Raw genomic sequence first — 131,543 nt, 5'->3', positions numbered from 1 at the left:
GTAATTAAGCTAACATTTGGACTAATATATATGTCAACAATGAAGAATGCTTATCAAATAAACCACTTCTAGATGTTAAGTGTAATTACCGTTTTTTTTAATCATTCCAGCAAAAGTTGAGTTCTTTTCTAACTCCTGTTGTATGGACTGCTGCTAATCTGGCAATAAGAATAGAAACAAACTCTGATAAACTGGTCATGGGCTTACCTCGATCTAATTCAAACAAATATTTGTAAGATCTAGGCCCAAACACAAAAGTTAGCCCTACCCAAAAGCAAAAATCTTTAGTGGCATTCGAGATCTTGTTGGAAATTTCTGTTTCATCAGTGACTATTGGACACACCTTTCTAACATAATCTATCTTTTTCTTTTCATTACTAAGGTGGACCACTTGATAGGGGATCCATTGTGACCAATATTTTCAACTGTTAGATTCATCTTTTATCATAGGTTAGTACACATTGGATGTTCTGAGGGAGAGTGTGTGCAAGTATCTCCAATTTTTTGCAACTACGCAGTCCTCAACTCGAGGGTATTTCCAATTTTTCACTTGAGAATATTTCAACAGCCAAAAAGGAAATTTGGCATTCCAATTCTTGAAAAGGAGGATTCACTAAGGTGCACTCTTTGCAGGCCCAAGTCATCACAAATGGAATGTGAACAGTAACAGTTTAGATTTTTCTACGGATTACAAGGAGAGGATGAAGTTGAAGCAATATATTGAGGGTACACCACCACCGGAAATTGCCTCCAGCGACGGCAAACGATGATCGGAGGGATGCTTGGAGGAGATGGGGAATCCAATATATACTAACCTAAGATAACAGATTAATCTAACAGTTGAAATTATTGGTTCAATGTGAACCACTTATGAAGATGGTCCACCCTAGCCTTGACCTTCTAATTATATCATTTTTAAACATGTTTCCAATGGTTGCCACATGACTACCCTAGACAATGAGTTGTATCTTGCATAATTGTTGGCTTTTATAAATTCACAAATTATTCCATGTATAATATAGTATACTAGTAAGTATGCATTTTTTAAATGTATCCAGATTTTTAAAATTTGGTTAGAAAATTGATTAAAAAATATTTAAAATTATAAGAGAGACGAATTAAATTAAATTAAATAAACAAGAAAAAAATACAGGGCTCAAATTTACGTAGAAAAGAGCAGACTTTAGAAAAATAAAAAAAGGCACTAAATATTGATAGTTATTTATCTTATGAGGACAAAAAAATGAGAGATATGTACTCACTTTCAACAATAAAGATTATATTTTATTACAAAAAGGTAGACTTAGATGCCTTTCCAAAAAAAAAAAAGGTAGATTTAGATTACAGTTAAGATTATAGTATAAATGCATGTGAATTTTTTTAGTAGGTATATCCTTTAAATTAAAATTTGTAATTTTATTCATTTATTAAAGATTGATCTTCAAAAACTCTTTATTTATATTTTCTCAATAATAAACTTTTACAGTATGGTTTTTTTTTTTTATATAGAACTTTTACAGTATGGTTGGAAAAGAGGGGACGAGAGGAATTTTATATTTTACTTAGTATAGCTCAAATTTTTGAAAGAGAACAATAGGAAAATAAGGGGCAAAAATTTTCTTCTAATATTTTGACCTTCCTTGTAATATCGGGAGATTTGAAATTTGAAAAGATAAATAAGCAATGTGTAATTTTAAAATGTGTTGACTGACACTAACCACATGTTTGAATATGCAATGGGTAGTTTGAAAATATATTAGGTGTTTTTATGTTCCTTTTCATTAAAACACAAATGTTGATCGTTAAACTAAACATGTTATGTTATCTCTTTGAAAATATTTTGCTTTCTTTGAAAAAAAAAAGATAAATACATATAGAGAGATAAAAGATCAAATTACATCGATGTAATTTTAATAACTATTATATCATTTTTATAATTTGATATAAAATATATTTTTTATCGATCCAACAGTTAAATTATATTTACGAATTATCAAATTTAACAACAACAAAAATGTAATCAAATGATTTATATTTTAGTATATTTTAAATTGTTTATATTATATTGATTTTAATTTATATGAAAGAGGTAACAATTGATTTTGGATTAATATGAAATTTTACATACATGATTTATATGTGAAAAAACTTCTAATCTAATAGTAAGAATTAAGAAAATATTATTCAGTTACAAGTCATAAAATAATATAATAATTATGAAAGTTATATATGTAATTTGATTCATCATTATTTTATATATATATATATATATATATATATATATATATATATATATATATATATATATATATATATATATATATATATATATATATATCAGCTTAACATCAATCCAGCACAAATTGGTTTTACAATTGGGTATTGGAATGTGTAAGACAACCATCTAAAATAGTAAACAACACTAATTTGTTTTAAAACCTTATTCTATCTCTTACTCTTCATTAAGATCTACAAGGAAAAAACAATATATTATCTATATTTTTCTTTCCTTCTCCTTGCAAAATAATAAAAACTTATTTTCTATTTCCTTCCTCCATTAAATTGTCTTGCTTTTTCTCTCCTTTGAACTTGTGGGTTTTTTTTTTTTACGGTCCTCTTAACTTGTGGTTGAGGTTAGTGTTCTGTTCTTATATATAAAAACCTTTTCTGGATTTTGTTTTAAGAAATTATTGATTTTACTTGTGTGGAAAACAACGTCAGCTGGGGGATAAACTTTTGAGCATACTGTTCATTGAAGTCAAATTAGCTTTTCAAATCCAATTTATGCTGTGTGACGAAAATTTATTTAAAGATCTACTGCTAATCATAACAATTCGAACATTTGAATTAACCTAATTAGGTCATTAAAGGCCACCAAATAACTTACTCATTTGTGACTTTTTTCATGTGGTTATGAATAGAAGTAATATTTCGGTGCCATTAATTGATTACCGCCGTGAGAAAAGAAAAGAAAAGAAAATTATACTAATGCATAAATAAAGCATCAAATCATCATAAGCGGGTGTGCACTTAGGGTTTAAAAGAAGCCGTTCTTCTGTTGCAAGCTAGGATAGTGAAAGTTACAATGATTTTTTTTTTTTTTTGTTGACACTTATTTAACATTCAACTAATTTTTTTATCATCTGTGGGTCAATTTTTAGATAAAGTGGTACATTCCATTATAATTTCATGTCCTAATCGAAAATTGAATCCTAAATATTTGATAAGAAACTCAAATGTCAAACCATTTCTATCAACAAGTTTTATTTGAACTAAACAACATGCATTTTCAATGGAAGTAATACTGTTGAAGTTAAATAGGATTATCGGTGGCAAAAATATTCTAAATATTTAATGTAACTGCATCATAAAGACTTGAATACAAAACATTTGATTAAACTAAAATAATCTCGTTATCTCACATTAATTAATTCACGTATTTGATTTAAAGCCAAGATAATAATAAAATATTAGTAATAGGATAAATCAAATAGATTTCTTCCAATTATTTTCGTGTATATATATATATATATATGGAGCAAAATTTGCAAAGCCAGCTGTCCTCTTAATTAATGATAGATGGACAGTGAAAATGTAGTTATAACAAGACGAAAAAAAAGCAAGTCAAAATGGCTGTCTCCTTGATAAAATCTTCATGACTGTTTATGCAATTGATTAAGTTACATAACCTGAGCATCGAAGATGCTGACCATTCTTACAAATCCAATAATAAGGGAGAAAAAAAGATTGATACTACTAAGAATAAGAGATGTGTATAATCAAATTAATCAGAGTCATATAATGACTTTTCCTTTCATTTAATTCAGTGCAAAGAACCTTCCCAATAACCCAGGCATTAATCTCAAAACTCCACGTTACATTCAGAATCAGATGGCTATATAGACTTATAGTAGCATTCATCACCTACTTGATTAATCATCTTTATGGCAGATGGTTAGATTATAGATAGGCCCTGTTAAATGTCAAGTCTATTAAGAAAATACTACAATAATTTGTGACAAAATATTTTGTTTCAAAGGTTGTCACTGCAGTGATGTTGACTGACATTGACGATTGATATGTGAGTATTGATGAATGCTAGATTGGCAGAAAGATTGTTTTAAAAAAAATGGCTGTGTCATATTATATGCGATCAGATCCTTGAAGTTTAATTAAATTGGAGTTGGACCATGGAATAAGTCTCATGCATTATTTATAAAATAGAATATTCATAACCATCAGATATGAATTAATTGATATAAAATTATTTTAATTTAATTAAAAAAAATTATATATAAGTATTAAATATGTAATTATATGATGATGGAGTGGAGTGTTTAAAAATGATTTGGCTGTGGTTAATTAGCATGTTGAATCTGGAAAGATAAAGGGGCTGAGCACCTAGCTACTGCAAAGCAAAAAACTGATAAGTTAGCTGGAGGAGCTACCTAGCATGATTGTAACTTTTCTAATGATACAGCATCGATTTGGCACTGTAAAATAATGATGAGTGTGGGAAAGAACAGTAGTAAAATTTAATCATCAAAGGAGCATAGTAATAAGGGGAATAAAAATGATGATGATCATGAAGTTGAAACGTGCGGCCATCATGAACCAATGAAAGGAGCCCTCCCTTTCCTTTCTCCCACTTTTTTCTTTATTCATCAGATAAGTTGGTGGGGCTGCCCTGTCTCGCCCACTTCTCCTCAATCTGTATGAAAATTTAAACATACCATGAAATAAGGATCAGAATATACACATCAGATTAAAACATATATGAACTAAAACCCTACCCTTAAATAAAAATGATGGTTCAAAAAGTGTCAAATACTGGATTATGTGCAAAGTACTCCCTATATTCCAGATTATACTATTATTACGTTTAAGATTTTGGTCACGTATTTATGAATATTACGTTTAAGGTTTTGGTCACGAATATAATTAATTTGATGAATTTTAAAGAAAATGTTAAATAATTTTTTAATATATCATTTATCTTTAATTAATAACTTATTTACTCATATATTATTCTTACTAAGTATTCCTTTTGTATTTATATATAAATAAAAGAGTGATCTTATATATTAAATTTAACTAATTCTTTTTTAGTCATGATAACAAATTTTAATGAAGAAAATTTTACAAATAAAATTAATTTTATTTGATATTAAAAAAATTAAAAGATATCAGCCAACTTTTTTAATTAGTGGAAAATTAGTTATTTTTATTTATATATAAATTGAGAGGAAGTATTAATTAAGGATAATTTTAGAAATGTAACAAGGTATATTTTGTAAGAGTAGAAGAGGTTGTTCTTGTTCTAGTTGTTGTGGTTTGATTAATAGTATTTCTGGGTTGGTGAGGAGTGTGAGTTGCAAATGCATATTATGAGGAAAATAGAGGTGAATGCAGCAAAAAGCTGTGAAGGGCATCCAACGTGACCGAATCTCTCACGTGGCGCACCAGTCGAGGCTCTCCTTCCCCAATAACACATTCAATGAAAAGCAGTTGTCACCACACCTGACCAGTCTCAAGATATTTACAACTTACTACACCAACCCTTTTTACTTTTTTTGCCTATTTCATTTTTGTATATCACTGCTCAAACTTCTATCAGAATTTACATTTATATATTTTTGTTAACAAATGTTATTATATGAATAATATAAACTATTCCTATTACCTATACTTCAACAAATGCATTCTTAAAAAAAGTAACTCCAACAAACACAGCAATGAGTTTATAGCCAAAAGGGCCGTCGCGAGTATCTCGCCCATCACAAATAGAATAATGCTCTCTTTCAATTTTTAGATTTCAGTAGAATTTAAAGATTAATTATTAAATGATTTAGAAAAATATTTTAAAATTATAAAATTTGTTTAGTTTAATGATAAAGTCAGTTCAAATTTTAGGTGACGGTTTAAATATTTTCTGTTTTCATTTAGAAAAAATAAAAAATAAGAGTGAAAATAAGTTTATTTAAAATTTGAAAAACATTTTTTCTGAAAAAAGTATTTTAAAAAGATACAAAACTGAAAACATTAAATCAATTTTTTGTCTTTTCTGAAGAAATAAAAATGCAATGATACTTTAAAATATTTTCTTCTGAATAATATTTTCTAAATCTTTATTTTTTTAAAAAAAATAAACCGAAACCAATCGTCAAATTTTTTACTTTTCCTAAAATCACTTCCCCATAAAAAGGAATTACTTTACCATTTCTAAACATCAAATTTATCTAAATTTTATTTAAATTATCTATTTTAATATCAAATCTTTTAAAAAGTATATTTTAAATAATCAAATCTGTCGGAACCTAAATCAAACAAACTTGAAAACTGCTTGAAAAGATAAGTTCATTTTAATAATGGAGATTAATGACATCATTACAGGTTCCTCACTTGTAACCAGGTTACATATTTAATGCTACTTCTTATGCAAATTTCCCTATTAAGGCCATCGTAGGCAACCAAAAATTGACTCGGATGCAATCTTAAGCCGCTCTGTTAAAATGCAAAAACCTTTCCACCAGTAGAGCCATTCCACGCTTCACATGCGACAGGAAAACTTGGTTGTCTCATTTTAGTCATTCCGAATGTTTATTCCACAGCACCAATCGACTCTGAATAGAACAAAAGAAAACAAGGCATAATTCCATCAGATGCATCAACAAATCAGGATGCACTAGAATATAAATACGATTTTTATTCCTTCCCACGGTTAATGATAACAAGTCCACCGATATCTTACTACGAAAGAGCAGGGGTAACATGCATATAAAATTATGCACAAGTCCATAAAATATTATAATAATGATACGAAAAATAGTAACTATCCTATGCAACATAGAACAAGGTTACGATCTCTATCAGAATTGGTGTCTCGTAGCTCAGCCAAAGTGTAAAATGAATGGCAATCGAGCTCAAGCCTTTATATATCCTCCTGTACCTTATAGCTCAAACACCAACCACAACAGCATAGGCCGTAAACAGTTTTAATTCATTATTGAGTAGCATTCTGGGCATGTACCTGCACTAACAATTCTCACATCAAATGCTTCATAAATTCCACGGCTCATTCCACAGCACAATCACTCAAGAAATCCTTAATGCAGAATCATCTTGCATTCTCCATACATAGCCTGGCATGTCCAATCTTGGCCCAGAAACAGTCCTGTATATGTATAACTTCTCAACAGGACTACTCTCCGGCCTTGAATCTGGAGGTCCTCTTTCATCAATGACTTCAACATTAAGTCTTGGCATTTTCTGACCCAGCAATTTACATGCTCCATAACTCACCAAGCAAGAGGACATCCAAAGGGATCGCATTGTCTCCAGCTTTGCAGCATTGGCCAAAAGGGCTTTGTCACCAAAGGGGCAGTCCCTGATCTCCAGCTTCCTAAGGTTGTCACACCCAGACAGCACATGATGGAGTCCCAAATCGCTATCTCCAGCAAAAGCCACAGAAAGCATCTCAAGCTTCTTACCATAAGTCCCAATATACTCAAAAACACGGTCAGTTAGAAGCCCAGAAAGGGAAAGTCGCTGAAGATCCTTGCAATGCTCTACAATAGCTCCAAAACCAGCATCCAGAGGTTGATGGGTGAGATAGTCAGGAGCTCGAGGCTCAATAATACATAGTCTAAAACGTGTCATATTAGGCCTGCTCCTGGCAATTGTATCTAAGGCAGCATTAGACATTTGCCTACAAAAATATAGAACTGACTGGAGCTTGGTGCAGCCTTCAGACACCGAAACGAGGCCCTGCTCTGTCAATGCTACATTTGGTTCTAACCCAAACGGGTCGGACGGAAACACCCTCAACTCCCTTAGATCCTTACAGGATGCAGCAATCACTTCAAGGCCAGCATCTTCTATGTAATCCAGCACCTGTTCCACAATTTTTTTTTTTATCAGCATAAGAATTTATAGCATTACTTTGCAACAGTGAACCCAAATACAAGCATAAACATGAAACACTCAATATAAAAAATAAAAAAAAAATCATATGAATCAGACATACCCATAACCGCTGCAAACTCTCACATTGACCAACAAGCTTGATAAGATCAGGGCTTTGAATAGTTGCATAACTCAAGTTCAGTGAAGTCAGGTTGGAGCAAATAGGATAGACAGCTGGAAGGTAGGAAGGGAGCACGTCCCAAAATCCAGATAAGCCCTTCAATTGCTTGCACCCAGAAAATGCCTCCGCAAGGTTTGTGAAGACCTCCGGTCGCATCTCTGTCGTGTAAGCTCCGGTGCCCAACTCAACCAACTGAGGAGCACCGCGAAGAAGAGTGGCAAGCCTGTCTAGTGGCACAGCACGGTTGAGGCGGAGCGTCTGGAGATTGGGACACCTACTAACCAGGCGCTCTAGGGCAGACAAATTCACCTCATTGCCTAAGCAAGAAATGTTAAGGGAAACCAGTGATGTGTACGAATCAGGAAAATGGCTCAGCCAATGCCCACAGATGTCGTCCACCTCACTCTCCCGCAACTCCAACTCCCTCAAATTCCTACAATTCATTACCCATACAACAACATGTTCAGAAACCAAAAATTTCTTCAGTCTCGTAATCAAAATAGAGAATGCAGTAAACCAAACCACGCTAAGCCAAACAAAATTATAACACAATAGCCATTGTCAGTAATTAACAATGGCCCGGTATAGACACATTAAAATACAAAAAAAAAATAAAAAAAATTAACAGCTTTATCAGATTCACCAAAACTTCCCACTATAAAAATCTTATTTTTTAAAAAAAGACCCTGTATTTGAAATTTTATGAATGAGTCCTTATAATTTCAAAATATTATTTAGTTGGATCCTTATTTAACTTCTTTTTTCCGCAAAAAGTACAGGACCAGAAAAAAAAAAGGTAATCAGTCAATCTGAAAAGGGGAAAGAAAAGAATGAGTGGTGAAACCTGCAATTGGCAGCAATGGCTGCAAGTCCATCAGTGGTGAAGCCCTCGCAAGAGGTGAGGACCAAGACTTGGAAGTTCTTAAACGATTTGGCGATGAGTTCCAAGCATTCGTCGGCGATGACCATCCTCTTGAGCCTGATCTCCTGAAGCCAGGGGTAGGCAGCGGCCATGGCCTTGATCCAGGGGCCCACGTAAGCGCCCCAACCCTCGGGGACCAAATTGAAGTCGGCGAAGTGCGGCTTCCCCTTGATGGCGATGGATCTAACCTTGGGGAAGCGGTTGACGACGGTGGCCGGAGAGACCGCGTAGCAGTTTCCGACGAAGACTCTCCGGCGACACCAGCGCTCGATCTCGTACCAGGACTTGCAGACGAGGGAGATCGAGCCGCGGTCCTTGTCGCACTCAATGAAGGAGAACACGTGCTCCAGCACCTCCTCAGGGAACGAGTACGCTACTCTCGGCCGCATGTTCAATGAAATACAAGTACAACCCTACCCAAAACGCTGTCGTTTTCCAAATGAATCAGTAGTGAAACCTCGCAGTAAAGCAGCAGCGCTTAGAGAGTTAGATCTGAGAAGACACCATCGGAAGAGCGAAGAGATTGTGTTATTGTGAACTAGTTGTTGATGTGTGAAGTTGCCAGAGAGAGAGAGAAGGATAAGGAGTTTGTGTTGTACCGGGTGAGGTTAGAAAGTAACTAGGGTTAAATAGGTGGGGGAGTTTGCGAAGAGTGTGGGATAGGCGATGGTGGAGGGGACACGTGGACGTGGGTGAGTTGGAGACGTTGGATGGGCGGCGTTGCATGATGGTCTTATCCGTTGAGATGAGAGGGGGTGGAAATTCTCGCGAGACGAGATGGTGGTGGTTTGATGAGGTGTTATCATGGGTGTGGAAGGGGAATCTCATGATTCCCGTTGCATGGTTTCATCTTCAGAGTCCAGAGATGGTGATGGATGGATGCACGGGGGACCACATTTTCACCTACATCCACACCTGAAAATTCAATTCAAAATAATATATATATATTGGATGGGTTCCATTGACATATTTTTCTGTATAAACGTATGTGAGGTAAATTTTGTATTTGTGTATTCAAAATAACAAAATTTGGAAAATAGAAAGATAATGTATGATTTTTTTTCTTTTGTTTCAAATAGAAAGATTTCTGACACTTAATTAAAATTTATGATTGATTAGATAAAAAAGTATGTCCAGAAATGTGTTTGATAAAATTTTTGGTGATTTTTTAATTTTTTTTAAGTAACTTATAAGTTGTTTTGACCAAAATATTATGTGAGTTTTTTTTTTAAGAGAAGTAAAATTAAACGTTGATATTTAAATTAAATAATAAAATTAAAAATTAATATAAAAATTGACGTGAGAGAATGAGAAACTAGTCAATTAAAATATTCTCATTTTTAATAAATTCTATATTTAATATATGACTTGATATAACATCCGCAAACAACCCCACTGTTAAGTCTTAACTCTTAACCATATTAAAAGTCAATATTGATTGTTGGAATAAAATTTAATTTTAATTAAAAAAACGTAAAAAGTTACATTTAAATTATTTCTTTAATAACAATACATCATTTTGTTATACAACAAGAAAAGAAAAGCAACGAGAAAATGTGATTCCTGGGACAATTACTCTTGTTTGGAAAGATGCCAAAAAAGGAAACAATTTCGCAGAACCTCTAAGTTCTAAAAAAACACTTTGCGTTCTAAACAAGCTTAATATAAGTATAATTAAATGATGTATATTATTATTTTAATTATAATTTATCATATTATATGAGTTTAAATATAATTACATTTTTTTCATTTTTCTCTGTATTTAAAGAATATAAAACTTACTTTTGATACGTTATTATCTTACGTATTTTCTTTTTTCATCCAAAATGAGAGCTATTTTTCTTTTTCTTTGCATCCAAATGATGCCAAGTGAGGTAAAGCCCGGAAATCATGACACCATAGCCGTCCAATCATATGTGACTTTACATTCTAACAGTGAATGTTTATCTTCGCCGTTAATTATTTTTACAATTAAAATTCTCACTTAGAAACAACTCAAGTACTCACCATTATCGTCACTTGACAAGTTTTATTTTTATTTATTTTCCCCCTTTTATCACGTTACATCATTCATTCTTTTTATCTCTCTCTTTTCGAAGGAGTGTTTGGCAAACATTTTATTTCCACAACAACACAGTTATATGGAACTCAATTAAACACAGAAGCGCCGACGTGGCCCACTTTTTTAATGATCGATTCCATTATTATTCATCTTATGGATATATGGTACGAGTATGAAAGAGCCAGCTATCATACAAGTGTTGCTGTTCCTCTTCAAATCTACTACCATCAATTTAACACTCCTATCCTATGTTTCCATAATTATTGCCCTCCTTAACCAACCAAATAAATGCAAACATAATCACCCAAAACCCTCCTGTTTCTAATTTTTTTTATCACTATTTTTTATTTTCTTAATCAGAAGTATTTCCAATATTAATACATTTGTTAATGTATATCATTTTACATTCAATAAGAAAAAAAAAAAAAAGACGAGAGAGTTTACGTCTCCTTCTTTATTATATATAAAAAATTTAAATAACTACTACTAGTCAACATTGCAAACTATACCGAATAATTGACATACATTTCAAAAACTATTTTTAAAAATTAATATACGACAGTATCTTTTTTTTTTTTCGTGTGCATAACATAAACACTAACCTTTGATTCTATTGGTCCTTTTAGCTCAATAGTGTGATATTATTATAGCAATAAATATTAACCTTAACCATGATGGCAAGTAATTCTCTGAAAGGTCTTAAATTGGCACGGGTGGCGATAACCAACAATGACCCATGCAAGTAGAAAAAACACAAGGTTAGCCTGCCAATAATTGATTAGCCTTTCAGAGATAAATAAAGTAGAAATTAGGATATATTTGTAAATTACTAATAAATATAGATAAACTGAATACAAAAATTAAGAGAGAGAAAAAATCAAACGCACATAACTCCTTCAGCTAGCGTTGAATTGTACTGTATGAAAATTTACGCTGTCACTTAGTTTTTTTTTTTTGTATTTAACAAATTTAGTAAATCATTATTTTAAGATTATAATATCATGTAATGTTATATTATGAAATAATAATATAAAATTTTTTATTAAACACACAAATTAAATTCTAAAGAATTAAAACGTTGGTCAGCAAAATAAAATGTTGTGTACTTTATATTGTTTGTAAGAGCATCCATGAACACTAAGTTTATTCATTATTTTAAAAAATTGGTATAAACATTTAAATTAATTTTAAAGTCAAGGAGAAGACTTTTAAAAAAAAGATTTAAAATTTAAGTTTATATAATAAATAAAACTTATTTAAGAAATTTTTTTACTTAACATAAGTTATTTCCATCCTTAACAAAACATATTTATACTCACTCGTTATTTGTGTTGAGGTAAATAGATCAGAGATAGAAAATAGAAGGGGGGGGAAATGAAATAGAATAGAAATATTAACTTTTTATAGTTTATCTAACAAACATAAGAAATGGAGAGCTTTCTTATGAGACAATTCCCTCTCACTAAATTGTCATGAAATCAGGAGATAATATATATCTCCTTTTATTTTTTTATTTCTTAAAAATTTAATACTTTATAGCATAAAAAGCCAATAATAAATTTCACGTTACAAAGTAAAATTTTCAACATGTTTGGATTTTTTTAATATATATGAGAATATCTTTATACAACTTATTTATTTCCTTTCATTATCTATTTCTCTTATCCAAGCAAGTGAAAAAACAATTCTTCGCTTTTTTTTACTCATTCAAACAACATATTTTCATTTCTGATTAATTAACTTATATTTTTTGCCAGACCAAAATTAACATATATTTTTTTCGATTTCTTTCTCTCTTTTTTCATTTCTATTTTAAACGCAGTATCAGCGCTAAAATTAGTACCATTACTATGTCGTAAATGGCAAACGACTCAATTTACCTTCATGCCTCTTCCCCCTGCAAATTTGTATCATGGGGGTTACACTATAGCATGGCGTGATACATACATTATTATTATATAACAACATATATGAGAACCAACGTTATAAATACAGCTGTGTGCCTGTATCCGAAGACATAAGAAATAAATATACAATATTATCCGAAATTGTTTTTATATATCCAGAGTTAGAGAGATCAAAAACTATATTATATGATTATATTATATTACATCGTAACCAAAAATATTTAGTGGATATACATGCTTTAATGTGTTTATTATCATCTTAATTTAATTATTTTATATAACCTGCCGAAATAAATTACCAAAAGGAAAATGTATATTTTAAATAAATTTAGTTAGATAAGAATGACAATAAATAAATAAATAAATAAATAAGAAAGATACTGAATATTTTCACAATACCATCATTTTTTATACTATTGTTTTCAAAATAGCATATAGCTTTCCCTATATAATAAGAAGTTCCGTTCCGTTTACAATGATAAATGATTACATTAATCTCTCTCTCTTTTTCGTTTTTCGTTCAATATTTTGAATAAAACACTATACAGCGGGCTGAGTTGTCTTGCACGGATAATTCATTTTTTAATGGCAAGATATCGTGATTAAGATTCAAAGACACATTAAACAAATGAGATTATTAATGGGTTTAATATTAAGCCCACGCACGGCTCTCCGGGAATCTCTCTATCCCTCGAGCTGAATTGGCTTGGACTTTATTGAACAGCATATTATATTACTACTTTCACAAATGTTTCTGAAAAATAAAATCTCAAAATTTGTATAATAAATGCAATTGAAAGAGGGTCTAATTCAATTACTTGGTACGAAATAATCTAATTAGTCTTAGCTACAAGGTTTCGATTGGATGAGCGGCATTAAATTGTTGTCTTGGTTTGCTCATGTTCTTGTTGATTGTTTTCAATATATAGTATTTATTTATATCAATGGTTCAAAGGACTTATTTTATGGCAATCCCCTCCGGCACGTAAAGTAGCACAACCAAGGTCGATCATGAGAAGGAAGATAAATAAAAGGACAAAATTAAATGTTAAGCACTGTGGTTAAAGACAATGAAGAAATAAAAGTAGAAAAAAAAAACATCAATATACTTTTAAATTTTATCACATTTCAAATATAATTTCTAATGTATTGTTTATTAAAATATTATTATTAACTTCTTAACTAGTACTATTAAGCTTTTTTTATATATATCCCAACTATGACAAATCTATTTAAGTTTAATATAGTTATGATGAGCCATAAAATTCTCTTTTAAAAAATATTTTTACTTAAATTAAGTATGATTACTAAATAATAAAGTTGTTTATCTAAATATTTAATATATAATTTTATATTAGCAATCAAATTCAATACAACTATTATTAGTTTTAGATGAACCAAAATAATCAGGCACGGGTTGATGCAGTCGTTCAGTGAAAAAAGATTTTCTTAAACAATTAATTATAATTAAAGAAAAAGCATAGTTGTCCTTGTTATTATTTGCGTGGTGATGGAAATAGATAATAAATGCAGGAGGAAGTGTAGAAGCAAATACTTAATTAGAATCCATGGGAATAGATCATAGATCTGAATGCATGGCGGCACTGGTGGATGGCAACGACACAGGAAATGGGTGCTGTAAACAGCTCAATCCTGTTAACGTCGCTCTACCGACAAATTCCATTTAACTACGTACGCCTCATAATTCACTCCCCTTAATTACTTTGATGTACATGTATACACAACTTTCCTCCCCCACTTCAAACTCAAACCTTCACAAAAATAACTCTTTCAATCCCCCCCGACATTTTATTTTTTATAGTCACCATTTTTATAAAATAAATATCATTTATTTGTAATTTCTTAATCACCATTTATTTGTTTTTCTTCTTAATATTAAATATAGTTATCTAATGAATCAAATTTAATGTTTTATTTATCTAATTCGTAAATATATTAGTTTAAAAATTTCTATGGAGATTTAAGATTTTTTTTTATATGACGTACGGTTTATACTTAAATCTTCTAAATATAACATTTTGTTTTTTATTTGAAATAATTTGTCTTAATTATAATGTGTTTTTCTGGAATTTAAAATCATACGTGTTATAAAAGTTCACATATAATTTAGTTTACCAAACTCTATTGCATGGTTATCTACACCTCATTTCACCTATATAACGAACTAGTATATAGTAATAGTGTATTGTGTGTTATGAAATTATAAAAAAAAAAAATTGAAAAGTGCAATGGGTTTATACTAAAGTTTTACTTGTATTAATTATATTTGATTCGTACATTTTAGATACCTTATATATGTTCTAAACTTCTATCAAGTTTAGTAAAAGCCAAATGCTTTAGTCCAATATATAAATGCTTTAGAACTCTCAATCAAATTAGTGCGTCAACAATATGAAAATATGTTTATGCGATTCATATTGATTGTCGACTTAATTACATGATGATAGATGTTAGAATTCATACATTTTAAGGAGTTGATATCATGCCACAAGTTATGAAATTGATTTCCAACACATGTATGGACAATCCACATCTGCGCCCAGGAAGTTGCATGGCGAAGCAACCAATGAATTTATAGAACGTTTCATCATCCTGATACCCACATCAATCCCATTTTACGATAAATACACCATGCACACATGTCTTCCAAATGTGTTTTGTTTTACTCCAACACTAAAACTATATTGAAATTCATAGTGGCTTGATCAGTGTTGTAATGTTTAAAACAATTCAGTAAGTCCCGGCATTGTAAGGAGTGTTAACACAAATTACTACTCCCAAGTTATCTCATCTTGTTTAAAAAGTGCATTTAAACTTGGCAATTTTAAATAAAGAGTCCACGATTTAGCTAGAGCCAATGCGAATTAGTTGATTAAGAGGATTTAAACGGAAAAAAAAAATTAAGGTTACAAATAGAGGAGTGGAGATAAAGGAGAAGGAAAAGGAAGGAAAATATGTGTTGGTAGAGACTAAAATAATAATAAAATATTTGAATAAGAATTGAAACAAGTAGTTTTAGACTGCAAAACAGCTAATGTCACATCAATACCACATTATCTCCTATTAATAACATAAATCGTTTTTTAACTTCAAGGATCAAAACATGATGAAAGTGTTTATATAAGAAATAAAATGAATGATTTAAGTGTGTGGAGTAAAAGATAAAATTTATACAATTATAATGATAAAAACGTAAAAATTATAAATATAAGAATTAAAACGTAAAACACAACACACATCAATGTTACATTAGTGCCACATTAGCATCACATCAACATTTGTTAACAATGCTACCTTGTTTTTTTTAATGGTAAAGTCTAACATGGAAATAAAAATGCTTGCATAGGAATTAAAATTATAAAACATTTTTTTAAGAGTAAACTATAAAATAGATTATTTTTAGATGTCAAGACTAAAAGATAATACTAGTTCTGTTTTGACTCAATTTTTTATCCACGGAAACAAATATAAGTATTAAGAGTTTTATCATAATTTACACATCTTATTAAATCAACTGAGTTAATAATGCCTCGGTGTTTTATGAGATATTAAACCTAAATAGAATTTTCATCTGAAGATTAATTGGTTTTTAGCATTAATAGGCACGCTGCCGTGTGATGCTATGAAAACTCCAGGCATATGACCATGTGATATTGCGCAATATTATCGCTACTCAGAAAGAAGTTTAGCAAATCAAGCAATGTGGGAATTTTAGTTAGCAAAAAGTTAGGGTAGGAAATGCATAGCATGGCAATTTCAAGATAATTTGACTTTGTGAACTTACCCATTAAACTTTTGGACTTATAGTTGGACCACCAAAATTTGTCGATCAAATGAAAGCAAAGCCAATCACGGAGAATTAGGTGCTCCCGAAAGAGAGCTATGTTTGTTTAACGGTCTAATCCTAGAAGATAGATTTTTTTTTATTAAGATTATTATCAAACGCAGAATTTAAAAAACATCTAAATAACAAGATTTTACAGTCATTAAATATTTAAATGCAAAAGTTGAACAACTTTTAGCTTTAAAATTTTTTTGCCCAAAAAGCTATAATCCCTAGCTAGCACATAGAAAAAGAACTGGAACCCTCGTTTATTATACGTTTACGTCAGTCAAGGGGCCATTCGATCCATTAGTGGATATTGGTATCTATCTTATCAAGTTTATCATTAGTGATTAGTAAAAGTATAATAATTTACTTTTTATTTTCGTTCTTTCTTGCTTTTTTTCATCTCCCCATATTTGCATACGTATAAGTATAATTTTCTTCTTTAAAATCTCTTACTATACTATTTGGGCTGAAAGAAGAATATTTTTTCATAAAGAACCCAGAGCTGATGGATAGGTTTCTGGTGTGAGCATGGCATAAAACAGGAGCTGCAGCTAACTTTTGTTGACCTCCAAACACGAGTGCAGATTATAGGAGCCGCATTTTAAATAGCCTATGAGATACAAGGGCAGATCGAATATCATTGACTACTGTATACTAATATTGAGTTCCACTTTGGGAAAATCCTTACAAAAATTAGGCATCATTGACTGATTATTAATCATTCAATTTGATATTTGCAAGCTTAAAGTCACTAAAGATAACAAGGATTTGAGTTTAGTACCATCATTTCCTCTTTCCCTTTCGTCTTTTACTTTACTGCGAGATCGATGACCACAATCAATTAGAAAATTAAGAACCACCAGAACCTCAAGCAATTGTGAATGTAAGTATGTAACGCAATTTATATTTATATTTTCTTATCGGCAGAGGCCACATACGACATTACCCATGATCATGCCAAGCCTTCTAGTCAACATCAAGTGTGATATTCATTTTCCAGGATCTAATTAACGATCGATTTGGTAATGCTTTTAGTAATAAAGGCTTTTTATTTTCCTAGTTTATGGTTCAATTAATTATAAATAATGATAGTAGCCACCAAAGTCGTCACGATTATATTATATTATATATTTTAAAAAAAAATTATTAATTCTTTAATTATATTTTTAAGAACAATTATTAAAAAATATCGACTGAACATAATTTTTAAAATTTTATTATTCATAGTAAGACATTACAATTTATACTTAAAACATCCATTTTAAAGAGATTAATATATATATATATATATATATATATATATATATATATATATATATTAATTTTACATATGTTTTTTTATGAGTAGGAAAGTACAAAAGGAAAAACAGCAAAACTACTCCCTAATATTTTTAAATATTTTATTGCCAAATTTGAAAATTTTACAACAACCAGAAGATAATTATTAGTTAAATTAAATTAAAGCCCCTATGTACTAACATTTTTGTTCAAAATAAATCATCATATTAGGAGCTCATGATCCGTGTGTAAAATTTAAGTAATTTATTTCTCTTCATATTGATTATTCTGACAAGGAGTATCTAGAAATTCTGATATCTCATTCAGAAAAAAAAATGATATCATGTAAAATTTAATATCTTCACTTTATTCTTTTAAGAGTATGTTTCATAAACATTTATTAGTTAGCTGTTTTTTTTTGTTTTTTACTTTTGTTTGATTATATCGATAGTATTTGGTAAGAAAAAATAGTAGTAATTTGTAACATTTTGTTAGACGTTATTTCAGATGACATTTTTATAACTTTTATCCTTAATTTATTTTGGAATGATAGATGGCATGTTTGTTTATTTTATTTATTTTTAATTATTATTTGAATTTTTTTATATTACAGTTTTTATTTTGAACATTACATTATTCTTATTATTATCTAGGGTTAAATATGCTTTTAATTCCTACAATTAAGTAATGTCTAAAAAATAAATTGACTTCTTTTGGCCTCTCATTCATAGAAATGTGTAATATGTGGTTTTTATTTCAATAAACGAGAGGTTAAAGAGAAACAATTTATTTTTGAAGTACTAAAAAGTAAAAAATGAATATTGTCTTGTTTAGATGGAGTAAAAACAATTTATCCCCATTATTTATTTATTTATTTGACTGCCCCCCATTATTTATTTTATTATGTCAATAATTTTCTTCAAGATATAGATAAATAATTAGTATAACAACCTAAATATGCAATGGTGTTTAAAAGTATAAAGCGGTATAACTATGTTCTTTTTTACAAAATGGGATAACCAAGTTAATATAATGAAACTATGACGTCTATTTAAGTATATGTTATTAATTTTAACATATAATATAAAATTAATACTAGAATGTACGACCCTATTCTCCCCCACCCCCCTCTTCTTATTAAAGAATTTGTCATATATGTATCTTTTTTCGCGTTTTGTAGCGGTGTAGTTCGTTTTTTCTTCACCTGAATATCAATAATAATAATAAGATTTGAAACTAAAAATTGTAATTAAAATAGTTGATTTTAAATATAAAAAATAAAAAATAATTAAAATTATAATTACCAATAAATATATTTGTAATCAAATACTAATAGAAGAAATTGAAAATTTTCAATTTCACAGTGAAGACGCGAACGATAGAGAATGAAAATAAACATATTGATTGCAATCTACGTCGCACACAGTTGCATGTATGTATGCATTTGCATACAGAGCTTTCTCTTTCACTTTAATGACGCATGTTTTTTAAGAAATGAATGGGAAAATGACTAATAATTTTGAGTGGCTGCATGCCGCCAATTCCCATTGCCCCAAAATTGCATATTAAATTAAGCCTTAATAATTTAATAATAACATATATCTTGGGACATAAACAAAAAAGAAATTTAATTTCATAAAACGAAACCATTGACGAAGAAAGGGCTTGCTTTGAGTTTGACAAAAGCCTCTGCCGTCTCTACCCTCTATCGCCGGCCTGCACTGTCATATCAAAGGCTGTGACACTACGTCTCCTTTCTATTTCTATCTTTAATTCCTTCAATAATATTACCGGGGCTGAAAATTACGTTTGATTCATAATTTAGATATTTGTCCCCGAGAACACAAAGATAATTACTACCCAGCAGTGCAAAAATTGAGCTGAGATTATTATAATTTAATTAAGATTTTAAATTTAAGTCTTATGTAATAATTTTAAATATTTGAAATAAAAGTTTTTTCTTATAATAATTTTATCCAACTCTCAATATGATATTCTGATATTGTGATAAAAAAAATAATTTATCTTTTTTATAAGATTAATTTTAATGAATTTATAATAAAAATATAATTTATTTAATTCTGTTTTAATAATTAAAAAAAATTACTTTTAATTTTTTAGTAAAATTAAATTACTTCTAATATGTGTATATTAAAAACTCATAATCTCCCGCTTCTAATTAATTTTATTTAATAAAAAATTATTTTTTTACTATCACAAATTAATATTAAATATTCAATATTTTGAATATATATTAAAAATTAAAGTTATGTTTGGATTACTTTTAGAAAGATGTTGACCAAAAGGTGTCAAATGTACTTTTGGAGAAGGAACATTAATATAATGTTTTTCCAAACAATTAAGGAGGATCAATGTAAGAGTGAAGAAAAAGGAGCATCAAGACAAACATGATAAAACTACTAGAAAATTAATGTAATTTTCTCTAATACAATAATTTTGATTTAAGTATACTTTGAATATAAAACAAGATTATTTATTTCCTTTTGTTTGAGATGAATTATGAATGATCGGGAGTGTGGCTCAGGGACCGGAGTGTTCTCTTCATATGTGTTAGTTGCTTCACATTTCCATGGCTTCCACTGCACTCTAATTTCATAGTGAGGGATACGTACCTGCAAGGACTCCAACACTTTAGTTTGAATTTGATAGAGTAATAACAATTTAGGTGGTTTGATAGGCTTTTATCCTTGGATGATGCTAAGGTCACAACCTTTAGGTAATAAACAATAATGGATTAGTCCCTTCCATCAAAGACACAGGCCTTAAGGCATAGTGTCAGTCCTGTCGTATGCAAAACTTTACAACTATGTATGAACTACTTGGCATGATAATAATAGTAGTGAGATTGATAACGATGAGACATCGAGTGACAGTTCTTATGCTAAAGATGTGTGAGTGATTAACAAGGTGTGTTTGTAGGTTGTCCAATCATGGCTCGGGCTAAGTAATTGACCTTGTTATTTCTATAAAACACCTTCTAAAAAAGTTATTGATATATAAATCGCATTCAAATAAATATATATTATAGTATTTCGATAGTAAAATAATCAAATTGGCTAACTCTACATTACAATTAATGGTGAGAAAATTCGGTAAGTATGCTGGTCAGCTATAGTAATATATAAAAATCATTCAGCCATTGCTACGTATCACCATCTGTGCATGGCACAAGCCACTACCTAGTATATAAGTAATAAAGTAAAGAATAAGATAGCCATTACTAATGGAATTTTTGTGAGGTATATCATATTTATCAAATCATTGTTATTTGAGTTAATAATTGAAAGTTGCGAAGAAGATAAGATACAGGAAGATCTTTATCAATAAGTAAAAACATATCACATGAATAAATTTAATATAAAATACTTTAATTTAAATTTTAAAACATCAGATTTATATGTTATTTAACTTTTCAATTCCTACTTAAAATAGAATTTCACCTTCACACTTGAAATCTTACATTATCATTCTTAAGTAAAGAATAATATACAACAATAGAATTAAATATATGTGATATAGTGGAATGTAAAGGAATACTAATTATACAATGAAGATCCATACGCACACCTGGCCACATACATCGACATTTGCAACACGGTGAAGATAGTCGGGGTTCCTGGAAATGCAACACGCCTCAATCTTTTCTCTTTTTCACTAGCAGGTAAAGCAAAATTATGGCTTCGCTCATTTAAGAGGAATAGCCTGCGGATATGGGAAGAAGTTGTAGAGAAATTCTTAAAGAAATACTTTCCAGAATCAAAGACTATTGAAGGGAAGAGGGAAATCTCTTCCTTCCATCAATTTCTTGATGAATCCCTTAGTGAGGCACTCGACCGTTTCCGCGGACTGCTAAGGAAAACACCTACACATGGGTACAGTGAACCGGTGCAACTAAACATCTTCATAGATGGCCTGCGACCACAATCAAAGCAATTACTGGATGCATCCGTAGGAGGGAAGATCAAGCTAAAGACACCGGAGGAGGCAATGGAACTCATAGAAAACATGGCAGCTAATGATCACGCCATTCTTCGTGATCGCACATATGCACCAACAAAGAGAAGCCTTCTAGAACTCACCACTCAAGATGAAACCTTGGCTCAAAATAAGTTGTTGTCCCAACAAATAGAAGCCCTGACAGAGACCCTCAACAAGCTTCCACAGCAACTACAAGCGGTAAGTCCTTCTCACTCTTCTATTATGCAGGTAAGGGGATGTCACATATGTGGAGGAACACATGAGTCAGGCTTATGCATGGCCCAAGATGACGCATCCAATGAAGTTAACTACATGGGCAGTCATAATCATCAAGGATTCCATCAAAGAGGACCACAAGGATTCTATCAGAGCCATAATTTTTTGCAGGACCACGATTGGAGATATTATCCAAGTAATAACTTCAACCAAGGGGGTTCACCCTATCAGCATCCTAGCCAGGGTCCGAGTCAGCAAGAGAAGCCGCCTATCAGTATAGAGGAAATGCTATTAAGTCTCATCCAAGAAACAAAGGCATTCATCCAGGAGACGAGATCACACCAAAAGAGCATAGATTCAGCCATCAGAAACCTAGAAATACAAATAGGCCAACTAGCTGAGTCAATTGCTGAAAAACCCACTGAAACCTTTGCGGTAAATACTGAGATGGAACCCAAAGAGGATTACAAGGTAATTTTCACTGAGAGAGAAAAGGAAGAAAAGAAAACTGAGGAAGATGTGCGTGATGAAGAAGGAGAAAAGAAGGAAGAAAGAGAAAGAAATGAGGAGAAAGAACAACAATGGGAGAAGTACTCACAAGTAGAAATTCAGCAAAAAAGTATTCTCCAAGTCAATACCCCTACTCATCAACTTATTGTCAAGGAAGAAAGACATGGAGAACATAAGAAAGCCTTAAGTGTCATTCTTTCCTTGATCGCCACCACTTCTCTTGCAATAATGTGGAAGGTGCTTCCAGAATACACGATTTTCATGGCGTCTCTAGCTAAGAGGCGAAAATGCAAGGAAGATGTGTTCTACGTGACCTTCATGCCACCTTGAAGGCATTTGACTCGTCAAGCTAATGACGGTAAAGAAGCGCTTACTGGGAGGCAACCCAGGATTTTTTACTTTATCTCTCTTTTAGATAATCGCATTTTTGTTTTTAGGATAGTTGTGTTATTTCTTTTCTTTATTTTGATTTTATGCATTTTGATTTCAGCAATTTAATTTCAGTAGTTTAAATTTATGCGTGAATAAATAAATTGCATGATAACTTGAGAAATGACAATTCTGAGTTTGTTCTGAAAGGTCCAACACTTGACAGGCTACTAGTCATTGGAAAACACTGGTCTTGGAAGCAAAAGTCAGATCAAGGAATGAAACATGATTCACGAAAAAGGAAAGGTTAGCTTGATGGAATCAAGACACATCTGGTACGCTAATACTGAGTTTATCCCGGTGAGAGTGTGACCTTAATTGTGAGAGAAAACGCCTGTTTTTTAAACTTTTAGTTTTGCATCATTCTTGGACTGTTAAAATTAGTTACTTAAGGTGGATATGATCAAGGCCATGTTTGTTTTATTTTACCCACTAAGCCAAAAAGTCAACCCAACATAATTTTATCCCTTGCACCCATATTGAGCCGAAAGAATTATAATGATTTATTTTGAGTAGAACCCTAAGCCAAGAAATTGATATTCCTGACCTTGTTTAGGATTCTAAGAGAGTAGTAGGATTCTAAATGATAATAAGGCCTTAATTTGGGGGATTTTGAACAAATGGGTAAAGTAGCCAAGGAAATAGCACACACTAGAACACCTCTAAATAATTGTGAGCCCACTGTTATTATTATTATGCTTATTATTGAAAAAAAAGAGAAAAAAAAAAGAAAAAAAAAGGAAAAAGAAAAAGAAAAAAAAAATATATATATATATATATAATAAATAAAAAGGGCAAAAATGAAAAAGAGAGGTGTCAGTGGAAAGTGCTAAAGGCAAAAGGGGCTAAAAGTGGGAAATAGGTCTTGGCAAGAAATCAAATTTTTTTTGGAATGCATGCTCTCTTATAATCTTATATTTTGAATTTCCAAGAAAAACCATGATTCTTTGTTAGCCAGACCCCATTACAAGCCATAAAAGTCCTTAGTGATCCACCAAAGGTAATTAAGGCTAACCTTAACCGAGATGAAGTACAAAACTCTTGAGTTTTATTTACAGGTTGTTAAAATTGCAAACACTTGACCAGACACTTGTGAGCAGAGAGAAACACCAGCTTTGTAAGGAAGTAAGGCAAGCCGGACCTGTTGGAATTCCAGATAATTAACCTGCTTCTGCTCTTGTGTTTATGCTTTTATTTTAAGATCATGACAGATGCAAAGAGGCCAGTCAAAGGATCAAGGAATTGAAGTCATGGAGAGTGTTGGAATGCTTGGAACTTACTTGAGAAATTTTTTGCTTAAGAATGGAATAATTTTATTTGCTTGGGGACAAGCAAAGTTTAATTTGGGGGATTTTGATAACTGCTAAATAATTGTATTTTGATAGTAGAAAATTAGTCAAATATTCGCCAGAAATTAATTATTTAGCAGTTATTTGTGATTAAAAGTTAGAAAATTAATTAAATTGAATTTTTGGGTGTAGATATAAAAATTGGAGGTGTAACAAGCAAAAATGGCAGAAAAATTGAAGAAAAGAAGAAAATATGAAGAAGGCCCAACCCAATACGCGCGCTCAGCGTGCGTCACGGGCTAAGCGGACTAGGAAGTACATGCGCTAAGCGCGGGGTGTCGCGCTAAGCGCGCCTACGAAGGCCCAAAGCCCACTTCAACAGCTATAAATAGAGAGCCAGTCCAAGGGACAGAACACCACCACAGAACCCCCTCTCTTAGGGGTTTCATTTACTCTCTTTCTTTCACCCCCTTCTCATTGTAAAGCCCTCATGACCATGAGTGGCTAACCCCCTAGCTAGGGCCTGGCAGGCCTAAAAAGCCAATGATGTATGGAGCATTTCAAGAGTTATCAATAAAAAGAGGAATTCCCTCCAGGTTCTTTATTTATTTACCGTTCTTTCTTTTTACATCTTGTATCTCTGAACTTGCTTTCTGTTAGGGTTTAGTCCACTCGGGAGAGGGTAAAGCCTAATAAGGGGTAAGGAATGAATACTTGAATCTGTTTTAAGGGTTAGGCCACTCGGGAGAGGGTAACGCTTAAGAGAACACTAAAAGGAGGAAATTATCGGGTTATCTTTTAGAGGGTTTTTCCTTCCAGTTTCTTTTATCTGCTTTTCTTTCTTGCTTATTCTGCATCTCGGACTTTGTTTTCTGTTAGTCTTTAGGCCACTCGGGAGAGGGTAAAGCCTAATTAGGGATAAGGAATGAATGCGTGAATCGGTTTTAAGGGTTAGGCCACTCGGGAGAGGGTAACGCTTAATAGAACACTAAAAGAAAGAAATTATTGGGTTAGCATGACTTAATGCCCCAATGCCCATGCTTTAGCAAACATCTAGAATGTAATCCTAATGCATCTTAGTTATTGAGTCTTCGCAAAGGGCATTTGGAAGATAGGTAATTAAGGTAGGCTTGTCATCGTGAGGCATCAGGGGCAAGTAGATGGATAGATGTGGGGCAGAATTAGTTCACTGGTATTGATAACAGACAAATCCTGAATCCATATATCTAGGCTGATTAGACTGGTTAGGTTTTAGCAATTTTATTATATAGATTTTATTTATTTGAATTTCGTAGAAGTAGTTATCTTTATCATATCTCAATTTAAATATTTTATCTTTTATTTTGATCTTTCAATCTTTTATCTTCTAATTTTATCTTTAAGTATCTTATCTTTTCTTTTCTCTTCTAAGTTTATCTTTAAATATCTTATATTTCTTTACTTTATCTTCTATCTTTCTTTATCTTTTATTTTAAATTCTTATCTCTTGCTTTTAAATTGGGTTTGCATTAATCTAAGTACAAACAAAGTCCCTGTGGATTCGACACTCGGACTTCCGAGAACTTTACTACTTGTAACGATTTGGTACACTTGCCAATGAGTCAACAGAATCCTTTAAACATCACTTGATACAATTTCATTCTTCCTTCAATCATGCCTAAGTCTAGGGTTGAAAGGAAAGAAGAAGATGAACCTCAAAGCACTAACAGGAACAATATGATAAGATTTTTGTAAAACAATTGAGGATAGTTATCTGTAACAATTTGTTTTGTTTTCTTTTGAATTTGCTTTTCCATTTTTAATTTTTATTTTATATGTTTATATTATTAACTGGTTGTGCCTAAGGATGTAACTCCCAACTCCCAAGGTTATAACGTTTTTTTTTTATACAATTCAATGATATACCAAACTTAAACTTTAAATCTTATCCTTACTTAGACATGGTAAAACTCTTGATGGGGATTTTTTATATAACTACGTTCGTTTAGTTTTGATTGTCTTATTTAATTTTGTTTTCCTATGGCCTATGGGGATGAATTTAAAAATTGTTAAGAACAAATTTAACAAAACTCAAGGTTAAGTCATTAACGAATTTGACATAAGTAATTTGTAAAGCACATTAATGAAAATAAAATAAAATTCTACAAGCAAATTATGGTGAAACTTAAAAGTCTCCTTACGTGGTCACTTTTGTTTTTTTCTTAATCTCTTCGAGTATTTCACTATCCTTGTCTACATGCATATGTTTGAGGGGCAAGATGTATATAGAAAAAAAAATGTAAATATCCATTAGTATTTGTAGGGCCACCATATGAACCATATACGATAGGCTAGTATAGTAAGGTGGCTCGTTCCCATCAGCTTGGCAAGCTCCGAGGTTTTGCTAAGTGCGAATAAAAAATTAGAAAATATCATCATTCACGTATAACAATACTCGTTCCCATTGTTAGGATGATTAATCTAGGGTTTATTTATAACAATACTCGTGCCTGGTTTCCTTTTTCCTTTCCTCCTGTATTCCACCTTTGTTCCAACTTCCTTTTTGGCTCCTCCTTAAGGCCAGTATGCTTTTGCTTGATGTTGTATCTGCTTTTGTCTGATTGTGCTTGGTCCAACAACATGTACTCTTTGTTTTCGATACTTTGGCAAGTTTACGTGTAACTTAGTGGATCCAATGACTATGTCTTCCAGTTGTTTCTCCAGTCTCAGAACATTCTCCACTCCTTTGAATCTAACAAAGCCAAATCGGTGACTACTTTTGTCCCTCCACCGTCTGAAAATTCCCCACAAGTCTGATTCCTTCAGATCCTCTGGAAATCTAGAAAAGAAATAAGTAGTTTCATCTTTGATTGTGATATCCCTTCCCTTCGATCTCCAGGAATCTCCTCTCATGACCCTTAGTCTTCTCCTTTTTCTCACTTCATACAAATTAAACTCTTCACTCACTTATAACTTAAACGTCTTAAACAACCTCATTTTCTGAAGAAAAGAATAATCTAACCAAATAATTAGGTTGTGCAAGTGCAATAAACGGTACATAGGAAAGCCACCTATATATTGGTTGAGAATGGGGAGCAAGAGTTTTCAACATGCTGGAATATTCTCAAGTAATCAACTGAACTAATTCCAAGGTTCAATTAAATTAGGAAAAGACTTCTTAGATGTAAGATATTATTTAGGCAAGAGCCCATTTTGTTTTATGTACACTCAAAATTAGGATTTCAGGATTATATCCCAATTTAAATTAGTTCAAATTTTGTCATTTTCAACCCCAATTTATAATACATGAATCTGGGGATGGGGAAGCATTGACTACTCTTATTTGCTAGGAATAAGAAGACACCGTTCTGTTATTTCATCCATATAAGTGTCACCACGCCACAACCCAACCCATGTTATGTGGACAGTCTTTTCTAAAAGGCTAAAAAGCTTTATCTTAGTTTTTCCACTGCATGACAAATTTAAATTCGGCACGCTTATTGGAGGGTCAATCCTTCGCATTCTGTTTGACAATTCAACTTGGATATGATGAAGCATAGCATGCACAGGTTCGCTACTTCCTTGCTTCCTCACATGCAAAGATTTTCCAGTTAATTTGCCCGTAGAAAAATCCACAATCACTAACTTGTGAAAATGTTCCCCATTAACTTAGAATGAGGTGATATATTATTATATATTATCAACAACAGTGTTGTAACCTAGTCTTGATTTCTAAGATTTGCATTTAACGTAGATTTCTTATATTTTCTTTAGTATGAAGTACATGTTAGTATTAAATTAATTAACAGGATGGATTGCGTGAGAAATAAGAAAGGAATTTGGATCACAAGTTTTGTGCACCTTTGCAGGGGTCAGTGTGCTACATTATGCTGAAGGCTGAAATCAATTCCTCAATCTCTTTCTAATTGCCATGAAATACATTGCTGGCAATGATACGTATATTATTTTTCACAACTGGTGAGGGAAGATATATTATCATGGAGAAACGGTCTGAAGCTTCCAAGTTCCATCAAATTGTGTGGTACATAAAGTAGTTAATAGGTAACATCATTTGTTATAATTGTAAATGTGTTGGGACCATACGTAACTAAACCTATAACTCCCAAATCTTTCTTCTCCCCCACCACCACCCACCCAAACACACGCTAATTAAAGAAAAGAAAAGAAAACGGGAATATGAAAAGGAAGGGAGTTATAAATAAAAGCTGTAGCTTCGAGTTATCAATTTCACCTGTGGATATATGCAGCATTGTGAAGCTTTTGTGTTCATTGAAGGGGCAGTGTGGTCCATAAGAGGTGGACTAGATGGCTTGTGATTCATGGATAAGGTACTTTTGGACACTCATGGACCACTTCAAAAGAGGACCACTCATTCAGGGTCTGTTGGGGACCAGTTGCTATTGACATTGACTCATTTGTGAGCCCTGCACTAGATTCATATCCTTTATCAAGGCCCATTCCACAATCAAATTTCCTTTTTTGTTCTTTAATTAACAAATTATTATTTTTCCAAATCTGGTTGAATACACTAAGTTGTCATTTTTTTTAATTGTTTCCTTTGATTTGACTACCAAAACAAAGAAAATCACCGTTTTTTATTTCTAAAAGTATATAGCCTTGTTACGTTACTCTTTGATATTAAGAATAATTCAAATAATTAAGTCTCTAAATTTAATCACTTACTATCATTATCAATTTGTTCCTTAAATATATATGCTAATATTATTATTTAAGTCACACTTTATATGTGAATTTTAAACCAATTTTTTAACTTAATTAGTGGTATTGAATTGAAGTTTTGTCAAATATTCAAAAAGAAAGTCTTATCATTTATAGTGATCTTATGTAGTTTGAATTAAATTGTCTTTAATAGAGAATATGTGATCTATATAAAAAAAAAAGAAATTAATATGATTGACAGATTATACTTTCATGTATTTATTTGAAATTTTTTTAATATACATTTTCCGAAGAGTAAAATGATAGTTTACATAGCAGAACCATATAACGTTTGGGATTTGGAATTTCTGTAGTGAATCGTAGGTTCCATTTATTTTTTTCTTGTGGTTAGGGTACAAGTCGAACTGCTTGATATTAATGAGTAACCAGGAGCATAGCCATAACTCTTTGGTGATTTGGGATGTATTTATTTTCTTGTCTAGCACATCAACAGCTTTCCTTTTCCTTCCCTCAACTCCTCTTGAAAGTAAGTCAATGTTTGGTCTATTAATATTTAATGAGCATTTATATTTTTCTATGTCCTTACACATCCTTTTCTTTATCCTTGTTTTCTTTTTGTCCAATGAAGTGTGATAACGATGACCATGTCATTGTAGTCAAGTTGATAACCAGTACTCTGGGAAAATCGATAGCTCAGATAATTGATTGCATGTGTCGTTGGTTGCTTAATCAGCGGAAAAAGAAATCCATCTTCCTAAATAAACTTCATACTCTATATTTTTGTCCAAAAAGACATAATAAATTAGACGTAATGTATATGATTTCGTACGGATTAAAAGTGATATATTGATTAATTTCATCGGCAATAGTTTTGATACATAATTATCTACTAATGCATTTTTTGCCGATCCAAAACCACAAACCAATATGGGAAAATGAAAATCAACAAAAGGGCCTTTGTAGGTCCATTCAGATTACATTTTTGTCTCTAGGCCTAGGTAAGTCCTTTGAAGCCCTGGCCCAGAGAAACAGAGCACACACACACAGTTAATCTAAGTCGCTGCAAAAGCTTCACCAATCATCAGCAATTGTCCAATTGAGAGCAAGATATAACACTATTATTTTCTGGAAAAGGAAAATATCTACTTTTATATGTTAAGTTATAGTACCGTAGTACATATTATTAGTGTCTATTGGTTTAAGTGATAAAAAAAAGTTTATTCCTCCTTAATAATGTCTCCTTAAAAAAATCTATTAATTAAACTAATTACCATCACTTTTCCTCTTTTATTTCTCTTTTTCTTTTCCTTCTATTTTGTTCTTTCATTTGATAAATCAGGTGTTGAAGTTATATTACAATTTACAAGTCTATTTTTTTATTATTTATTTGTTTTATTTATTTATTGAGGCTGAGTTTGTAAACTAACAAAAAGAAAATGCCATTATGGTCCGGGGTGCATCAAATTACATAAATAGAAAAAGTCATTATGGTCTTAACATCTATTGATTTGATGGTATATTGAATATCATGTCCCAAATAATTCCATCCACTGGTTTCACCTTGGAATTCATATCAAATTGATCGAATGAGTAACAAATCAAGCTCATACGTGTTTTCAATTCCAATTGATTTGACCGAGAAGACAAATAAAAATGGTAAGGATTTTTTTCCTTTTAAAAAAGAATTTTTTGCGGTGAGAATTAAATTGCACAAGCTGATGATGACCGTATTATTGGCATGAGGGGGGCAACATTCTACGCTCCATGTTCTATTCTGACATGGGATGTTGTGACCATGAAAAATGTGCTATAAAATGCTCATTACAACTGTTTTTCTTCTGTGTTTTTTGTCGTTTAATTTAATTTAAAACCATTTCCATTTTTGGAGCATGCATATGTTCTGTTGCTATATAAGATTGACTTATGCTTTTGTTTAATGTCTGCCATACTTATTGTTCTATTGCATGGAATTATTCAAAGGCAGCGATGATCCTCAACAAAACAACATTTGAGATTTTGCATCCAAAACAGAAGCGACAAATATGACTGAAGCCTAGCAGCATTTGCCTAACTCAAAGGCCATTGCTCCAATCTTCCCTTAATTGCTATTTTAAACCTTTTTCTTGGCGGCAGTTTTGTCCCAAACAATTAACAAATACTTGGTTTCTTCGTGGTCCGTATCTAACACCTTCACTTGAACAATTAGCTAAATAGATTTTTTTTTCTTTGTTAACTAATGTTCTAAGAGTATTAGTTAACCTATCTTTTTTTTTTTAAATAGCCAAATAGATTTATTCTTGTATAAGTCTTTAGGATATATAGTGTGTATTTGACTATGCGTCACGTCTATCTAAAATCGATTGAGTTTTACATGTTAACACAGAAGCTTGAAATAATTATTTCTCATTTTTGCATCATATCATATGTGTGTGTCTTTGGACGTTTGACGTGAAATCAAACACTCTCATAAATCGTGTTTGATTCCAATCACGCATTATGTCACTCACATTTTGCTGGTTAACTGAACTGTATTCATAGACCCAAATGACAAAATACAGCTCACCAAAGGTACAAGAGGAAGATATGCCCAAAACAAGGTGTAAGCAAACACGATTAATTAACGGCGTTTTATTCATAGGGTTGAAACTTGCAAGATTATTAAACTTGGCCTTGACTGATACTTTGGCGTCTCGTGAAAGGTGCTGTTAGCAAATATCGCGGAGATTCGATCGCAGCCATTAAAATATATTTTATTTTAAAAAAATTATAAACAGAGTTTTGGACTCCAAAGGCCCATATTTCTCCACATTTGAGTTCAATTTCATTGATGTGAAAATTTTGTTATTTTGGTTAAGTTATAATTCTAATCTTCCTTTAACTTTTTATACATGATTTTGATTTATTATTTTTTTGAAAGTTTAATTCATCTATTTTAGAATATAAATAATTTTTGTCTGATTCTTAAATTTGTGTATGTTTTACTTATTTTTATTTTCATCCAAGTGAATCTTATACTTAATATATTTATTTAAGGTACTAATGGAAAAAATTAATTAATCAAAATATAAAAAATTAAAGAAATAAATGTATACAAAATTAAGGACCGTACTAAAATTATATTTTTTTGAAAATGTGAAGGACTAAAATCACGAAAAAAACTAAAATAAAAGATCAAGAATTAAAAGAAAATAAAAATTATAATTTATTTAGATTCTTTGAATTTTAAGGTCAGCACTAATCATGATAAGTTAGCTCATGATTCTTATCTCACTTAAACTTTTCCAAAAGTAATAAGAAGAAAGACCATGTATATAAGATTTCAAGCCACCGCCGGTGTAGTTAACTTTTATTTTTTTTAAAAAAAATACTACATTCAAATCCATACTCTAATGATTTCAAAAGATATCTAAAAACCATAACTGTACAGTAAGTCTATTGAATTTTACAATATTTATTTTTAAAAAATAAAAGATATCATATTTTTTGTTTGAGAGATAATATAAATTTTTTTACAATTAACCGTGCATGAAAACTTATAAACTCATAATTATTAATGCATGATAACGATTTTTTTAAGCCGGTATATTTTTTTTAAAAAATGATTAGTGTATTTTAAGTAATTTTTCAATACATTCTTCATTATTAATTAAAATTTATTATAAATTTTGAATATATAAATTACACTTTTCTATTTAATGAATTATATTCAAAATTTTATCATTTTTAATAAATTTTAATTAATAATATAGAAATTGTTAAAATTAAGAGAATATATTAGCATCTCATGGTAAAATATGTATTTACTACTTGGCCTTTCAAATCAATAGTAAACAATAGAAATAAAAGTACAAGTTATTAAAGTAAATACAGATATAAGTAATATAACACAGGACATGAATCCCATATTATACGGAAATAAGAATATGAAAAAAATGATTAAAAATTATAATGCACGAGATAATTATAATACTATATATAAAATTAGGATAAAAACATAAATTAAGTGAGAGAACTAATGTAATAAATTCCATCACTCAAACAAAGTTCAGTTCTAGTTAGAGTTTCAATTGTGAATTAAAAAAAATATATTGAAATTACTTTTCTTCTTAAGTGGATATATTAGATTCAACTTGGATGCCAAAGCTTCAAGTGACTCTCAAAAACGTACCTAGTATTTTAAATTAAAAATAATAATATTTAAAAACTAGTATGAATCATTGTAAGTACAATAAGTATTAAATGAAAATGAAAAATTATTAAATGTGATTAAAAGTATGTAAAGTGTCTGTGAAGTATTCAACAACACATGTGATTCCTTGGTCACACAGCTTTCGTTTTGTCTTATTATACAAGGATGCTCTTGTTCTGTAGCTTTTACACTCATCACATGTTGCACAGCAGGAGGACAAAGTTTTATTTTCAAAATCTCAATATATTTTGATTTGTTCTTGGCTTATTGCTCTTTCCTTCCTACATTAATCCATGGGATCTCTATGCAACGTTATTAAAATTGATTGATTTAGTGAAAATATTAGATTAGTGGGTCATTTGGTTCAAAGTGTATGCAAAAATTGAGTTGTTAATTCTGTTCACTTGGAGCAACAATCTTGAAGTAACAATGTTGAGAACGTTGAGTTCCCAAAGCCCAAAGGCTTGTTGCCATGGTCTATGGATAGAACTATGAACTGTCACATACTCTACATCTACACATCTGGAAAAGAAACATGGCCAAGTCATCAACATTGTTACAGATGAAAGTAGTATTGGAGAAGACATCAATGAGGCCGAACAAATTAGAAATTGTCTAGAGCTACCTCCTAGGCATGTTATTGGGCTACACATGATACAAATTTTGTAACTGATAAGTCCTAGTGCCTTGAAGAGAAAGAAAGATACAATTTAAGTGAGTAATTTTTACCTTAGGAATATTAAAATTGCTATTGAAAACGAAATATTTCTAGTTGGCTCAAGGACTACTCCGCAGATTCATCAAATAAAACATTCTGGTTACAGGTTGACAAATCTCAGCCTTCCATTTTAAATAATATTATGTCTATGGTTATTGGTTAGTTATGCACTGTGCAGGAATATTTCTCATTGTTAAGGTGTGAAAGGCAGGAATAAAAGAGGTTAGAGAGAACACTGGAAAAGAGCTGTTATTGTCAAACTTTTGGGGATAAATTTATTTTATCAGCATACTTTTGAATAAAAAATATCCAAACATGCTTTGCGTTATAACTAACTCATGTTTATCAAACTTAAATTTACACCATACTTAACATGTTTTATATTGTGAGTAGGGGTGAAAATGAGCCAAGCCAAGCTAAGCTTTACTAGGCTTGAGCTCGGCCTGAGTTGAACACGTAAGGCTTGAGCTTGGCTCATTACCTGTCATAGGTTTTTTTTTTTTAAGGCTCGGCTCGGCTTATATAAAAGTCTGGCTTGACCCACGAGCCTATTTAAAAGTCTGCTTAAAAACGTCTTTGATTAATTAATTATTTTTAAATCTAGTGAAATACTAACTAAAAAAAACTTATAAAATTTCCTATAAGTAATGTACAAATCCAAAAATAATTTACAAACAAAATCATATTGAATTCAAGTCGTTAAAGCACGAAGTATATCAAAAGAAAATAAAAAGAGCATAATATTAAAAAATGTATGGATTAAAGATGATTTGCAGAAAATGAATTTTATTCTACGTGAACAGTGTGCATGAACAGTAATAAAAACTGGAATTCTAAAATCCTAGAATTATTCTCCTCTCTGAAAAAAAACTCCCTAAACTAAAACCTTGGTGCTGTTATATAGGTTCTCAATCCCAAAGCTTACAAATCTATTTTAAGTCCAAGCCCATAAATGAAATAAAATAAAATCTGGACAAGATAAGATAAGATGAGATGAAATAAAATCTGGACGAAATAAAATCTGGATAAAATAAAATATAGATAGAATAAAATCGGGATAAGATAAGATTTGATAAAATAAAGTTATTATTATTATTAGTTAAACAAGGTGGCTTGTCAAGCTTAACAAGTTTTTTTTTATGGTTTATGCTTGGCCTTTTTATCTAAAAAGGCTTTTTAAAAAGCTTGAGCTTGACCTTTATAGTAAATAAGTCAAGCCGAGCCAAGCCTTATATAGGCCGAGCCGAAGACCCTTGACAAGCTGCTCGATTCATTTCCACCCCTAATTGTGAGGAATACATCTCTTTCCAAGGAGTGGAATACTGAAAAAAACCACTGAAGCAAACGATAAAAGCTTAAGCTGCTACATGTATGGACTTGAACTCCTTTAACTTGTATCGTAAGGCCCAAATCGTGTGCAACCCGAGTGGAAGAAAGCAAGCATTTAGTGCTGACTAATGACCAAAATCGGCCTAAAGATAATCATCTTTTGAGTAGTCATAAGGATAAAAACCAAGCTAGCAACTGAAATGCGAGCCAATGATAGATCAAAATAATAGATTACTTAATACTACTCAATAAAAATACTAAATCTAAATAAATAATATCATAGTAATGATAAATGCTTATTAGTCACACACAAAATCTTTAAATAAGAATAATGTGCCTTAACATATACATTGACTCTCCCCCTTCATTTTTACAACTTTTAAGAGACTTCATTATCTAATTATTTCTTAACAGGTTTACCTCACCAAAGAGGCTGATGATATGATATAGGAGGTTGATGTTGATGTTGAGGCCTTAGACCTTTCTCCATTAAGATGTACCATATTACCTTTTTCCACCACGTGTCCCATGCGCATAGCATAAATTGACGGATTTTTTTTAACAAATTTTCAACCCTGGCACTGTGTTTTGTACAGAGGCTACCCCACACCTAAACTATTTTCGTCTTCTTTCTTACACATTTTTATGGTATGCGCTTTCGCTGTGTAGTATCCTCTTTTTTCACATTTTTGGGTATGCGTATCCCGTGTAGTGTAGCATTTGATTCTCTTCCAACAAGCCTAAAAAAGACACTCATTTTCTCATACAAAACCCAACAATGAATCAAAGGTGTCCCATTTCAAGTATTATTTTTTAAGCATTAAATGTGGGCAAATACTACCTAATATCCTAAGAATATTTATTAAAAAACTTAAAATAAAAATATTTATATTAGATGACAAAAAAATATATTATCTGTGGGTTTTTTTTTTCACTTTTCTATGATTCACACATTAAATATTTTTCTTTTTAAAATTTTTAATTAATATTCTAAGAACACTGATTAATAAGATCCTTAATTATTATCATTTTCATTATTTTTCATGCTTTTTCGTGCTACAAGAGAGACTTCTAAAGTCTTCAAATAAAAAAACTAAAGCAACCTTTTTTTCAGTTCAAGGCATACCAAGTGATCCACCATTTTTCTCAACAACTAACACTGTTAATTAAGTTCATTTTCCATTTCATTTATTCTGTAAATGTTTTAAAAGTTCAAAGAAAGTAAATATAGTTATTTTTAGTGCGTATTATTGCTCAACAAATAGAACGTCGGAGATTATTATAAGCCCACACCAAAATTACCCTTTCCATTTGGTATTAAATGTCAATCAAGACTTGAGGGCAAAAATTTGCACTCAATTTTAGGATTTCCTTGGATGTGTTTGTCTCTTCAAATGCAGGTGTATATTGCAAAAGCCAAAGACATCAAACAAAAACAGCCAGAAAGCTCACAAACCAATCACAACCAAGGTCATCTACAAACTCAAAAAAAAAAAAAAAGAAAGAAATTTCGTCTGCAAACTGGCACACAAAAAACATAACATACAAATCAGCGCTGGTTAAATATAATGCACACAAACAACCATATATACAATAGATAAAAAGAAAGGGAAGGGGAGGGGGATTCTGAAACTTGGTTGTACTAAATAGAAAAGCAGAAAAATCTATAGTCGGTATTTGACCCGCATCACTGTTTCTGCAATTCCAATCAGCAGCACGACTGGTTAACATCTGCCAAGTAAAAAATAGCAACTTTGTGAGCCTTACATTACACAAAAGGCCTAAATGTGAACCTAATCATTATGTAAATTGTAAGGTTGACTAATTGTCACAAATAAACCCAGATACATTTTTTTTGACAATAAGGTGGCTCCAACAACATTATAACAAGTCACTCAAGAATTCCTAACTTGCATATTGACATTTTGTTGATAAAGCTCTTCTGGTTGACATATAAACGAATTCACATGCTAACATACTGAAGTTGAACCAACTAAATCCAGGTTAAAATACCGACTCTTATTAAATAATGTTTTTTGCTAGACTTATTGGTACTATTCTATTAGCACTGAGTATACCAACCTGTCTATGCCAGCAATCATTCACAAGCAATCTTGGTGTCAAAGCTGCTAAGGCATATTGCAAATGCTTGAAAGGCAGAGATTGGATACTGATAATCCATGGTGAATACATCCTTTCCAACTTTTCCAAACTGTAGAATTACATTTTCCTGAGCCTGCTCAGAAACTCCATTTTTGGGAGAAGCAACCAGCTGGAAATTTTTAACTGAAGCAACTGTCACTCGCCCATTGAAGTTCAGACACCAGCATTGAAGGTGTTCATGCCACCTTGGGGACTTGTTTCGTAATACCAGTGTCCCCTCATTTTGACAAGTCAAAGGTACTGTTGGGAGATTGTCCATCCGGGTTGATTTTGATCTAAAGAAAGGGATGGATGGAGAAGTATCAATTCTGCTATGAAGAAATTGAGTCTGTGTTGGGGCCACACCTCCAGGTTCAACAGCTGAGGCAGGGATGGCATCCATAACACATTGCATTATTCTAGGGCCCCTGTTAGTTAACATTTTGACAACTAATCAATAGACCCACCTCTTGAAAGGAAAGCTAAGAACAATCAATAACATGGAAAAATTCACCAAATATTTTCATTTACTGATTGCCAATGCAAATAATTTTATTACCCAAACAGACACTTTTGTAGTAACAACAGTAATACCTAGAGCCCAAAACATTCAGATCATATGACACATGAGCAATGGGATAGTTGCCAGCAGGAACTCTTGGAGAAACTTGCTTGAGACTAACTAGCCTGGTGGAACGAGACTTTGTAACTTTGGCTCCATAAATTGGAGGGTGTGCATCATACACTGTGAATTTGGTGCCAAGAAAGTTTGATCTAATATAAATGAGAAAAAAGAGTCATTTTTTAGGCCTGCAAGATAGTGATTAACAAGTCATGTCAAATATCAGCTAAAATACCTCAACTTTCCAATATAGGTACTACTCCCTCTTGATACATCATCACAGTTTAGAGAGATAATATAGTCAGTGTGAGTTGCACGTCGGCACTTGCGTGCAGAAAGAAGGAACTTGCCTTCATCAGTTGAGGCTGCAAGATAATAAAAATCAAAGGAAATTAGAAGAAAGGAAAAAGGAAGCTCTTCACTTAATATTATACTAGTAGTTTAGTACAAGCTACAGGGGAAAAGGATGACTGCACATCCAGCATGTATCATGATGTTTAGAAAGCAGTTAATCACACATTAAATTTAAATGTCCGGTAGTGCTCACCTTGGTTTAAACCAAGAAACAGATAATATGTTTGATTACTGCGATTTCGTTTAATATAGCATTGAAGAAGAGAGTCCCTTGGACCAGGCTGCATGATGACAATAAGAAGCAGATTAAGGCTTGGCAATAACTAGAATACTCAATAATAGTAATTCTTTCATGTTACTAATATTACAGTAAGTAGACAATCCTTATCATGTTTCAATGCAGATCTGCTTTGCTTCTTTTGTATAGTAAGAGAAACTAGAATCATATGCATGCTCTCAAATGCTATATTGGAGTTCGTTTTCATAGATGAATAAAGGTTGAAGAAAGTGTATTTAACACTGTGCACATAAGATGAAACTTTTGCATCTTAATAGGAAAAAAAAAATTGTATCAAAAGTCAATACTCATTTCATACTATTTCCACTTGAGTATAAAATTGAGCAAAGAGCAAGAACTGCAAAAATAATAATGTCTCTTCCATGCAAGCAAACATTCCAATGGATCCACCCCACCCCACCAAATGTTCTTACATCCTCCTGACCTCAGGGAAAAACACATAATATCCATAGTTCTCAAAGAGGCTTAGATATACAAATATATAGAATATGACACACAGTGAAACAATAACAGCTGATCATGGGATGAAAAACAAAATGTAACAGTCACCATTTGTATACTACAGCAAGTTTTCACTTAAGCCATGTTATTTGAACAACATTTTTGCATGTCTCCTTAGGAATATCATCTCTGCCACATCCAATATGTTGTTGGTAGATATCACTAAATGATAACATGAAAAGTTGCAAAAGTGGCAGGCAACGAGGGGAGTGCAAATACTTTTTTCAACAACACAGATGCCACAAATCACAACTTTACAAGGAAGCTAATTGCAAAATAAGACTTCCATATTTCATAAATTTTACTGACTATTGATTATTGAACAATTTCAATTAGAAAAGTTTCAATTAATCAAATTCCAGCAATATTTCTTGCTCTTGCACTTACTCGCTCTTCTGCAGTAAGGAGTGGGTTGGGAATTCCCCCCACTGTCTATATAACTCAACTCAACCATGCCTGCCCAATAAATACAGGTTTTATTGATTGTAGCTTCTTCTATGCAAGGGTAGCATTAAACAGTAAATAACTTCCATAAAACAATGTAACTCGTCAATCTTCCCCAAACGAAGTAATTTGTCAAGATCACATGTATTATCATCAAGAAACCAAACTAGTTTAACTCAAAAAGTCTCTAAAACAAAGCTCTCTAAGCTTAACTCAAAAGGCTGACAAACCACACACTAATTTACAGCGTGCAGCTGAATACCGGAATCGAATTGACTAATTTACAGCCACAAACAAAACACAAATGACAAACCAAGAGTTACAAATTTAAAACACATACATCCAAAGGAGGAAGCTTGCACGAATCTAAGCATAGTATAAATTATCTACAAAATCAAAAAGGGTGGTGACAAGTGAGACCTGCTTCAAGGAAATTGGGAATGTCAGCTTGCCGGATAGTTGAGGGGACTTGACAATTTCCTTCATGATTTCTCTCCAACTGCGGCAAACTCCGGCGCAGGCGACGACATGTTTCCGGGCAGGCCAGGAATCCTCAGAGGCCTCAATTCTCATGAGCACATCCCTCAAAAGCTCAGGGGGCATGTTAGCCCAACAACTCTGCTTCAATCCATCAAGCACCACCAAACTATCCTGGGCAATAGCATCACTGTGTGACTGTGACCTGGATCTCATGCTATATCCAAACTTCACCTCAAATCCCTTCCTTTCAAGGATGATACTCCTAAACGACATCGTCAACCCCCCCTTTCTTAAAACCTCTTGCAGTCCATTCCCACTTCCCCAATTGCTCTAAACCCCTCACAAGATTAACAAAAACCCCCCAAACATGGGAAAAGGTGCGAAATTGTTAAGAAAAAGTTTTCCTTTTGTCAAAGAAACGAAGCACTAGGGGTACCCAGAGTGACATATACACATTTTTAGCCTCGATCACGCCGAATTTTCAATAAAATTGAAGGCAAAGGAAAACCCACATGAATAAATGGATAATTACTAAGACAAACCCTGAATTTGGACAAAAAGAGAGTGAACCCCCTTCCCTCGGAACCATGTGAGGTGGAAGGGGAACCCTTGCGATGAGAGTGTGAAAAAGGAAAGGAACAAGTAAAGTAACAAGCGAAAAAAGGGTACTGAAGAATGTGGGTACGAGGGTCCCGGTCTGCTTGGGACCAAATGGTCTTATCCAATACCTATGTATGTATGGATTGGGTTTGGTGCCAACCTTCAACCCAACTTTTATTCCTCAGCTTATAACTTATGTTGTTGGTTTAATTTTTATGCACTGTCATTGTAAAAATGGTAAAGAATTTACTGTTACTCAATCAGATAGTATCATGTTTTTTAAGCTAATTACCTTGAAAATATATAAACTTATCATAGAATTCGTGATATCATGAATGTAAAAATAACAAAATATCTTAGCATGAAATTAGATCTAATATATATATATATATATATATATATATATATATATATATATATAAAGAAATAATTTATTCATCAGTCTCTAAACATAATAAAAACAAAATATAATGTTATTACAAATTACAATAAAATCTTCTACTAACTCATATGAATTACATTACATGATCTGTAAAAATTTTAACAGGTGAATCCTTGACTAGAGGATCTGTCACCATAAGTTTTGTAACATATATCTTATGTGGGTCTAGAACTCTTAAACCTCTTCTCTAAAAAAACATGCATTTGGTGTCAAAATGTTCCAAATATTTAGAGTTTTTATTATTTTGAGACTAACCTACTATAGTAGAGTTGTCACAATATATGGTTAAAGTCATGAAGATACACTACACAAGATAAAAACTCATAAATAAAGTTCTTTAATCATATAGCTTGAAGAGCAACCTCATAAAAAGTCACATATTATGCATTTATAATTTAGGTAGTTGTAAGTGTCTAATTGACACTTCTCTAGGAAACAACTCCTCTTATTAACATACAAATTTTATTTTATGATCGTCTGAATAGCCATCTTAATCAAAATAGTTTATCACCTCAAGGCGATCAAACCTTCTGTAAGTGTGCTAATTCTCTTTGGTGTCCTGCAGATACCTCATAATTTATTTAATAGTTTATCAATGGCTAATATCAAGTTTGCTCAAGTATCTCATATTTTCCAAGCACACTTATTGCAAAAGCAATACCAAGGTGTGTACAAACTTAGGCATACATAAGACCGCCAACAACAAAAACATATGGAACATTTTTCATATTTATTTTCTCTCTACAATTTCAAGATAATGTATTAGAGATGATTCTCTCACCCTTCTAAATAGTTGTTGCACAAGGATTACATAGTTTGGCATTGAATTTACTTATAACTCTTTAATATGGGTCTGGGACTCGCACCAAGTCTAACATCATTTTTCCTACTTGATTTCCTATAATCTGAGTACTTTTAACCCAAGTCCTATACCTGAGAATTGAGTTGCGAAGGCACAAACTTTTTTTGCATAAAAAATAGGGATTTTATCCCAAATGAATCAAGAACAAATTATAAACTTATTCATCATATAGATTTCATTAAGTTACCATCATATTTTATGGAGAGAAAAAAACAAGACGAAAAATGGAGACACAATCAAAAAACAAAAGAATAGTAATATGATACTCATTATAAACAAACCATCATTTTAATAATAATATAAAAAGAATGACTCAAAAGGAAAATCCTTTTTGTTATTATAAAGAATATACATCATTGAATCATATTATTAAATTGCAAAAGTTTTACTGAATATGATGTAACCAAATCATATATGATTTATTTATAAAGAGGCTTTAATATTAATTGATAAAAAATCTAATATATAAGGAAATACCTAACTATAATAAATCCCTAGATTGATAAGTATGTTTATTTCAACATCTATAACATTAGGGACTTAAAATTACTTAAACATGCATGCCATTGAATCAATTCACTACCCGTGTGAAGAGAGAATTGATCTCCACTCCACAATGACATATTTTTCTTAGTGAAGTCTTAATGGATAAACTACACAACAAACATGGAAAGAAATAGTAGTATCACAGTGTGTTAAATCATAATGGGTTCACTCACCTGTCACATTAGGCCTACACAAAGCCACATCAACATTGATGATAACCCATTTACATTGGATCAAAATCAACATAATTCAAAAATCCAGGTTTTCAAAAAGAAAAAGGGAAGAATGGAATTAAGAAAGAAATGGAAGCAAACACCATGATTCATGAAGTAATTGATGAATTCAAGGAGGATTTTCCACTTGAATTGAGCAATTCAAGATTATAATCAAGTAGTTCGTAAGAAAAATAGAGTGAGTTCTCTCACAAGCTTTAGGCTTAATTTCAAATGAGTCAAAAGTCTTTATAAAGTCAACACATTACCTATTTATAACAAGGGCCTATAGAGCTCTTAAAGCCTATTCTTAAAAGGCCCAATATAACACAAAGACTCTAGAAAATGACACCTAAAATAAAAGTCCACTAATGATTCCACACACATGATTAAGAAAAAGGTTCAACAAACGGACCAAATGCAAAAAGTGGTCAAATTACCAAAATACCCAACAAAAGCCTATTCTAATTTTGGTTTACATTAAGCCACTTTAATTCCTAGTCATATAGTCCATGCTCTCCAAGTGCATTGGTCTTCCTTTTCAAGCCTCTTGGATATTGACTTAGTTAATGGTCCCAATCCCTTCCCTTCAAGTCCTACATCTTGGTCTTCAAGTCCATCCATAGGTGGATCTACAACATTCCTTTATTTTTTTTTCCATATAATTTATCCTCAAATTTGGATTACAAGTACCTACAATACAAGGAGGCAAGTCACTAACATTAAAACTATTACTAACACAACACTTAAGTGCCAAATCAATCATAGAAGCATTATCATTTAAATGTTTCAACACTTGAAATTGTCCATCCTCATTATCTTAAAGTTTAGATTTCCTCTTGGAAAGAAACTTATCCTTCCTAAAATGTACCCAAACCCAATCTCTCGTTATCAAAACCAATGGATTGCTTCCCTTGTTGGCATGTCTAGCATATTGTTCCACCTTCTTCTCAATTGTGCCTTGACCTTCTCATGTAAGTTCCTAACAAAAGTAGTTTTAGCAAGCCCATCACTATTGTTCATAGAAAAATTGTTAGGAAAAGGTAACAAATCAAAGGAAATAAAAGATTAAGACAGAGACTTCTACAAGATGTTCTATTTTTTTATAGAAAAAAATCACTAAAAAACGTGAAAATATTTTAACACACATTTTCAAAAAAGATAAGAAAGTAGTAAAATTTACTATCCTATTATAAGAAAACTCAACATGCATGTGGCAAAAGATCCTCCTAAGTTTTTAAACTTTTACCTATCAATCTCTAGGCAATTAAGATAAAGTCCTATTAACCACCTGGATTTTTCGATCCATTTGAGAATAACAAGTAGTAGAAAAGAGTAGCTTGATTCCAAGCCTTTGGCCCAAAGTTTTCCAAGAATGGCTTAAGAACTTTGTATCCTTATCCAACATAATGCTTCTAAGAAATCCATTGTCTCACCATCTCTCAAGAGAACAGATCCACCACTATGCAAGCATCATCCACCTTATGACATTGTATGAAATGAGTCATTCTTAAAAACCTATAAACCTTAACAAAAAAATAGAATTTCTCCCCTTCTTGAATGTTTGGAGACCAAGTACAAAATTCATAGAAATGTCAATCCAAGGAGAGTTAGGAATAAGCAATGAAGTATGTAAACCACAATGCATGACTTTATATGTAGACTTTTTACATGTTAAACACTTTTTTTCAAATTTTATTCACATCATGTTTCACATGTGAAAAAAAAAATGTTCATGCCAATAGCTTGATATCTTAGCAACTCCAAAATATCTTGGCAACTTCACAAGTTTTTCCAATTAAGAGCTCTCTCATAGATCCTTTAATCACACATAATCTCCTAACTGTAAAAATAAAGTCACCATACCCAAATAATTCATTGTGAGCCCTCTTTTCACACAATGTAAACTATGTGTATTAAATACTTAAAAGAAAACTTTACCATCATATTAGTTTTTGTATTTAGATTCAACGGAACGTAACACCAATCCATCCCCTTCCTTCCTTCTGTGTTTTTACCTTGAAAAGTGTAAACTGTCCATTGAACATGGGTTCAACGGTTGTTCAAACACAGCTTAAGCCTCCATAAGCTTCATTAGGTCTTGACCATGGAATTCTTGTTGTTAGCATAGGATAGACTAGATTTTTCTTAATAAATATTTTTCGTGTTAATGTGTTGATATACTCAAGTTGTTAGATTCTGATGTATTTTGTAAACTAAATACAACTTCGTACATGCTATGTGTGTGTGGTGTACATATGTGTGCAATTTCTAATTTTTCACTTCACAGAAAATTTTAAAATGTAAATTTATATAGAATGAAGTTATATATTCTTTTATAACATATAAAGGACACAATGTTATTATAAAAATTACGAATATCTAAATTACATGTTCTTTTATAGTAACTTATAAAAGACAAATATTAGAAGATCACTAAACTATATAATTAAAAATAAATAAATAAATGATAGAGAGATAGTAGAAACTAAAATAATTTCTCAAAAGTTAAAGTTATTTAAAAAAATCCAAAACCTTAAAAATACTATTAATTACTGTACAGACTCATTTTGATTGCCACCACAATAAATTTGACTCTAGAACAGCCACCAAACACAGTCACCACATACTGATCTGTCAGGAGAAGAAGGCATTAATTTGACATATTATAAGCTCTCACGCTCCCATAGTGACAGAGCAACTAGTTCCCCCATATTTATTTGCCAAATCATAATTTTCCATAAGGGCCAATTCAATTAATTACTGCATTATTTAAGCACCATTTCACTTACTAAAAATCCGCAAGCAATGCACACAATTTTCGTGCTTTGAAGATGCTCCCATAAATTATGGCAGCGGGTTCATTGACTGAATTTGAATCTTAGTTGTACTTGCATTAGGCTCGAGGCATAGGGTTGATTCTGAAGTGTAAAATACACGTGTCACGACATCACAGGTAGAAGCTCTCAAATGAGACAAACAAAGAAATTCAAAACCGAAAACAACAGTACTATAATACTATGGTTCTATATGTAGTATCTTCATATATCTTGTTCTGCCTGAACTCTACTTCTACCACTAACTCAGGTGAGTGAGTTCTTCTCTTTCTTTCTTCTTCTACCTATATTCTCATTTTCTAACTTTTTCTTGTTTTTATTTTTGTTTTGTCTAAATAGCAATGAACTCTCTTGTTTTGTTTATTTATCTGTTGCATAGTTCGGGGAAGTTTATGTTTGTTTGTAATTTTGTGTGGTGCCTCGTAAATGACGATGAGGCGGTGTTAGTGTCTCAAGTCGGTGCATTTGTCCTTCACGCTAACTTCATATGTTTGGTTTTTTCACTTTTATATTTTATGATTTCAATCTTTATGCAGTTATTTTTACACTTTAGTATACTGTAATTATTTTTTTTCTTCTATATTTTATATTGCTACAAGTTTTGTTTTTTATTTTATTTTTTTTTTTTTAATTTATCGACTAAGACGTGCTAATTTCGTGATTAAGACCTGCTAATTGTTTTTGTTATTTATTATCTAATGATGATTTTTCGATCTTTGTTTGGGGAATTCTAGGTTTTCTTTTTGTTATTTTATTCTATGTTTTTTCATATATAGTAGGCTCTTGGTGTGATATCAAAGACAACAGAGGATTGCTGAAATGATGAAGAATCAACAGTCACAGTGGTGGTGGCTTGAGAGCCACAACCACACAAGACGATCCCCATGGCTTCAATCCACTCTTACAGGTATCCACTTTCTTTCTCTTATTATTGGATAAAAAAAAATTGTTATATACTTATTTTTGTTTGAGAATTAAACCAGCAAAAAATAGGCACACAAATTTGACAAACAAGTGTTAATACTTGATTAGTTGAACAGTAAGTTAAAAAAAAAATTCAAGATTTTGCTGAAATCACGCTGTTTGTGCTGCTTTGAAGGTTTTCTATAATTGAATGGTTAGTGCAAATTAGATGCACGAAAAGTCCATTCTCTTGGTAGGTTGTGTCCTTGTTTTTCAAACTCATTGAATTTGGGAAATGGATAATAAATGGCCATAACTTAAATAATCACCAACTAGTCTCATGGGTGCTGCGATGGATTGATTTTTAGAGGTAACGTTTTTCATGGCTATCATGCACTCAGTGATGTTTTTGATTGCATGAAGATTGATGGTGTGTCATGTGTTACCCACCAACCCTTATAATGAGGGCATAATATTTGAATGATTCAGTAAGGGTCCCCAATCATTCTCTCTGGTCCTTTGTTATTTTACTTTCGCGATTTGTTAATATTTATTTAGGCCTATAATTCATTCTTTGTGGCCAATGAAGTTTCGGACCCACATGTGTGTCTCTAGATAAACAAAAAATTACTTGAGAAAACGGGCCCTTTTCAAAAGAAGATACGAGTGCTTAAATAAAGAAAAGAGGAACGTAAGTACTACTAGTATAGAAAAATCAAAAGGTTTTTAGCCTTTGTTATTATTTCATGATGAGTGTTACTTTTCAAAACTTTTTTCTCTTACTGCCTTTTGACTTTGGCCTTATGCATTTGTTAATATGTAGTTTAATAATGGAACGTGATTTCATTGCTGTAAAAGGTTAATAAGTGATGTGTTTTTTTTATGGCAGAGCTAAATGAGAAGACCAAGGCAATGTTAAAGCTAATTGAAGAAGATGCAGATTCCTTTGCCCAACGTGCAGAGATGTATTACAAGAAGAGACCACAGCTTGTGAGCATGGTTGAAGATTTCTATAGGACACACCGCTCATTAGCCGAGCGGTATGATCAAGTCACTGGAATTCGCCAGCAGAAGACAGGATCACCTTTTTCTCCAATCAAGAATCATCAATCAGAGAAGTTGATGAGTTTTACACATGACAGTTATGATAGCTATTCTGAGTGTTTTGATGTAGAGGAGTCTGTGGAATCTGAAGTTGATGATCCTGAGCAAGAAGAGGAAGAGGTTACCAAATTTGATAACTGTATAGAAGAGGAGGAAGTTAAGATTGTGGCTGCAAATGATGAAGTGATGGGGCTGAGGAAAGAAATCAACAGACTTGGTGAAGAGAACAAGGATCATAAAGATCAAATTAAGGAGAAATATAACGTTTATGATGAAGTTATGGTGTTGAGGGAAGAAGTAGAAGGACTCAGAAAAGAGAATAGAGTGCAGAAGGATGAGCTCAACCAGAAAAGTATCATTTGTGGTGAAGTAATGATGTTGAGGGAAGAAATAGAACGACTCAATGAAGAGAATAGAGAGCAGAAGGATGAACTCAACCAGAAAGATATCATTTGTGGTGAAGTAATGATGTTGAGGGAAGAAATTGAAGGACTCAGAAAAGAGAATAGAGAGCAGAAAGATGAACTCAACCAGAAAAGTATCATTTGTAGTGAAGTAATGATGTTGAGGGAAGAAATAGAACGACTCAGAAAAGAGAATAGAGAGCAGAAGGATGAACTCAACCAGAAAGATATCATTTGTGGTGAAGTAATGATGTTGAGGGAAGAAATTGGACTCAGAAAAGAGAATAGAGTGCAGAAGGGTGAACTCCACCAGAAAGGTACCATTTGTGGTGACGTAATGATGTTGAGAGAAGAAATAGAACGACTCAGAAAAGAGAATAGAGTGCAAAATGATGAACTCAAGCAGAAAGGTACCATTTATGGTGAAGTAATGATGTTAAGGAAGGAGATAGAAAGAGTCAGCGAAGAGAATATGGTACAGAAGGACCATCTCATGCAAAAAGACCTAGAGAAAATAGAGGTGATTAGACACCTGAGTTTAGCTATAGATGTGCTGAAGCAGGAGAATGTAAAGATGAGAAGCTTCATTGCTAAGGAATTTACCAACAAATGGAACAACCCATTTGAGTTTAAAAAACTCATGGGATCATTATCGATGAAGTTGTTTAATGGAAGGAATCAACCTAGTATTGTAGCTCTATAGATATGGTTCAGAAAGTAAATAGCGTAGTTCTGTAGAGCAATCTTATAAAAATGTCTACGTAGATATTTTGGGGACTTATCAAGTAACCCACAATTCTTGTAAACAGTACATTCCTAATCAGAGAATCCTAGTAGACTTTCCTATACAACTAATTAATATTTTTATACATCCTTCGTTAGCGAGATATGCATATTCCTGCTGTCTCAATTTTTTAATTGTTATATCTATATTGTAGCCACCCAATGTGCCCAACTCTCCTTTTCACGCCAAAAATGTTTTCTCCTATATAATAATGCTAAGTGCCCACGTTGCAGGGTCACTAAAAGGCTCTTTTCTGCAACATCAAAGTGATTTGTGGTCCTAACTCCTAGGTCAAGGCACTTGTGATTCAATCAATTGCTGAGGCCAATGGTCAATATACATAATAAGTAGTTGAATGCCCCTACATGTCCTGAATTCTACAATATACACTAAAATTTGTAGATTACCAGATGTAAAAGAAACTAAAAAATTACAACTATAATATATACTAAAAAATGAAAGACATGTAGCATATACTAAAAATAATAGAGTAAAGCTTAGACACACCACAAGTTTCCTATTACATTACATCTCCTGAGTTATTTCTGAACTGATATAACATGAAAAAATTTATCCTCGACTGTTATTTCTACACTCAAATAACCCAGAATACCACATAGACACATAAAAATGTTTACAAATCTTAATGTTTTGGAACATTATACTACCATAGGCACTTCAACTTACCCAGAACAGTAAATGCAGTCAAAACGTGCTTCCAAAACATAACCAGAAACACCAACATCTATCTATTCACATGCCATGAAGCTGCATTATGCAAATTACCAGAATGGCAAGATGCAAAACTGAATAAAGTGGCAGGGATGCACCATGGGAAGATGGGGCCATAGCTGGCATAGACTCTGAAGGTGGAAAAGCCAAAACTGACCCTGGACTATTGGTGACATCAGGGTTGGGAGGGCTAGGACTTGAAGGAATAGTAGGAATTGAAGACTCTGATGGAGAGAAAGCAGCACGTCCAGGGGTTGGAAACAAAGGCTCAATATCTGGTGAAATGGTTGGAGAGAAGTATAGAGGGGCACCTGGCAATGTTGTTGGTGCTGCTGAGATGGTTGAAACATGCATGCTTTGTCGAGAAGCCGAGGCCAATGATGAACAATTGTATGCCATTGAGGCCATGAACATAACCAAGAATGGCCAAAAGGAAGCCATAAATGATGGCAAGATGATATCAATTGCTTTATGAGGAACTCACTCTTAATAATGAATGTGTTTCCGAGAGAAAACTGCTCTAAGTTGGAGAGTGGTGAAACTGAGGAGGAGGTTCATCATTGAAGTACATAACTTTAAAAGGGTCTACATGCACTCAACAGGAAGTGGTGGTGGGCTCCAAATGCTAGTGGCAGTTGATCATTGGAACCTTTTTTTTTTTTCTTATCTTACAGCTGCACATTGCATGCTACAAGACAAAGTTGATAAGTGAATTTCCTTGTGGAGCACATGAACATTAGGTGTCCCCTAGCATAAAAATAAACATAAGAAATAAGAAGAAAAACATACATGGATTGTTACAAAAGTTAGCATACCAATTACTAGGAATATGTGAGATTTAATTTTCCCAAATGTTTTTTTATCTGAAATTTTACTTCCTTTATGCATGTCCCACCTATTTTCTAGAGACGCATTAGGGGGCCACTTATGTGCTCCACCATAGTGGCCTTCACAGAGTCCACGTGATAAGCTCTGAGTCTTAAAATAAAAATAAAAAACACTGAGAAAGAATTCAGGAATTTTCTTTTAAGGACTGCAGAAATTCTTAGGCATGAAGTAAAGTACGTTTGGCCGATTCTAACTTCCCTCTAAATCTTCAAATCAAGTAAGACCATTTATTTCACTCGAGTGAAATATAGATAAAAGAGTGCTTTATTTACACACAATGAATCATTAAAAATGTAAAATTCAACCCAGAACCTTGAATATTAAGGAACTGGTTCCTTCTAACTTTGGGTGGAAATCCAAAAGAATATACTGGTTACTTTTGTATAAAATACAAAAATAACCCAATGAGTTTAATTTTTAGTTTTTAACGTATGCAAGCTTATACAATCAAACAATTATGTATAGTAATAGTATTATTTAATAAGTGTAATTCTTTAAGTAATTATTATGAGAATCAAACATTTGATTAATGTGGCAATATAATTATTAAGTAATGATTATAGTGGCATGATTCATTTTATTTCAGCCATCCAAAAGAAATGGCATTTGGGGGTCCTCAACAGGTCAGTTGTCAGTCAAACTGTATAGCAAAAAGAAGGGGTGAAAAAATAAAATTCAGAGTAGTCCCACAGAAAAACCGTGCATACGAGTATGTACAATAATAATAAATAGGCCAAAGTAGAAATGGTATAGTAGAATGGGAATTGTTCTTTCATTCATGCATTGCATATCTTGTTTAATTTTGGGTGGTTTATTGGGTGGGTCAGTTGACGCTATTTCTTCCTTGTGAACTTACTTTGTCATTGATGGATAGCACATATGAAACAAATATTTGTTTTTGACTGTCGGGTAGTACTATAGGCATCACACTCACACTCCTTATTTATTTAATATCAAAGACTTTGTGACATGTTAGTGTGAATGGTAGGGACTAGCAAGGAAATTTCAAATATGGACACCAAAATGCAAAGATGGTGGTGCCGCTCTAAACTTATATAGTGACAACTCACTTTACACCAATTTGAGATACAATAAAATTTTATTTATCACCTATCATCAACAAGTTGAGATGGCCGAGTTGGTCTAAGGCGCCAGATTAAGGTTCTGGTCCGAAAGGGCGTGGGTTCAAATCCCACTCTCAACAAAGTCATTACTTTTTCGTGGTGTTGTATGAGAAATCAATTATTTATAGGCTTAAATATATATAATTATTAAAATAAAATAAAAATTATAACTACGAAAATAAAAATAGTGCTGAACTGCATGGCCAAAAAGATATTTAAATCTTATTTATATTCAGATTTTTGCCACAGAACTTATTTTTTTTATGGCGTACCATAATCGAATACTCCACTCTCAAATTCCGTTACAGCGATACACCAATTCTTTTTCAAAAAACTAAAAAAAAAATCATATTACGGTGGTTGATTATTGATTATGAATTGAATAATCAAGCATTTCACCTTATGATGATGCAATACGCTACCAACTGGCAAAATAAGTTTCTGTAATTCTTTGAAAAGTTATAAAAAAAAAGGTAAATTGATTTGATTACATTTTCCTCTTGTCCAAATAAGAATCCGTTCAATTTTGGTTGGATTTAAATTGATTAGAGTTTTCATTGTTAAAATTGACATTTTGCTTCTTCTTTAGTTATGCCAATTAGCATACTTTAAACAAGATAATGAAGTAAGTACAAAATCTTCAGCAAAAAAAAAGAAGAAAAAGAAGTACAAAATATACATAGCCAATATAATTAATATCTATGCATACTAAAAAATCAAATTTAAAATCAATTCAAATAAATCAATCAGAACAAAAATTTAAAATTCTAAAAGACATGAAGTTCATTCAAACTGAGCACTATTAACTTCATAAATGTTAAATTGATGCCATTTAACTTCAATCAGAACAAACTTAAAATCAATGTACTGTAAAATGTTACATTGATTGCATCAAAGGCGTATACAAGTCACTCTTATGTTCACTATTTCCTTAAAAATACAGAATGCGCGTGAAAAATGTAGATATCAAACCAGAAGACATCATTTGGGTTTATCAAATCAAGAAGAGTGACAAGAAAGAATAAAACATACATGGGAAAAAATAATCACGAACTCTCTTTCCTATGGTCCTACGCCTTTCTGTTAAATAGGTTGCTTCTAACATGCCCCCATGGTAGCATAAAACCATTCATGTGTTCACATCAAGGTTGCCCCATGTTGTTGCAGCACTTTCTCTGCAGCCCAAAATTGTGATCACTTGCTACAAATGCTGCCGCCATGAGAAATTTCACACAGATATCTTCAGATGCAAGTTTCTTATGCCCAGAGTAGTCCATCAGGGCCAAATTCATAATTTGAAACTGGGCTATCACCAAATTCCTGGTCTGCTGGTTGGTCACCTTCTACTTCTAGTGTATCGACATAAGGTTTCGAAAGATCAGAAGATCTTTCAGATGGGATTCCGTAATCACTCAGTACGGAGGGTGAAGCAGCAGCAACAGCTTCTTTCTCTAAAACAGCTACATAGCTGTCTTCAAATTCAAAACGCAGATACCTGTCTTCGCATGCTGAGAAAGAGAAAAGTAATGGAACAACCCTGAGACATATCATAAAATAAAATGAATGCACAATAGATAACGAAGGTAACAACTTACAATCGATGAGGTGTGCAAGGTGATGAATGTTTTTAATTCGAGCTCCATTGAATTTTACAACCTGAAAAAAAAAATCATTTTGGAGAAACATACATTAAGTATTGGGCATATGGGAGTCAATCTCACATGTGGAAATGACTTGCCTGCTGATTGCCCATATCTTCATAACCTATGTTGACTTCATTTGCCAAGACCTGTCAATCAGTAAGAAGCAAAGCAAAATTATACCACATAAAGCAACTAAGCATCTGATTACAAAATGCTATGACATTGTTGAATAAATAAGATAAAGGTAAATAAAAAAGTAAATGCCGAATGTGATGCATAAGAATCTCAAGAATACAATCAAGCAACATATGAAAAGTTTTTTTTTGAAGAAATTCAGCACTCAACCTGTGAAAGAATTACAATTTGCTCCCCTTTAAACTTTGCCAATGAATAACGTGCCCTTGCCAATAATTTTAGCTGGCCAAGGAAATAAAATAAAACTCAATCACAAACTAATTAGATTTCAACTTTTTGCTTTAAGGTTAACCCATACAAATTCTGCACTTACCCCTATAGAGTCTTCACATTCTTCCCTGCCAAAAGTTTTATAATGAAAGAATTAAATACTAACTCACAACACCCAACTAAGAAAAAAGGAAAGAACAAAACACTGTAAAATTTGCCAAATATATAAGAAATACAACATACTCAATCAATGGCTCTGAGAGGGGTGTGAATACTAAACCAGCAATTATTAGATAGGAAGGCAGACCTCCATCAATGTGATAGGGAACCTTGAAGAGAGAAAAAAGAAGTTGCAAAACAAATAGCATTAGATCAACAATATCATGAAATTGATTGATACCAAAATTCAATGATATATCACATACCAAATGAACTCGTGAGTTTAAAACAACTTTAGTTTTCATTAATGTCCCTGCTCTGATGATACCAAGCTCTGCAGTATCACCTGCAAATCTGTATAACACCATTACTCTAGGATTCAATTTTAAGAACATCAATGGGCAACAAAAGCAAATGCCAAAGGCTCTGAAACTTGCTTCATCACAAATGAAACCCTATCAGAAGCTGGACAATAAACAACTTAATGAGTATATCCAACATAGCATGCATTAAATGATCTTCGCAGAAAAATTAACACAGAAAAATCTGGGGAATGGTTAGCAAAGTATATAAGGGCAGCCGTATATAAGAGGTTGCTTAGTTTGAGAAAATATTTTCTGTTTTCACTTTTAATTACAAAAATGTCACCTTATTTCACTTTATTTTCTGTTTTCAAAAGTTTGGATAGAAAACAGTAAAACAACTTTTTATTGTTTCTGTTTTCATGTTTGTTTTAACTAATTACGTAAACAAACTTTTGAAAACAAGGTGACATTCTTGTAATTGAAAATAAAAACAGAAAACTCCTAAGGTATTAATATTGCTGTTAGAAGTGTGTGCAGTTCATGTATCACATGATAAAATGTATTTAATTTTCATGGGTATTAGAATCCAGGAAGTTGCATCACTTATTTAAATCCTAGGGAATAGTCTTCACTATTCTGTAAACAGATGATATGCAGAACCTATGTACTACATTCTACGAGAATAAGAAAAGCTTTTCAATTCATTATCTAAATTCTCTCTCGCTCGTTTGTTCTCTCTCACTAAATTCTCCCCTTTGAATTCAGCAATTGCCAAGTCAAAAGCTCACAGATATAGCTTCTGTATAAAATCTATTAGCAAATTTAGTATGATAATACTGAAATTAAGTGAAAAACTATAAATCAAATGCAGATTTTAATTTGTGGGAATGAAACCATTACTTTTGACTAATGAGGAAGTGGAAGGCAATTCGCTCATTTGATCTGAATGGGACTGTTCCTTCACTACCAACACGAACATCATCAAAGCTGACAATCACATCACCCTGCAATGGCAAGTTTGACCAGAAATTTCATGCCTTGATCAATGGGTTTTAGAAAAGAAGAATTCATATGTAACACCCAAGGGTGAATCTTCTCCTGTATTTTACTTTAAAAGTTAATGACAAAAAATAACCAAATTATTTTTATCTGAGAGGACATGAGTGATTTCTAAACAAGGACAATAAAGAAGAAATGCACACAGAAATTGACAGTTTAGACACCTCATGGATAAGAACTTTTCAATTTTTGAACACAATCAAATTTTGTGATGATATCTAGACCCCAAAGCTAGCTCATCCTTTTGTTTCTGACAAACAAATAGCATTTCTTAAATTTGCCAGTCCCCTTTATTAGGACTCCATTCATGAAAAAATCAAATGAATTAGGCATTTAAACATTCTACTAGACTGTAGAGAAGCCTAGAAGAATGTTTTAGAGGAATGATTCAAGGTTTTTGTTGGCAGTATTCTCATGCCGTTCAAGGACAATATCTTGCAAGTTAAAATATCCACATTACCTCCTTTAATACATTATTTGCATCAGAAGTTGGTTCAACTCTACGTACCAATACACCCTGCAAATGACAATGTGAAATATCAAAATTTAATGCCATGAAATTATTGTTGAAACTATAGGGTTTAAGCATGGGTGAAGGAAAAGACAGAAAAAGAACACTCAGAACAAGATTTTGTTAATATGGTGTGTGCACTGTAATGATGTGATACAAAATACCAACTCAATGATGTTATTAATTAGGTCAAGTTCTAGTGTAGGCATTTATGCAATCACCAACGTTCCAACAAATCATCTCCTTGCATAGGACAACTAAATTTGTAGCATAAGAACATACCACTGAAGGTTTTAGCCAAAGACATACATACCTCATTAGACTGTACTTTCAACCATGCACGTAGTGCAGGATTCTCTAGCTTCTGTATAAGTACTCCAAGGCAAGGGAAACCTAGGAGTAAAAATATGGTTTGAGACTGTCAGTATAGTTTCCATATTGTCAGGGGAAACCCTGTATTGTCTGTCTTTCACCTTAAAAAAATCAGCTTGTTTCCAGTAAAAAATACACAATCCAGTGTGCTTACTCAAATAAGACATAGTGACATGCCAAATCTATCAAATATAACCATATTCTAGAAGAGTTTCTTACCAGTATACCTGCCATTCCTTTCATAATCGGTCAAAAAATGAGATACAACAGTTGTAGGAATCACATATCCAATATTCTCAGCCTCTTCAGATCTGAGGACCTAGAGGAGATGTCCCATAAGAAAATGACCCAGAAAAAACAGATAATGTAATGAAGTTTCTGATCAGTTAGCAAAAGATACACATATTATGATATGTCAAAAACCAACCCACCACCTCATGCAAGACGTTTTGGGCTTGAAGTGTGGACAATGTACAAGCATAACATACCTTGTGCTAAACTTCAACTTTTTATCTAGATGAATGGAGGGCACCAAAGATTGATTCCCTGATCACTTGGCAATAAAATCTAAATACCACATCATAAACCCACTTTCCCAAAAGCACAAGTTGTTTAGGCGAAGGCTCATGAACAAATTAATATCTAACAACATCTAGTGTAATATTATTTCTTAATTAACAGAACTGAAAAGTGGTCATTCTCTCTAACAAGAGTATTTTAATATGTCCAAGATCACAAGTGTGTAATAATTTTCTTACAAAGCACTGAAAGCAGACCTTCCATAGCAAAGTATACAAACCAAGTAAGTAATGACACATCAACTAATTGCAGGCCAAACAATATACCTGAAATGCTACTCCAATGCACTCCCCTTGGTCATTGAATGCTGGCCCTCCGCTATTACCTAAAATTTAACAAGTTCGAGTTTATCAAGAAGATATTTCAATGACAGGTGGCAGTTATACTATATAATAGGAAAATATAGAGTAGAGAATTTTTTTTTCCAGAAGCAAATTATTTAAACTACTTCAAGACATACTAACCAGGATTTATTGCTGCATCAATTTGAATGCCCAACAAATCAGACGATCCATGAGCATATGATGTGACCTGGTTAAAATTTATTTTCCAACAACTGAGCACTAAAATTGTAAACCAAAAAAATTGATTGATTTCACATAGATGAAATGGTAAATTTCACATTCAATTGGATATATCAAACCTCTATACGAGATACAACTCCCTTTGTCACTGAAATTGTGTCTCCTCCAAGAGGATATCCCACAACAGTTACAGAATCCTTCAAGTCAGAAACAAAGCATAAATAAATTCATTGTGAACCATTTAAACAGAAATATACATGAAAATTTATACTTGTTATGGATGATGTGAAAACATTAAAGTCTAAGAGCATTATACACCACTATCAACAAAAACTAAAAAGCATAAATACTTAGAGTATTTAATAAGGGCAAATAATGAAAAAAAATAAATGCTTCATAGGAATTGTAAAGTGGCTTACAAAAAGGACCATCAATTCTTTCTAGATGGTGCCTTATATTAAGGACCAGAGGGAGTATTAGTTATTCATTTCAATTTGACTTCATTAACAAATCACCTAACTCCTTTCTTTAGGGAAAACTACAATCAAGAAATACCAAAACAAAGACAATTTTAAACCTGAAGATGTGGTAAACGTCCTAATCTGAGAGGTTCCACATCACTCCAAAACTCCTCACTTTCTACTGAAAGCAAAGCTATATCGCAATCAACACCTCTTGCCAAAACCTGTACATTCCATTGATTCCACCAATTAGTAAAGTAAATATGTAAACATGTGCTAAATATTGATGTCTCAAAGCCTTTCCTTGTCAGTTGAATGTCATTATTTGGTAAAAAAACAAAATATACTTAATACTACTTTTATATTTTACCATGATAGGTTTTTTTTATCATTGTTTATATGATATATATAACGTTGAGAATTGAGATATATGAAATAAAGGCCATATATTTATGGTCTAAATTTTATTAACAAATATGTCCGTTTTCCATATCATCATAAATTTTAATAACAATCAAACAAATGAATCGACAAAATATGTCCATCAAGAACTAACTTTTTTGAATCATGAAAACCATTTTATTTGTCCTACTGTTCTTAAATTCTTGAAAAGGATCATTACAAGTTACCTGAATTGCAATAATAAAACCCATAAACTTATAAGGGCTTGCACCACCCTTACAAGTTGCAATTGCATGTGATTGGCATTGACTTGTACTTTCCTAAATTTTACCATTTATAACCAACTTTTACCCGTGCAGGGGTGATGTGTACTCTAAATTTGATACATTTAATTTTTTTTTAACTTTGTATAACTTAGAATATAAACCCAAGAAATAACAACTTTTCCTACACTTGCAAATTTTAACAAACTAATTTGCTGATACTTTTTGTTGTTGATACTCTCTGGTTTTAGTGTGATATCAAGGATAAATGAGACAATCCTACAGAGCCAGATAAGTCAAGCAAATTGTTCGACATCCAAACTTTGACCAGATAATAGAATAATGAGAAAAAACTAGGGCAATTCCTTTGCAGGAAACACACCTTAGCCACATATTTTGAGTCATCCCCTCTTTTCTTGACTTTGACCTGCAATCATCCCAAGGAAATGGTAACAATTGAATCTCCTTAACTTGCTTTACACATCACACCTTAGAAATAATCAGATAAAGTAGAAACATTAAAGGATACAAACTTAAAGTTTTAGTTTTACCAGGCATGTTATTCATAGCTCAGATCTACAAATTTGCAATGTGTTAGTACTTAACACAAGTTATTGAGCCAATAGGCATTGTCAATTTCCTTAACAAAGAAAAGTTCTATCAATTACATCTTCGATGATTTTTATTTTCTTCATTCTGAAATATCAGGAAATTGACTTATTGAAGGCAAGCATTAGTGTAACAGTAAGGCGGTACTTTGTAACATGGAGGTCACCAGTTCAAATCTTGGAAATAGCCTCTCAGCTTGCAACGGTAAGGCTATGTACAATTGTACATCTACCCTACCCAAACCCCACTAGGTGGGAAGCTCGTGTGTTGGCTTGCCCTTTTTATATAATTTCTCTTAGCTATCCACTTTTGGTTGGCTATTTTATAAATAAGGTCCATTTGGCAACATAAGAACTTGTCATAAACTCATTAATAAATTTGTATTACAAAATCTACAATATACTGGAGATAGGATAATTCAGGAAAATACCTGTGTATCATGTTCCACACAGTGTGCATTCGTTAATAGTTTCCTATCTCCAATCATAAATGCACTGCACAAGATGTGGTCTGTAAGATTACGAAATAAGAACTCTTACTACTCTACAGTCAAGGTTTTCAAAATCTTGCCTTCCAGTACTAGTGTATTGTCTCTGTTTTTGCCAAGGAAGTGAATAATCTGGGGCAGTATGGGTGCAGTATACCTAAAGATGGTACAGGAACAAGATACTTTAAGACAAAATGCATACAAGAGCGATGCAAAAAAAAAGTATACCACAACAATATTATACGAAATTAACATGATGATGATTGCTCCGTGTAAAGAATAAGAGATACTGTTTGAAGGGACTGTAAAGGGTAAAACTATGGGCGGTATAGAAAAGAGTCTATCTTGACATTAGGTGAGGTGTCAACTGTCAAATCATACTATGATTAAATGAATGATAATTCAGAAGCTTGAAATCATTAGATAATCTAAAGACATCCAAGAATGCTCCCTACCAAGGACATGAACCAGCCAGAACACGTACACACAGATAGAGGCATGAAATAAATAGCATTTTTAGGGTTTGGAATTTGAAATTTGAGGTGCACTTCCTCCAAATACAATGGTTTGAGACAAAATAAAAATAATTCTTAACCGCAAATATAAGAGTTGAACTTCACCTTCACAACTGCATTAAGGAAAGCCGAATCTTGTAAAATACTCTGTTCAACCTGAAATCATATAATTATTTGAAGTTAGGAGAATCATGCAAGGAGAAATAATCACTTTGGCTCAAGTATCTCTTAAATACCACCAGAAAAAAGAACTGCCACTTTCATAGAATATGTCCTTCTCTAATATTTGTTTTAAATGCCTCTTCTGACATTATATCCATCCCCTCATTTCCCCGCCACAGTTACAGGGTGGCATTCTATGCCTAAAATGGGAAATTACTCTTTAATGGCCAAAATCCTAAAACTAAAAGTAAAGAGAAGGCAAATTCCAGAGGAGGGATTCTTGGTATAGGACATCACCATTCCAGCAAATGTTTACTAAATTGATCAACATCCAACATATTTTAACCAAAACAACCATTTGGGTTTTGTAATTACAATATACCAATGACTAACACACACCAGTGGAAATTTCCCCATTCCCAGGTTGGGACTCAGGAAGCATGCAACCAGCAATCAAATTCAAGACCTATTTGTCAATGGTGTTGAGTCCCACCAGTCGAGCCAACTCTCATTCCCCAGCACATTCATATTTTCAACTCAATTATCAGGTATGCAGCACAACCACAAAATCAAGCCTTTATGTTTCCACAACACAAAATAGTGATTAAATTTGGATACCATGTTTTTTTTTTATCGGCAAATGTTAATTGTTAGTTTAGTAGTTTTTGTTACCACGGGAATCGAACCTGCAACCTCAAACTTAACTTCCTCAACACAACAAGTTATACTACTACTACTAGGGTATGTTTGAAGGGGAAGGAGGGACAATTCTTCCATCCAAACACACCCGAAGTGAAACCTCAGTTCTTACATGTTCACTGCGTAGCCGCCACAATAACACCTTAAAATATTTAAAGCAGATACATTTAATGGATTTCAGCATTAAAAAATAAAAAGGGTAGGCATGTTAGTGTACCTGCTGATCCTTGGAGTCGAAGATAAGGTCCTTATTTTTCCTCTGAATGCCAAAAGGTTTAGAAGAAGTTGGTTGGGATTCGAGCACATTCCCTCTTGCAGGTCTCTCATCTTTTGACTGCTTCTTGTGCCCTGCACCTTCCTTTTTTCGATTGGATTTGGAGGAAGAAGAGGAGGAGGAGGAGGAGACTCGGAGTGGGTGATTATTGCAATGGAAAGAGGCGACGATGGGTCTGTGTCTGAGTGAGTAGCGGAATTTAACTGTGGAGAACAGCACGGAGGATAAGGAAGTGCAACTCGATAGTGCAACCGCCATTTTCACAACTCACAACACAATGAGTTTGAGTTCAGTGTTGTTGGCGCAGCAACACAGCATAGCATGTGTTGTCCAGGTTGAGTTCATGTTTTGGTTCCTTTTTCTTATCCTCTCTTCTGCTTCCAACTCCCCAATATCCTATCCTACGTCCAAATGATTTTAATTTTAAGTTGTTTTAAATATATTTTTGGTTATTGCAGTTATCGTTTTTTATTTTTTATTTTTGTAAAAAAAAAATTAATTCTTATAAATTATATTTGTTTATTTTTAGTCTTAAAAATTTTAAATAACATTATGAACGATACAAAAATCGTTATCTAAATCGTTATAAAGACCAAAAATAATTTACAATAATAAAAACAAAAAAATAATTTTATAAGGACTAAAAATAAAAAAATATTAAATTAAAAAGATTAAAAAAATATTTAAGTTTTAACCGAATATATTGTTTTTCGCATGTTTCTTTCTTCAAAAAATAATCCTGTTTGAGCCATAGGACATTAAATATGAATAACTCTTAAAAGAGATCCAAATTTGATTCACTGCGAGCCTAACCTATCCATTTCCCTAAATTCAACCCCGTTGGTATTGTCTTTCTTGTTTACATGTTTTTATTGTCAACATCTTATTAATTTTAGCATTTGTTTTTAAAAATAATTTGTTTATCGATAAATGATTCTTAAAAATAAAATTTTTCTTAGCAAATTCTTTTTAGCACACTTTTAATATTAATTAAAAGTTATTGAAACTTATAAAATTTTATTAAGATTATGTAAGTCTCTTCTTTTACTATTAGTATTATTATTATGATGTGTACAATGATATAATAAAAACGTTATTAAAAGACATAAAAATATTGATAATTTACTTTTTTGTAAGTTATTTAAATTATTTTATACTTTTATACACAGGGAATGCATGTGAACACTTTTACTTTTATCACTCAAAACAAAATAAGATGTGGGGCATTCCGAGAATTGAACTCGGGACCTCTCGCACCCTAAGCGAGAATCATACCACTAGACCAAATGCCCAATTATTTTTTATAGCAGTATTTACAGTATTAATTACTACAGTAGTGAGCCAGTGATGCACAAGTGTTTATTTATTTATTTGTAGCTCTGCAGAGTGAAGACTTATTAGTTTATCATTTTAAAAAATAATTTTGATTCTTAAAATTTATTTGTCCCTTAAATACTTTTCAGCTTTTAAAACGTTTGTCTTTAAAAATACAATACTTTAAGAAAAGGTTTTAATATATTAGTGGGTTTGTGAATTTTTTGAAATTTTTTAGTTAAGTCTTTGATCTTCTACAATCTTGTAATTGAGTCTTTAAAATTAGTGTATAACAATTTTTCTTAATTAAAAATGCTCAAATAGTTTAAGAACTTAAAACCCAAAGAAAACAAAAGATGAGGTTGAAAAAACATTTCTCAGCTATTTTTAATTTTTAGTTTTCAAAAACACTTATTTTGAAAACTTAACAAAGTTTTAGATAAAAAATTAATTGTTGAATAATGTAAATTTATCTTTTAAAACAATTTTTAAAATAAAGTGAGAAAAGAATCTAACTAACCCTTTCTAAACTTTTCCCCCGACATCCTGGTATAAGTCCGTTGAATGTTTGTGAAAAATAAACTTTATAAAGAGGTACATTCTAAAAACTTTTTTTGGTCAAATTACAGCTCATTGTGCTTTAAAATTATATCTAGAAATTAATTAATCAAGTGTAAATTTTTGCTTTAATTCCCGAGATTGTAAATATTACTTCAATCTTTCAATTCGACAAATATTACAAAATTTTATTCACCTTAGTCCTTTTCTACTTAATTGAAATTTTTTCTCCTCGGACCAAAGTGAAAATTTCGTCCTTGGTAATCACTTCGATTGAGACTTTCGGTTGAGAACGGTGTTATATCCACGAAGAAAATGGTTATCGAAATTATGCGCGCTATATTTAGATTAATGTGACATCATAATTAGGTGAAAACGGAACTTTCAGCCACAGGCTAAAGTTAAAAATTTTGGGGAGAAGATTTCCTGGACGTCCATGCAAAAGATTGTTCATACATATAGAGGTCTTTCGCATGGGATATGACTTGATTGAACCTATGGTTGATGAGAATTTTTTCTAGGCCAATGAAAAGCTGAAGCCAAACATGCAAATGAAAATTGGTACAATCCATTTCAGGAACCCAAGCCATAACTATATACAAGGGGGCACCTAGGTGCTGCACAGTCCTTTGACCCATGTGGAGAATCTTAAGACCAACAGAAGTAATTTTTTTTAATAATTATTGTAATCCAAGAAATGAATCTCCATATTTCATCATTGTCTGACATACCATATAATTCATTGGTAAGACACAAGTAATTATTTCTGAAATATTTTACGAATGAACTTTTGAACAACAGCATATGCTTCAAGAGGACAAAGGAACTTCAACTTTCTGAAGTATTTTAATATTGCCAGGGGAAATATTATTTCCTAATAACTTAATCACAATAATGAAAGCATAATCAATATAAAAAGTTACAACAATATCAAAATACATAATTTGAAATCAAGACATCAATGCACTTTTGTTCTTGATTAAACATGCAATGCTTTTGTTAGGGAACTCAAATCCAATAACACATGATATGAAATTATGATTTTTTTTCCCAAATCTACATTTATCACTAATAAAACTCAGATTAAAAACAAATTAATTGCAGAATAGAACCTATCATCAGCAAGTCATGTCAAAATAAAAAAGTTCTAGTAATTGGCACTTAGATATAAATCTGTCATCTGGGACCAAAAACATAACACATAAAAATTTCTTGCATTCAAGCTGCTGGACATGCTACATACCAATGATTACTCTATATATGATCACAAATGGAGAGTCCTAATTTGATGAACAGCTGGTAGGGAGAGCACAAATAGCTCTAGCCATAAGACTCTAATAGAGATAAGATTATGCAGAGTGACCTGCATAACACAAATAAAATAGTAAAGAATGTTGATTAGTAGAAATTCAATGAATACTTGATCCCAGCAAATACTATGCTTTCTCCCTGAGTTACGGTTGGAAATAGCAAAGAAAAGGCAGAAAAACTTTATTGAACAAGTATTGTATTAGTGTAAAATCCAATAATCAATATAAAATAACATACCAGTTCAACCAGGTCAGTGATTACCCTCAGGTGCTTGAGCACTGGCATTGTAATTATCATAACTTCCAGATGATGGTGCCGGAGGATTGGCTTGATACATTGCTGATGATACCATAGAGGGAGCACCATTGGAAGCTGGAGCAGCAGTGCTTCCAGGAACTGCTGGAGGGGGAGCTAATGAAGGGGGCCTTGGTATGGTATTTAGTTGACCTGGTGCCTGGGGAGCACCAGGTGGAGGTAACATTGGAGGCATGGTAGGTGCAGAAACATATCCTGTGAACTCCAATTGAAAATCGCTTACATCAGATGTTGTGTAATAAAAGAACTAGCTTGAACTTGGCTCCCAATTTTTTCAGAACTTTCAGCATTAGAATAGAAGTTGCAGCTTTAAACATAAAATTCTAACTAAAGAAACAGATAAAAACAGATAGGTTTTCTAGTCCAAAACTTATTTTATTTATTTATAATAGTGCTTTCTAATACAGAAAAGCCAACGAAAGAAGTACCATATATTTAAAAGGAAATTTAAATAACAAGGCAATTGCAATAGTAGAAACCAAAATCAATTTGTTGTTAGCTATTGGGATATGCATAATGAGAGTCATTGTTAAGAGAATAAATCAAAGAATCACATGTCTGCATGTAAAATGAAAAGACATGAATATGACAGACCAAGCCAGATTTAATATTTCAATAAGAGGAGATGGAAGTTTTATGAAAATCACAAAAGGAATGGGCAAGATCAAATTCACCTGGTGCACCAGGAGGTCTAGGAAAGACAGGTGGTCTCATCCCTGGCATTAGTGGTTGGCTTCCAGGTATTTGTGCATTTCCAGGAATAGGCAATCTTGGTGGTGGCAATACAGGAGGAAGGTTAGGCCTCTGAACCATTAGATGATTATAAGCCACACCAACCTGCTGAAACGCTGCAGCTTGCCCAAGATGTTCTTTGATCCTTTGATCAATTAAACTTTGTGTTTGTTGTTCTTCAAATTGCTGGTAGTAGGTCCTCACATTTGCCTGAAAGCATGAACAGACATTAAATGTCATGAATATGCTGTACAATGTAATGCATTTATTTCAAGAAATGAGAAACATTCATGGTACCTTGTGTTTGTAACCTGCATTGTGCTGCTTTCTAACAGATGGCTGCAATAGCACACAAACAACATTAGCAACGTATTGATGCCTAGTGTGGCTAACAAACCTTAATGATTCGGTTCCTCTACTGTTATTAACGTGCAATTTGGTCCCCCAATAATTTTATTGAAGTTAACCCCCCAACTTTTTTCAATAGCCACAATAAAATCCTTTCATCAGTTTTCCTTTACCTAAAACCTTAAAGGCAAATGTTAATCAGTGTCTTAAGGTACTGATTAAGGAACAAAAAGGAGAAAAATATTTATTGGGATACACAAAATTGCGCTACTCATGAGTTTTTTTACGCTCTTCTGTGTTTTTCACAATAAATATTTTATCTTTTTAGTTTCTTAACCAATGCCCTAAGGGCATGGGATAGCAAGACCCAACCTTAAAATCCTCATTTTCTACTTAAAATCTCCACAAATAGAACAGATTAAATCATTTTAAACCCTCTTACACTCAAAACTCACCAATAAAAACATTATTTTTCACCCAAAATCAGAAAAAATCACAAATTTCCTCTTTCCTTAAAACCCTGGCTTGACTTCATACAAAATACTCCACATTTCCAGAACCTGAACCATTAAAATCAGTTCTTATCCCAAATTAGTTTCAAACCCCCAACTACTCAAGTTAAAAAATGAGGATTTGTGGGGGGTTTCATGTACAAAATTAGAGCCATAACAGAGGGGCCACTAGCCCACTACACATGAGAATCCCGCATGACAAAGGAAACACTTCACATTCAGTTTGCAATTGCACCTATTATTGCTGGGTTGAGACTCTTTCTAGCTGTCTATGACCATGATTGAAACAATAAGCTATTTTCATATGCATTTTACTGACAAATTCAGTAGACTAAACTAACTCGAAGTGAAAGGGAAACGAAATCGGTGAGGGAAACAACTTACAGAATCGTGGGTCAAATAGGTGTCGCAGTAGTCACAGTAGTACCTGCAATGCAAAATCAAACAAAAAGAAAATGAATACCATGGATTCAATGAAACGTGAAATACAAAGGAATGGACGATTTTTCAGCAAGGAAGTTAATGTACCGAGGCATGGCTGATTCAATGACGACGACGACTCCCGCCAAAACCCTAGCAGTGGAGCAAATTATTATAAAAAAAGAAGTGAAAGAAAGTTAAAACCCTAAAAATGTAAAAGAGGAGTGAATGGCGGACGATAACAACTTGAGGAAAGAAAAGTAGAAGAAGCAGTGGTCGATTAAAGCGTGGATGCTATGCCCAGTCTGCCCAAGTTTCTGGATTCCATTGCCACTCACCAGAGCTAATTATTTATGCGCTTATTTCATCGTAATTTTTTACTATTTATGCGCTTATTTCATCGTAATTTTTTATTATTTATGCGCTTATTTCATCGTAATTTTTTTATTGAGTAAATTATACTCATGCTTCCTTTTTTTTCTAAATTATATTTGACATCACTCACTTTTACATAAAAAAAAATCCTAATTGTTTAATTCGTATTATACTAGATCCTTATTCTTAAACACCTTCCTTTTCTTTTTTCTCTAATTGAACGTGAATATAATTTTTTATTGGACGTGAACTCACCTTTTTAATATGTGTGTTAACACTCTTCATTCTTCTCCTTCTTCTTAGTTTGATTTTTTTTATGTGTAACAGGTCATTTTATTTATGCGTTTTTGTTAGACGTGTTCTCAATCATTTCTATTAATTGAATATGATTTTTTACTTCAAATTTTAGTATTTTGCCTTTGCATTTGTGTTTTTGACTCCTTTTTTAAAAATATTTATTTTTTATAACTAAGTGTTTGATATAATGTTTCAATCAAAAGTTGCATCTTCTTCAAGTATTAACAACAATAAAGTAAGAGTCAAATATTAACGGAAAAATTGTTATTACCTTAAGAAATGTTTATTCACATGGTCAATTGTTAATTTATTATTGAATATTTAACCAAGATGTTAGGCCAATTTTATCTACTCACATATTTCAATTAACCTTAGTAATTAACATTAACAAAAGGAAAATAAAAATAATGTAAAAAAAATAAATAGAGGTATCAAGTGCAATTTGAGAAAAAAATACCAAAGGTGCGAGAGTAACAAAAATATTAGAGTAATTTTGTCTGTTCTCAATTGACATCAGTTAATAACATTAACAGACAAGGGTAAACGTAACATAAAAAAAGAAAGAAGTATCATGTGCAATTTGAGAAAGAAATACAGAAAGTATCAAGGCTTCCTTAAATTCAACATAGACCAAGGCAATGTTTGAAGATCATCAGGACTTCGGAGTTGGAATTTGTATCAATAAGGACCATAACTATCAATTTGATTATGTTCCAATCTGTATTTCCCATCTTATTACTAATGAAATGAAATAGTCTTCGTCTAAAAAAAAAGTGTTAGAAAATACTATATTCCTAACATTAATTTGGTGTGTGAGAACTACTTTTCCATCGGAATGACAAAATCACAATACAATGGTTACATGTAATAGCAATTGTCTGCAGCTTCCCGAGAATTGGAGACTTGATTGAGGTTAACGTTTGAGCACGTCAAATGGCTTGCACACACTATTGTTCCTAGGAGCACTTAATATCTGTTTTACATTCAAAGCCTTTGGCCATCGGCCAAAAAAATTGTTTTGGCAAAAATTTGGAACGGTCTTATGGTAAGAAAAAATCAATTAATTTTTCATGGTGAAGCTAATGCAACAAGTAGTTATTTATACCTTTTCATAATATCACCATTATTATGTGGAGTAGAATTGATTGTGTTATGATATGGTGATTTGCAGGAAGTGAAGGCATTGACAAGCTTTTGTCTTCTGAAAAGGTTAGTAGAGATGGTGGTGTTGGTAGTAGATGACTTTCTCCATTGCCAAATCTCATAAACGAGGAATCATACAGAACTTCAAAACAAACATTAACTTTGCTTGAGGAAGCACCCGCGGATTCACACACTTACTTAATGACTTAATCAGTGATATTGGTACATCAGATTTGTATAGTAGGTAGATAACTTAGTCTGAGGAGTTTGTAACATCATCCCAGCGCCATATTGTGCCATCCTCACAGCAACTCAATATAGTACTACAACATAACACAAGAAACAACTACAATTTAAAACAAAAAAACAACATTGCCTCAAAATTGTGAGCGGCAACATCAATATATGAAGAATTACCTTCCATCAAAGGACGTAGCAGTCTGCCTGATTGGAGATTTTGATTGAGGGTGTGACAACCTGAACAAGGTGACACAAAATAAGAATTTCATAAAATAAAAACGATTGAAAAAATCTTGGTAGATAAACGAACCTTGCAACAAGTACAGGAGGACTTGACTGCAATTCCCAAACAAAAATCTTCCCTTCCCTGTTACCTGGCGGACCCAGAAAATGTAAAAAGTGAATATAAAATAAAATTAAAATCTTGAAAGTACAAACTTGCCAGTGAAAGAACTAGTCCAAATTGTCAGAAATCTGTTATGAACAAATTGTGAAATAAATAGATCATGCCACTGTAGCAAAAAAACTGCACATGCTAGAGAAAATAATCAATGTAAAAAAAAATTGCAATTAGATAAGCTTACCTACTGCGGCTATGTTGAAATGGAAATCACAAGAAAACTTGATGAACCAGATATCACACTCGGGAACAGGGTATTTCTGAAGGATGTCAACTACACCCTAAACATCCAAAAAAAAAAAAAAACTGAAGCTGATTAAAAGTTACACATTAAAAAATAATTAAGAAAAGATAATGATTATAACTAACCTCCCCTGGAGTTTGTTCCTTCACTTTAGGTTCCCACAAGATAATTTCATTGTCAACACTCTGGAATCATAACATAATCCGTTACTTAAGGAATTGGTAAGTAACTTCATGAATAAGAGAAAATTCAAATTAAGAAATACTACTATGCTTATGATTCAGTTCTCAAAATGGAGGACTTGTCCAAAAACCTTTAAAACTTTTTTATCTTATTAAACATTTTTTGTGTGAAAGAAACTTCATTAAATATGATTTCCCAATTCCCACTTAAACTGAGCAACAAGGAAAAGTATAGAAACATCAACACAACAAAGCTACCCATGCTTGTCTACTAAAGAAAGTACTCAAAACACATGCACTGAGCACCACAGTGATACCATAAAATTCTTAATAATTAATTTACTGTTTCAATAGCTACTGATTTTTCAACAGTACCCTTGAAGCGCATTTCAAACTCTTGAAGTAGTAGAAGTCATAAATTCCAGCTAAGGAACAGTTTTTTCCATCACAACAAACTTAACATTAAATTTCCACCTGGTAGTAGATGGATACTGAGCAATCACTCACCTTTGAGAGGATAAAATCACCCAGCCACCTATTACAATCAACATAATTTAAATGAACTGAAGCATTGTATACCTGAAATTAGGTATTGCTAGAATTAGAAATAAGAAATTAGAAAATATTCATGATTGATATGTACCAAAAATGAACTGTTACTTACAGGAAACTGGACATATTTTGTGGGAAACTTAGAAGGAAGATCTGTCCATGTAAATGATTTTTCTACATATGTCCAGAACTCTGCAGTAACATAACAAACATGATGGATTAAAATGAAAAGGACAATAATACAATTGGTACACTAAAAAAAATTCACATGCATAAATGGTGTATATTTTGGTTTGGGAACAGGACACTGCTACAGGGTGGGACTGGGACCAAACTATAAAATCATCAACTCAACTACATATTTTAATTGATTCAGTGCATAAACAGAATGGGGCATCATGTTCCACACAAGAATTTTCCAAGCGATTACAAAAATAATTGTTACTTGCAGCTTCCATATTATCATGAAACAAATATCAAAGATACCAAAAACAACTTATCAAATCCATTAAGAAGATTTGATTATGTGTAGGATAGGTCCAATAGGATAGATGCATAAACTGAGGTGAACGAAGATCAGGGAACCATTAATAGTCTTTCAAAAGATTGACACAATGGTGTCATTTGATCCATGTAGCCAACTCCACCTATTGGGAAAAGACACTTTTCTTAATCCTGTATTTTCATTATACTGATGAAATAGCTATGATTGTTTCAGATCGGCATCTTACCAACCTAGTACCAATAGTTAGATAATAAAGTTGCATCATTAATAAGTATCAATAAATTGCACCATCATTCAACAATCAAACAGTTGCACAAAATTGCAAATGCTAAGAGGTTATGCAATATTCCTTGGCTGTAATATCATTCCAATAAACAACTTCTAGAATTTATGCCGTTGACTAGAAACTGAATTATAACCTATCAATTTCTCAATCTTTTCAATTTAAAAATCTTTTTCTTAAAAGTTAAACTAATCTGCGAATGGTACTTAGTAGTACATTATTTTACAAATTTTTATTTTCTGAATCTGATAATCAAATAGTGTTTACATGGCAAAAAGAAATTAATGTTTAAAAAACTGAACTGGTCATTGAATTGGTTAAGACACTAGTTCATGATTCATTGGTCCAATCGTGACCAAAGTTCAAACTGAACTGTTTACGTTACAGTTGACGCTTACACAAGTATTTCACTGATTGTCTGGTCAATGACAAGAACAGTAATAATTATTTATGAAAAAAAAATTCTGTAATTTTGCCTGATTTAGTTTTTTTATCTTTTCTAAGATTATGGTGTGGTACCATCCATTACATTATGGGAAATATAGTGAAACTTGACTAGATGATTCAAGACAAACAAAAGTGACCAATGATATAATAGCAGCAGCGCAGCAAACATCAAACTAAATAGCTTACCCTTCATAGACCATATTTTTACAGTATTATCCATGCCACAACTAGCAATACTATATATGTCTGATGGGTGAAAATCCTACAGTAAGCAACAAAAAGTCAGTTGGGCTAATCTCCAAAATCTAAATCTTATATTATCACCAAGAATAGGTAATTAAGCACGAAAAAGGGGGAGAAACATCAGGTGAAGAATACACTTACAACACTTAGGACTTCATTACGATGTCCTCCAGCTCCCGCAAATATTAAAATGCATATTCCAGTATGAACATTCCATAACCGGACAGATTCATCCTGATCAACATTAGATGTCATTGAATGAAAAACAAGGGATTTTTTAAATAGTGAAAATATGGAGAAGCCATTTACTTTGCTTGCCGAGATCACAAGTGATGGCTTTAATGTTTGGGTCCTGATTTCATTTACGGAGTCTCCATGGCCAACAAAACTCTGCAGTGAGGAGGACATCATGTCAGTTAGCAGCAGGGATTAGTACAAAATCAATATATTTTCAACATTATTGAATTCAAAAAATTATTTAAGACTTTTAGCAAGTGGTAATTCTAACAAAAACTCTAGATTAACAACCAACACTGGGCACATTCGAGCAGTGTTATCAATGGTGGATGGCAGCACACAGTGGAAGGCCAAAATTCTGCCATATAAACACGCCATTGTGGCAGCCATAGCGGGCCTCCCTTCACAAATTGCTTATGGCAGTTGACAAAAAAACAGCATGCCATTTCGCCATGGCGGCCATAGTGCTGCCATTTAACAACATTGCATTTGAATAAAAATATAATTAAGCATTTACGGTATTCAATACAAACTTAGGATGCATCAGGGTAAACAACTTAATTAAGCACCAGCTCAGAGAAGAGCTTATTAGCGAACTTGACTGTGAAAGTTACTAAATTAAGCTAAAAAAATACCTTATTTTGATAGGATTTTCTGTTAAGCTTATTGAAATAAACTAAAAAAAGAACGTATAGTATCATAGTAATGTCATGAGCCGTTTTCCTAAGCTCAAACTAGACTCAAACATGGACACCAACATTCTGCTTGAGTGCTTATATCATACAATAAACCCATATAACCTCTTATAAATGCTTCCTAAATGCAAAAATATTTATTCATCTGGTACATATGCTTCGAGTATGATGAGTTCAGTACTATAAATGAGTAAAATACCTTGTGTATCTTCTCACTGCCAGCATCAATGACTCGCATGACCCCATTGATTCCTCCAGCCACAACAAATGGGGTGCCATCAACATTGCACGCCCAACTCACTGTGTAAAAAGACTCATCCTTCTGGTGTTACATAAAAACATGTAAAAACAGAAACAATTTTCTAGAGAAATGAAACCCTAACTTAAAAGAGGGTAGAGTAGACCGACATACATCTTCGTCTACATAAGATTGCAAAACAGCAATAACTCCTCCTTCAAGACATTGATAAACAGTGACCTGAGGAATGAATGAAGAATTAAAAAAGGCATTGATAAATAAAAAGGTTGAAACTTGGGGGATGAAAAGAAAAAGGAGTGGTGGAGGGGGTACCCTATTGCCACCAACAGTGGCGAAAACGTTGAAGTAGCGGGAGTCAATGAAGTTGAAAATGACGGCATATAGAGGGCGCTTTCCCTCTTGGAGGCGATTGGTGACTCTGTATTCCCTCTTCTTCGAACAAGTCAAGGATCCCACCACTGGGTCACATCCCAAACCTAAACCAACCGACTTCCCCGTTGCCGTTTCACCCACCATCTACTCTTCTATTTTTCTCTGCTTCGCTTCCCTACACGCAACAAAGATACTACTGTAATCTGGTTTCGAGTTTTCAAAACAAAAACCTGCGTAAGGGACCACGCAACACAAAATCAAGCATATCACTCCTACTTTGTTGCTTCCAAAACTATGCTCCCCCTTAAATAATATATTTTTTTTTTAATCAACGTATTTTTCACTCCAAGGTTAAAGACTTATTCCGAAATAGTAAGTTTCATTCAAGGAATTAACTTCGTGTTTAGAAAACAAAAGATTATTAAATTATATGGAGAAAAAAATTGATTCACATTTATTAAACAAATAAGATAACATCATATAACGTTCTAAGTGTATCTTACACTTACATTTGGAAACAATATTACTTGAGTATGCTAAAGTTATTATAAGATTATGGATAGTATCATTACATTGCTTTATTTTTACCAAGAAAAAATCAATTGTTTAATTATGATTCAAATTTAATATTATTGATCAAGTTAGAACAACACACATCAATTAATACACACACCATGATCTTACAGATAATTAAAAGTATATTTTTTTATAAGTTTAATTTTTCAAAAGTTTAATGTGATTTTATAAGATGATTATAGTAAAAATTAACAGCCTTTCAAGTAAAACTTAGTTCAAAACACTTAAGTAAAATTTAAGTTTTGAAACATGATTGAAAGGAAAAATTTGTGTAAAAGCAATCAATTAAATTTTTAATAGATTAGTTAGCCATCAAGTTAATGAATATTTCATATTATTAACATGATAATCAAATTTTATTATGCGTAAAAAAAAGTCAAAATAAATTAACATGATAATCTAAAATTAACCATTTTTATGAAAGTGAATTCAATTATCTATAGTATCACTAAAATTCTATTTAGTGGACAATTTTTCTAAAAAAAATTATGTGGCGTCAAAGGACTAATTGAGTAGTCCCGATGGAGTAAATTACTTTCATTAGTGTTCTAGCTTATTACCATATAAAAGCTCTTTACATTTATTAGTGTACAAACTATTTATTTATTTTATTAAAAATTATTTATTATATTTTTATAACAATGTCATTAAATGATTCTTTCTCAATAAATTCACTTTATTTAAAATAAAAATTTTCAATAAAATTTATACTTTATTTATTTTCTTTCCACTCTCTTATATATTTTTCTATTATTGAATTGAATATATCGTCGGTTTCATCAATAAATTAAAAAAAATATTTTTTATTTATATCCATAATATTAATACAAAATATTTATCAATGTTATTAATAATTAATCTTAAAAAACTTCAATTTCTTTTTTTTTTCTAATAACTTTTTCTATAGTCTAGATATATTTTTGCGGAGAAATTGATGGTTAATTCATTTATTATTTGTCTAGTTGTTATTCTTCTCTTCCCCGAATCCGCAGGTGCAGGTGTTTTTATTCACCTCATTTTTTTTGTGCCCAGTTTCGAATCACGAATAAAAAGAACAAAGATCTGTTGAAGCATTTCACCACCCCCACCAAGAGCAACCCGGAAAAAGCTATAATATGTCTGGGAATTCGACCTCCAATAATTCGCCACCTTCAGGTTATGTTTGCTTCTATTCCTTTAACCCATTTCCATCAATTTCAACAAAACAAATTCGTTTTTTAAAGATAATAGCAACGAGTACCCCTGCTTTCTTTTGCACTACCAAGTTGTAATTTTGAATGATGGGTATTGAGAAAAAAATGTGTCAGGATCCGGAAATGATAAGAAGCAGAACTGGGCTGCGTCACCTTCCACTGTTTTCAACCACTTTGCTACAAGTGGACTTTCCGTGGCAGTTGCAACTGCAATTACTCACCCTTTAGGTGCTTTGCTTCTCTACGTGTCCCTTCCAATTACTTTCTGTCAAGGGCTGATTGGATATTACTTTTGGTTTTCAAAGTTGTGTTTTTGTCTTTTTCACCTACATTGCCTTGTTGAATCAATTAAGTGCTGTGATCCTGTTTTGTGCATACTTGCAAATTGAATTCGTTTATTTGTTTAGTGCAAACTGTAGATCAGTATAGAACTCCGTTTTTCCTTTTCTTTCTGGGTAGTTATGCTACACAAGACATACATGACACATGGCAGCAGATTGGTCCTTCAATGATACGATTAGTTTTGTCCTTCAATGGCCAATTTGATTTCTTTCTAAGGACCAAATTGACGCTGAAATGTGGCATTAGAAGGCCATTTTGATGTCATGTGTATCCTTTACGGATAGAGTTTGAGAGTGATTCATTTTTTGTGAAAAGCAAAGAAGAATGTTACTGAACAATAATAATACATAACCGATCTGATAGGCGAGTCAATGACGTGAGCACGAGCCAAGTACATATCCAATCAGATAAAGAGACTGGACTGGTCACATGTCCGGTTACTGGTTCAACCGGTCGGACTAACTGGTCCAAGTTTAATAACACTTGTGCTACACACTTTTGCCGCTTTGCTAAATTTATAATCTAAAATGCAATTGCATCTAAACTTTAGGCCTCCCTTTTGCCATCATCCATTACAAACATTTCCTATATGCTATAATCTTACTTCAATCCTGTTATGAACATTAGGCCTCAAGTTATAAACATGTTTGTGCCTGTTTGTTGCGAATACGAACATTTCCTATGTAAAGGATAGAATAACTCAAGTATGTTAAAAGTGTACTGACAAAGTGTGCACAAATTAAACTGGATAAGTGCTACTATTTGGTGCTAGACTGTTTGAGCCTCTGCACCTTATCTCTTTGGAGGATTGATTTGATATATTTATAAATGAAAGAACAATGCGATGTTGCATATATATTTTGAGGACTGAGTTAGGTGTTTATTCTATTATTTTGGGTGGCCATACTTCACAAATGGCAAGCCATATTGGAATTTTTTTGAAGTATCAAATGAAGTCTACAGCTGTAATGAAAATTTTATCTTTAGATTGGTGAAGATTACATGAGATTGAACCCTTGCATATGTTGAGAAGTAACAAATTATTAAAAATATCTATTTAACATGTTCCTACATACCATGCAGATGTATTGAAAGTAAGGCTACAAATGCAACTTGTTGGCCAGACAGGTCCTTTGAGTGGAATGGTAGTTTGCTGTGTACGGCCTTTCCCTTTTAGACCTTAGTTATCACATTATAATACAAAACTTTTATGAGCTGAGCGTTTGTTCAGGGAAAGTTATTTTTAAGCGCGGTGAAAAATGAAGGACCAAAGTCTTTGTATCAGGGTCTGACACCTGCATTAACAAGGTCATTTGTTTATGGAGGACTTCGCTTAGGCCTGTATGAACCCTCTAAGTATGCCTGTGATCTTGCTTTTGGCTCCTCCAATGTTTTAGTTAAAATTGCTTCGGGAATGTTTGCTGGAGCCATTTCGACTGCACTGACCAATCCAATGGAAGTTCTCAAGGTGAGGTATCATATCTTTTAGAAGTATATTAAATATTTTCTTCCTTTTTCTTCAAAATCATATTCCCACAATCAGGTGCGTTTGCAAATGAATCCAGACATGAGAAAGAGTGGACCGATTATAGAGCTTCGGAGGACTGTATCTGAAGAGGGAATCAAAGCTTTGTGGAAAGGGGTGGGCCCTGCCATGGCCAGAGCAGCTGCCTTGACTGCATCCCAGCTGGCTACATATGATGAAACCAAGCAGGTCAACTTTTAAAAAGTCGTTTTGTTTTTCTCTCCCCCCCTTTTATTTTTGTCTTTGCTATCAACCCTTTTATTGCCTTTTAATCATTTGTTTTATTTTCTTATTATCCAGATTTTAGTAAGATGGACATCTCTTAAAGAAGGATTTCCTCTACATCTGATGTATGGCACTGCTGCCAATTTTATTTCTTTTTTACATCTTTTCTGATGCAAACTGATTCAAAGTAAATGGAATATGGTTAAAGCCAGAATATTGACCAAATCATGGGTGACAACTTTAGAATAATGAAGACTGAATAAATTTGAACAAGAAATTTAAATTATTAATCTGAATAAATTAAATAAGAACTTGATTTAAAATTGATTTTATTGCGTATTGAAACTAAAGTACATATCTTCTTATGAAAGTTGTCTAACCTGTTTTGTTCATCTGGCAAACTGAAACAGTCTTTTTTCTAGATTGGCACACCATACAACTCTGGATTAATTTGAACTTGTGCCTTCACATTTTATCATTATTCTGAAATCATTTTTTTACCATTATCTTACCTAGCTTAAGTAATTGTGGTTTGTTCCTTGTATAGCTCAAGCACTGTTGCTGGCATACTGAGCACCCTTGTAACTGCACCGATAGATATGGTTAAAACACGTCTTATGCTACAACGAGAAGCCAAGGAAATTAGAATCTATAAAGGAGGATTTCATTGTGCATACCAGGTATTATTTTTCTTCTTCTTTTCTACCAGTCTTCTGCTTCTTTACCCAATTAGACATGGTTCTATTGTTGCCCAATAGAGATTTATTTGTCATTGTTCAGACCTTCTTCACAAACTTTTGGCTGAATCCTGAAAAAAAATTAAGGAAAGAGGCATTTAAATGTAATGATGATGACTACTTGATTGTAGGAGGGTTTAAAGGACATGACTCAATTTGGTCTAAAATGGGACATAGCTTAATATTATAGTGTCATGTGAAACAACTCCCTAACTTTCGAGTGCCAGATGTGAGGGACTAAAGGGATTTGGGAAATAAGATTTTTTAACTATTTCCTAGTGGAACTTGTAAAAAATAGAAAACTATTTCTTTAGAGGAGGCCATACTTATACATCTAAAATAGTTTGAGTTTGGAAACATTAACAGCAATTGACCTTTAAATCAATTCATTCATGTGGCTGTGTATATTTAGTCTTCTATTAACTTCGTTCGTGTGAGATTATACTGTCTTTGCAATTTGATATGTTACCTTCATTAAACTCTTTTTAACAAGGATTTTTTAAGCCAGCATTTTGGACTCCTGTAAAATTTTAGTTTATCTTACTTTGAAAGGTTGACTATAGTTGATAATTTGGCACTGTGCCTTGCAAGTTCTATGCTACTTTCATGCATTCCTCCAGTATGGCTTGGCTTTCCTGATTCCTTTTTCTGGGAGAATAAGCATGCAGTGGCAGCTTATGTAATACCCAAAAGGTCCTAGATGAATGATTTGCATTGTATTTTGGTTTAGAAAATTCTTGACCTCCCTCCCATGCCCGAATGCCCATAATGAAGAATGTTATTCAAGAAAGAGTGAAAGACACCGCCATAAAGTTATTTACCAATAAAAAGAAGAAGCCCTAAATCGATTCTCTCTTTCCCACTTCTCTGAATGGGTTTAAAGAATCAAAGTCGGATGAAATTATTTACTTTGATAGTTTGCAATAATGATAGTAATGAAAGGCTTTCTCAAACCCTAACTATGAATATCATGTTTACATTCACTATAAATTTCCATTGTTGTTTAATGAATTTCTCATGTTTGGTACCAGGTACTGCTTACAGAGGGTCCAAGGGGACTTTACAAAGGGTGAGTTTATAGCATTCTTGCATGTAACTTGTCTGTTGGCTTTCTTTCACATCATCTAAAAACTTTTATAATTATTGACTTCTTGAGAATTATCACAAATCACAACTACTGTCTTTATGATTCTCTAAAGTTACTTTTTTTGTCACTGCTTGGAGAATAGATAACATCAGACGCACATAAAAAACTAAACTTGCTCCTATTTTTGTTGGGGTCTGGGAGCTTGCATAACTTTGTTTGCATATTAATTTATTTATTTGTTACCTTTTGTCAGGGGCTTTGCAATATTTGCAAGACTAGGGCCACAAACCACAATTACATTTATATTATGTGAGGAGCTAAGGAAACATGCTGGATTGAAGGCAATGTAGTGACAGGAATCTCCACTGGTGGCTATTGCCTACACCAACTAACCATTATGATTATTGAAATGCTGGAGAACTAATCCTTTTGCAAACAAAATCCCTCCCCATTTGGGGGAATTATTTTTGGTAGTTATTTTCATTATTTGCACCAGTGATTCGAGGTTCAATCCCCGGGGAACCAGATCACATTTTTTGAGTTGCAATTTATGCAAACGATATTAATAGATTCATTACTCTAGCATGCAGTTGCCATGGTTTTTTTCCCCTCCCTTTTCCCATTTACTGCAGTGTGGTCCTGGCCACAGTTAGAGACGCAGGATTGTTGTACTTCCAACCTGTATTACTACCACCATTGTATTAACAAAAGGGTATTGATTGTTTTCGTATGTGTGATTTTGATGTGAAGATGATTTTTCTCAGCTCAAATAGTGATTCCTTATCTTTTTGGTTCTTGTTTTGTATTCAATGTTGATAAGCTATTTAATTGCTGGGAGTTTTGGTCGAGTAAGTACATTTTTGGAGAAATTGTGTCTAGATACAGACACGTATTATAACTTGACAGAAATTCTGATTGGAATTTTGGGTGCATCCAACTCATCTAATTGTTGAGGAAGTTTCTTTCTTTAGTCTGGTTTCCGTCGTAGTGTTTAGTAATGATAGTGTTACGTCTAAGGTCCTCTCAGTTACCAGTGTAAAGCAGATGATGCCTCTGATTCACGATTATACTCTATATATTAGTATTTTGTACTGTCAAGTTTCTTCTGCATATACTCTGAATAGTTATTTTGACGGCGTTATTTTGCGTCTGATATAATCCGAATGATGTCGTCACTAACTTTCTCTCAATTACCAGGACAAAATAATGTTTTACCATAGAAACTGTTTGATTTTTTTTCTTTTCCTTCTATTTGACTTAAATTTGAATGTTTGATTTTTACATATTAGAGTAAAAAAATTACACTCTCTACTAATAAGAAATTATTGTTACTATGACTCTTGCATGCATTATAATACAAGTCAATGAATCTATGATACTTGGTGGTTTAATGATTGGATAGTAATATAATACATTTTATATTGAATAAAATTTAATATAATTATTCCACTAAAAAAATAAACATAATTATTTATAAATAACTAACTAGTATTTTGAATGAAATGTTAGAAGTGTTTTATAACTCAATTTTAAAACAGTTTTAATTCAATTTTTTAAAATGTATTTATTTTTTATTTTAGTTATAAAATAAATTAATAGATTTTTTTTCATTTTTTTCTTAATGAATCACATAGTGCTATTATCACTTATCATTGTTTTCATTGTTTTGTTCATCATTGTTATCACTATCAACCAAAACTATCTTTATTATTGCTAAAATCAAATATATTTATCATTTTTATCATTGTCTTAGCTATTTTTATCACTTTCTCATTCATTGTCACTATCATTTATCATAATCATCACAAATTTTATTACCACTAGTTTAGTCTTGTGGTCATTGTTATTACAATAATATTACTCATATTAAGGGCTTTCATAATGTTGTCACTACTATTATAAGTTCACTATTATGTTGTGGCATTAACTATTATCTCTTCTACGTGTCACCAAATGAGGTCAAATTGTAGTCATTGTCAATATTATTATCATAATTACCATTGTTGTTATCACAATTTATAGTCTTTGTAAATATCATCATCATTACTACCAACCATATCATAGGCATCACTAACGCTATCACCACCATTTTTAATCCACTATTATTACTATTGTCATTCCTACCATAAAAATTATTATTGTCACAATTATGTGTCACTAAATGTGGTTGAAGAAAAAAAAATGATTGATGTGATTAAAATATTTGTTTTAATTTTTGAAAGTTTTTAAACTTAAATCTGAGGATGCTCCAGATCAAGCCAAAGGAAGAATGCTTTCGGTATTACACTTACTAGCATGAGGTGTTGTTTTGTATTGTTACTTTTATTGCAATTAATTTGCGTTAGCACTCAACACAAATAAAATCATAAAATTTTATAATTTTTAATAAATTTTAGCAAATAAAAAAATGTGTTGCAAACATTAAATGCATTAATTTTCAAAACTAAAGAAGCTAGTACCTTCATTTTTTATCTATCATTTAAGGTTGTTTTTGTAAAAATCAATAAATATAAAAAAAATTATTCTAATAAAATTATTGATTCCTAATTTACTCCATTTTTTTTACTTCACAATAAATGCATGTGTGCACAGAAAAGTTATTGCTAATTGCCCAAAATGAGATAAAAGCAAAAATATTTTGATAAACATTGCTCAATTAATTAAAGATAAGGAGACAAAACAAGGATATAATTAATAAAAGAGTAATTAATATGATTTTGAACTTTACAAATGATAAATAAATAGGGAAAAAATTCTTCAAAAATCCAACAATTAAAAAGGAATGGAGAGACTAAACAACACCATGTAATGTAGGGGTGTGGTAGGCTAGGGCCGTGTCAAACTCGTCTAGCTAATGTTTTTCTCTTTCGGGGAAATTGGTTTGGCAGTTAGTTGATCAAAAGGGCAAACCTTGGGTGCACCTCATGATTTGTAAATATTGCAAGAATGGTAATGTCCAAGTGTGCTTTCGACTGAAACTATGCAGGTTGTGAGGAATGGAGTGTAGCACAATCATTGGAAATATATTCAGTTCAGTCTTTGATTTCTAGAGTTTGGATTGTCTCAATTATTCATAACTTGTGTGAAGGGAATTTCTGTGTGTATATTTTTAGCAAAGTTAGGAGCTTCTTGACAAGAAAGGTTCCTGCGTGTTCCAACTAGCAAATTTTGTAGGAGTTGCTCGTATGAGGTTGTAGTTTTTGTTGTTTTCTTGTTTTTTTTTTCAGTAGGTGGATTTAACACTCTTACTAATTCATCTTAATCTGAAACTAAATTTGATTAGTGAGAAGTGTAATAAGAAAAGGTAACGGTTTGATGGGACAGTTTGCTAATTCTGCCTAACTCGTACTTCCTGTATCTCTTTTTATTTTTAACTAAATTTAAGCAATTTTGTCCATCCATAATGACTATTTATTTATTTTCTTATAGTTGTCACTTTATATATATTATTACTATTTACATTTAAAATATATTAAAAATATGTATATAATAAATATGACTAAATTAAGACACTTCATAAATTAAATCAAATCATCAAAAAATCAAATTGGTTGAAAAAGAAAAAAATAGAAGAAAATTTTAAATTATAAAGTCTAAAAGATATTAATTTATTAAGTTAAGAAATAACTTATCAAATCATCGGATTGGTTAAAAAAATGAAAATCAAAATAATTAAAACTAATTTTGTTCAGATTAAAGAAATCAATTAACTAAATTAATTTGAACCAATTTTAATTAGTTTAATTTATATTATGAAATTCATCAGACCAATTGGTTAGTAGTTCCATCAACACTTCTACTCATGGTACACAAGCTCTTACACTTTGTTTGATAGAGTGAAATAAGTGTGAAATTGAGAGGAGATAGGGAAAATAGAGTGAAGGTTAAAAAATGGAGTTGTTTAGTTGAGGTGAATTACTGCTTGTATGTCGTGTAACCTTTGACGTGTGTAATTAGTTGAAGCACAAATTTCAATATAAACATAAGTAATGGATGCACATCAAAATATGACTAGTGAGAGAAAATCATAAGACAACGGGTCTCACATGAAAAGTTTCATGTTGAAATTGTAAGAAACAGTCGAAAAATAAGTCACATGATACATATTAAATTTTGACTATCTAAGGGTGCTTTGACCGTTATTTTTTTTTATTTTTACTTGAAAATAAAAAATGGTATAAAAATACGTTTAGTTGAATTTTTGAGTAAAAATATTTTCTTAAACGAACCAAAAATTCAAAACAATAAAATCTCATTTTTAGTGTTTTTAGTTGAAATCAAAAACCTCATTTTAGGTAAAATAAAAATCTGGTAACAAAATATAATTTTAAGCAAATTTAAAAATACATTTCCTTTTAAAAATATATTTTTAGTATTTTTATTTCTTAAAAATAAAAAATAAAAAGTCAAATTAAACTTATTTTCAAAACACACCCTAAAATATCCCTCTTTATTTCTTCACTTGTTTCATTCTTACTGGCCTAACCATCACCCCACACTTTATCATGCTTCTCAAATTTGCTCAACAGTGACGCCAATGTGCTTCGGCAATTCCCTCCATTCTACTACCAATTGCTTCAATTTGGACCACTAAGGTAAATGGTGTGATTAGTTCTCATTTCCCCTTTCATAATCAACTAGTTTTTTCTTCTGAGTTGATAAATGATTTTCATTTTGTGTATTGATAACAATTGATCTGTTGAGTTGTATAATTGATTTTGTGTGTGGTGGTGTGGATTGATAATAGATTTTTCTTGATGATAATCAATTTACCTAGGTGTTGACAGTGTCAATTATGAACTTTTTTTTTTAAATGTCATGCGAATTTGATTATTCCTCTTTATAATTAGTTATATCCACTTTTTTTTCCTACCCTAATGAAAGAAAATCTTTTCTTTTGACTCACAATCGATTATTGTATTTTTTTTCCCATTGTATCAATACATAAATGAGTGTGAACTTATTATATCCATCGATTTTTGTAGTTGAAGTTGTGAGTTGTTGGATTGCAATATATGAACTGACAAAGGATAAAATAATATTTTTATTTCTAATCCCATTTTTCTTATCTCCTTCCATCTCAAACAAAACAAACTCATAATTTTTTTTATAAAATGTTTTTAATTCATCTATTTTGATAAAAAAATATATATATATTAGTTCTTATACATTAATTTTAATAGGTTAATCTTTGGTTTTTAAAAAAATAATGATTTGCATCTCTCATCAGATATTATTTTCACGTTTTTACGATGAGAAGAGACAAAAATTATTATAAATCTAAGGATTAAATTGATCAAAATTAAAGTTTAGAGATTAAAATCAAGTTCTACTGAAAATATAATGATTAAAAAAATATCTTCAATTTCACCTTTATTGATATTAAACTAAACAACTAAACAAACTAAAGGATAGTTTGTGAGATACTTCACAGTTTCACCAATAAATAAAACACTCTAATTATAATGGTTAAAAAAAAAATTAAATAACTCAACATTTCACTTTATTTTTTTATCTTTCTTTTTTTTTTTCTCTCCCTTCCTATTTCCACCTATCCTTTTTCTTTCCTCTTTAGTCAAGCCCCATGCCTTACGCGATAAAACTCTGTATAAATTATTACATCCATATTTTTCATCTGTTCAATAGCCTGCTTAATTGATTACGTAATCAATTGTTTAAACAGTAACTCACTAGTAGTATTAGGTACAAAGAAAAAAGTATTCGATTGCCAACCAAATGCAGAAAATGATTAGCGTTGAGGTTGCATTTACATTACATTAGATGTTTTGATTAAGAAGTTGAGTGAGAATAAAGATTGAAGAATGAACACCCACCACCACCACCCACTACGGCACTACCACCACCACCAACATGCCCGATTCTTTAACAGCTGTACGTGGTGGCATCTTCGTAAATTCCCCCCACAATCAAGCCCTTACTCAACCCCCATTCATTATTAATTACCACTAATAATTATCACAATCCTATATTCTAATTTCTAAATTATACTATTTTTGTTAGGTAAATATCAACCAGAGATTTGGTTAAGAATTTTTATTGGAAGACAAAAAATTATATCATTTATGATTTTTTTTAAATTTTTTTATAATTTACATAATAAATATTTTTTTCCGTTTAATTTATTATTCAAAAGAATATAATTAACAAGATTCTGATTATTATTTATATTTTATCTCACATATTTTCTCAAGAGACAATCATCTTCAAGACATTAAAACATCAAACATCAACATATCTTTCAATGAAAATTCTAACCTTAGTTGAAAATTTATCTTCTTTCCTAGACCGAATCTCCCGTCAGTAATTATTATTATTATGTATGAAATGGAAGATCTAAGTTTGGCTTTGCCTTTGCCTTTGCATCCCCTATTTTCCTGCGACCACTCCAATCCAAACCAAATCACACGACACGTATAGACATACAAATTTTTTGAAGCTACACGCCAAGAGTTTAGAGCGTGAAAAAAGCAGCATAGCAGAAGAAGAAACAGAAGCAGAAGAAGAGAGAGTGTAGCACAGAGAGAAAGAGAGAGAGAAGCATTGGTTGTTATTAATGGCGGAGGGGAAGGAAGAGAGTAAATCTAGCGAGGAGAGCGTGAAGCTGTTCGTAGGTCAAGTGCCGAAGCGCATGTCGGAAGACGAAGTGCTTGCAATGTTCAAGGAGTTCGCTTTGGTTGACGAGGTCAACATCATCAGAGACAAAGCCACTCGTGCCTCCCGAGGTAAGTAACTAACTAGTAACCGTTCCTAGACTCAAATTCGAATTCCTCCTACTCCAATGTGCGTTGTGACATGCTTCAGATTTGTGGTTTGTTTGGTCGCAGGTTGTTGCTTTGTAATTTGTCCGTCCAGGGAAGAAGCGGATAAGGCGGTCAATGCATGTCATAACAAGAAAACGCTCCCTGGGGTGAGTGAGTGGGCTTCGGTCCCGCACGCATCTTCATTCTTTGCTTTTCAGAACGTTCAGAGTGGAATGGATTTTTTTTTCTTTCTTTTAACCCTCTGGTTTATCAGGAAAAAGATGACATGATTAATGCAGAGTTCAGCCAGAAGAAAAATAAAGCCTGACCAATAATTATTTCTCCCAAAGATGGAATGAAATGTTTTGAATCCTAGTTTGGAATAGCAGAATGAGTGGCTGCTTCTATAAAAGTCGCTGATGCTGACCACCACCACATCTTGATTTGCCAACTACATCTCTCTATTTTTAGTAATTTGTATCTATCTAGCACTTGCCATGTTTGTTATTAGAGCAACCTACTCACACCATTATGGCTTAACTAAACACCTAATATTATTAGGGTAGGCTTCAATCCATGATAACATTGAGAGATATAATAGAAATACAGATACTGGGTACACGAGAAAAAAAATTAAGGATTTATTTTATAGTGTACTTTTATAGTCATGATATATATGCTATTTGAAGTTGAAGGCAATCATGTAAACATTAAAAACTGTTCCGAGATTATGAGTAAACAGTTCAAATCTGTTTTCAGAGCTGTGTTCCGGTGAGCAATACATATTCGTGATTTAGGGAATTAATGTTTGTTGTTGTCTGTAAACTGAAAAAGTAAAAATAAGCATTTATGAATTGACAATGATCTCTCTTTTTAGAAAATATGCTTTAATGCATCATTGATATTTTCTGATCTAGGAATTATTAACTAGTGGAGGTCCTTCTGTACCGTGCTCCACTTTCAGGTGGTTGCTTAGGCAATTATCCAAGCTAGGCTTCTGCTTATGTAATATATTTCCATACTTGACTATCCATAGTTTTTTCTGGATGACTGCAATTGCTGACATTATTGACATCTTTGCTTAATAACTATGGTGTGATGATATAGTACTATTCTCCTGATTGGGAAGCATCCTATTTTTTGTGTCCAATTCAGGCATCTAGTCCGTTACAAGTGAAGTATGCAGATGGCGAATTGGAAAGATTAGGTGTGATACATCTTCCTTGTTATAATTAAAAATTTTGTTCGGCAACTCCATTTTTATGCATTATTTACTGAATGAAAAGTTCCTCTTTTCACTTTAGGAATGTTTATTGTGCCTTGGTAAATAATATTCTGTTGTCTTGGTATCCAGAACACAAACTCTTTATCGGAATGCTTCCAAAGAATATTTCTGAAGATGAGGTCTCCAATCTTTTCTCAAAGTATGGAACTATAAAGGATTTACAGATTTTAAGAGGTTCTCAGCAGACAAGTAAAGGTGCCTAATGTTACAGATGAAGCCATTCTTTATTCCCTTTGAGCATTGTAGCTTCTTAATAGCAAAGCTTTATTCGTAGCTGTATTCCTTTGTGTAGGATGTGCATTTTTGAAGTACGAAACCAAAGAACAGGCCTTTATTGCTCTTGAAGCAATCAATGGAAAGCATACAATGGAGGTTGGTGTTTGTTAAAACCATCACCTGAATACTTGAAAATATATATTTATTTGGTTATTGGTACCAGTGGAACCGGTGTGTAATATTATGATTGTTTTGGAAATTTCTATTGATTACTAATAAATAGGGAGCTGATTTCCAACTCAATTTTTTAATCCTTCTCTTGTTTTGGAAATGTAGAGCTGATTTTGAGCCCTGCAATTTTATAAAATAAGAAACATGCCCCAATTTGGTTTGTGTAAGATAATTTTCTAGGATTAGGATTGACTTGATATTTATATGACAGGATTGAACTGAATCCAAGCTCGGAAAAGGAGAAAACTAAAGCTCTGGCCTCTGAGGCCTACTATATGTTTGCATTAAATGAGTCCAAGATGAATATAGCTCAAACTTGGGATTGTTATACACACACACTTGTGCACATTGTCAATCAACCTATACAACACGATAACTATACAGAAGCTAACATGGTTGCAAAATTGGATCTTAGTGGAGTTACACAAGCATCTCATTCATTCAAAACTAATTGGCATAGGATTTGCTTAAAATTCACATTTTCCCAGCAACTAATGTTTCAGTAAGTTGACTAATGAAATACTATACTTCATGTTGACACCTCATTATTTTATGTTAACACAACTATAGAACTTTGTTTTGCCTGGGTGGTTAATATGTTTGCTACTCGTACATGATGAAAATTGTCAATTAAGTTGACAATTGCAGTCTGATGCTTATTTTTCCTTCTACAGGGTTCAAGTGTTCCTTTGGTTGTTAAATGGGCAGATACTGAAAAGGAAAGACTAGCTCGAAGGGCTCAAAAAACACAGTCCCGAGTTTCTAATGCGCCGCATGCTGATCCTCAACACCCCTCATTATTTGGAGCCTTGCCAATGGGTTATGTTCCTCCATATAATGGATATGGTTATCAGGTTAGTTCTTCTATAATGCACTATTAGAATACCTAGCATTTTTCCCCCTTAATTCAAGGAACTTTTCTTCAGTATAATCATGTCATCCTATGAGAAATTATTACATTTATGGATTAATGCTTGTTATTTTTCATGCCTAACATCTTGATGGAGGCATATGTTTGAATAATCATGTTTTCTCAATAGGCTCCTGGGGGTTATGGGCTCATGCCATACCGTTTTCCACCAGTGCAGAATCAACCAGGCTTCCATAATATGAACCAAGCAAATGCAGTGAGGCCTGATCTTGGTCACAGTATGAACCCTAGAAATTATCCTGCGCCTCCTGCAAGTTACATTGGCTCTTACCCTGCTGTTCCAGGTATACAGCATCCAATGGTATATCCCAGAGGTATTGTAAGTCCGAGGCCGATGAGTAGTTGTCCTGGTTCTGTTTCACCTGCAGGTGGGAATAGCAACTCTTCATCTTCAGGTGCCAGTAAAAGTTCCAGTGGTCAGATTGAAGGTTGTTATCTATATCTTATATTTGTGTATTCTGTGTATAGATAACATGCATGCATGTGTGTAAACATATAATAGGCTTTTTCCCATGTCTTTCCTCAGAGCAGGAAATGTTAGTTTTGTTGATAATTCAAATTCCGTTAATTATTTTAATTTCTCTGGCTTAGGACCACCTGGTGCCAATCTATTTATTTATCACATACCTCAAGAATATGGAGACCAAGAGCTCACAACTGCATTTCAACCGTTTGGTAGAGTTTTGAGTGCTAAAATTTTCGTAGATAAAGTAACAGGAGTAAGCAAATGTTTTGGTAAGCCTGTGTTAGATCTTTCAAAGTGTTAATGAATTTTTTGATGGAGCTTGTATCTGATAACTTTGATTTGCAGGGTTTGTTAGTTATGATACTCCAGAAGCTGCTCAAGCTGCCATTAGTACGATGAATGGTTGTCAATTAGGTGGCAAGAAATTAAAGGTTCAGCTTAAGAGGGATAACAAACAGAGTAAGATTTACTGATGAAGGTGGATAATTCTCAATTCTCCTGACCCATCAGATGTCAATACAATTTGTAATTTTCTGTAACATGAAAATTCATTTAGACATTGATTATTAATTTATTGATTTTTCCCTCAGAAAGCATATTGATTATATTATCACTTCATAACTTCATTGGTTTTATCATCCGGGAGGGATGATATGATCGTTATTTTGGGTCTCGTAGATACCAATCAATAGTACGTTTGTGTTACGCTTAGTTCACTGCAATTTGTGTTTACCATGTAGGAAGCATGAACTATTGTTTGCACCTCCTATTATTTGCTCATTATTTCTAGCAGGATCAGGGTAGTGTCAAACTAGTAAGTAGTTGGTGGGGCAGGGGATTTGGGTTGTTAAATATTTATTATTATTATTATTGAGATTTAATGTTAATGCATGCAGGTTAAGGAATATTTAAGGTTAATTTAATTTATTAGTCCATTAATTTATTTTTAGGTTTGATTTGGTCCATTGGGATTCAATTTATTCTTTTAATTTTCAAGATCGATTCAATTTGATTCTGTTGTCTAGATTGAATCAATAAAATATTAAGAAATTACACGTGACGTTTTAAAATAAAAAATCACGTAATGACAGTTTTTAAACACAAACTTCACATTTAGAAGGTAGGATTATATTTAACAACATGATCACTCAAAATAATTTAGATGTCACATCCAAATTGAACTGGTGTTAAAATTTAAAGTATCAAATTGAATTAAAAAAAATTAGAGGACTAAATTGGATTAATTTTAAAAATTAGAGGATTAAATTAAAAAAATAAAAGATCAAATCAAATGTTAAAAATAAATTAAAGAAAAAAACTAATTTAATAATATTTGATAAAAAGTAAAATAGTATTGCATTTAGACTAAAATATCCTTATTTAATGTCATTCTTTGTGATAAATTATTATTGTTATAATCATTATTAGATAGGGGAAAAGGTTAAAAAAAAACAATAGTAATGTTTTAGTTGGAGTGAACATAGGTTAGATCAATCTGACTAACTTGAACAAGTCAAATTGAATTGAACAAAAAATAAAAATTTGAGTTAAATTCATTTTTTTTTCTTTGAGGTCAATTTTAGTCAAATCATGAATTAAACAAAATAAAAATCCAATAACATGATTTTATCTGGTTATATTATTTTATATCATAATATTAATAAAATGAAGAGAAATGTTATTACTATACTCTTAGATACACTTTTTTAAGACACTATTTATTATTGGCTAAAAGTATTTGAAATTATAAGATTGTATGAATCTTACTAATGAATGAGTCTTGTTCATAATTATATAATTTTTAATAAATTTTTAGACTTAGGAGTGTGATGTTAGCCCTCTTCTAAAATGAGTGTTGATGATTTGTGATTTATTATGTTTTTTGTTGTTGCTAAAATCTACTTTTTAATTAGGCTTGAATGTGATGTTCTTATGGAAGAGCTTTGAGGTTCTATGACATTTTTTTTAGTTAAAATAGTTTCAATGTTCTAATCCTATAACCAGGGACGAAGTCAACATTCCGTGTCACGGCCCCCGATTACGTAAACAAAAAATCGTAAAAAAAGATATATATACATAATTTTTTTTTTATGTAAAATCTTGATAACATGATGTTTAAAAACATTAATTATGTGAATCATCTAAAAAAAACATAGAACGTTTTTCTTGTAGTCGAGAAAGTTATCTATAATTGAATTTACATTAAACTTTTTAGCAATTTGCCTTTTAATGTATACCAAAGACAATCATTCAAAAACCGAGTGAATGATGATAAAATAAGAATGGAGTAAGTGGTTTTGATTGAAAGCAAATTAAGTATATTTTGATATAATTAACTCAGAAAAAAAGAGTTACACTAAAGGTCAACTACCCACATCGAATATTTAAAGTATAAAACAGGATAAAATCTTATATTTTATTCAATATAGGATAAAATCTTATCTATTAAATAAAATTTGATAAAAGTATATATCCAATATATAAAATATAAAAGTGGATAATTTTGTTAATAAAATAAAGATTTTTTTTTTACTGCAAGATGAAGATTTAATTGATATAATCGATCCTATCCTTTTCAATTATTTTTAATGTTTGTTAAATCTCATCCATTAAATATAACTTGATAATTTGTTGAAGGAAAAGGAAAACTTTTGTCCGATTACACGCATGCTTTAAAATTCTGCAACACTGCACAAGAGAATGAATAAATAATATTTGATTTATTATATAATATAAATATTTGATTTAAAGTCAGGGAGGGCCATGTCCATTTTTCCAGACCTTATACTCTATTTTTTTTCCTCATATTTTTTCTATTTTTTCCCATTTCTATCGGGTAACTTGAGAACTAATTCAACTAAGCCTGAAACTAATTGGAATTGGATAAAAAAAAAAAACTCAGAACCAACCCAGCCTCATACATTAGCATTATGTCTAATTCGGGATTTTAGCTTCAAAAACCCATCCGAACCCACCATGCTCACTTTTACATCAATAATTTTAAAAATAAAATGAACATAAAATATATGGAAAGAAGACAGTATTGAATTGTTATGATTAATAATGGAAAACAGAAATAAGTGGGAGCCTTCAAAACTCAAAACATTACTCCTTTCATCTTATTGTAATTTTATTTTACAGGGAACAAGAAAAAATAATAAATAAATAAGATTAATAACTTTATAAAATTAATCTTATATTATTAATAGTTCATTTATAAATTTTGTTATTCAGCTTTAATATTATAAAAAATAAAAGTAAAAAAAGATAAAATAAGCACTCAATATTCTTGATAAGTTAAATAAGTTAAAATAATTACGATTAATTTAACGCGTCTGTTAAATTAATCATTTAAGAGACATCTTGCCATGTTCTTGATAATTAATAATCTCTTCGCTATTGGCGGCTGCTTGTTGGAGTTTGGGACGTCCACTTGGGGCTTTTACGTATGCATTCAATGTACTGACTCCGCCAAAATTAGGTTGGATTGCAAATCTTTTGTACATATAAAATATTTAAATAAACTTTAACAAATCATTTTGTAATTATTGAATTTATTAAAACAAATTCCCGCAAGGGTTGCCATACTTAAAATATTAAACTTCCCTATTTTCTTTAAATATATATATATATATATATATATATATATATATATATACTCCATAGTGATACCTCTAATATTTAACACGTCCATAGCATAAAAAATATGGCGATTCACTTAAAAATTTAGCAGGAAAAAACCAAAATATGGTGTAACACAACCTATCAAAACCAAAATATTGTGTACTTATCTAATGCCTAGAAATTATGAAAATTCTGCTCAGTTTTCTATTTGATAGGTGGCTCACTTAAATGTGTAACTGAACACGTAATGATACTGTATTAAAAAAACACGCAATGCTATTTTTTTTCATTTGCTTATGCTCTGCTACGGGAAGTAATGCTAATTTCTTTTCTTACAGTACCTAAACTCTTTTTTTTTCCTTATGCTATTTTTTTGTGTACTCTGATAATTATCCTTAAATAAATCTTGATGATAATTCTTTTTCTTTTTTATTCATTGGTCCTGAATGGTCCATTAGTCCACGATTTATGTAGGGTAGATATGGGTCTACCAAACTAAACCACTCATTTATGTTGGGCATTGCCATTAGCACCTACTTACTAAATGACTATCAAGTGTTAATATTTTTTTTGTTTGACAAAAATACCTCTAATATTTGACACGTCCATAGCATAAAAAAATGACTTTTAAATTTCGGAACTAAAAAATCATTTTTAAGTTTGAGAGACTACAATAATCTTTTAGATTTAATGAACTAAAAAATCATTTTAAATTTAATCCAAATTTGAGGAATCAAATAAATCATTTTTAGTCTCAAGTTCATGTAGCAATTGTTGACGCAACTTCTGTTAGTCACGCTAGCTATTTTCTTAATGTGTCGTTAGTGGATTGAGACTAAAAATGATATTTTTTTTAAAATTATAAGGACAAAATAAAATAAAAAACAAATTTATCTCAAATTTCAGAGACTAAAAACATAGCTGAACTAAGATTTTATGTTGATTTTTATTATTAACTTGTTTTTAGAATAAATTAAAAATATCCAAACATAAATTATAAAATTCATTTAATTCAAAATAATTTTATCAATACTTATCAAAACATGTTAAGTATGTGTTTGGATATGAACGTTTATAAAATTGATTTTAAATGAAACTGATTTTGAGGTGATATACTTTATGTTTAGATGTTTTTATTATAAAATCAATTTAAATGTAAATTTCAATATAAAATTATTGATTGAATGTAAAAATTACCCATAATTGTTTTTGACTCATAATGAATTTTAAATTCTTCCTTGACATGAAATTAAATATATAAAAAATTATCTAAAATTAATTATATATTCCAAATCAATTCTCCAACATAAAATCAAATACACACGAGATTGTATTACATTGGATTTTTTAAAAGTATAAAAGAATAAGTAAATTTTTTTAATTAAATTTGAATTTAACAAAATTCAAATTCATTTTGGAAAGGGTAAAATTGTAGGAAAACACTTTCAATCAAACAAGTAAACAACCGTGTACAAGTGAGCAGAAATGCATTAAGAAACCAACCTTTTTTTGTGTGTGAATATTAAGAAACTCCGCCCCACCCACGTCCTAAATGCCATGTTGATCTCATCTGTTATAGATTTAATTTTCATATATATATATATATATATATATATATATATATTAATTAATTAATTTTGAAACTATGTTTAACATAACTTTTAGGAAACTATATGGTAAAAAAAAAACTTTCTATTGTTTAAAAATCGTGATTATTAATAATCATAAATATTAAGAGAAGAAATATGTCAAGTTAGACGAGACTTCGATAAACTTATTATTTCAAATAGGTAGGTCTATAAATATTTTATATTTTTATATGTAATATATATATATATATATATATATATATATATATATTGTAATATAATATAATATATTTTTAATCAGAAAAATAAATGCATATGTATATGAATATAAACAGGTCAATTTATATAGTTTAATAAACTCTTTTCAAGGCTTAAAGTCTATTAAATAGATTTTTTTTTAATTACGTATGACCCTTTTCATAAAGGAGTCAAGCATTAGGCAAGTCAAGCCACACATTTTTAATAGGCTATCTTGCCTATGTCCACTCTTAATTTTGAGTATCATGATTCATCCTTAAAAAATATCAATGAAATGTTTTATCCTTATACAACATTACCAAATGATTTGCATTTTCAATATAAAAAGATAATTATGTTTGTTATAAAATGCACACACGCATCCTACGTCTTTCTATCTTATTGCTTTCATCTCTACTTCACGCATTGAAACAAAAACTTAATGTGAGTGCTGGTTCATTTCTTTCTTTGTTTTACCTTATGGTTTGTTTGGGACAATAGAAGAGGGAAGGATCGAAAACTCCACAATGTTCTTCTTTACTTATCTTACTTTTTGCACCTTTTCCTTTCTTTTCTAAACCAACATTTCATTAGTTTTTCTTTATGCTTTCGGCTTTCCCCCATCCTTTCCTGCATCGAGTTGGATTATAAGCTTCAATGATGAAGTAATATGGAAATAAGTCAAAAAGGCTCTAAAAGAAGTAGTCCAAGATTTTTCTACCGCTACGTTTCGTGCAGCCCATAACTTTGCTTTACACTCCTAGTATTCAACACGGAATTACCCAAACTTGTACATAGTACATGTCACATAGTCAACGTAACATCCAAAGGATTTGCTTAGTATTCCAAGAAAAATATCGCATAAGTGATGAGATTTATTGTTACATACGTGTCTAAAGCCATGTTTATATTGCTAACTTAGAATTAGACCATAAGATTTTTTGCCCTGAATCTTTTAATTTTGGTGTAAAGAGTTTACTTTTACTAGAACAAAAAATAATTATTTAATCTGTATTAGATTATAATTTTACCTTAATGACGATAACTTATGTCTCAACTAAACGTGAAAAATGCGCAATTTTAAAATTTTCATAATGCAATTATATCAACCTATAACTCTAGCAAGTTGTGGATTCTAGCTAGGACAATTTTTGCTTCATCAGTGCCTAGAAACAAAATGCACGAAATTTCGGGGAAAATCATATATATATATATATATATATATATATATGTCTTACTTTGGATCCATGAATTAAGTAACACTTATTACACGTTTTTTTATTCGATTCTTTTTTTTATAGAAAAGTATAGCTTGTCAAATTCCTGTTACTTTTAAAATATATTAGATCGCATTCGTATATCGGTACCTACGACTAGGGGTTGAAATGAGTTCAGCCAAGCCAAGCCAAGTTTTACTAGGTTTGAGTTGAATATGTAAGACTTGAGCTTGACTCGTTACTTATCATAGGCACTTTTTCTAAAGGCTCCGTTCGACTTACATAAAAGTCTGACTTGACCCACGAGCCTATTTAAAAACTTGTTTAAAGACGTCTTTGATTAATTAATTATTTTAAAACCCAATGAAATATTAACTAAAAAAAACTTATAAAATTTCGTATAAGTAATATATAAATCAAAAAATAATTGATAAATAAAATCATATTGAATTCATGTCGTTAAAACACAAAGTATATCAAAAGAAAATAAAAAGAGCATAATATTAAAAAAATGTATGGATTAGGTCCTCAATCCCAAAGCTTACAAATCTATTTTAAGTCCAAGCCCATAAACGAAATAAAATAAAATCTGGACAAGATAAGATAAGATTAGATGAAATAAAATTTGGACGAAATAAAATATAGATGGAATAAAATCTGGATAAAATAAAATCTAGATGAAATAAAATCTGGATAAAATAATATTTGATACAATAAAGTTATTATTATTATTATTATTGTTAGTTAAACAGACCGACTTCTCAAGTTTAACAAGCTTTTTTTATAGTTTGGGCTTGACTTTTTTATCTAAAAAGACTTTTTAAAAAGTTTGAGTTGGACCTTTTTAATAAATAAGTCGAGCCGAGCTGAGCCTTATGTAGATCGAGTCAAAGGCCCTTGACAAGCTGCTCGACTCATTTTCACCCCTACCTATCACACAAATCACACAACGAAGGCAACAAAATAAGACCACCTTCTAGAATGTTAGGGTCTCTATCACGCACGCCGAACCAATTTAAATCAGCTTTATATATATATATAGGATTAAGATAAGGTTCCTTTGATGTTAAATCATTGAGTAGTGTAGCGCATTTGTTCTAGAAGATCGAGCATGGGATACAAATCCTTTTGAGCATGCGGCATGAACACTTATAATCAACATGATAAAAATTTAATTTAGATTTATATATTTATCTTAAAACAAATTATTAAGTTTTATAATTTTTATATGATAATAAAATAAAATACTAAAGCTCGTCATATTCTACAATGCAAGAATTTTATCTCTTAAAAAAAATCTAAAAAAAACAACTTAGTTAAGTTTTCTAATAAAGAGTCTCATAGAAAACAACTTTATATCTCTTTAATCGTTAGGATAATTTTTTTTAAAAAAAGTGTCTCGTACATATTTGAATCGCCGTGTCAAAAATTAAAAAAAAAATTAAAAATTGGATATTGCAAAAAATATATGATTTGTATGTTCATCACCTTAAACTTCTTTGATCATCATCATGATTCATAACATTTGATAAATAATAGAGTTATTTAAATATATTAATAAATATTTGTTTCTCTGATCATCCATATAAAAAAGATTACTTTATTTTAAAAAATGAAAATAACTTCTTTACATATCAAAAAATTAGTCTCATAACATCCGAGTAATAAATATAAAGATATCTTGTTTAAATAAATAAATAAAAAGTACAGTGTACTTTTAGAAGACAGTCACAATATTGTGTAGGTTTGTTTGAGATACTCATTTCTTCTTTTAATAATGATAAATTCTATATGAGAGAGATAAACTTTAAATAGTTGAGTTATTTAAATATAATAATAGAAAATTATTTCTTTAGTTATCTTCGCATGTCTATCATAAGTTAAACACCTCTTTTAGTCATCAACATGTTTCATGACATTTGTCATATAATTGAGTTCTTTAAATATAATGATAGAGATTTATTTTGATCGTGATTGCTTATTTGTCATGGGTCAGACACTTCCTTCACCGATATATTTCACAACATTTGACAGATAGTTGAATTCTTTAAATATAAAGATAAAAATTCTTTTGCATATTTGTCACACTGAAACATCTCCTTTAGTCGATGACATACTTCATAACATTTGATAGATAGTAAAGTTCTTTAAATATAAAGATAAAGATTGGTTTTTTTAGTGGTCCATATAAAAAATTGGACTTTATTTAGAAAAATAAAACCAATCTCTATACGGGTCCGAGTGATTAGTCTCATGAAATCAAAGTAACGACCATGGAGATGCCTTTTATAAATAAATAATAAAAAAGTATAGTTACTCTACTCATAGAAGATTACCACAAGCTTATTTGAGGCGCCTCCTTCCCCTTTAATAATGACCAGTCCGCATTTGGGAGAGGCAAACATTGGGAAGATTGGCCAGTCTCTGTCACCAAAAGTGTCAAACAAGAGAGCCCACGTTTAATTTGCTTCTTATTTTCCTATTCTTAATTTGAGCCAGTGGTTGTGGTTGTAGGATCCAAACACATCAAAGTCAGAATATAAGAGAGAAAGAAGACCCCTTTTGCTCATGGAGAGGAAGGAGCCTATTGATTTTTCTTCTCATTTTTACTTTGAAGCCTCTGGTGACTCTGAAGAAGCTGATTTTGATCCCACCTTTGCTTGTGAAATGGCCAAAGCAGATGGTGGCGATGTTGATGATGCTCTATCTTGCAACTACGATGGATCTGGTGCTTGTAATGTTGCTGAATTCGATGGGTGTGATGAGTCTTGTGATGAACATGATGGTGGGGTTGAGAAGAAGGAGGATGATGGTGTTTTTGGAATGTCATATTGTGAAGATGATGAGATGCAAGAAGAACAGATGAAATCCTATGTGTCCTTTGAATCAGGCCAGGAGTCTTTGGATGAAATGGAAAAGAACAGGCTCTTCTGGGAAGCTTGCTTGGCATCTTGATTGTGTTAATTTCTTGGCTTTCCTTTTTCTAAATCGCTCATGTGATCCATATATGTTCAACATTAAGGGTCACTTAGCTTAGATTTTCTTTTTAAATGTAGCAGCTTAGAGAAATCCTTTAATGTTATGTAAATATTTAACCAAGGTATTAGAAGAAAAGTATTTTTCTGTTTTTTAATTTCTCTGCATTTGTTCCATTATTGTTCATTGAATGTTTGTTGTTCAGAATTATTTGCTTTGTGAAATAGAGATGATCCGATAAAGGCGTAGGTTGAAGACACAGCAATGGAGCTTAATTAGTTTGGCCGTACTATATTACTGATTTAGCATGTATGGTTCGACATTGGCTGCTATAAAATATGAGTATGCAACGTTTGACCCGTGTTTGCTAATTTGTCTGGTCCTTAATTTGTTTCTCATCTGATTTGGTTTGGGTCAATTTGTTCTTACAAATTAATCATTTGTTTTTATGTAAAATCACATGTGTTGTGTGTTTGGTAAAATAAGCATGTTAACTTTTAGTTTAATTGAAGATTGTTTGATTAAAATAGATGTATATTTGGCGAAGAAACTTATTAGTTTTTAATATTTTTTGAAAAACTAATTTATTTAGTGTTAACTTAGTACTTTGCATGTGATTTGACTTGATATGAAATTGTTTATTATTTTAGTTCAATTAGAAATATGAAATTGGAGTTCTCATTATGCAGTTAAATTAAATATTCAAGAATTTTATCGTTCATGATGTTTATACCATATTTAAACAAGATTATTATTTAGTGAAGAATGTCTATGATCTTTATTTAAAAAGAAGTTTCAGCTTATAGGTAGATTAACTTTCTTTTTTCATTTTTATTCTCGTTATCTTATTAAAATTTCTTCTTTACCTTTCCTACGTTAAAACACCCTTAACATGCTACGCTTTCACCTTTCTTTCACTCTCATCAAATATTATTTAATAATATAAAATTGTCAAAATTATAATATAAATTTATTTATGTTGTTTAATTTATTTAATGAAAATATTCAAAAATGAAATAGAATTAAAAAATATTATCCTAATTTTCAAGATGATAAATCATTTAATAATTTAAAAAATCAAAAGTGATAATTATTTAAAAATACGTATAATTACCAAATTTAAAATATGACCAAGTAATTGAACTACAAGATAAAACTAACTTTTTATATATCATTTTATATTTACGGGTTGGTTAAATAGTTAGTTTTATCTTGTAGTTCAATTAATTAACTCATCACCTCCCAATTTTTATAGTTAGCTTTTCAAACTCCTTCGTCTTCAACTTCAAGTTTTACCTAACAAGCATGTTTGAGAAAAACTAAAATGCAATCAAATGAGAGATTCAAGTTCATTTGATTTGAACAACCATCCTTTTTAGTTGAAACATTATATTGTGAATATAAGTATAGATATAAATAAATAAATGAAAAGAAAGGCTTCATGCAGCAAGTCATCATGTTTGAAATCACGGGGTGCAACAAAGAAAGGATGATTTTTTTTATTAATTTGGCTTAGTTTAGATTTAAACATGTCAACTTGATTACTTTGGTTTTATTTTTCCATCAGATTGATGCAAACTAATGAACATCCTTAATTTCGCTTTAGCTTAGGGTCTCCAACGAAATTTTAAGCACAAATGATTTCGAGAAGAGAAATAAAAAATTAATAGAAATTATATAAAAAAATCACTCTATTTAATGCCTAATTTTAATCAATCTAAATCATTTAAATTTTAAAATCAAATTTGCAAACAACCATTCAAACACTTCCTTCCATCTTGATAAATTTCTGAACCATTCAAATTTTGATCATACTCAACAAGATACATAGAAAGCATCCATGTCATGTCAGGCTAAGCTAAATCAATCTCCCCATTCCGCAGGTTCATCGATTTCACAGCACTTACCTGAAATTTGAAGTGGTGGCTACACCTTTTTAGCCCATTCCCATTTGTCATGGTTAGAATTGTCTAGTACAAGAACATACAGAACCAGGTCAAATTCAGCCCTAAACTGAACAAAACCTGTCCACAAATACACAAGAAGGAAACGATTCCTACTCCATGTATTAATTTACACAAGCAAACCTGCTGCTGCTTGTAGAGACAAAATCTGAAAAACATGGTACTAAAAAACTACAAAGAAAACCAGTTCTTAACTAGAAGCAAGGAGTGGTGGCACGGTTGAAATGGAATCTGCAAATTTATCCATCATCTCCACATCTTTGGTGCCGGTACATTCTATTGATGAGTTACTTGAGTCAGCATTTGAGGTCAGACTGGTCAGTGTTGTCTTCAAGCAGGAATTTCCTGCTTTTCCATCAGTAGTAGATATAAAAGGTTCTATGCTATAGCCAGAGCAACTTCTGGTGCTAACATACTTGTCCAAATGATATGCAGGTTCTTCTGAGAATCCTTCTGTGTTTTCATCCAACTGCTTCAAGAAGCAATCCTCTATCTCGCTTAAAGATTCAGCCTCCCCTTCACTGCTGTGACCATTGTGAGCACGATCATCATAGTCTGATTTGGTCCCTCTCAATTCACCGCTTGTGTCCATTTCTCGCTGACTGTCGTATTCATCCTCAGACTGACGATCTGATGAATGATATGACATCGGAGAATAGCCACCTGTTGCTGTTTCTTCGCGTTCTCTAAGTGTCTTCATGATAAGTGTCTTGAGTAAGTTCATCACTTGAACCGCATGCATCAGGGCAGTTAGAGGATCAGACATCTGTTCCAGGAGGCAAAGATGAATTAGAAACAGACCATTTTCCAGCATTCGTAGTTCTCATGTGAATAAGAGTAGCATAGCCTAGTGTAAGCAAAACATGGCAACTTGTTTGGTAATGAAAACTGAAATTGATTACGTGAGTGAAGATAAGAATGATAGATTATTTTGTTTTAACAACATATGATTTGCCCAGAACAAAGGAAACGGATAATCTAGGATAAAAGACTGTAAAAAACATGCCTAAATATCTGCAGTGTGAAAATAATTAATATCATTTTTAGGAATTTTGTTATGTTACAAATTATTAGTATGTATATGTTATTATTTAGATTAAGATAAAACTATTATTATTATCATCTAGACTTAAGGATGTTATCAGTTTGATTATTGTAAGATTAAGATGTTGTTAATATTTGAATTTTGTGTCATACTTTAGATCTATATATAGAGCCCAAAAAATAAAAGTTACAGCATAACATATCTCCTCATCTTTCAAAAAGTATTTTTACAAAAAAAAAAAAAACAACAAATACAAATAGAAGAACATGGAGCAAACTATACTAATATTAACAGAAAATGTGTACAGTATGTGAGGATACCTGAGTCATGTTTGGTGCAAAAACCATTGCAATATTTCTTGCATTCATTTTGTTAAGTTCCTCCTCTTCTACAACATCAGCCATGAGATCAATAGCCCAGCTGAGTAAGGCAGACTCAGTTGGCTTTAGTTGTTTCACAAGCTCAACAGATTCTTCTTCTGTGTTGCACTGAAGAACTTGCACTGGGGAAAGTCCATCTAGCACTCCGGAAGGTAGCTCTCGGAACCAGGCTTTAATCAGTCCAGCCAAACAGTGGACATCAATGTCATCCGGCACAATGCCCCTATTCAACTGGTCCCTCACATGCTCCTCTTGACTATTTTCAGGGTTAATGCGAAATATACCTTCAGCCTGAAAATTGATTGAAAAGAAAAAAACAACAAAAAGATAGTTAGTATGAAACTCACTACTTGCAAGAGCTTAGAGCTTGGTGTTACAAATGATGACAAAATATATCACACAGTCAGTACCTTTAAGCCTCCCTGTGAGTATAGACGGTCCTGCATTAGCAAGAGAATAGTGGGGACACTGTTTCCTTTTGGATCATAAGAACACTGCATAGATTCTGCTGAGACCCCAAACACGCTTACACTGCAAGCATACATGACAAGAAATCGCAAGTTAAAACGATGCTACAAACATGGGAAAAGACAAAGACAAAAAAAAAACCTGCTAGAAGAATAAAAGTCAGTAAACAAGGCTGGATTATAACTTCTAAAACATGTAATAGCAGCAAAAAAAAGCAAAATAAGAAACTCTAAATAAGATCGAAACAGTTCATTCTGTGGGTAACTAGAAATTTATACAAGGAATTCTATGTACAAGTACTAGAAAGAATCTCGATCTCAATCTATATTCAATCCGTGGCTAACGAAGCATTCAATGGACATCTTCCCCAAATCCCAAACAATCTGAAGTTCCCCATTTTGCAACTATACATCTAAGTCAAGACTCTAACAGGATCAGGACCAAAGTTAAAAGAATAACGACCAACCCGAATGCACTAGTTTGAAACATTATTGCGTGAACACATTCATTAGACACATAGAAGAAGTTCTGGGCACAGCATCTCTTCACTAATCACTACCCTTCATGAAAGTCTTACACTTTCTTTCTCTTCCACACACACAGAGAAACAAAAACATCAACACCAAAAGCTCTTCCAAGCAAAGAAAAAAAGAAGGTATTTTAGCATTTCAAGCAGAACCCATTTGAAATCTAAGAAGAAGAGAAGTTCCCACGAAAAAAAAAAATGCGTTTTTTTAGAAAGAAGAAGAGAAGTAGTAGTAGTTTACCTAGCACTGGGAACCCTAGCAGGGATCTCAACTTGGAACTCATAGGGGAGACCGAGGAAGCCGTTGAAGCGGTCGAAGGTGACATGAGTGATGTGCTGGACGTTGGTTGGCCATCCGATCTCCATGTGATGGACGGTGGAGATTACATCGTCGGGTGGGTCCACCCTGCACGACACCATCGATTTTCTGATGGCCGCCAACAGAAGCGCCACCAGCGACAGCTGGTTCTGCTGCTCTTCTTCCTCCTCGGCGGTTCGCGCCGCCCTCGCCCGCTTGCCGCCGCCGCATCCACCTCCCTTGGTAACCATGACCACTCCGGTCATTCTCTCTCTCTCTCTCTCCGAGCAAGGTTGTTTTTTTTTTAAAAAAATTGAGGATGAATGAATGGGAGGGAGTTAATGTGTTTTGTTGGGTTGCATTCAATTTCGTTTCTCAATGTTTAAAGTTCAAACTTCAAACGGCCACTCCTTTCTCTTTCTCTCTCTTTCTTTTCTTTGCTTTATCTATGCTACCCTCTCTCTCTCTCTCTCTTTTTTTTTTTTACCTCCATGTTTGCCTCAATTACCATCCTGCCACTCTGCTTTAATTACTAATTACATTAATTAGTTATCGTGGACACCATTTGATCAATATGTCATATTATTGTCAGTATTTCTAATTAATTAAAATTAACACCTTATGACAAATTGACAATAACAACTTGTCAATGTAAGTTACTGACATAAAGGTAATAACCGCCGAGATATATAATATAAAATTTAATTCAAAGAACAATGCTAACAATATTTAATTATTTATAATAGGTTTTATTGCATTTTTATTCTCTTTAATTTGGATTAGGTATTTTTTTAAGCTAGTTTGGTTTTTATTGCTGAGTTAAAAAAATTTGATTATTGGGTCAATTGTTTTTATGAGTTTAATATTTATGTATTTGCAATATAAAATTTATTCAACCATAAATTATTGTTTAAATTATTTTAAAAATAATTATTTTAAAAATTAATAAATTTATTATATATAATAAGTGATATATAATGAGTGATGATTAGATATTTGTAAAAAAATTTACACAGTCAATTCATAACTTTTTTTTACTCATTTTTTATTTATTTTGAACCCTCATTTTTCTATTAATATTCAAATACTTATGAATTTATGATGAAATTATAATACGGAAAATGCATATAAATGATAAGGAATTTAGTAGAATTTTAATAAAATTTGAAAGATGTATAAAATGTGACACTAGAGTTTGCTTAGGACAAAATTTTATACTTTTATATTTTGAATTAAATTTAATATTATAGTTTAAGAATTTTAAGGGAAAAACATTTAATAAATTAATTTGTAAATTTTTTGACATAAAAATATGAATTTAAGAATTTAAAGTAAAACAAAATCAACCGAAAACCATATCTACTAAATTTTAAAAATAGAGAAAATTAATTTACTAACAAAAAATAAGAGACTAAAATTACTTATAATATACATTGAAAAAACTAAAAGTTCAAGTAAGTTTTTATAATATTATACGATATTAAACACTTCTATGTTTGGAGGTGATGACTGGTAGGTTTTGTTTATTGAGTTTAGGTTTTGGATTTAGAAATACAGTTAAGGGAATTAGGTCCGGCTACTGCTTTAGGTGGATACCATCATACTTTTCTTTGTTTGGATGAAAGGTCTTCGGACTTACATAACATGGGAATCCCTCAATTCCAAGTATGATAATAATTGCTTCCTAATCTTGTTAAGATACACCATCAAAGTAGGATGTTGAATCTCCATGTGAAAATTTAGTTCTCATAGAGAAACGGTTAAGATCTTCATCCATTTTAAAAAATGATTTTTTATTTTCCACAAAATTGATTTACATCCAATTTTTGTAAGACTTATAAAAAAAAAATGAAAGAATGAAGGAAATCTTGAGAGTAATGTAATAGGATCCACCAATGACTAAGATCTCAAAATGAGATATTTTATTAGAGATACTTTAGATTCAAGAACTTTAGAGAAATTTAAGAAAGATTGGTTAATAATTTTTATAACTATTAAAGTATTTTTTAATACATTAAATGTTACTGTTTTATATTTTATTTATTTATTTTGAGTAATTATGATTTGATAAAAATATTTATTAACATAATACGGCATTACTCAGAATTATACGGTGTTGAGTAATTTTACCGTCTCCCTAATAGCTAATTCGCTAGTTTATATATAATGCTCAGAAATTCAAATATATAATAGTTTACTCTTTAAATAAATAAATACAAGTCATTAGTTCATCTCATTATAAGGGTATAAAATATTTTATCTTACAAATGCAATACTGTAAAAAATAATAGTGGAGGTGTGGAGAGGTGAAATTACAAACTGAGTCATAAAGAATGTAGGTATGAGTTAAATGGTTAGCCATTGTGGTGGCTCGGGTGGTCATAGATGGAGGTGTAATGGTTGTTAACAAGTTGCGATAACAAATATCAAATGAAAACTTCCATGGCATTTGTGTTGCGGATAAAGGATGAGGCTAGCGTGTCTTTAGTCATAAAATGATGTTTGAGAATTTTGGTTGATAGTATATGTTTCAAGTTCACTGCATTATAAGTTGGCTTAGTTATAAAAATATCAATTAATTATAGTTAAAAATTTAATTGAGTTTCTCAATTATTAAAAAGTACAATCTTACTCTAATTATTAAAAATATTACAATCATACTTTTTTTCGTTAGTACTGTTGCTTTGATTGACAAAAAGTGTGTAAATAGACATTTTTATATTGGTTGTATTATCTATTAATATAAAAATGTTTATTTATATCATTTTTAAATCTTAATAAAAATGTCATTTTTACAATGTAGTAAAACAAATTATTTTACATGGTTGTATTGAAAATTGAAATAAAAATATTTATTTTTGTGATAAAAAGGTATCATTGTAGTATTTTAAAATAATTATAGGATTTGATTTAACTTTTTAATGATTAATAAATCTAATTAATTTTTTAATTATAATTAAAAGATTAATTATATAATTAAGCCTCATAAGTTTTGTATTTTGATAACTAACCAACTATATGATGATTCATAGATGGTGTTTGATTATTGATTGACCACATGTATGTAAGTAAGATTGATTTAATGATAAGTAAGGTTTAAAATAAATTTTAAAAAAGCCATATATTGAATCATTTCGTCAATATACGTGACTTTTAATTTTATAAAAATTAATAATTTTTTTTCACAAGCCTAAAAACTTAAGCATTAGTAGTTTTGTCCTTGGGTTGACCATGCGTGTCTCATGCTACTATTTTCTCACTTAGGCTTGACCATTCATTGACCCACAAGTGCCACTTTAAAAGCCTTTGAAACAATTTGATATATAAATAAAGAATACAATGCTCAACTAGAGAACTGGACAATATACATCAATATATTTAGCTGGTTAAAAAAAGAGAAATGTTCTTAAAATTATATGTATTTATCAATATTCAAGGAATGAATTGAAGTTTAACAAGTTATTTAAGGATGAATTTGTTTAAATTTTTAAAAATAACTTAAAAATAAATATTTTTTATATAATTTTTTTAAAATAAATTAAATCTATTTCTTAAAATAAGTAAAAAATTATTTTTTTTAAAATAGAAACAATTTACACAAACACACTAAAAAAATACTTATTTTATTTAAATAAATATTTATTTCAAAATATAAGTTTAAATAAAATGACTCATGTCTTAAAGTTAATCTACAACTAAAGCTTACCAAACAAAAAAAAGAAGATAAAGTTTAAGTATAATAATAGAAATACTTTTTGTGTTATTATCTTTTAAAATTAAAATTTTAATTCAATATACAATGTTGGTTTTTAAAAACAATTTTCTCTATATGTAATTGTAAAAATAAAACTTCAATATTTAATTAAAAAATAACATGAATAGTTAAAACATTATATCCAGGTTTTAACCTAAATTAGATGATAAAAGATGGTGTTCTTTGGTGTGATGTGATGCGATGCAAAGGAAAAGAAAATACCATACCAATTCCCAAGAATTTCAGGACGAAGACATATATGCCTGCTTGGACAGCGGAATTCGAAATTTTGGAAGAGCGTTGCAAAAAAGTTTATTTTGTTTCTGGGGTCAGAGGGCCTTCTTGTTGTGTAGAGATTGGCCCATGACACTGGATATCATTTTTCTTTTTATTATTATATATTGATCTTGTTATTGGAGAGACAACTTTTGCATTTCCAACAACCATGGTTCTTTTTATGTAATTGGCTTGATTAAAGGATAAGAAGAGTGACAATCCTTCATTTTTTTGGGTCATAACTTATTCCTCTCACACTGGTTATCAAAACTATTTGTCATTTTGTCATAGCTATTTGGATCCTATGCAACATACATGTCTCTTCTTTTGACGGCACGGAGGACCTCGTTGGTACTGAAATCATGTGTCTTTTTCACTTCCACGACACCACGAGCCAGAAAGGATTGAGTTGAGAAACATTATTTCACCTGCTTATCAGAACCCACCACCATGAAAAGTCAAATGTGTGGAGTTTGGTAAAATGTCGACATAAAATATAAAGTTAATGAAAAATGTTCACGTGTCTTGAAAAAATGTGGACATATAATATAAAATTAATGAAAATTCTGAGTTTGTTTTCAATGTAATCAATCAACCATTTCATATTTCAAGATGAATAAAAAAAATCAGTCATTAAATGTATAATAAATTATTTACCTAATGAATGTAACTCAATTAATAATACACTTTAAATTTATAGAAAAAAAAATCTGAATTTAATTACCTCAACACACATTCTTGAAAATGAAATTAAATTCTATATCAAATATTAATTCTATAACTGACTTAAAAGATCAAAGTTTACGAGATACTTGAGATCTCTAAACTTGTGGGATATCTTGGGAACCAAAGGTCCTAATCACATTAGTCTGGTATGAAAAAAAAATATAGTCAATTGTTTCAAGACCCTTTTTAAGCGCAAAGACTCTGGTGATTGCTGCACCAAGAAATGGTCCCAATGTCCGAGATACTACATTAAACAATTTATAGATCGAGCCTTCAAAATGCAAGTTGCGAATGTTTGATTTCTCTTGCAATTGTAATTCACTAGTTACATATGAAACTGTTTTTCACTCGGATACCATAGTTTGAAGAAGAAGAAAAAACATGTTTAGTATTTTTAATACTCAAAGTAAAACAAAGAGGAAATAAAACTAAAAACTGGTTGCATCGAAAAAAATATAGGATCCAAAGAAAAAAAGGGCTAACCCCAAGATTGATGGGCCAAGCTTGTGGAATGGAGACAAGGAGCGGAAGTTGTTGTGTCATTGTCCATCCATTTGACTCCCCAACAAGGATCATTAAGATGGGACCCATTAATCTGATACCACATCGATCGTACGTATTCGTATGTATATACATGTTTATGTTATATATAGCTCACTGAGATTCATATTAAGATCTCAGACACTACTCATCCCTCCAAAAGACAAAATTCAAAATTCAAAACAAAATAGTGTGACATTATTTTATTTGTACGAATTTCTTGGTTATTTTGTTTTGCATGTGCATGCTGGCGTCTTCTTCAGAAATCAGAAGGTCACACTCTCTTCTCTTGTTTGTACTTTCAGTCTGTCACCGCACATAATTGGCAACCGTATTAGTGTTTCTGTCATTGTTGTAAGCACGCTCCTTTTGAAGCATCAACATCGACACGGACACGATACGGATATGGAGACACTTATAATATCCAAAATATAGAACGTAGTACTGGTGTCGTGTTAGTGTTAAACACTGTCACGGACGCGTATCCGACACCGAACACGACAAGAGGCTGAAGTGTCCATGCTTCATAACTCCTTTCTTTATCATAGTCAGTCAGACATATTGGTATCTACATTCTGATGAACCAACCCAGCATGCATCTGGGCCTTTGAGAATCTTCAAACCTCTTTTGATTATTACAAGCACGTTTCTTTTACCCGAATTGGTCGTACTTCATTCTAATGCTGAATCACTACATTAGTATAATTTGTGAGGTAAAACAAAAACTTATGGTGGCTAAAATTAGTTAGGAGAGTAGTAAAAAATTATAACTTTGAAGATGCAATAGAATTAAATATTTAAATCTTACTAATTTTACTAAAATCATATATTTGCTTATAAGATAAATATTTATTTTACTTCCTGAAAATATGAGACACTAATAAATTAGTTTGTGAAAAATGAAAAAATTGAATTTATTATTCGAATATGCAAAAAAATTTAATAAATTAGTATTTTTTTTTTTAATGAGCAAAGAGATCTGTATTATATAAGGACAGAAATGGATGCCCAAAATCATATATAATGCCATGTATTAGTCACTTCACAATTCTAACAACCCATGGTTATCCAATATTAACATAAGACATGTAAATATTATTGATTAACCAAAGTCTAGCAGTAGCAGTGCCTTTCATCCAACAAAAAGAGAAAGTAGCTAAAGCTTATCCAAGTTAAACGTATTAAACAGAGACATTAAATGTGTCTCGTAAAATAGCTAATCACGTGAAGCACCAAAAATATTCCAGCTCCTCTTCATTTTTCTGTACTCACCAACCAGCATTGAATGTTGAATTAAAGGCCAATCAATACTGCCTTAAAAGTCTCTGCACAGAAACAGTCGCAGAGCACCACTGAATTAGCTGCATCAAAGTCATGACTTTATTAGCCATGCTGTTAATTCTCCTACATTATTCCTAATGTGGTCGTGTAAATGGCAACTCTAGTAATGAGATGACAGCGGAGCGGATAGTTGTCACGTTATTAAACAAAATTATTTTAAAATAGATAAATAATTTATTTTAGGTATCTAGAATTATTCTTTTTTCAATGTATAAAATTTTAACATTGCACCGTAAATACTGGCGAATGTTACGTAGAATAGTCACTTAATTTTCCGCTAAACACATCATTCGTTAACAAGTGTTACATGGTAGTAAATAGTAGAGACCAAAAATAAAATTTTAATTTTTTAGGAATAAAAACCAAAGAAATTTTGTTATGAGGAGTACGAAATCAAAAGTCTCTAATTTTATGTAAACTGAAAACATATTTTAACTTTTTTTTTCTTTCAAATCTGAACTTATTTTCAAAAACTTTTTTTAAAATGTTTTTTAAAATTCAACTAAACCATGCATATCACAGGCCTTAACAAACCAAGTTATTTACAAAGTACCTTTCCTAAGTAAACACTATAGCCAAGGTGTTAAAAAAATGTTTATATCACAAACATGCAGCTGGCATATAATTAAATTAACGCATAATAATCTCAACCTCTAGCAGAATATATTGACTTTTATGTGAATATATAAAATGAAATTTGTTGTGATTTTAACACTAGTTTACTGCTTGTAATCCAATCGTGCAGAAACGAGGATAATTTGTTGTAGGCATATTTTTATATAACACAAAGTCTATATATTTATTATTTTTTATTAGAATGTTGCGATCTCTTTCTTTCTTCCTTTAAGCATGAAGTTAATCTTATAATTTTTATTTATATATTTACTATACCATTTTTATATATTATCTGTCTTCTAAATAAACCTCATAATCACATGAAATCAGGTCAAGTTTTTGTTCCCCTTCTAATTTCTTATTCTTTGTTAATTTATTGAATTTCAAAGATGATTTTTATATAATTTTAAGACTTAAAGGTTGAGGTGCCTATATGGATTGAACACATACTATGCTGGATATATAACTCCTAAAATATTGGGAGTCCCCAGCTATCCGTTTTAGGCAAATTACATATATGTCTCAATCTAATATAGTAGCAATCAATGCTAACCAAAAGACTTAATTAAGATATATTCTGCCTGCATTCGCATCTCACTGTGAGTTCGATATATACATGTTATACGGGACGTGTATATATATTCGGCGAGTTAATAACTACACGAGTTAATTATTAGTTTGCTAGTCGATCGCTTAGTCAAAGCTTAACATAAAGAAGAAAAAAAAATAGATAGAAGAAAGCTTTAAAATTGGGTTGACCTAAGAAGATTATGACAACAAAGAACACAACATACAAGGTTGGCATGTTCTAACCAAAATAGAATACAAAGACTGAGGGCCTTTTTTTTAAGCTGATCATTCTATTAATTTCTAAACCGTGTCGTCATTATTCATTGGTAGGTGCTTATTTTAAGGAAACTAGCTATTCCCTATACATGCATGTTGCATCCAATGATTGAAGAGATGCATGAAATTATAGTTGCGCAAGCTAGGGCACCACCGGCCGGTTAATTTAGAACTTAATCCCAAATAATTACAAAATACATATATAATGCTTTAGAAAGATGATATATAAATTATAATGCCTATAAAAGGGAGGAGAACCTTGTAGCTAAGCATTCCATTTCTCAAGGCTATACTATATAGGGAATTCAAGTGAGTGAAGTGAAGGGTTGAAAAATTTGAATATGAAGATCAATATTTTGCTATGTGTGGTGCTTTTGGGTTTCCTTGGGGTTTGTCAAGGAGGCAGCCTAAGGAAAAAGTTCTACAAGGATTCCTGCTCTCAAGCTGAGGACATTATTAAGAGCAAAACCCAGCAGCATGTGTCTGCTAATCCCGATTTGCCTGCCAAGTTGCTTAGAATGCATTTTCATGATTGTTTTGTCAGGGTATATTATTAATTCCAAGATTGTTTTACGTATTTATGTTTTCTTTTTATCCGGTTTTGATATACCGTGGCATATATTTCAACATGCAAAAGTGTGCTAATTGTTTAGGAGAGTATACATAACATAATGGTTGCAATGCAAACATACATTTCAGGGTTGTGATGCCTCGGTTTTGTTGAACTCTACTGCCAATAACACTGCTGAGAGGGATGCAATTCCAAATTTATCTTTGGCTGGCTTTGATGTCATAGATGACATAAAAAGTGAATTGGAGGCAAAATGTCCCAAAACTGTATCTTGTGCTGACATACTGGCATTGGCAGCTAGGGACGCTGTTTCCGTCCAAGTAAGCTAACCCCCTGCATAAATGATTTTTTTTATCTATAAGAATTAAAAATAAATATAAGAAAATTTATAATACTCACACGTCCTTCTAATTATACAAGAAAATTCATGCTGTTGAGAATTTATTTTGTTATACACATGTCACATATATAATCTTAATAATAATAATTACGTTATTACTTCATGCATGTTTATCTGATGCATAAATGAACTTTGCAGTTTAATAAATCTATGTGGGAAGTGCTGACCGGTAGAAGAGATGGCACGGTATCGAACAGTAACGAAGCCTTGGCCAATATCCCTGCACCTTTCTTCAACTTCACCCAACTCAAACAAAACTTTGCTAGCAAAGGTCTCACTTTGCACGATCTGGTTGTATTATCAGGTAATTAACATTCATAATATTAATTAATTGCTAGTAGTATATAACTATATATATATAGATGCATGGAATTACAAAGCAAGACCATAATCAGTACACATTAATTAATAATTTAAGTTAAAGTTGGTTTGGTGATTGTAGGGAAAATGAAAAAGAAGAGGTAGTGTGGGTTTGAATCCCTTCCACTAATATTCTATTTCTAATAAAACTAACCACTAACATATTTATCGATAAAAAAAACATTAACTAATAATCTTAACAGTTTATCACAATTGTGCTTATATATAATTTTCATATATGCAGGGGCACACACAATTGGAATAGGGCATTGCAACTTGTTCAGTAACAGGCTTTACAATTTCACCGGGAAAGGTGATCAAGACCCTTCTTTGAACTCCACTTATGCAGAATTCTTGAAGACAAAGTGCCAGAGCCTGAGCGATACAACCACAACGGTAGAAATGGATCCTGGAAGCTCTACCAATTTCGATAGTGACTATTATCCAAACCTTCTCCAGAATAAGGGTCTGTTCCAATCAGATGCAGCCCTTCTAACAGAAGAGCAATCTGAAGATATAGCTAAAGAATTGGTTGATCAAGACAAGTTCTTCACAGAATTTGCACAGTCAATGAAGAGAATGGGAGCCATTGATGTCCTCACTGACTCGGCAGGAGAAATACGGAACAAGTGTTCAGTTGTCAACTCATAAATATATCCTATACTAATTTGGTTTTAATTTCCTTTCTTTTAATTGTTTTTGAGTTGCTAATTATGATTGTTGTCAACTACCTTTAAACCCTCATTGAGGTTATTACTGTTATCATCAAATGCCTATAAGCTTGTATTAAGTATCAAAATATGTGTTTTTGTACACTAGTGTACTTTCTCTTACCTGGATACATTTATTATATTTTTTTTATTGGTGCAAAATATTCATTTAAATGATTTTTGTCAGAAAATTTGGCTTCCGATCACTTTTCGTTTTATCAAAAGACCTGTATCCTGATAGCTTACTTAAAAGTACCCAAATCCAATTCCATTTGAAAATAATGGTATCTAATACCTCCTTTGAAATATTACTCTCTTTAAAGAAAAATTAATTAAGTACTCTCAGATATATCAGAATGGGGAGCCTCTGGACAATGGAGTACGAAATTTTTTATCAGAAAATTACTTAAATAGTTTTATTATTTTTGGAGAAAATACAATATTTTGTTCACCAAATTAGTAATTTATTCCAAGATTTTTCATGAAATAGAAAGCATCTTGAGCCTTCCAACATGTGAGTTAACAGAAATTCTTGGTCTAGTCTATTTTGGTTAAATTATTAAAATTAATGAAATTGTATTTTGTACAACCTTATGTATAGTTCTTTAATAAATAAAGAGAAATGAAAAACTGTACATGTGAGATAGGATATCTAATGTAATGAAAAGAGATTAAAAAAATTGCTATTATAAAATGTATAATAAAAAATACTATATAAATAATATAATCATACAATAGATTGTAATATATATATGGCAATAACTTTGGATACTGTTTTATTAGTTATTTATTAGCAATTTAGCAAGTTATTTATTTTTCAAATATTAAGAAATCAAATTAAATTTATTATAAAAAATTTCTTCGGCCCATAATTTTTTTGGCCGAAGAGGACCATTCAATAGGAATTCTGGTAAAGAAACATAAAGATCATTGTTGAATGATATGTCTTTATCAGCCAATGTTACTACCTGAAGGATCTGTGAAAATATTTCAGTCAACCCGCTAGAACTAAGGTCTAGAGTTGTCAAATTTCGAAAACTAGCTAGCAAAAGGATTTTAGTACTGGCAATGATAAGTTATGACCAGGAGGAACTACTGAAAGGTTCTCAAGTCTGGTCAGTGAAGAATCAAGGGGTCTAGAGAGATTGCAGTCTCACATGCTCACTTCAAGACTAAACAGTAGTGGTAGCATATTGGAATATACCCCACAAAGCCAGCATATGACAAATTCAGATACATTTAAGTCCTTCAATTTGTTGAATCTAGATGGTATCTCAAAATTGAAGTTATTATTAGCTACATTCAAAACCTGCAGATTAGTTTGGAGACTGAAAAGAGTACTTGAATTGTCAAGTCCACCGTAGATTGATTCTCCATTCAGGTCAATAACATGTCCCTACTTGTCATAAGTTACACCACCCCACTCACGCCAAGCAATGCTTTGAGGCCAGGACTACACGTTTAGGGAAACTTTCTTAATTAAATTTGAAGTTGTCCCACAGAAATCAGTACTAAACAGAAGAAATACACATTATATATATATATATATATATATATATATATATATATATATATATATATATATATATATATACCTTATAATAAAGTTTCTCCTTTTACCATAAGAAACTTAAATGCAAAACAAGATTCATGTGTAACTACCATCTTACTTTAATAAAGACTCTCACCAACTTAGAAGCAATAGTTCAAGTCTAATTCTTTGAGTTTGGTATTCTCATCACTTGAAAAGAACCTTTTAAATCAAGGCAACCTCTATCGTGAACCACTTTCATGAGTGGTCCATGGAGTACCACTTTTACTATCATGCACCTTCATTGTAATATTATGTCATGACCTTCTCTTTCTCCTTTTCCTTTCTACACTTTCGTCGCTGACAACATAACCGACCCTTTGATTTTAGTGTTGAACGCGACCTCGACACTGACAACCACCATCCTCCCGCTTTGCCAAAGACCCCAATCTGATTATTCCTCTTCCTGTTGGTATTGTGACACCTTCTGATCCCTTCCAAATCTGAAGCATTGTGATTCTCAGAAACGATTACCACATGCATCATTTCCATCCTCCTCATCACCACACCACCATCATATCCTCCTTCCGCCGCCACAACTAGCCCTAAACTCCCTTGCATGGTAACCTCCTCCTTCACCACACGCCATCGGAAACCACCACTGCCAAAGAGGCAGCCCATCCTTTTCGAAGTGAAATATGAAATTTCTCTATTTCAACAACGCAAAGAATCAAGAACAAGAGGGAAGACACGAAGAAACTAGTCCCTGCCAAGGGTTTTGAATTCATCATTGACAAAGAAGCTACAATGGTTTCACAACATTGAAGCCAAGCGTCTGTGTATGGCGATTTTATTTTGATTTTACAATATTTGCTCTTGATTTATGTTTGTTCACAATTGCTTTTCAAAAACATAATGAAAATCTTTTGTTGAAATTTCATATGGGTGCCTTAAAATTTCTGAACTTGTCGTGTAACTGGCATATGTTGGTTATTCAAATAAATTTGGTTTATTTGATGGTATTGTGAACTCCATTAGTGCCCAAGCTTCATGCACTTCGAAATTTAATATCTTACATTTTTATCGTGCATTGTGGGGAATTGCTGGTTTGGTGAGTTTAGCAATGTCACTATGCTTTTGTGTTACCTTTGTTTTTGGACGGAGGAGGAGGAGGAAGGAGGAGGGTGTGGTGGCGGTTGGGGATTACCCGTGCCAGAGGAGTCGCTAGAGCTGTTGTTGGAGCTTCCATTAATGACATTGGGAGAGGGAGAAACATAAAGGAGATGTTTTGATGAGGTAGAGCTCATATTATTATGAGTCTTCATAAATCCAAGGGCTCTTAAAAGTGATTGATGATGGACCACTTATAAAAGTGGTCTCCCTTAGACACAGCCTTAAATCAAATATGATGGATCCTTAATTTCGTGCAGAACATATTTCCCCATTACAACAAAGCAAAATTGCAAGGAAGAAAATTATATCCAAATATTAGCCTCCTACTAGAGGAAACATATATTACTTTAAGTCTTCTCTGCATGAAGTTAGAGATGCAAGCTGTGATGGATTCAAATAGGCAGTGAACAAATATGAGTAGGATTTCAAAATGTTGGTAGCACAGATTCCCCCATTAATAGAGGATCAGTATATGGGATTCTTCTTAGGGGGCTTGAAGGAAGAATTGAAGTGGGAAGTAGCAGCCTTGGAACCAATCAGTAGGTACAAAATGATTTCTCTGGCCAGACTTATGGAAAAGAACCTCTCAATCGGATTGAAGGAACTAAAGGGTTCCAGATGGAGGAGCATGGGAATTAACCGAAGTTCTTCAATGATGACAAATTCAGGGCAGGGATCGACCCAAACAGAGGCTTTTCTTCAGGAAATTGGAGCCAAGATTTTGCTGCTTCAAATACCGATTTTATTATTTTAATAAGGAGAGGAACAAGAAAAGAGGTCAAGGACAAGATAAGTACTAATGTGAGAGGACCATTTAAGGGGACAAGCCATCTCTCTTATCATAAGCTTATGGAGAGACAGAGCAAGAGAATCTGTTAAATGTAGACAGAATAACAGCCCAACACACCAAATCTTGGACAAAGCATCTTAGGCTCCTTATTTGGGAAGGAGATGAAAATCCGAGGTAAATGAAGACTCTGTCTTAGCAGTGGAAGGAAGTGAAAGAGCATGAAAAGTGTTGAAGAAGCTACACACAGTGATTCTGCAGATGAGGGTAATATTCTAGTGCAAACTTGGGAGCATAGCAAAGAAGCACTTTCATGAACCATTTTGTGAAAATTAGTAAAATTATTTATAAAATGGATATAACTGTCACAACTGCAGTTCAACGTTCAGTTATTCAATATAATAGCACATTACATCTTTATCTAACAATTGGCTGCTAGAAAATAAGGATACCTGCAAAGTAGGTGCACAAATAGGTCTAATTTAATAGCACATAGAGATCTAATTTTGGGATTCAATACTCTCTTGCCAACGGGATAAGAAAACACAGCATTCTAAAAGATCCCCCTGTTTAGAGGGCCGTCATACAAAATAAAATATTATATAAGTGCCAAATGAGACCATAGATGAAGTTGTAAGTAGAATCCCTAAAACACAATTGGCAATAAGCATTTCCCTGTGCTTTCAAAGGATCACAGTTGCCAACAAAAATTCTAGAGAAACTGGCATTGCTTGAATCAAATTACAAGAATAACACATACATTCTTAAATAAAAATTAGAGAGAGAGAGAGAGAAAAAAAAAAAAAAAAGAGGAAGAGGATAGCCTAACAAAACCAGCTCATGGATGAGAAGCCCAAAATTTCATCTTCCAGCAATCTTCAACAAAGGAGAAATTATACCCTGTATCTCTTGCAATGACTGTTGAATCTGAATCTCCTGGGCAACAGCCCGCTTGAGATTTATGATATGACTCTTGATGGCTTCAGAATCAGAAGCTCTAATATCATCCGCCCTCATTTCAAGAACCTTCTTGGCGAACCCCATCAACAAACTAGAATATCTAGGCATGGTACAATACTTATGCAAGAATTCCAAGAGCAGTTCCAACTTCTCCACATCCAAGTTGGAGACACACTTGAGAAATTTCTTCCTAGCCACCAATTCCTCCATCACAGCCACCACATGCCCGGGGTTCATAGTTCCCAACACAGACACCAGAGCCTCTCCATGCTCAAACTTGTTCAACAGCGTGTCGTGCTTAGCCCACTTCTTCTTCTTGGGCTTCATAACCAAGAAATCCCCCTCAGACGGTTTGGTTCCCTGCCCTCTATGAAAATACCTAAAATGCGAAGGCCTCACCGCTTTCTTCTCAGTATTCTCCACAGGAGCAGTTCTCCAAACCAAGCTAGCCTCACTCTCCTCCTCCTCCTTCTCTTTTTCCTTCATCTTCCTCTTGCTAGCATAGATCACTCCATTGGATGTCCCAATCACCCTGGTGGAACAATCTGGCGAGTAGGCGACCGACAAAAGAGGCGCGGGGAACCTCATGGAATGTGTAACCTTCAATGATCCATAATCAAACACCTTCAAGTACCCATCCAACCCCACACTCATAATCCTAAACTGATTCGATGATTCTTCACCATAATCCTTCCCAATTCTCCCGACACAAATCGACGTGACAGTCTTGTTGTGACTCTCCATGGAGTACACAAGCTTCCCTCCACCAATCAAGTCCCAAATTTTAACCGAATTCCCACCCGCCGTCGCAACCATCCCTCCGGACGGCAAGAACACAACATCCTCCACGGGCGCGCCGTGGTTCACCTGCACCGACGATTTCGAATCCCTAACCCTAGCATCCCAGAGCCTGACGACATGGTCATAGGAGCCTGTAACGAAGATTTCAGAATTCACAGGGGAGGAGTCTCCGCACCTGACATAGTCCTTGTGGCCGAGGAACTCGGAGACCGGGGTCTCCTCGGCGACGTCCCAGAGCTTGACGAGGGCGTCGTCGCCGGCAGAGATGAGGTGGAGCTTGTCGAGGCGGGGGAAGTGGACGAAGCGGACGGGGCGGAAATGAGACTTGAGGCGGCGGAGGGCGGTGCGGGATTTGACGTCGAAGACCTGGACAAGGCCGGAGAGGTCGGAGGCGGCCAGGAGGCGGGAGTCGGAGCGGAAGGAGGCGCAGGAGACGGCGTCGGAGAAGGAGGAGATGGTGGCAGCGGGGGAGAGGGTCTGGGAGCTGTAAAGAGTGAGGGAGGCGGAGTGTGCGGCGGCGAAGGAGTGAGGGGGTGTGGGGGAGAAGGTGAGGGAGGGGACGGAGATGAGGTTGGGGATTTGTTGGGTCTTGAAGGAGGACCAGTACTTCGATTCAGGGGTTTGCTTTGGGGTTCTGGCCATCGATTTCAGCTTCGGCTTCACCGGGAAGTTCTTCTGAACTCTTGCTTCCTCCATTTTTTGCACTTTGCCACACCGCACCGCACGCCAAGGTTTAGGGTTTAAGAACTGCTCCTGCGTCTGCTATCTATCACTGTTATGTTCTTCGCTTTTAATTTATTATTATTAAAATGTTTTTTTTTTCTTCCTAACTTCTATTGCTTTTTTATATATAAATCTTTAAGAAAAAAAAGTATTCTTGATAAGCATTTAGACGTCCAATTCATTCTCGAGAAAATTAGTGATTAAGAAAGTTTGATATCATATAGGCTTAATTTCATTCTCAATGTAACATTTACACTAACAATAATTTCTCAAATCATCTAAAAGAAAATAAAATAATAGCATTATTAATTTATCAAATAAAAAAAAGTATTAAATACACACACCTCCGTGTGCCTAACCCAAATCCATGATCTCATTTTTAGTATCTTTTAAGATAGATGACAAAAATTTAGCTGAGAGAATAATCTAATGGCTTAAGACGATAAATTATTGTGACTTTTCCTCCACAACGACTCTAAATCTGCTCCCAAGCATGGATTAGTTTTCAAATTATTATTATCATCATTTCCCTTGGGATGCTTAATATTGATAAGAATTTGACCATAGAAAAAAGTACACTCCCTACTTCCCAAGTAGTTTTTGTTAGAATAATTCTAGAGTAATTCTAAGTAAAAATACAAGAGGTATCATAGTCAAGTCAATCAAGTTGCAAGAGAAAGAGCTTAGAAGGAAGATTACTCACACCAACCTAGGTTGATTCCTGGCTTTTAACACTTAAATTTCAATACATCTAGATCTTAAAAGGATTATTTTTTTTCCCTATCAATAATTGGTGAATTATATTGTAGAATCATGTGCATATCAATTTATTTGAGGACCTTTTATTATTGTAATTCGATGATATCTTGCTAGCATCATATATAAATTTTAGTTATATTATTCATACAATATTTTCTATTGTTATTTTTTTCTCTATTTCTCTTCATCAATTATCTTGACCCACACTTTTCTCTCTTTTGTATCTATCTTCCTCTTTGTTATATAAAATTTATGTACAAATAGATTTTTTTTTTTGAAAAGCAGGAGACTCTAAAGAAGCACAAATAATGTTAATCTTTGTGGCTGACAAAAAAATAAGTCATTAGGGATATTTAGCTAGAAAAATGAAAAAAAGTCTTGTTTCGATGGATAATTCCATCGTCATGGAGATGGAGCTTATCTTGAAAAGTAACTTGGACTAATAATAAATGTTAAAGGATTTTGGTTGATGATCTTTTGTGAACATCTGTTTTTAGTCTCATAAATTTTGAGAGGTCTTGGTCTCTCAAAAAAAAAAATCAGTCCATTTTTAGTCTATCAATTTTTTTTCTTTCCGTTTTTAGTCCCAAAAAAATTCTACATCTAAGGACTAAAAATTGAGAGGGCTTAATAATACTCACCAACCTGAGTCAATTCTTGGCACACTTATATGCATCAAATCTGAAGTAATATCTTTTAGCTGACTTGATGTGAAAACATGCATCCCAGATGCAAATCCAAACACACTGGAAAAGCAACATAGTAGCTTTCTTAGCTATATCCAAGATGAAGCGAAAAATCTTTCGTTGAGGCCTTTTTTCTCAGTGGACTGGGATACGTTTATAAACCTGAGAACTGCCTACTTCTATTTCAAGCTTTGAGACTTGAGAGACGATTGATCTAAATGTTATGAACATTTATATAAAGGAAAAAATATATATATATATATATTTCTCTATGATACAATATATATACCAAACATCGGTATTCCCTGACTAAGTTATCCATCCCCATGTTGAGGGGGAGAAGCCACTAGCATCTCTTCCACTTTATCCATGTCCCGTGCCTAGTAAAACCAATCTCCACAAGCCATTCGCTAATTGGCTAACATAAAATAATGCACTCTCTCAAGCTATTTGCATGCTAATGAGAGTTTGCTTTTCTGCAACTAAAGAAGAATCTAGTACAAAATATGTATTCTGCCAACAATGACAGGTTTAGAAACAGAACTTTTGGTTGGCAGGATATCAAGCGATGATGAAAAATCCCGAATATGCAGTATTTATTCAAGTCGTGAATCAAATCATATATATGCTAGTGAGCCACGATCAAGGTCCGGCTGAGGTCGACCCCGAGTAGGAGTTGGTGGCCTCTGAATATTAAGCTCCTACAATAAGCAAATGAGAACCAAAAAATGAGAATTACCATTCAACAAATCCACTTACTTCATTAATTGTTAAATACAGTATAGAGAAGAAAGATACTGCATAAGGGCTCACCTGCATCCATGTTTCATCCATAACACGCTCAGGAGATGTCTCAGGAGACTGAAGGGGAGGTGGTATGGGATGAATTAATTTTGGAACTACAACCAAACCCCTACCAACTACCAGTATAGCTCCCGCATTGTTTGCAGTTCCTAAATAACACACACAACATGAGATTGAAATGCTATAGCATTGCAAAGGAGAACACTGGTGAGAAATTATGCTCACCACAATAGTTAGTTGCAGAGAAAAGGGTGATTAATTGTCCCTGGGCAAATCGTTCAAAGCCATCCATGACACACTCATGGGCCCTTATAATGAGCTGCAATTTATTTTTCTTACAAAATTCTGTGACACGATCAGGCTGCATAAAATAATCGAAGTAATGGGTCAGCTTCCCATTTAAATAGCAAGAACTTTTAAGGCATGCCTACTATTGAATAATATTCCACTGTATAAAATGTTATCAATAAGTAGAAAGATATGATTTTTGAATTGGGTTCAAAACAACTGCTAATATTTCGTAATACTTTTGCACATCAAATGGTATCTTAATTACTAAATTCTAATTCCTACCCTTATTTTTTATCTTGAAGAGACCACCAAAATTTGTTGCTTGACATTTTCATTTTTTCCTTTTTGGTTCTCAAGAAAGATCTTAATTTATATGACTACAGAAAATCATGGATGAGGAGGAAGGGTTAGTAGACCTTTTTTAAAAAAACTGTTCTTTCCTTTCTAGTTAAGCATATACTTACCCCAAAAGTAACAAGCCCTGGGCCTCTAGCATTTGGTCTCAAACCCTCTACACTATCATTCTCTGTGGGATCAGACCTACACAAACCCGTAGAAGTTGTAATAAAAAAGGAATGAGAAAAAAATGGCAACCCAATGCACAACACTCCCTCCAAGTGGGGTTTTGGGAGGATAAATGTTTGCAATCTTACCCCCGCAAGCGGAGAGATTGTTTTGAAGATTTAAACACATGACCTCCAGGTCATAAAATAGCAACCTAACTGTTGCATTAAGGATCACCCCCAAAGAAGAAAGAAGCACGGGGGATGCAAGCATAACAAGAAGCCACATGACAAAAAAAATGATAGATAAACAAAGAGGTACCATAAAAGGTCCATTAAAGTAATAGATCCTGTATCCATTGTTATGGGCCTTTCAAGCTTCTCTATCTGTTCTACTGAATTGATCGATCTTCCAATGCCACCATGCATACAGATAATTTTCTTTTCAATAAGAGAAGCTAATGGAAGATAGTTAAAAAGTTGATTGAATCGTGTCCATGCCCATATCCCATCATTTTCACCCTACAAAGCACATAGTTAGTTGCAGAGTTGAATCCAAAAATCGAATCAATACAAATATGTTTATGTCTTTACCATTCTTTCAATGCACTCAATACGAAAACCAAATAGTGCATTTATGTCAGCAGCTTCGTGGTTTCCACGTATCAAGTGAACATTCTCGGGATATTCGATCTAGACAAGAATGTCAGTGCAAGGTCAATTATAAACACAAAGAAAACCCAATACAATAATACCAGATAGTTAAATAATGTAAAATTAAACAGGCCTGCCTTAAGAGCAAGTAGCAAGGTAATGGTTTCCAAGCTGTGCTGTCCTCGATCGACATAATCTCCCAAAAACAGGTAGTCAATATAGCTGAAACATTAAATGTGTTAGCTAATTCCAAAATGCTCATATGAAAGAGCAAAGCATGAGAAAAATGCCTTAGAAAAATTTTCACCCAGGTATTGACTAGAAGAAATGTATTAACACAGAACAAGACTAAAACAGATCAAGTGTCAGATTAACCAACCCTGTTAAGGAACATACAGAGCATCTTAGCTCCCAACCATCAGTCGGCATGTTTTACTTCAAATCGCAACAAATTGAAAGTGAACATTTCTAGACATGGTTTTTGGACAAAACATTTTTTGGACAGTGTAGAGCTAATTAAATAAAACAAAACCATTGAGAAAAAGTGAAATCCACAAGCTAAGACAAGCAACCAAAAGTAGCGCAAGGGGAGAATAAATGTAGGCTACCATACCCCACAGCAAGTGGAGAAACTGTGACCTTCAGATCACAAAGTAGCTACCTTACCAATGCACCAAGGTTCACCCTCCCACATAGCAAAGCAAAAGTATAGTTTTTTCAGAGTTAATCGGTCTTAAACTGAATTCAAAAGAATGAACCACCATTACCAAGTGCATACAATATCCCTCAAGACCTCAACTGTAGCTAAAATATAAACTTCATGATGTTTTGACACATACTAACAAATACTCTTAAATAAGAATATGGTGATCTGCTTCCCAGGGAGAAGTCATTATTTTAACACCTAAAGAATATGCACTAGCTTTTTGATACATGAGCAATGGTAATCAACCAATGTAAACAAGTAACAAACTTACGTGATGTCTCCTGCAGTAGAAGGAAATCCATATTCATCAAATAGCCGCATCAAATCACCAAACTGACCATGAAGATCACCAAATACTTTGACAGGAGCTTTCAGCTGAAGTACGGTCGGTTCATGCATAAATATTTGCTCAGCAGCATAGCAAAGTTCACCCACTTCATAAGAATCCAAGAAGAACCGCCTGTTTGCAGGAGCTTTCCAGTTGCGAGGCCTAAGCAAAGTTGAAATTATCTGGCAGGAAGACAGTGATAATAAGAGATGGTCTAATGTAGCAATATTGTAATGGTAATTAAGTGAGTAGACACTAGGCAGACTATGTCAAACGCTAACAATATAAACCAAGCAGAATGTGAATCAAATAATGCTTGCCTTTTTATGTAAACCCTGAGGAGATTTCTGCCTGGTGAACTTTTTCGTAGGATATGGCAAATCATTATTTACGGGAATCATGCGTCTACTTTCATTTTCAAATTGATCTAGCGATAATTGTCTCACCATTCCACCTAGGTTACCTAAAGCCTCCTTCGCAACTACAACCTGTAACAAAATGCATATGATTTTGCATCCTTGAGAGGAACATGATCAGTTATAAACAAGGATTCCAAGCACATACAGCTCTAGGATGAAGGCGGACATCTCCCTCTGTATCACTTCCATCTGAAACTGTTTCCACAGCTTGTGAGTTGTCATCTGACACAGATGTTTCTTCAGCAGGATTACTTGATATAGCCTGCACAGCTTGCCAGACAGCACTCGCTGCCTCAGCTTCAGCAGCTGATGCTTCCCTCAGTTTCTCCAAGGAATTTTTGTCCATGCTGATAAAATGAACACACATATCACGTCATAAAATTGAAATAACCCGAGCATAAGAAAAGTGAAGTAGAAGTGTTGAGCTTCTAAAGAAGGAAGCAACAAATGATATACCCTGAGCCACCAGATGAAGGAATATCTGGTCCACCATCCAAATTTGGTGTTGTTACATTATAATTTAAGTTAGATTGATTTTGTTTGGAGCTTGTAACAGGTGAAGCTCTCTCAGGAGAATTAATGTCAGGCTGCAATGGCGAATTTTCAGCCACTAGGAAATCATCTAGTAGTATATCTGCACAGGATAACATGGTTTCATAAGAATTGGTAGACATAGGAACAAAATTTTGAAATATATAAGAAACATCAATATAAAACAAATTAAAATGTAAAATATCAAGACACTTGCAGTCTATAATACAAATTGGAGGATTTTAACACATTAATTCCTTCAATAAGCATTTCAGTTCCTTCTACCAAACTATTGATAATTGAGAATTAATCAACTCAAGGCATTATAATGCATAGCCCAAAAAATAACTAGGCTATTGTATTTTTAAAAGAGCACAAAATCATTTTTCAGCAAACCAGCACAAATGCATGACATGTGAAAACCTGTTCCGCAATCGCTCACTATAAAACCATACTAGGCAAACAATTTTGCTTGCTATGTATATAAACCACACCCTAATAATTGAGGCAGGTGATGTGGGACTTTCCAACACTCCACCTCCACAACTGTTTGCCTACTAGACCAAGCGATACAGCACCAAAATGACAAAGATCCCCCTCCACAAACCATGGAAACCATGGATATGGGTCATAGGCTCTCCTATCATGTATATTCCCTCTTAAATTTAATTGGCACTAAGTCAAGTTGTCCATGAGTATATAAACCACACTCTAACAATTGAGGCAGGCAATATCGAACTTTCCAACACCCCACCTCCACAGCTGCCTATTAGACCAAGCAATACACAACAAAAGACAACAAAGATCCCCTCCACAAATCATGGATACGACGGATATGGGCAATAGCCACTAATATCAGGTTAGATTCCCTCTTAAATTCAATTGCCATTAAGGGAAATTGTCCACAGGTATATAAACTGAACCCTAATAATTGAGGCAAGCAGTGTGGGACATTCTAACACTCCACTCACCTCCACAGATACCTATTAGACAAACTAACCAAGTGATACAGCATGAATAACGACAAAGATCCCCTCCACAAACCATGGAAACAATGGATATAGGCTCCTATTGTCATGTTAGATTCCAACTTAAAATTAATTGGCATTAGGTGCAGTTGTTTGCAGGTATGTAAACCGCACCCATTAGAGGCAAGCTATGGGGGACTTTCCAACAATGGCACCTTTGTTGTGTAATCCTGAAAGACTAAATCCATTGGAATAAACACAATAAAGAGTCAATCTATTTTTGTGAGCTTCAATGTTTTTGTAATAAAGAACTGAATATGCCTCATTCAGTTTTTCAAGTCAAAATAAACTCTTAGAGCTACAATTACAACTGCATCTCTCATAATGCAAGTACTTACCTCCTCTTAAACCACCATAGATAAATATATGAACACCAACAGCTGCAGCTGCATGACGACAACGACGCATAAGCTCCAAAGAAGGGTCATAATCATGACCTTTGTTTGAGCGTGAGGAGGACACAATGCCGTTTCTATCTAACCAAACCCCAGCAGCAGTGTCCAATACTGTCAAAGAGAGAAAAAGAAAGCATAGGTATAGAATGAGAGGAAATGGCCAATACAAGACAATAAATATATACAATAGAAACAGAGAAAAGAAAGTTACCTGCAATGGATGCTTCACCTTCCACGGACCGTCCACCCCTGAGAACACCACCTGTAACATGTAATCGTGCACCGACAAAAACCTGATAAAATACAATGCCACATTCACTCAAAAAACAATCTTCAAAACTTTTAGACTATCTAGAGGATACCTCTAGATATCATATGATTACATCTCAGAATATTTTGGCCTTTAGAGAACCTTAGATGATCTCTTAGCAATAAATTCCATATATATTTCAGGATTTGTTTCCTTATTTAATTAGGATTAGGAGTCTTCTACAAGAATAGAGCTTAGTACTTTATCTTTTCTATCACATCATATCACATCTTTCACAATAATATTAATTTAATATTAGTCAGAAATCAGAATATCCTCTCTTTCCCTCATTTATTCAAATAACTAAAATTTCAACAAAAAGGGAATGAGTAATGTGGTCAAGATCAATTGACATCACCATAAAAATAGAGAACTCTTACACTAATTCTAAGCCACTGATTTTGTTTTCATCCAACTACTAAAAGATATCAAGAACTTATTGGGGAATGTAAAATTAAATAGGAAAGAGAGAAATCCACTTTATATTCTTCTAAAATTTCACAGTCTCTCCCAAATCCAAATTTATGTCAACCACTACTATCTATCTAGTCTCTCCTATTTAGGGTTATAAACCACAATTAGCTTATCAGTGTGTTAGACAACGTTAGATAAATGGCTTAAAACTTCTCTTTTAGGTGTGTCTGTGTAGCTTTTAAGTGGGTATAAAGCATAGTTATCAATCCCGGACAGCAGCAGAGTAGCTGACCCCAAAACCACTATAGCTGGAGAGCGGATATTGGGATGACTGCTATTATGAATTTTTCATATATAAGTTAAATAATTTATATATATATATATATATATATGCTAAAAGTTAAAAAAAAAAAAAAAAAACCATAACTAAAGGTCTATTTATAATTAATAATTAAAAGCCATAATTTTAAGGCAAACACAGAAGTTAATACTTAATAACAAGAGTCAAGTAATATAAAAGAAATAAAGCAAGAAAGGGCAGCGTCAGGTGGCCTATATGAACACTGCAATGAATAAGGAATATAAAACAAAACATAGACTCCTCTTTGACATGAACAGAACAGACCCCAAAGGATGTGAACAGGGTAGAGACCACAGAACGGTGTGCCAAAGTTCTACAGAGAGTGGGTTGACAGGATATTGTGCCATGGGTTGGCTGGAAACTCCACCAACATGCCATGAGTTGGCCGGAAATGCAGCTGAGAGCTCTGGGTCACAGATAGTTTGTGTTGAAGAGAGAAGAGACCAGCATTATTTAGCCCTCAAAAGGAGTGAGAATGGGAAAGTAGAGTTTGTGTTCTGATGAAATAAAATGGGGGCAAAATCCCAGGATTACCCCCCCCCCCCCCCAAAAAAAAAAAAAAACAGCACCAAACAACATTGATTGAGGGGCCACAAAAGGGGACATTTAGTCTCTGATGCAATAGCGGTTGCAATGGCCGCAATAGCAGCCAAGAAGAGGATTCGCAGCATGTCAAGCCCTGGGATTCACGGCACTTCAGGTATGGCAGCAAGTTGTAACGCAACAGGGTTCCAAGAGCACCCCATAGCCATGACGCTCCATAACACTTCTGTAGCAGCGCTATAGCACGTGATTGACCACTCTGGTATAAATAAAGTGAGACCCCACAATGAAACTTGGTGCTTTTTAATTGTTAGATCAAAGTAAGAAAAATTCTTATCATCAGGGTCTGTGCAGCAACACACACGTACATAAATAAGCTTTATTGTGAGAATAAGACAAGCTAATCTTGACATTATTGTGCATGAATAGTCAAGATTAAGACATTAAATCAAATCATGTCACTTTTCAAAGTAATAGTGTGAAAGACACATAAACGAATCCTAGTGCAATAAAAAAAATTGTATAAGAAATTCACAGTAGGAATCTCTCACTTACCGCAGCATGTTGATACCTTGGTGAAGGGGAAACTCCAGGTGCAAGGGTCCATTCCCACTGGCCATTCCTATGCATGAGCAGTCCATAGGCATCTGCTAGTGGCTGCAAAAGATAAATATGATAAATGCTATTATATTTCACTGGGTAGGCCTAAGATGCAAGATTCAGAAGTCAGAACAATATAATAACAAAGTATGCTTTTCTGCTTCAGATATAATTACTTATCACTCAGCACACTACAATTTAACCATCAAATGGAATGTCGAAAATTCAGGCATGACAGATTAGCACACTAAATTTTCTATAAGCAACAGATCATGATCTGATTAAAAAAGTATGAGCAAACATACAGCTCCAGAAGAGTCTCTTCCACCACAGAGCAAAAACATTCCATCTGAGCGGGCACTAGCAGTTGCATACCTATAAGTTGAGGTAGACTAGTGTAAAATTACAATATATTCATGATGTGTGGAAACAATGAAGACAGTTAAGGCTTCATTAACCAAGAGGCTAGATAGACTTACATTCTTGCAGAAGGTCTGTCACCTTCTGGGTTCAGCTTCTGCCACACATAAGGTTTTTGAGCAGTATCAAAAGCCCAAGCATCAGATACAACTCTTTTTCCTGCCACATGGTATAAAAAGTTAAACTATTTGCTATATAGCACACGAGAGCAAACACTTTCTTCACAAGAGATTCCAAACAGATATATGTAGCATATGCATGCCCAAGGAAAACTACTTAGAGAAATCTCCACTATCGATTCAACGGTGTTTACTTTCAATTTTTTAATCAAACAAGATGAAGGTATTATGTAATAAGAACAGGATTAAAAAGAGTCAAACTTTTAACCACCAAATTATTCCATAGATTATGTTGTGACTTTCTTTAGTATTTCCAGACATATAGCAAACCCAGACCCAAATACAAAAGGAACTTACACACATGGCTTTCACAAGTGTGTTTGGATTGCCATTGGGGAAATTCCAAGCTACAGTGGACGTAAAAGCTCGTCTCCGGCAGCATTTTGCTCAAAACATGGTTTGGAGGTTCCCAATTGAAATCCAAACCCACAGTAAGTAAAGTCCTAAAATTTTGCCAACTCGATTGTTCCATGGATAAGGTCTACCCCTCCTTTATTGTTTTTACAACAACTACATTATTCATCACAGTTTTATAACAAGAATTTGAAAAACAACAACCTGGTAATGAATTTTTCTCACCGTCATTTCCGCTGACAGTTACTAGATATCTCTGAGCAACCAGGTCCATTACATGGCCATAGCGAGGCCCGGGTCCTTGCCCTTGTACAACGACCCTACAATTAAATTAATAGCAATATTGACTAATTGTGCGATTTTGTCAAAATTCTAGAAGTAGGTAAAAAGAAAAACATGTTTAAATAGAACAAATCTCACCTATGCCATTTGTATTTATCATTGGTCAAGTCAAGCACATAGAGATCATCGGTAGAATGCCCCGCTGGACCTATCCCACCCTAGCCAAGCAGAACCAATCAAACAAATGTTAATATAATCAAGCAAGTGAAGAAGAAGAAGAAGAAGAGGAATCTCAGTCCCCACAATTTATCCCAATTCACAAAATCACCTGAAAAACAACCATGGTACCAACTGCAGCAGCAGCATGAGCAGCCCGAGGAGACGGCGGCTCTCCGGCGGGTTTGATACTGTACAGTCACGGCAGCAAAGATCATTGCTTCAGTAGCAATTCATCAAACAAATCTAAAATAATAAAAATGAAAACACACTAAAACACACAGACACAGACACACAGAGAAATTAACTGAATTTGGAAGATTTAACAATTGTGAAAACGAGAATCAAACTCACCTAGTCCATTTTCTACTTTGAACGTCATAGGAATGGACGGTATTAGTGACTCCCGCTAACCCTGCAAAGTAAAAGCAGCGAAATTCAGGCAACGAAAAAAAAAAAAGAGGCAGACAGAGAGAGTGAGTGAAGGAGGAGTTACGAATGCCGGGGGCAGAGGAAGATCCTCCTTCAATGGCGGTTGCGCCGCCGAATAGGATCAAGCGGGGGCCTTGAGTCTTGGTGGCGGCAACGGCGGTGAGGGTGTGGCCACAGCGAGGGCCGGGTGCGTCTTCATCGGTGACCCAGAAGGTTTCTATAGTTCGATAGGTTGGAGCAGGGTATAGCCACGGTTTCGACCCCATCGATATCCCAAAATAAAAAATTAGCAATCAAAGGCAAAAAAAAAACAAAAAGACAAGAACCCTAAGGTTCAGAAACGGTGCTGGACGCTTGTGGGCCCGGACTTGCTACGGACCCGCAAAACCGTAGAGTAGTAGAGTATATCTTATTTTCCAGATCACGAATTTATTAGAGGTAGGTAGAAAAATGGTGTAGGAAGCGATGGAGGATTGGAATGAGGGTTTATTAGTTTTGGAGGAGTGAAGAAGTTACAGAGGATCGAGGTGGTGGTTATATATGCCAGCAAAAGCAAAGCAAAGCTTTTTTTGTGATTGAAGAAGAGGAAGGGAAGAGAAGACACATGGCCCCCAAGTCAAAGTGCGGTTACAGGTTGTCATTTCTGAAATGTCAAAATGCATGACACTGCCAACTTCCGAATTGGCGGATATACGCAACAACTTGTATTTGTATTCTACTACGACTATTCTCGTAGGCTCCTACTGGACACAAAGGGGAAAGTTTTTTTCCATTGCTCAGACATGGAAAGTTTTTTTTTTTTCGGGTTTATCGCATGATGATGATGATGATTCATTTTGCATTTTGCAGCCACGGATATCATGATGCACATGCATTCCCTTCAATATTTTAATTTCCTTGTTTGGCTTTGTGTTTTTGTCATTTGCTATTTAATCGTACCGAATGACATTTTATAATTCATGTTATCGATTTTGTTTAGTAAGATAAAGTTCTGCTGTTGTTGTCAATCTTATGCTCTTACATGCCAAAACAAGTATAGTTAAATGTTGTAGCACATGGTGTGACGAATCTAAAGTGGGATAAGTGTTTGTTTAGTTTCATGTTTGGATTTATCGGACATAAGTCTTGAACATAATTATCAATTGTGGTAGAATGT

The 131,543-nt window shown here is 32.6% G+C and overlaps 14 protein-coding genes and 2 non-coding genes across 21 annotated transcripts; 6 read left to right on the top strand and 10 right to left on the bottom strand.

Moving 5' to 3' along the window:
* Window positions 1-6,340: 6,340 nt before the first annotated feature.
* On the bottom strand, window positions 6,341-9,619 carry LOC114390646 (protein TRANSPORT INHIBITOR RESPONSE 1-like). 2 transcript variants are annotated; one of them, XR_003661985.1, is made up of 4 exons: window positions 8,931-9,619; window positions 8,027-8,519; window positions 7,031-7,893; window positions 6,341-6,623 (listed from the first exon to the last, which is right to left on the bottom strand). XR_003661985.1 is itself a non-coding variant. In XM_028351463.1 (3 exons), the coding sequence occupies exons 1-3, from the start codon at window positions 9,395-9,397 to the stop codon at window positions 7,096-7,098; spliced, it is 1,758 nt and encodes a 585-aa protein (XP_028207264.1). In that variant the 5' UTR covers window positions 9,398-9,619; the 3' UTR covers window positions 6,654-7,095. The 2 variants fall into 2 exon arrangements, 1 of the variants encoding a protein (XP_028207264.1); XM_028351463.1 differs by lacking the exon at window positions 6,341-6,623 and having other exon boundaries at window positions 6,654-7,893.
* Window positions 9,620-36,784: 27,165 nt separating this feature from the next.
* Window positions 36,785-41,016, bottom strand: LOC114390638 (tubby-like F-box protein 3). The gene is made up of 6 exons (XM_028351451.1): window positions 40,249-41,016; window positions 38,779-38,866; window positions 38,467-38,596; window positions 38,204-38,383; window positions 37,550-38,037; window positions 36,785-37,198 (listed from the first exon to the last, which is right to left on the bottom strand). The coding sequence occupies exons 1-5, from the start codon at window positions 40,579-40,581 to the stop codon at window positions 37,566-37,568; spliced, it is 1,203 nt and encodes a 400-aa protein (XP_028207252.1). The 5' UTR covers window positions 40,582-41,016; the 3' UTR covers window positions 36,785-37,198; window positions 37,550-37,565.
* Window positions 41,017-46,500: 5,484 nt separating this feature from the next.
* LOC114390621 (protein NETWORKED 4B-like) lies at window positions 46,501-49,105 on the top strand. The gene is made up of 2 exons (XM_028351427.1): window positions 46,501-46,714; window positions 47,600-49,105. The coding sequence occupies exons 1-2, from the start codon at window positions 46,627-46,629 to the stop codon at window positions 48,919-48,921; spliced, it is 1,410 nt and encodes a 469-aa protein (XP_028207228.1). The 5' UTR covers window positions 46,501-46,626; the 3' UTR covers window positions 48,922-49,105.
* A 341-nt stretch (window positions 49,106-49,446) lies between these two features.
* Window positions 49,447-50,310, bottom strand: LOC114390630 (classical arabinogalactan protein 26-like). The gene has a single exon (XM_028351438.1). The coding sequence runs from the start codon at window positions 50,173-50,175 to the stop codon at window positions 49,756-49,758; it is 420 nt and encodes a 139-aa protein (XP_028207239.1). The 5' UTR covers window positions 50,176-50,310; the 3' UTR covers window positions 49,447-49,755.
* A 1,435-nt stretch (window positions 50,311-51,745) lies between these two features.
* Window positions 51,746-51,826, top strand: TRNAL-AAG. Its single transcript has one exon. It is a non-coding gene; the product is annotated as a tRNA-Leu (tRNA).
* Window positions 51,827-52,548: 722 nt separating this feature from the next.
* On the bottom strand, window positions 52,549-61,578 carry LOC114390612 (protease Do-like 2, chloroplastic). Its single transcript, XM_028351416.1, has 20 exons — window positions 61,119-61,578; window positions 60,146-60,196; window positions 59,609-59,682; window positions 59,469-59,532; window positions 58,812-58,856; window positions 57,881-57,988; window positions 57,423-57,500; window positions 57,244-57,310; window positions 57,046-57,104; window positions 56,420-56,519; window positions 56,142-56,221; window positions 55,778-55,834; window positions 55,159-55,262; window positions 54,220-54,307; window positions 54,038-54,123; window positions 53,898-53,922; window positions 53,735-53,806; window positions 53,485-53,535; window positions 53,342-53,402; window positions 52,549-53,254 (listed from the first exon to the last, which is right to left on the bottom strand). Exons 1-20 carry the CDS (start codon window positions 61,431-61,433, stop codon window positions 53,004-53,006), a joined length of 1,836 nt encoding a protein of 611 aa, XP_028207217.1. The 5' UTR covers window positions 61,434-61,578; the 3' UTR covers window positions 52,549-53,003.
* Window positions 61,579-62,395: 817 nt separating this feature from the next.
* Window positions 62,396-62,467, bottom strand: TRNAP-AGG. The gene has a single exon. It is a non-coding gene; the product is annotated as a tRNA-Pro (tRNA).
* Window positions 62,468-64,060: 1,593 nt separating this feature from the next.
* On the bottom strand, window positions 64,061-67,088 carry LOC114390603 (U1 small nuclear ribonucleoprotein C-like). The gene is made up of 7 exons (XM_028351404.1): window positions 66,932-67,088; window positions 66,794-66,838; window positions 66,650-66,692; window positions 65,703-65,744; window positions 65,348-65,615; window positions 64,596-64,868; window positions 64,061-64,410 (listed from the first exon to the last, which is right to left on the bottom strand). Exons 2-6 carry the CDS (start codon window positions 66,799-66,801, stop codon window positions 64,609-64,611), a joined length of 621 nt encoding a protein of 206 aa, XP_028207205.1. The 5' UTR covers window positions 66,802-66,838; window positions 66,932-67,088; the 3' UTR covers window positions 64,061-64,410; window positions 64,596-64,608.
* A 975-nt stretch (window positions 67,089-68,063) lies between these two features.
* On the bottom strand, window positions 68,064-73,451 carry LOC114390588 (polycomb group protein FIE1-like). Of its 2 annotated transcripts, none has more exons than XM_028351384.1 (13): window positions 73,100-73,451; window positions 72,941-73,006; window positions 72,728-72,850; window positions 71,906-71,986; window positions 71,738-71,830; window positions 71,540-71,615; window positions 70,231-70,310; window positions 70,074-70,145; window positions 69,510-69,569; window positions 69,325-69,421; window positions 69,051-69,114; window positions 68,918-68,977; window positions 68,064-68,823 (listed from the first exon to the last, which is right to left on the bottom strand). In XM_028351384.1, the coding sequence occupies exons 1-13, from the start codon at window positions 73,301-73,303 to the stop codon at window positions 68,754-68,756; spliced, it is 1,146 nt and encodes a 381-aa protein (XP_028207185.1). In that variant the 5' UTR covers window positions 73,304-73,451; the 3' UTR covers window positions 68,064-68,753. The 2 variants fall into 2 exon arrangements, with proteins under 2 accessions (XP_028207185.1, XP_028207193.1); XM_028351392.1 differs by having other exon boundaries at window positions 72,728-72,847.
* A 1,237-nt stretch (window positions 73,452-74,688) lies between these two features.
* On the top strand, window positions 74,689-79,634 carry LOC114390583 (mitochondrial substrate carrier family protein ucpB). Its single transcript, XM_028351370.1, has 9 exons — window positions 74,689-74,890; window positions 75,043-75,156; window positions 76,354-76,415; window positions 76,502-76,738; window positions 76,814-76,984; window positions 77,096-77,145; window positions 77,568-77,700; window positions 78,789-78,826; window positions 79,098-79,634. The coding sequence occupies exons 1-9, from the start codon at window positions 74,851-74,853 to the stop codon at window positions 79,192-79,194; spliced, it is 942 nt and encodes a 313-aa protein (XP_028207171.1). The 5' UTR covers window positions 74,689-74,850; the 3' UTR covers window positions 79,195-79,634.
* Window positions 79,635-85,080: 5,446 nt separating this feature from the next.
* On the top strand, window positions 85,081-89,450 carry LOC114390571 (RNA-binding protein BRN1-like). 2 transcript variants are annotated; one of them, XM_028351358.1, is made up of 10 exons: window positions 85,081-85,587; window positions 85,690-85,772; window positions 86,761-86,812; window positions 86,960-87,085; window positions 87,183-87,262; window positions 88,012-88,191; window positions 88,378-88,552; window positions 88,637-88,696; window positions 88,860-89,003; window positions 89,080-89,450. In XM_028351358.1, exons 1-10 carry the CDS (start codon window positions 85,419-85,421, stop codon window positions 89,205-89,207), a joined length of 1,197 nt encoding a protein of 398 aa, XP_028207159.1. In that variant the 5' UTR covers window positions 85,081-85,418; the 3' UTR covers window positions 89,208-89,450. The 2 variants fall into 2 exon arrangements, with proteins under 2 accessions (XP_028207159.1, XP_028207150.1); XM_028351349.1 differs by having other exon boundaries at window positions 85,082-85,587; window positions 88,378-88,696.
* Window positions 89,451-97,969: 8,519 nt separating this feature from the next.
* LOC114373119 lies at window positions 97,970-98,356 on the top strand. The gene has a single exon (XM_028330661.1). It carries the CDS (start codon window positions 97,970-97,972, stop codon window positions 98,354-98,356), a length of 387 nt encoding a protein of 128 aa, XP_028186462.1.
* Window positions 98,357-100,144: 1,788 nt separating this feature from the next.
* On the bottom strand, window positions 100,145-103,477 carry LOC114390559 (rho GTPase-activating protein 2-like). Of its 2 annotated transcripts, none has more exons than XM_028351327.1 (4): window positions 103,002-103,477; window positions 102,177-102,297; window positions 101,707-102,057; window positions 100,145-101,107 (listed from the first exon to the last, which is right to left on the bottom strand). In XM_028351327.1, the coding sequence occupies exons 1-4, from the start codon at window positions 103,322-103,324 to the stop codon at window positions 100,532-100,534; spliced, it is 1,371 nt and encodes a 456-aa protein (XP_028207128.1). In that variant the 5' UTR covers window positions 103,325-103,477; the 3' UTR covers window positions 100,145-100,531. The 2 variants fall into 2 exon arrangements, with proteins under 2 accessions (XP_028207128.1, XP_028207137.1); XM_028351336.1 differs by lacking the exon at window positions 103,002-103,477 and adding an exon at window positions 102,701-102,886.
* Window positions 103,478-111,419: 7,942 nt separating this feature from the next.
* LOC114390554 (peroxidase 3-like) lies at window positions 111,420-113,320 on the top strand. The gene is made up of 4 exons (XM_028351316.1): window positions 111,420-111,701; window positions 111,856-112,047; window positions 112,266-112,431; window positions 112,732-113,320. The coding sequence occupies exons 1-4, from the start codon at window positions 111,498-111,500 to the stop codon at window positions 113,136-113,138; spliced, it is 969 nt and encodes a 322-aa protein (XP_028207117.1). The 5' UTR covers window positions 111,420-111,497; the 3' UTR covers window positions 113,139-113,320.
* A 3,892-nt stretch (window positions 113,321-117,212) lies between these two features.
* LOC114390546 (protein SLOW WALKER 1-like) lies at window positions 117,213-119,231 on the bottom strand. Its single transcript, XM_028351302.1, has one exon. It carries the CDS (start codon window positions 119,143-119,145, stop codon window positions 117,550-117,552), a length of 1,596 nt encoding a protein of 531 aa, XP_028207103.1. The 5' UTR covers window positions 119,146-119,231; the 3' UTR covers window positions 117,213-117,549.
* Window positions 119,232-120,826: 1,595 nt separating this feature from the next.
* LOC114390536 (serine/threonine-protein phosphatase BSL1-like) lies at window positions 120,827-131,165 on the bottom strand. 2 transcript variants are annotated; one of them, XM_028351289.1, is made up of 21 exons: window positions 130,452-131,156; window positions 130,310-130,370; window positions 130,068-130,146; window positions 129,878-129,957; window positions 129,683-129,777; window positions 128,984-129,083; window positions 128,810-128,879; window positions 128,460-128,561; window positions 126,488-126,569; window positions 126,220-126,387; window positions 124,779-124,956; window positions 124,468-124,669; window positions 124,224-124,391; window positions 123,847-124,085; window positions 123,007-123,091; window positions 122,810-122,908; window positions 122,538-122,737; window positions 122,177-122,252; window positions 121,647-121,782; window positions 121,431-121,570; window positions 120,827-121,318 (listed from the first exon to the last, which is right to left on the bottom strand). In XM_028351289.1, the coding sequence occupies exons 1-21, from the start codon at window positions 130,651-130,653 to the stop codon at window positions 121,235-121,237; spliced, it is 2,646 nt and encodes an 881-aa protein (XP_028207090.1). In that variant the 5' UTR covers window positions 130,654-131,156; the 3' UTR covers window positions 120,827-121,234. The 2 variants fall into 2 exon arrangements, 1 of the variants encoding a protein (XP_028207090.1); XR_003661976.1 differs by lacking the exons at window positions 120,827-121,318; window positions 122,177-122,252 and having other exon boundaries at window positions 121,514-121,570; window positions 130,452-131,165.
* Window positions 131,166-131,543: the final 378 nt, after the last annotated feature.

Source organism: Glycine soja, chromosome 2, assembly GCF_004193775.1.
Source record: "Glycine soja cultivar W05 chromosome 2, ASM419377v2, whole genome shotgun sequence".
Lineage (NCBI taxonomy): Eukaryota > Viridiplantae > Streptophyta > Magnoliopsida > Fabales > Fabaceae > Glycine > Glycine soja.
This window is presented reverse-complemented; position numbering and strand designations above follow the sequence as displayed.

Bases quoted from the DNA above. Each gene is read 5' to 3' on its own strand.
- LOC114390588 (XM_028351384.1), bottom strand. From the start codon at position 73,303: ATGGTGGGTGAAACGGCAACGGGGAAGTCGGTTGGTTTAGGTTTGGGA. The intron at 72,851-72,940 runs GTATGTCGGTCT...ATGTAACACCAG, and splicing joins AATCTTATGTAGACGAAGAT to AAGGATGAGTCTTTTTACAC. The intron at 71,616-71,737 runs GTAAGTGTATTC...TGCTTACTGTAG, and splicing joins GTAATGAAGTCCTAAGTGTT to GATTTTCACCCATCAGACAT.
- LOC114373119 (XM_028330661.1), top strand. From the start codon at position 97,970: ATGGAGAGGAAGGAGCCTATTGATTTTTCTTCTCATTTTTACTTTGAA.
- LOC114390583 (XM_028351370.1), top strand. From the start codon at position 74,851: ATGTCTGGGAATTCGACCTCCAATAATTCGCCACCTTCAG. The intron at 75,157-76,353 runs GTGCTTTGCTTC...CATACCATGCAG, and splicing joins TGCAATTACTCACCCTTTAG to ATGTATTGAAAGTAAGGCTA. The intron at 78,827-79,097 runs GTGAGTTTATAG...ACCTTTTGTCAG, and splicing joins CCAAGGGGACTTTACAAAGG to GGGCTTTGCAATATTTGCAA.
- LOC114390630 (XM_028351438.1), bottom strand. From the start codon at position 50,175: ATGGCTTCCTTTTGGCCATTCTTGGTTATGTTCATGGCCTCAATGGCA.
- LOC114390603 (XM_028351404.1), bottom strand. The intron at 65,745-66,649 runs GTAAGTTGTTTC...GTGCTATTGCAG, and splicing joins CCTATTTGACCCACGATTCT to CCATCTGTTAGAAAGCAGCA. The intron at 65,616-65,702 runs GTACCATGAATG...TCATGCTTTCAG, and splicing joins ATGCAGGTTACAAACACAAG to GCAAATGTGAGGACCTACTA.
- LOC114390612 (XM_028351416.1), bottom strand. From the start codon at position 61,433: ATGGCGGTTGCACTATCGAGTTGCACTTCCTTATCCTCCGTGCTGTTC. The intron at 53,923-54,037 runs GTATGTTGTATT...AACTTTTGGCAG, and splicing joins CTCTCAGAGCCATTGATTGA to GGAAGAATGTGAAGACTCTA. The intron at 53,255-53,341 runs GTAAGTTGTTAC...TCTCTTTCTCAG, and splicing joins CCTTGCACACCTCATCGATT to CATGCGAAGACAGGTATCTG.
- LOC114390638 (XM_028351451.1), bottom strand. From the start codon at position 40,581: ATGTCGTTTAGGAGTATCATCCTTGAAAGGAAGGGATTTGAGGTGAAG. The intron at 38,597-38,778 runs GTGAGCACTACC...ATTATCTTGCAG, and splicing joins GTTTCTTGGTTTAAACCAAG to CCTCAACTGATGAAGGCAAG. The intron at 38,384-38,466 runs GTATTTTAGCTG...CATTTATATTAG, and splicing joins ACCTATATTGGAAAGTTGAG to ATCAAACTTTCTTGGCACCA.
- LOC114390546 (XM_028351302.1), bottom strand. From the start codon at position 119,145: ATGGAGGAAGCAAGAGTTCAGAAGAACTTCCCGGTGAAGCCGAAGCTG.
- LOC114390571 (XM_028351349.1), top strand. From the start codon at position 85,419: ATGGCGGAGGGGAAGGAAGAGAGTAAATCTAGCGAGGAGAGCGTGAAG. The intron at 86,813-86,959 runs GTGTGATACATC...CTTGGTATCCAG, and splicing joins TGGCGAATTGGAAAGATTAG to AACACAAACTCTTTATCGGA. The intron at 87,086-87,182 runs GTGCCTAATGTT...TCCTTTGTGTAG, and splicing joins TTCTCAGCAGACAAGTAAAG to GATGTGCATTTTTGAAGTAC.
- LOC114390554 (XM_028351316.1), top strand. From the start codon at position 111,498: ATGAAGATCAATATTTTGCTATGTGTGGTGCTTTTGGGTTTCCTTGGG. The intron at 111,702-111,855 runs GTATATTATTAA...CATACATTTCAG, and splicing joins TTCATGATTGTTTTGTCAGG to GGTTGTGATGCCTCGGTTTT. The intron at 112,432-112,731 runs GTAATTAACATT...TCATATATGCAG, and splicing joins CGATCTGGTTGTATTATCAG to GGGCACACACAATTGGAATA.
- LOC114390559 (XM_028351327.1), bottom strand. From the start codon at position 103,324: ATGACCGGAGTGGTCATGGTTACCAAGGGAGGTGGATGCGGCGGCGGC. The intron at 102,058-102,176 runs GTACTGACTGTG...ATCAATTTTCAG, and splicing joins ACTCACAGGGAGGCTTAAAG to GCTGAAGGTATATTTCGCAT. The intron at 101,108-101,706 runs GTATCCTCACAT...CTCCTGGAACAG, and splicing joins TTGCACCAAACATGACTCAG to ATGTCTGATCCTCTAACTGC.
- LOC114390621 (XM_028351427.1), top strand. From the start codon at position 46,627: ATGATGAAGAATCAACAGTCACAGTGGTGGTGGCTTGAGAGCCACAAC. The intron at 46,715-47,599 runs GTATCCACTTTC...TTTTTATGGCAG, and splicing joins GCTTCAATCCACTCTTACAG to AGCTAAATGAGAAGACCAAG.
- LOC114390646 (XM_028351463.1), bottom strand. From the start codon at position 9,397: ATGCGGCCGAGAGTAGCGTACTCGTTCCCTGAGGAGGTGCTGGAGCAC. The intron at 8,520-8,930 runs GTTTCACCACTC...AATGAATTGTAG, and splicing joins GCCATTGCTGCCAATTGCAG to GAATTTGAGGGAGTTGGAGT. The intron at 7,894-8,026 runs GTATGTCTGATT...ATTGTGGAACAG, and splicing joins AGAGTTTGCAGCGGTTATGG to GTGCTGGATTACATAGAAGA.
- LOC114390536 (XM_028351289.1), bottom strand. From the start codon at position 130,653: ATGGGGTCGAAACCGTGGCTATACCCTGCTCCAACCTATCGAACTATA. The intron at 123,092-123,846 runs GTAAGTTTGTTA...TTAATGTTTCAG, and splicing joins TCTACTGCAGGAGACATCAC to CTATATTGACTACCTGTTTT. The intron at 122,738-122,809 runs GTAAAGACATAA...TGTGCTTTGTAG, and splicing joins TTGAGTGCATTGAAAGAATG to GGTGAAAATGATGGGATATG.